General features: G+C 59.7%; 6 protein-coding genes across 8 annotated transcripts; 3 read left to right on the forward strand and 3 right to left on the reverse strand.

Moving 5' to 3' along the window:
• Positions 1-8,107: 8,107 nt before the first annotated feature.
• On the reverse strand, positions 8,108-45,994 carry LOC311181814 (CREB-binding protein-like; the record flags this gene model as incomplete). Its single annotated transcript, XM_084250255.1, is given in 25 exon segments — positions 8,108-9,570; positions 9,573-9,808; positions 9,918-10,357; positions 11,202-11,483; positions 11,735-11,896; positions 13,552-13,719; positions 13,981-14,146; positions 15,058-15,171; positions 15,788-15,934; positions 16,227-16,377; positions 20,403-20,470; positions 20,665-20,742; positions 22,859-22,915; positions 24,539-24,619; positions 29,465-29,553; positions 29,982-30,221; positions 31,358-31,476; positions 35,944-36,028; positions 37,531-37,658; positions 40,496-40,619; positions 41,115-41,232; positions 42,237-42,416; positions 42,611-42,668; positions 44,178-44,425; positions 45,864-45,994. Coding segments are annotated over 25 exon segments (5,133 nt in total).
• A 1,040-nt stretch (positions 45,995-47,034) lies between these two features.
• SLX4 (SLX4 structure-specific endonuclease subunit) lies at positions 47,035-61,403 on the forward strand (the record flags this gene model as incomplete). The annotated part of the gene is made up of 14 exons (XM_084250256.1): positions 47,035-47,377; positions 48,629-48,838; positions 49,974-50,163; positions 50,768-50,986; positions 52,276-52,478; positions 52,549-52,862; positions 53,316-53,547; positions 53,992-54,080; positions 54,765-54,911; positions 55,546-55,715; positions 56,551-58,598; positions 59,769-59,868; positions 60,326-60,613; positions 60,905-61,403. 14 exons carry the CDS (start codon positions 47,035-47,037, stop codon positions 61,257-61,259), a joined length of 4,908 nt encoding a protein of 1,635 aa, XP_084106382.1. The 3' UTR covers positions 61,260-61,403.
• A 10,641-nt stretch (positions 61,404-72,044) lies between these two features.
• On the forward strand, positions 72,045-84,108 carry NLRC3 (NLR family CARD domain containing 3). Its single transcript, XM_084251608.1, is given in 17 exon segments — positions 72,045-72,302; positions 72,386-74,135; positions 75,061-75,147; positions 76,256-76,339; positions 76,659-76,743; positions 76,747-76,794; positions 78,565-78,665; positions 79,165-79,248; positions 79,707-79,790; positions 80,063-80,146; positions 80,458-80,541; positions 80,802-80,885; positions 82,166-82,249; positions 82,569-82,652; positions 83,130-83,213; positions 83,506-83,589; positions 83,816-84,108. Coding segments are annotated over 17 exon segments (3,180 nt in total). The 5' UTR covers positions 72,045-72,124; the 3' UTR covers positions 83,907-84,108.
• Positions 84,109-91,971: 7,863 nt separating this feature from the next.
• CLUAP1 (clusterin associated protein 1) lies at positions 91,972-116,469 on the reverse strand (the record flags this gene model as incomplete). Of its 2 annotated transcripts, XM_084249387.1 has the most annotated exons (13): positions 91,972-92,115; positions 94,724-94,780; positions 94,976-95,031; positions 96,680-96,784; positions 99,846-99,918; positions 101,155-101,296; positions 103,586-103,719; positions 107,842-107,925; positions 109,776-109,871; positions 111,975-112,154; positions 113,639-113,723; positions 115,140-115,251; positions 116,448-116,469. In XM_084249387.1, the coding sequence occupies 13 exons, from the start codon at positions 116,467-116,469 to the stop codon at positions 91,972-91,974; spliced, it is 1,290 nt and encodes a 429-aa protein (XP_084105513.1). The 2 variants fall into 2 exon arrangements, with proteins under 2 accessions (XP_084105513.1, XP_084105514.1); XM_084249388.1 differs by lacking the exon at positions 94,724-94,780.
• A 4,603-nt stretch (positions 116,470-121,072) lies between these two features.
• Positions 121,073-122,416, forward strand: LOC311181997 (uncharacterized protein C16orf90 homolog; the record flags this gene model as incomplete). The annotated part of the gene is made up of 3 exons (XM_084250523.1): positions 121,073-121,118; positions 121,567-121,920; positions 122,259-122,416. The coding sequence occupies 3 exons, from the start codon at positions 121,073-121,075 to the stop codon at positions 122,414-122,416; spliced, it is 558 nt and encodes a 185-aa protein (XP_084106649.1).
• A 4,363-nt stretch (positions 122,417-126,779) lies between these two features.
• NAA60 (N-alpha-acetyltransferase 60, NatF catalytic subunit) lies at positions 126,780-130,909 on the reverse strand (the record flags this gene model as incomplete). 2 transcript variants are annotated; one of them, XM_084249209.1, is made up of 5 exons in its annotated part: positions 126,780-126,934; positions 127,877-128,113; positions 128,679-128,775; positions 129,290-129,419; positions 130,800-130,909. In XM_084249209.1, the coding sequence occupies 5 exons, from the start codon at positions 130,907-130,909 to the stop codon at positions 126,780-126,782; spliced, it is 729 nt and encodes a 242-aa protein (XP_084105335.1). The 2 variants fall into 2 exon arrangements, with proteins under 2 accessions (XP_084105335.1, XP_084105336.1); XM_084249210.1 differs by lacking the exons at positions 127,877-128,113; positions 128,679-128,775 and having other exon boundaries at positions 126,780-126,944.
• Between the last annotated feature and the right edge of the window lie 2,653 nt (positions 130,910-133,562).

The following is a 133,562-nucleotide window of genomic DNA, read 5'->3' on the forward strand; positions in this document are numbered from 1 at the left end:
TCAGACACCAAGCGGCTCAGACTGTCAGGCAGGTGAGGCCCACGCAGTGAGGGGAGTGGGGGGGACAAGGAGCAGCGGGGACCGGCCAGCTGCGGAGCCTGGTTCCCATGTGAGGCTTCATGAGGGCGCTCCCACCCAGCCTGCTCCCCATGTGACTTCTTCACGATTGCCCGTCCCCCGAAACTGCATCCACCAGTTACTGTCTTTTTTTTTTTTTTAATAGAGGCATGTTTTATTTATTTGTTTGTTTTCTTTATACAAGCACTGGGTACAGTCAGAAGCGCAGGAGGGTGAGAGAATTCACCAGAGCCAGAGCGGGGAGCAGAGCAGGCAGAAGGACCGAAGGACACTGCTGAGGGGAGCAGCGGGCGGCAGGAGAGGTCTGCGCGCCATGTGGGACCCTCCTCCGGTGGCCGGGGAGCAGCCGGGGATCGAACCGGCGTCACAGAGGCCGCGGGCAGCTTTGCAACCCAGCGCTCAACAGCTGCGCCAACGGGGAGGCCCCTCCGGCTACCGTCTTGGCGGAGGCGAGGCACTGCCTGCCGGCGCTCAGGGCGCAGCTCATGGGCAGTGACTTCACGACGACACTGTCTACAGAAAGCGCTCGTGTAAGAGACAGAGGCTCACCGGCGTGCCAGGAGGCTGGGCGTGCACAGGCGTCGGCTGCTGCTGGGATGACTGAGGGGTGGCGACGGAGGGGGGCGGCACTGGGGTCTGAGGCTGCGGGGTCACCTGGGCCTGAGCTGCTGCTTGGACTGTCGGGGTGCTCTGGGTTTGGCTGGCACTGGGCACTGAGCCGGGAGTCGGGGTGGGAGTCTGCCCGGAAGACGACACGGGAGTCGACGGCTGGGTGGGAGCGGCGGGCTGGGGGGGCGTCATCCCCGGCGCGGCGGGGTGCTGCAGAGACGGCATGCCGGCGGCCGTGGAGGCAGGAGGCGGCGTCGGGTGCAGCGGCGACTGTGTCACGGGAGGGCAAGGCAGCTGGCTGGCCGGGGGCCCCAGCATGTTCAGAGGGTTGGGAAGAGCAGCACCAGGCACCTGCCCCTGACAGAAGAGAAGAGAGTTCGGAAACGTTATTCCCATGTGTGAAAATGTGGCGGCAGATTTGAAGACCTGAAGGTACGAAAATCGAGTCAAGACTTCTCCATGAGACCTGCTGGCTCAGAGAAATGTCCATGTGTGAAAAATCATGGAATTGGGCACTCAGGATAAGATGCACTTTCCAGTAAGTCATCACTGCGAATGTTCTCATTCTTTGATTTATAGAACTGTCAAGCCTCAGGCTTGGAAGACACATGTAAGATCACCGGCCTCGCGCTCCGGGACACACGCCCACAGCTCAGCGCTCTGGAAGGTTCCCTCGTTTACAAAGAACAAGCTGCCGGAGGACCGCGTGGGCCAGCACAGCGTTCTTCCTTGCAGGCGCACCCTTGAGTCTCCTTGTGGATCTGTTAAAAATCGTGGGTCAGAGCAGGGTGGTTAACTACAGCTCAGGGCCGGACCCAGCCAGCTGCCTGCACCTATCCTGTGGGCACAGCCACGCCCCTCTGTCATGCACAGGTGACATGTCCACGGCTGCTTGTGCACCTCAACAGAGTCACAAGTTAGAACAGACTTGATGGGCCTGAGTCCACAATGTTTGCAGGACAAGTCTGCAGATCTCTGTTCCAAAGCAATAAAATGCCAATATTAAGACTAAATAGTTAATAAATAAAACTAATGTGGCCAATGGCTTCTGTTCACATTAGTTCATTCTGAAAGATTAAACACAGAGTATGTCTTTGGGGGAAGAGCTGGCCGCTACAGACACGCACACGGGTGGCAGCAGCATCGCACGTCCCGCAGTCAACAAGGGGGCGGCCCTGAACCCGAGGAGACTTCTCGGCGCTTGATAGGTAATTAAGAACAAGGCAGCGAGAAGAGAGCCCCTTGGATGATTCAGCCAGCCTGACTCTGCCTGGGCAGACAGATGGGCAGCAGCACAAGCTGACCTTCCCTCAGGCCTCTGAAAGACCCACAGTCTCTCGGGGTGGCACGTGAGATTCGGAGTTGAACACGCAGACGTTAATACTGAGAAAGTGACACATAAAACCTGGCAATCAAAACCCCAAAGTGCACAAGGCAGAAATCTGCAATCCACTTTCGCATGAAGTTCACCTCAGGGTAGGAGCACGTCCAAGCCAGGTAAACACGACAGGACAAAAGGGGAGAAATTCGGGGACGCCGACACATGGAAACGAGGTGCGAGCTCCTCGGGAGCAGAGGGGCGGCGCCGACACGGGCGGCCACGCCAAGCGCCAACTGTACCTGCGCCACGCTGGTCGGGGTCGTCGGCTGCCCCAGGCCCACGCTGCTCACGCTCATGGCCCCGCCGGGGGAGGGGAACTGGCCCTGCGGCAGGAACTGGCTCTGCGCGGGCGCCGGGGCCAGCAGGCTGCCCGCGTGCGCGCCCATCATGTTGGGAGGCTGGGGCATGCGGGGCGGAGAGATGGCCATCTGGAAGGCAAGTCATCGAGAGTTCAGAAGACAAGGGTCGGGGTGTCAAGACGCCCTAGGAGACACGGGGCCCAACCATCCCAGAACTCGGGCGCACGGGCAAGTCCACCCTCCCTCGAGGGGTGAGAGCCGCCGCTCCCAGAGCCCCCGGCTCCCGGGCACTCGAAGCGCCTTCTCAGGCAAGTCTCTAATGAGGCGGTTCGAACCGCCGTCGGAGCAGAAATCAGCAATCAGCAGCACACTATCATGCAAAGTTCCCAATGTGTCCTGCAGGAGTTCTTGACGGCGCTCAGGAAGCAGTCTCTAGACTCCAGAGTCAGCTCTAGAAGCCCACAGAAGGGACAAGCCCGCTCAGGCCCACAGCGGAGGCTGCCTCCCCCCTCCGCAGGACGCCCATCTCTCGCCCGGTCACGAGGTCCTGGGACATTACCATGCCAGGAGAAAGGACGGTCAAAAGAGTCCCTCTGGGACAGTGATGACGCGAGAGAAAACAGAAATCCGGCAGAAGCCAAACGCAGAGGAGCCGGCGCTGCAGGATCCCAGGCCGCGGAGAATCCCACCGCTTGGGGAACCCCTCTCGCTCGCTCGCGCCCGGCTGAGGCGAGCCGAAGCACTTACCCCTGGAACGGAGCCCATGCTGTTCATCTGGACAGAGTGGTTCATGGGGGACGCCGCGCGTGGTCCCATAGGAGCCTGTGGCAGCTGCACGCTCCCCAAGGACATCGGGTTAAATGAATTCATCCCTGTGAAGGAACCCACAATGGGGCGTCAGGAGGACCCGCAGGAAAACGGTATCCCAGCTCACCAAGGACACGCGAAGCAATGCAAGATGGAAGACACGCGCCAGGCGAGAAGAAACCACACACTGATCGGGACAGACAGGTGACGGCCTCTGCCACCTGGAAGAGGGTGGTGGGGCGGGGCCGGCAGCGCGAGAGACGCGGTTGCGGAGCCCGGCGGCCACCCACACGGCACAGGTGGGCTGAGCGGGGCAGCTCAGGAGAGCGCGATGACGGGCCAAGGGGCAGTGGGAGGGCTCATGCCTGTCCCGCCACATGCCCTCCTGCCCCGCAGCCCAGGGCGCCGGTCGGTGCCAGCTCCCGAGGCCTCCAGAGCCTGTGCCCTGCAGGGAGCCCGTGGGCTGAGCTTTGCTGCTCAGATCTGGGGTAAGACGCCGACCAGGGTCTTCATTTTCCAAGTCTGTGAAGTGTCTAAAAAGAGCCCACGGGCAGCAGTGTCCCACCTCAGCCGCCTCCCTACAGGCTGGAAGGCCCACACCTTCCCTGGGTGCCCACTGGCCGGCGGAGCATCACACAGGGGAGAGACTCGCCAGCTGCCGAGCATCTCAGGCCAGTGCCGCCTCCCTCACGACTGCCCACATGCAAACCGAGTTCCTCAGATGCCGGGTGACGCAGGGCTGAGGACTGACAGGGGCCCTGATGGTCTTTGAGGGCATCGCCCTCACGCGAGTGGGACCTAAGAGGGTCTCAAAGACCATCTGCCTCCCCCAGCACTACCTTCCGTGACCGCCGAGAAATACTACCGTCAACACGCGAGTGCAACAGGCCCAGGAGAACTTTCCAGGTAACCTGCAAATAAAACTTTCCCTGTCCTGAAGAGTTCAAGAATTAAACAAAGCCAGATGTGTCGTCAGAGAGGCGCACCTGTCCGCCTCCTGCTCAACAGCTGTCGTGTCAGATTTCAAAGCCACAGAAGCTTCCACGTCACCCCAAACAGCATCAGCCATGCCCCTCCATTTCTCGGACTCTGACTTCTTCCTCGGCCAAGCCACCCGGACAAGCCCCTGGAGCGTCCTCCAAGGCAGCCACCCCCACGTCGCCTCCAGTGCACAGGAGGATGGCAACGGCACTCACGGCCTCCTCTCCCTCCCGAACCGGCCCCCGCACAGCAGCAAGCCCTATTCCAGAATCTTCCGCATAAGCCATCACATTGTTTCACGACCTGTAGAAATGTCCTCACGTTCAAGCTTCAGTCTGAGAGGAACTGGTAAAGTCCCGAAACACCGCTTACTGCCAAGCTAAAATGTCTGCTTCCACCAGGCAGCCGCACAGACTCCACCGGGAACAACCTTCCACCGCCGTCCAGACCAGTGCGGGAAGCCCAGCCTGTAGGGGACCCTGCACTGGCCCTCCCCGGCGCCGCCGCCTGCTCACCCCAGCCTGAACTTTGGCGCTCAACTGTCCCACGACGGGCCTTCGCCAACACCCTGCCCCGCCCAGGGCACCCAGGGAGGATCTGCCTAAGGGTCCTGTCCCCTCTGGACAGGAAACAAGAGGGCCAGGTCCAACTTCTGACCCTGGGGAGTGCTCCTCTCATCCTCAAGCTTCTGCTCGCAACAGACACCCAGTCCGGCCCGGAGCTGCAGCTGCCAGCGCGGGAAGGGGAGACGCTGTGCACACACGTGGGGAGGGGTGCTGAGCACCAAGCTCAGACGGGAGTCATGGCAGTAAATACCTTGAGACACCTGCATGCAGTTCACCGGCAGGGGCATGGGTCCATCTAAAATGGCAGAAAAAAATGTGGTTATTTAAAGTGACCCCTGCCCCAGCAGTGGGAATCTTAGCCTGAAGGCTGGCAGAAGACAAGGAGGCCTTTACTTGGAGGTCTCACGGGCTGTGGCTGTGGCACCCCAGGGGGCTGGGCACCAGGCGCTGGTAGGGCCGGCTGGCTGCCCAAGATGCCCTGCTTGTGTAGACGCGACCTCCGCTTTTCTTCTAGTTCTTTTTGTATCTTGTAGATTTTCTCTGCGAGTAAGTGATAGTATTCATCCTGGAAAAGACAAAATCCATATGAAATTGTGAAAACTATACAAAAAGAAAGTTTACATGTTCTAACAAACTAATAAAAGCTTTCCTCATCGAGAACACTGACATGGTGAAGTGCTCAACACGTCCGATACATCACAGGCCCAGAATCCTGTGGAACGCCTAGTGGAATCACGGAGTTTCTGAGTTGGCGCCACGCAGCACGTGACATTTCACTCCATATCTGAACCTCTCCCTGTTCACTGACGCTGGCGCTGACCCAGCAGGGGCGGCAGGAACCGCGTCCACTAAGGCATGCCTGTGACTGAGTCACGGTGCTGCCCGCCTGCCTGCAGCAGCATTCTCCATGCGAGCTGGATCAGCTCTCAGGTCTGCTCTGAGGGTCTCCCTCTAGGGGACACTGCCTACCCGACGGGCAGAGCCCCCTCTGCAGATAAGCTGGATGGACGCAGCTGCGTCCTCTGCAGGTGTGTGTGGGGGGGCTGCAGGCTTGCGGCGACCTCCCCTGCTGTTGGCAGACTCGTACATGTCCCCCTCCACCTTCTTGGCGTAGGCTACCAGGTTCTCCATGCGGCGATCCTTCAGGGCTGCGGGGTCAGGCGTGGGGAAGATGGCTTGCACGCTAGAAGGACAACAACTCCATTAACTGTCATTTTACACGTGACAGAGAAAGAGAAGAAACCGATCGCCTTCTAAGCGGTAACTCAGTGTCGTGAGAAGCCCCCGACCCTGCCTGCCTACCGTGCACACAGTGCAGCCGCTCTCCGGAGACAACACTGACCTGCTGGTCTCGCCAGAATATTTTGGTGTTAATAAATACATGCCAAGTCAATTCAAGCATGACGTTTTTCAAATTCTTAACTTTTATTTTTTAATTTTTTTTAAGATTTATTTATTTATTTATACAAGCACTGGGTACAGTCAGAAGTGCGGGACGGTGAGAGAATTCACCAGAGCCAGAGCGGGGAGCAGAGCAGGCAGAAGGACCGAAGTACACTGCTGAGGGGAGCAGCGGGCGGCAGGAGAGGTCTGCGCGCCATGTGGGACCCTCGCCGGCAGCCGGGGATCGCACCGGCGCTGCAGAGGCTGCGGGCAGCTTCGCAGCCAAGTGCTCAACCGCTGCGCCACCAGGGGAGGCCCCATGAACTGGGTTTTATGAGGCCACCAATTCTCCTTCCTTGGAGGTTTTCCGGGTTCCCTGGGCAGCAGCAAACTGGGCACTCACGCTCAGGACAGCCGAGCACACACGCGTGGCTGCAAGCGGGCACCACAGGGCAGTGTGAGCACCGAGTCAGCAGGCGCAGAGGTGGAGTCTCCCGGGATAGACAACAGATTAGCCGAATCCCCAACCTGACAGCGTGAAACTGCGGCTCTGGGCCCTGCCTCGGAGTAGACCCCGCGCACCTGCTCTTCCCCAAATGTCCCTGAAGGGGGCTCCGGGCACAGGCGTGTCAGGTCCTCTGCACGGTTCAGCACAACCGTGACCGCAGCGCAAGGCCCTGGGTCTGAACACGAAGGCAGCTAAACACCACTTCGCTCGCAGCCGCCTCCGAGTCGGAGGCCTCCTCCCTGCAGCAATTTCACACAATACTGACCTTTACCGCTACATGCCAACAACTCTTGTTCTTTTGCCCCTTTTATATCTCCCTTCCTTCTGGACACAGGGCTTGTCCCACAGAGCCCTGTCCAGACTGCCTGGCACACAGCCCTCGGCGGACGCGTGCTCCCTCTCCCCCAGGCCTAGCACCCCGCTGCCTGCGCCCTGTCTGCCACAGCTCCGCCAGGAGCCCACGGCCCAGGAAACAATGTTAAAAACTTCAGTAATTTATATCAATTTTAAGCGGTACGTTATATACAACGAGAAAAACATGCAGAGCCCAAATACAATGTTGAAAACAGCATTTTCAGAACAAAACCCCTCAACACGAAGCGTTAATATCATGTACATGAGTTCAAGAAGGACCACCCTTTGTTGTCTGTTGCACACAGTTTATTTAACAATATGATATAAGAAATGAGTTGGTGCTTTACCATTCTATACAGTGATTGAATCTTGACTTTCCTTATTTATAGTAATTATAGCGCTTGCATGATTTACACTAGAATTGCTCTTCCTCATTTCAAGTTTCACACAGAAAGAAAAGAACGCTTCTCCTCTATTAACATTAGCATGGTCTAAGAGAGTGATCATCCCTATTTTTTGTCTAGAACCAGTTTTATCGGAGAAACAAAGCAACAATTTCTACATCTGCAAGACAGAGTTTGGCTTGAGCCGGTATGTATAGACAGAGGTGTGTGGGTGCGCGCGGGGGGCGGTTCCTACCGTCCGGGGTAATACTTGGAGACGCCCACAGAGTTCACGATAGAAAAAATCTTCCCGCAACATCAGAAAGTTATCGGGACACATTATAAGCTTGCATTATTTCAGGAATCAGTTTCTGAATATTATTGTTTTCTTCTTGCTTTTAAACATAAATGTTTAAAGTCTTGAAAATACAAATAAAAAATATGAATATAATGAACTCGTTTTTCCCATTAAAAAAGGCATGAGTCACCAGCAATGACGACAAAAAGAATCCAAACAAAACCCCCCTCCCCCCAAAACAAAGACAAGAACAAAAAAAAACAGAAAGAAAGACCGACCAGATATTTAAATCAACTGGTTTTTAACAAAAAAATATATTCTTTGTATTGTTTCTTTAAACAGCAATCGACCCCTTCCATGCCTGGAAGTAGCAGTCCACCCGGGACTAAAAGAGCCCGGATGCTTGGATTTCAGTACAAAAAGTCCAAAACATGAAAGGGACAGTGACGCGCTCGCACCGCTACAAGCCCTCCACAAACTTTTCTAGGGTGTCTCCTGTGGTGTCGCCGACCAGGGACAGCTCACTGGACAGCGCACTCCTGTTGGGGGGGTTGAGCTGTGGGAGCATTGCACTCTGTTCGGGGTTCCCCAAGTGTCCCTGATCTATGGAGCTGGCCATGGTGACTGCGAGTCCTGGGTGGGGGGAGCCAGTCTGGGGCGAGACATGGTGTGGAGAAGGCTGGGGCTGTATCCGTGGCGACGGGCTGGAATGTGGAGGCTGGGACTGGGGCCGCGGAGACTGCACAGGGGCCGGAGACCGCACCTGGCTACTAAGGGACGTGGCCATCTGCTGGCCGGGAAGGTGCGAGGCCTGTGGCTGTCCTGAGAGCATGTGCTGCTGGGGGCTCATGGGGTTCGGCTGGCCTGGCGACCCGATCTGCTGCTTCATCTGCTGCTGCTGCAGAATCCGCTGCTGCAGGGCCTGCTGGATGTTGGGGGTGCTGTCTGCGCCCAGCCCAGGCTGGCCCATCTGGCCGAGCTGGCCCATCTGAGCCGCCATCTGGCCCATGGAGCTGCCCTGAAGGGGGAGGTGCTGCTGCATCCGCTGCTGGGGCATGGCAGGGGGGTAGCCTCCGGGTCCTTGAGGCTGCTGGAACTGGCCGTGTCCCGCCATGCCCCCGGCCATGCCCGCGCTGCCCTGCTGCTGCTGTTGCTGCTGCTGCTGCTGCTGTTGCTGCTGCTGCTGCTGCTGCTGGATCAGCTGCCTGCGCAGCATCTCTCTGTACTGCGGGTTCATGCTCGCCATGCTGGGGTTGTGCCCGGGGTTCATGATGCTCAGGGCCTGGCCCTGGGGGTTCAGGCCCCCCATGGCCTGCTGCTGAGGCACGCCAGGCCGAGGCCCGCTGGCTTGCATGGCATTCAGGTTCTGGAGGCCGGGCTGCTGGTGCAGGCTAGGCTGGGGCTGCAGGCCCGGCTGGGGCTGCAGGCCAGGCTGACTGGCCACGTACTTGGCTGTGCGCTGCTTGATGAAAGCGGCCATCAGCTGGGGGTTGGACTTGAGGATGTTGAGCACCTGCTGCTGCTGCTGTGGGGAGCTGGGTGACTTCAGGGTCCGCAGCAGGTCCTGCAGGGCGCCAGGAGAGATGCTCCGGGGTGGCTGCACGCTGGGCATGCGCGGCCCAGTCACGGCGGGCTGGGCCTGCATGGCCATGACGGGCCTGGGCAGACCTGGCATGGGCGGCTGCTGAGGCAGGGGCGCCTGCTGCCACTGCCCAGGCGGCAGGTTGGGCATGACCGGCCCGCTGACCTGGTTGGGCCGGGGCACATTCAGGCCCACGGGGGCCATCTGGCTCACCGAGGCCACCAGGCCCGTGCGCCCGGGGGGCATGCCGTTGTTGATGTTCACCCGGTACAGGTGCTGCTGCTGCTGGGCCTCGCGCTCGATCTGCCGGGCTGCCTCCACGGCCGCGGGTGGGGGCTGGGCGGGGGTGGCGGGGCCGGCACCTGGCTGGTGGGCTTCCCGGCTGACACCGTGGTGGGGGGCTGAGTCCGGGCCACGCTGGGGAAGCCGGCTGGTGACATGCTCACAGGCGAGGGCTGGGGCTGGGTGGGGGGCTGTGGTGTCTGGGGCGAGCTGGGCTGCTGCGTGGGGGTTCCGGGGGGAGCTGAGGTAGGGGAAGGCAGACTCTGCTGAGGCACGTTGCGGGTGTTCATGGCCGAGCTGGCCCATCTGAGCCGCCATCTGGCCCATGGAGCTGCCCTGAAGGGGGAGGTGCTGCTGCATCCGCTGCTGAGGCATGGCAGGGGGGTAGCCTCTGGGGGTAGGCTACCCCCTCATGCGCTGGCGCATGAGCCGGGCCTGCTGCAGGCGGTGCTGGAGCTGCTGCTGGCGGAGCTTGAGTTTGATGTTGAGGCAGAAGGGCACGGGGCATTTGTTTTCTTGGCAGTGTTTGGCGTGGTAGCAGCAGAGGGCGATGAGCTGCTTGCAGACCGGGCAGCCGCCGTTGGTCTTGCGCTTGCAGCCCTTGGTGTGCTGCACCACCCGCTTCATCTTCTGGCAGGACGGCAGCGAGCAGTTGGCGTTGCGGCACTGGCAGGCGTGCACCAGGGATTGGATGCAGCGCTGGATGCTCAGGCGCCGGGACTCCTGGGGGCTCTTGGACTGCGGCTCGCCCTGGCTGCTGCCCTCGTCGTCCAGGCCCAGCCCCCACTTCACCATCTTGTGGGTGTGGCTCTTCGTGTTGTAGCAGTTGATGCAAAGGTCGTAGTCCTGCAGAGAGCGGGGGACGTGGCTGCGTCAGCATGGGCTCCGGCAAGACCGTGCACTCAGGAAGGCTGGTGCGGGCCAAGCCCCCCTCCAGCCCTGGGACCCTCATCTGGGGGCTCTCTGACCTCTCCCCACCCACCGTCTCCACTGTGTGCAGCCACAGGTCCCGACCCAGAGCAGGGCTTCGGCCTGTCAAGTGCGCTGGTGGGCGAGGACCCCTACCCCCCATCCCCAGGATCGGCACCCAGAGCCGCTGTGTCCCGTTGCAGGCGCTCACCGTCAACACAACAGGACAGGAATGACGGAGGTGACCGCCTGACCTGCTTCCTCCCAAGCGCCACCCCAGAGTGCTGGGTCGCCCAGACCACCGCACCCCCCAGAGCAAGACCCTGGGCTCTGACCATGGTACCAAACGCCTCTCCCTGGGCTGGGCTTCCACGGGGGGCCTGCACCCACAGCCCGGACCAGGAGCACAAGATCTGGACAAGGAGGCCTGATGGGACTGGTGGCCCGCTGGTAGAAAGGGCAGAACATTCCAGCAGTGGGAATGAAGGACAGGAGGCTGGGGCATTGAAAGGAAAGGCCCTGCCCTGCTGCCCAAACCAGGGCCAGTCCTCCCAGGGACGTGACGCGGGGAACAGTGGGCGACGTGGACGACACCAGGGTGGCGGGGAAGAGGGGCCACGTCTGTGCTGTTTGGGGAGACCCGCCTGTGCGCTGCATGCACAGGGAGGCAGGATCACCCGGGATGAGGGCCCAGGCGGTCAAAGCACAGCCCACCAGCATCCTCCCCCCCCCCCCCGCCACGAGCACCCGTGAGCGCCCCGACGTGGCGGCGCCGGCCTACCTCGCACACGGTGCAGTGCCAGCGCGTCTCCACGTGGTGCTTGCACTCGTTGCAGGTGTAGACGAAGCGGTCCTGGCCCTGGGTGTGCAGCTCCACCAGCATGCACATGGTGGACCACTTGGACCGGCGCAGGGAGGAGAACTCCCAGTGTTTGTCTCTGGCCAGTGTGAGGAAGGCGTCGCGCCCGTCCATGAGGTCGCAGCTGAGCAGGGGGTCGGGGTCGACGATTGGGGGCAGCGTGTTGATGACCGGCCCAGCGTGGAGGTGGATCACAAAGAAGACCTGCGGTGTATGGGGGGGGGGGAGAGTCGGTGAGCCCCAGACAGGCTGCCCCGACACCCACAGTCCCGTCATGTCTGGACCCGCTCCCTGGGGCGCGGGGCTGTCCAGCGGCCAGTCGGCTCTGCCTGCCGTGTGCCCTCACGGCCGTGGGGGGCTGTCGCCCTCCTCTCGGCACCCCTGCAAGTCCTCCACCTGGTTCTGGGGCCAGGAGGGGCTCAGCGCTGGGCCCACACCGCCTGCCCGCCCGCTACCTCTTTGTGCTTCTCCATGGTGGCGTAGAGCTTCTGGGACAGGTCGTTGGAAACGTTGGGCATGCTGGGCTTCTTCTTGTTGGCTCGGCTGATGCTGCTTTTATTCTTGTTGGTTTTCTTGTTGTTCTTTTTCTTGGCGTTCTTGCTGTCGCCCTGGCTGCCCTGCAGTAGCGCACGCAGCTGTCAGACAAACCCGGCTGGCAGCCCCCAGCACCAGGTGAGCAGGGTGATAAACATGCTGCGCTTGAGGAGATGCCGGGTGAGGCGGGAAGGGCCTGGGCTGCAGGACCCCTGGGAATGTGGAGACACCCATGGAGAAAGCCCACGAGCCGGGGCTGCCCAGAGAGCACGCTGCCTCCCGAGGACAGGACGCCCAGGATGCCAGCGCCAAGCCCATGGGGGCAGACGGGGTAGGCAGTGCCCTGCTCAAGCTCCATGCCACAGCCCTGGTGCAGCGGTGATGCCAACCGTCGCCCCTGTGGAGCGGGGCAGGCAGCCTGAAGCCCGTACTGGCACAGACGCCGCCCCAAGCTGCTCCGTCCCCGGGACCCTCTGCCTGCATTCCGGCGGGGACCCGGACACTCCACTCTGCGAGACCACGGCTCACAGAGCCCAGAGGAGCCTGACGCCCACCGGCCCTAACCGAAGGACCACGGGGCGCGCGGCACAGAGCGGGTGGCCTACTCGGCGAGGACGCGCCAGGTGGGTGGCAGCTGTGACGGCTGCAGCACGCCGATGGGAGGAGCCAGCAGGAGGAACTGGGTGCGGTACACTGAACCCCAACATCTGCTCAAGTTCCCAGTGAGCTTTTAAACTCTCCCAGAGAGCCAGGTGATAAAAAAAATAATAAAAATAAATATAATCAGTATCATTTGATTTTCTTCTTGAAAGGGCAGCTAAGCCCACCAAGTGCTGACTCGTGTGGGACGACACATGAGCCCTGCACCCACCCTGAGGGGCTGGGGTGCCCCTGCAGAAGGGTACTCTGGGCCTGCTCGGGCGCCCCTCACCCAGTGCCTTTCCATGACAGTGGGAGCCGTGCTGTCCAAATGCCAGGCTGCCCCCTACCTCGCCCCCTAGGTTTGGGGATAAGGTTCTGGGGCAGGGCCCTCTGGCCCACCCAGAGGGACACTGGGGGCTCACGAGCCAAGTCTGGTCTCTCACGTCAGAGCGGCCAATGGAGCGAGGCCCACAATCCAAAGGCCGGTTCCAGCACCAACTCTGCCTTGAGGACCTTGGGTCGCGCATGCAGCGCAGCCCAGGGACATCAGAAATGAGCGGGTGCCCGCGTGCGCCACTACGGGCCGAGGACTGGCCCCTGCGCATCGCTGGGCCCCCAGCCACTCTGCGAGGCCGGGGCACCCCAAGCCTGGGACTCAGGACCTGCATGGCCCCTCAGGAGCCTGCTTCTCTGAGCGCTCGGTCTTACGGCTTCTCCTGGCTCTTAGGTGTCTCTCTCTTAATTGAAAACAGGCATCTCGGCGTCGATATGCCCGTTGCCAATCCTTGGCTCCCCCCCCACCGCCCCAACACGTCCCTGCCTCGGCCTGCCCGCCCCACCCTCTGGCCGCCTCGGAGAGGACCTGCGCGGACTTTCCCCGTGTCTGTTCCTCCCACCAGCACACCCCGAGGGCAGGGGTGGCGTGTCTGCAGTGCCCCAGTGCACTGCTCAGGTGGCCCAGCTGCAGTGACTCGGTAGGCAGGCTGAACCCCAAAGAAGAGCCGTGGGGCAGGCAGGGGGCGCGACACAGACAGGGAGGGGGAGGGAGCCAGCGGGCTGCCCCCAGTCACGAGGGCCCCGCCCGGCCGCGGCTCACCTCCGGGGTCTCGCTGGCCGCCGTGCTCTCTTCCTTCTTCCTCTCCTCCTCCTCCTGCTCCAGCTCCTTGATGCTCTCCTCCAGCACGTTGGGCCAGAAGTCGCCTTCGAAATACGGCAGCTCCTTGGCACTCGTGAGCCTGTCCTCAGTCGCTTGTTTGAAAATGTCCTGGAGAGCGAACAAAGCACAGCCGTGAGATGTCAGGGCCCAGGCGTGCCCTGGGGAGCAGAGGCCCCTCCAACACCACGGCCGCCCGTGCCCGGCGAAGCAGCCCCGCTGTGCAGCCCTCGGGGGCCGGCCGAAAGCCCTGACAGATGGCAGTGAGAGGCGTCTGTGTTTTTATCTGGGGCCTTTCTTTGCTTTCTCATCCTCACTGAACACGTGAGAGGCAGGCCCAGGGCCGAGCACCCGCGCCACCAGGACGGGCACCTTGTAGTCGTGGATGATCCGCTCTGCAAACGCCTTGTCCAGCATCTTCTTGTACCACTCCTGCAGGCGCTTGGGCTTTGGGATTTTCTGGTCAGGGGGGTGGCAGTGGAAGATGTCGTCATCCCCCTCACTTGGGGGGCAGGCCCAGATGTGTCCTGTTACATACCTGCAGGATACACACACAATGACGGCTCAGATGAAAACACTATGTTAATGTCCCTCCTTTAAGGAGAAAAGCAGAGGAGCAGAGACAGAAGCAAGAAGAGAAGGAACTGCAAGGACTAGAGAGAACAGGGGAATGACCAGAACGTGGCGCATGCAGTATGTGTGAGCCATCAGCATTTCCAAGAGCTGGTGTGGGGGGTGGGGGGACAGGCAGGGCGCCCTGTGGCCCATACACAGGATGGACATGGAGGGAGACAGCCTCCGGGGGTTCACGCCTCTGGCCAGGCTGGGCTGCAGGGAGCCTGTGGCGCAGAGAGTACTCGGGGAGAAGCCCAAGCTCCCCGTCTCCCCACGCCTGTGCTTGGAAAGGTAGGTGGCTATTTCGCTAAAGTCCATCATTCACTCTGTTCAGGATGCGCCAATCAAGAAACTCCAACTTACACATTTGCAAAGGACTGTGACAGATTAGAACATAAAAAGAGAAGGCAGAAGCCAGACACCACCTCTGTGGGGACGCCATTCAGAGGACATGCCCACGGCAAGCAGGTGTATGGAGACAGCACGCAGGCCAGGGGCTGCCGGGCAGGGCGAGCGGCCCGGGCACGGGGGCTCTCAGGGAAGGCAGCAGCGGGGCGGCTGTACTGTCACTGAAGAGCGGTGGATTTCACAATAGATAAATGACGCACAATAAGGTTAAGAAGGAGGCTGGAATGGGAAAAGGAGAGACGCAGAAGCAGGGAATGCAAGCATCACTGGCTACGATGGGGTGCGGGGGGCTCGGGGGACCCCTAAATCCAGTGAAGGACGTGAACATAAACACTTAAAAATTACGCTCATTTCAAAGAGAGAAATACATAGTGCAAAATGAGAACAGAGCCTTTAATAGCTCTAAATAATCTGAACTGAACTCACCCCAATTTCTTCACATATTCTAAGTATCCGATCAGGATCTCGTGGTACACGGCTGTGCGGAGGCAGCGGGGCCGGAAGAAGTGGATGCTGTCCAGGTAAGAGATGTACACGCGCCTGGGGAGGAGGGCGGCGTTACTCTAACGCACAGGAGCCCCCCGTGTGAGACGCCAACACCAGGGAGCTCTAAAGAGCTCTGGAGATACCCTTGGTGTAGACGGCCTTCACCAGGGCTGCACACGCCGCTGCCACCGCCAGCCACTGCCATGGAACTCCGTGTCACCGTGGACAAAAGCAGCGAGGGCGTCACTCGCCCCGGGGAACCGGGAAGAATCAGGATAAACGAGGAAGCACCTCTGGGTCCCTGACCCCCACGCTCCACTCAGCACAGAGGGCTCTGGGCAGGGCGCTTTGTCTAACCGTCAGCAGGTGCTTCAGGAAGGGTGCCGGGACCGGCCTGTCAGCTGGCCTGCCCCAGACAGGACGGGACAGCGGGAGAACTGGGATCGGGACCTCATGTGGTGACACCACACACACACTTGAAAAAGTCACCCACACCCTTCACTTCCCGCTGGTTCAGCAGAAAACGACATGAACCAGGGCACGGTGGGTGGAGCGCGGCTTGTTTCATTTAAACGTAGCTCCACAGCACGGAGGTTCTGTGAGACAGCAGAGCTGGGGCTGGCTGTACCCCAGCACGCCCCGCACGCGCGCACACACACGCGGGGCCCACCTGGTGTTGGGAGGCGGGCAGTCCGAGCCGTACTCTTGCACGTGCATCCCGAAGAAGCACACGTCCACCCCGTCAATTTCCTCAAAAGCGAAGAGTGCTTTAGTTCGGTACGGGAACGATTCCGACATCTCCCCAGAATCCACGAACCTGAAATGAAGTCCCTGGTTACGAGGAGCTTCACAGGAGACCTGCTGTCACCCCTCGGGGCGCAAGTGGGAGGCCCGCGCCGGGGAGCACCGCAGCCATGGCCCTGTTCTATGACAGTGTTTCAGTCGGCGGGGCATCCCCCAGATGAAGTTGGGGTGCCGAGAGCAGGGCAGGCTGCAGCTAACCACCACAAAGTCTTAGATGAAGCGCTCAAGCTCTACCGCCTGGCTGGACACAGGGCCCGGCCCGCCAGGAGTGGTGGCCGTGGCAAAGGACACGCCTGCACACGCACCGTGACTTCATCCCGGGCTTGACCTCCACGGTCTTGTCTGAGCTGGCCACCACGCGGACAAAGACCTCCCCGGCCTCAGGATGATTCTGTCGCCGCAAGAACTTGTTGACTCGGTCTTCCAAGTGGTTCCCCAACCTTGTGGTCTGCAGTCCTGGAAAACCCAGAAGGAGCAGGTGAGCAGACTTTGGAAGGGCGGTGGGGAAGCAGCCGAGGCCACAGAACCCAGCGTATAAAGGGTGGTCTGATAATTTAAGGCTCGTGTCCCCAAAACCCAGGGGAGATGCAGACGGACAGAGGGAAAGGCCCCACAGCCTGGAACGTCCATCCTTCCCTGATCTAAGGACCAAAGAGCCACCAAGAGTGTCCAAATCTGACAGAAGATGGGTTTTGGGGGGCGGCAGAGAACAAGGTGTGTGGAGAGCTGTGCTGTGCCCACTGGCCTGCTGCAGCTCACTCCCAGGTCCCGGAGTATCCAGTGAGGGCACTCGGTGTCACAACTGTGCCTACTGGCAGGAACCCAGACTTGAGGAACTCGCATGAGCACGCACGGCTGCCAGACGCCCTGGGGACAGGACGGCACAGAGTGTTCTGTGACCTGCTCTCCCCTTCCTGCCCGGCTTGGAAGTCTGGCTGCAGAGTGTAAGACAGAACACACTGACACCCCCCTCCGCCCCACCCAAGGGCAAGACCACTAGGGTTGCTGCTGCTCTGGAGGGTCCCAGGCCCCCAGCACCTAGATCTGCGCCCCCCAGCACCCTTCTCGGGTGCTGGCCTGGTCCCCCATTCGCCCATGGACCACTCCAGGTGTGGCCACTGTGACGGGAGTGAGACGGCAAGCAAGCGTTCATCTCAGAATAGAAATTGCTTGCACCTGGGAAATCAGGCGCTACAGGCTGACGGAGATTAGAAATGATGGGGTTTTGAAGACATTTTCCCCAAATTTAAACTTAAAGTTACTGACATTGAAATATTACAGAAATGAGAAATGTATTTTAAACTATTTGTGATTTTAAAATATTCCTTATGGAGATCAAGAAATAGCTGGAAAATTTAACTTTCTAAATTCCATTTTCTTCCAGCAGTAGGCATGCCAGTGGTGAAAGAAGTTACTCTGAAATGTAAGTTACACCTCACTAAAGTGATTTAAAAAGATAATGAGGGCCTCCCCAGAGGCGCAGCGGTTGAGCCCTGGGTTGCGAAGCTGCCCGCAGCCTCTGCAGCGCCGGTTCAATCCCTGACCGCCGGGCGAGGGTCCCACATGGCGCGCAGACCCCTCCTGCTGCCCGCTGTTCCCCTCAGCAGTGTACTTCGACAGTCTGCCTGTTCTGCTCTCACCCTCCCGCGCTTCTGACTGTGCCCAGTGCTTGTATAAATAAATAAATAATCTTAAAAAAAAAAAAAGGATAATGAAATAAAACCCCACAGAAGAACAAAAACTTGAAAGAGCTTTAAAAGGGGGAAGTGGATTTAGGCAGCTTTACTTTCTTTATGCATACAAGAACTGGGGAGTAGGCCAGAGGTGCAGGGGGGTGAGAGGATTCACCAGAGACAGTGGGGAGCAGAACAGGCAGATCTACTGAAACACACTGCTGAGGGGAGCAGCAGGCAAATCAGGAGAGGTCTGCTGCGCCCGGGAGGTCAGCTCCGGGGCTGGGGATCGAACTAGTGTGGCAGTAGCTGCAGACAGCTTCATAGTGTTGAGACTTAACTCTTTGCGCCACCAGGGAGGCCTGCTGCTTCACATTCTGATGGAGGCATGTGCCACACAGCCTGGCACCCTCCCCCATGTTGAGAAACACAGAACCAGGAGCCAAGGGAGTCAGGGCTGACTCCTTTATTCTCTCTGACGTGACTAAAGAAAACCCACAGCTTCTCAATCAACCCCAGGGCCTCCCACACTGCTGCTGAGCAAGATTTATTTCCTCAGGAGGTGGTCATGGCTACGAAGGGTAGCCTGCGGGACCCCTCCCACAGCTATCTGTCCACACACGCCAAGATTCTCGAACAGCAAGGAAGGAATACATCTTCACAGCCAGGTCTTCATGCCCGTCTCCAAATCACCTGAAACACCTGCACGACACCCCTGGGCTCTACAGGAGGCAGTGGACAACCTCACAGGGGTGGCAGGGAGCAGACATGGTGCCCACATGAAGACCCGGGCTGCAGTTTCTCCTTCCTGCTGGAAAACCCATCCTGCCGCCCCTTAGCTGTCAGCACACAGGGGAGGCGGGTGGCCCCTCCCTGTGCCTCAGGCGGCCCTCCTCCCGAGGCTGAGGCTCTGCACCCACCTCAGCTAAGCAACCCAGTGCCCTATGACCCACCAAGCTGCGGTGGACACCCTGCCACCGCACGCAAGGAGGGTCTGTGGAACGTGTGTGTAGAAGTGGGATCTGTGCTCAAAAATCAACTCCCCTCCAGAGCAGTCCTGCCAGGTCTGACAAGGGAAGGCTCAGTCGTGAAAGCCAGGCAAAGGCGGCCTCCGTACTGAGTTAACGCAGAGCGAACACGGCCACCTTGACCGAGAGACCCTCAGAGACTGTGCTGACCTGCGTTCAAGCCGAAAATGAAGGGGGGGTTAGCTGACTTCCAGGCCAAGGCCCACGAATTTCGCCCCACCACTCTGTGGATGTTGGGTTGGTGGGGGGCCAGGCCAGCTCCCAGTTCTTTTGCACCTCCTCCACCCCACCCCTCTGGAGGGTAGAGCTCTGCAGGCAATTCTGTTCCGATCCCCGGAGTCCGGGCTCAGGGGAGTGTTTCTAAAGTTGCTGGCGGCATTAGGGATCTCAGACAATCCTTTAGAGCAGGGGTTCTCAGCACGCCTGCAGCCACCAGGAGATGTTTGGCAACATCTGGAGACGTACTTGATGGTTGCCACTCAGGAGTAAGGGCTGAGTTACTAGCATTTAGAGACTAGCAGAAAGGGAAGCTGCCAAAATCCTATAAACCTCCCAGAGCAAAGAAGTATCGGGCTCTAAATGTCAACCCTGGCTGGGCTGAGGAACCCTGATGTAAAGAGAAATACTACCAGGCAGGGAATTCATCACCCAGTATTTTGAAAGGTTATTACCAGAGTGAGTTTAAAGTTACAGGACGACGCATTCTGGAAACGAGTCTGACCCTGAATGACACGGACGCTGCGGCCTGAGAGGCGCCTCCTCCTTGCCTGCTGCCTTCCACCTCCCGCATCTCCCGCATCTCCTCTTTTCTGCTCCCATCTCCTCAAATGACCCAAGCTCCTGCTGGGGACCCTGGGCAAGGTGCTGGTCCCCTGCCTGCTGGAGACAGGCCAGAGGCCCGGGAGTGGTGGGCGCATGAGCTGTGAAGACGCTGCTTGCTGGTCACTCAGCAAAGGGAGCCCTGGGACGCCCAGCCAGGAGGCCGCGCGACCGCTGAGAGCCGACCCTATGGAGTTGCTCTCTCGCTTTGGACGCTGCCAGCTCTTCTCTGCCACTGTGACCAGGCTTCTGGCAGTGCTGGGTGCAGTGGCTGGGCCAGGGTTGCCCCGAGAGGGTCACTGCTGGGCAAGGGCTCCCACACCAGCCCAGGGCTCAGTGTGCTGGTCACAGCAGGACGTCGGCTGCAGGTATGCGACGACTCCTGCTTTTAAACTACATGAGAAGAATCTGCTGACAAATATTCTCCCTTAGAATTTACAAATTTACTATATATCTAAGCTTTTACCTAAAACCTGAACTGATCGTAAATGCACAAAGATAAAATTTCGTATAAAGATCAAGCCAAATGCACTTCCCTGGAGGTGCAGGGGTTAAGTCTCAGCGCTATCAAGCTATCTATAGCCACTGCAGCACGAGTTCGATCCCCGGCCTGGGAGCAACCCACACGGCGCAGCAGACCTCTCCTGTCTCCCCGCCACTGCCCTCAGCAGTGGATTTCAGTAGATCTGCCTGTTCTGTTCCCCGCTCTGTCTCTGGTGAGTCCTCTCACATATCCCCCATCCCGCACCTCTGGCCTGCACCCCAGCTCTTGTATGCATAAATAAATAAAAATCAAGCCAAATGACTGGAGAAGACGACAAATATCAGAAAGCAAACTCACAGACTAAAACCCTGGACAGGTAAGCTCCCAAACCTGGGATGAGAGGCACGAAGGCAGGCTGGAAGACTCTCGCAGGTCTCTGACATACAGACCAGGGAGCAGACCCCTCCCACAACTTACTCTTAGCACTGAACTTGTTTTCTTTTCGGGTTCTGCCAGTTTTCTTCAAGCAGTTGTCACACACAAAGCTGCAAAACAAAGAGGCGTGATCAGAGCCGAGCAGGCCACGAGCAGCAAGCGGCGACGCAGCAGTGTGGGTGCCCTCCTCACCGAGCGTCAAGCCTGCGAGGGACTTGCTGAAGAGTGGACAGAGCTCGGAGGCCGCCACCCTCCACCCTGCACAGGCCCCCTCCCCCTCCCCTCGATCACAGGAGACACACACCCCGCGGGCCAAATGATGTCATAGTGTAGAACACAAATCTGATGCATCTTCCGGCCGCACTCCTTGCAATCCACGAAACTGGAAGAGAAGAAAGCGCAGTGTAAGACCCAGGAAGTGCCAGGCCAGCCTACAGGGCCGTGGAGCCGGAGCCCACACCTCATCCCCGCGAGGACTCGGAGCATGTCAGCTGCACCTGAACACGCGCCAGCCTGGTATTCCCACAGGAAAGGCTGACTCTCTGCCCTTCTTTGAACAAATGCGGTGTTCCTTGCCTCCCTGATCTCCTCTGCAACTACAGCATACTTAAAGATGACTAGAAAGATGTCGTGTTTTACCTATCATTATTTCTGGCATTACTATACATTTTCAAATCCAATGCCAGCTCGTGGTCCCTGCCCGTGCCTAAACTGACTGAAAGAACAGACAACAAAACTCGCAGCATCGGGCCTCCCCGGTGGCGCAGCGGTTGAGCGCTGGGTTGCGAGGCTGCCCGCAGCCTCTGCAGCGCCAGTTCGATCCCCGGCTGCTCCCCGGCCACCAGAGGAGGGTCCCACATGGTGCGCAGACCTCTCCTGCCGCCCGCTGCTCCCCTCAGCAGTGTCCTTTGGTCCTTCTGCCTGCTCTGCTCCCCGCTCTGGCTCTGGTGAATTCTCTCACCCTCCCGCGCCTCTGACTGGGCCCAGTGCTTGCATAAATAAACAAATAAATAAATCTTTAAAAAAAACAAACAAAAAAACGCAGCATGAAGAATGCCCGCTCGGGAGTCCGGCACAAAGGTGTGCTCTGTGTCAGCTGCAGGTGGGAGGGGCCTCCTCCAGTTTCACTTTGTAGCTCGGGCCCGAGTCACAGTTCTCTGTCTCACCTAACTTCCCTACTAAGGAGCAGTCCTTTCCTTACTGGTGAGTTCACCCCACAGATCCAGGATGCTCTTTCCACCAGCAGACACCAGGGCTGCCCTAGGAAACTCCTCAGCAGGCAGGCAGGCAGGAGACATGCAAGTCAGCAGGCAGTGTAAGTGGTTCCTGCCCAGCACCCCCATGCTGCCACCCATGTTCCCCACCTACAACCAGGCCACTGAACCTGCAGTAACGGCCTCTGCCAAACGTCCTGTGTCCTTTACTCCCCGCATGCCTGCTTCTAGGGGTGCCCCCCCTCACCAGGGCACCCTGACTGCTCCTGCTCTGTCTTCCTCCAGAAGAGGAACAGCTCAAAGACAGGCTCCCCTCGTTCAGCCAGGCACTCCCCTGCCTGACTCCTAGTATTCCAAGGTAATGGGGTGTAACTTGCCAAATGAAACCAAGAAACTGCAGGAAGGTGAAACCTGAAAGGGGGTGTACGATGAGGACACAGCTGTCGCTGGCCCAAGGGCAGCGGGAGCAGCTTCCCTCTGCACAGCGCATGCCAAGGCTTGAGCTCCAGGATCAAGGCGACCCCAAGCCTGGAAGCTTCTGGCAGCAGAGATGAAGCCGTGCCCAGAGCAGAGTCAGGTGCCAGGCGGAGGCCTGGTGGGAAGTCTGGCTCCCACTGCAGGCATCAGTCTCGCTGGGGCTAGGGGTCAGGGCCCACGGAGCACCTGTTTGTCAGCTCCTGAGCCCTCCCCACGCAGCCCGAAACGGGTGCTCACCCCAGTAACAGAATGCATCTCCATACACAGGTGTCCTCAGGACTGGGATTTGGGGGCTGGAGTGGCCACCACACTGAAGGAGCTCTGAAGTCTCCCCAGGGGCTGTCGCAGAAGCTAACTGCGAAGGAGACATTCTCACTGGTGATGGGGACAGTCAAAATTCCCTGCGCCAGAGGCAGCGGCAAGGACATCAGGCCTCTGTTCTTTATTCCTGGAAAGTGGTCTGTGAGGTTTTCTCTCTGAAATTGCCCTTCAGTTGACACTGGCACACGCCAGCAGATGTTCCTGCCTTTGGCCTCTAAGGGGCCACACTCCACCAGGGACCAAGTTGCTAGAGCGGCTCTAAGGGGACCCAGCATCCCTTTCGTCTTATTGCTGATGTCCGGCATCGAGAGGGCCAGCTCTGGAGACACACAGATGTTGTGAGTTCACAAAGAATCCCGATGGGAGCCTGCACGCGCAGTCCCTCCCGGGCACACATCCCGGCATCTCCTCCTGCCGCCAGCCACAGCGACACTTTCCTCACCTGACACTGAAACCCAAAGTTAGAGGGAAGAGTCAGATACTCACGGCTCAGGATCTAAGGTATCATTTTTCTTCTTTTCAAACTGATCCTTTGAAATTGTCCTTGTTTAAAAAAAAAAAAAAAAAAGGAAAACTGTTAACAACTAAAGTGTGCCTGCTGAGCGCTGTGGCGTCTCTGGCCTGCCCCCATGACCGGCCCTTTGAGCAACATGCAAAGGACGGTCGGCTCAGCTTCAAGTGGGTGAGATATGATTTGACTCAACAGAAAGCACTGCCATTTATTTTTCTCTGTCTTTCTTAAAATATTTCCCCTTGGGCCTCCCCAGTGGCACAGTGGGTTGAGTACAGCACTGTGGAGCTGTCCGCAGCCTCTGCAGCATGGGTTCGATCCCTGCTGGCCAGGGAGATACCCACATGGCGCAGCAGACCTCTCCTGTCTCACCTGCTGCTCCCCTCTGCAGTGTATTTCAATAGATCTGCTTGTTCTGCTCCCCATTCTGTCTCTGGTGAATTCCCTCACCCTCCTGCATCTCTGGTCTGTACCCCAGTTCTTGTATAAATAATATTTTTTTAAAAAAAGTACATTAAAAAAAAATATTTCCCCTTAATTATAAACAGCATTTGTTGGGGGACTTAAGTAAGACTAGCCAAGGTTTGACGGTTAGATCATGTTGTGACTCAAACTTATTAATTCCAATCAAATCTGTAATGTCAATGGCTACTGAATTTAACCAATACCGGTGTAGTCCGTTCCTCTGAGCACACCCCCCAGAGACACGCGGTCGGCACCCACCCAGGATGTCTTCCCAACTCCTAAAGGGCAAAGTGTCTGGGTTCTGCCGGGCTTTTTTTCTGCTACACTCACTTGTATGTGACGTGCTTGTGATCTCACAGGGTCCTATCATGCAATTACCAATCAATCACACAGCTGAGCAAAGAATAAGGATCTCCTTTGGGGGAGCCAGTCACGCTGACCTGACTTCCCCGCAAGGCGGGAATCGCTGCTGAGCAGGAAACCCGGTTGGGCGACAGGCCTGGCAGAAGTCTGGCAGGTCGGGGCCGGGAGGGAGGGCGTCGGGTTTTCAGGACTCTCAAGCACACAAACAAGCTGAACATCTACTCCGTGAGTGTGTGCTTGCCATCACAGCTCCACCACGTGAAGGCTAACCCCCTCGGGGGAAGGTGAGCTCGGGGAAGGAACGAACAAGCCAGCCGCTGCCTGTCTGTGCTGACGGAGAGTCGCACACGTGGGGAGTCGTGGCTCTCGTGAGGAAGGAGCCTCCCTCACTTGGCGTTCGCTTGGGCGTGGCCGGTCAGCTCCAGCACGCAGAGGGGCAGGTTGCAGAGCAACTGGAAGTGGGGCATATACACAAGACTCAATCTTTGCCACTGCCCGTTCTGTGAGCAGGTTACCTGGCTTCTCGGGTGCAACTGAAAATGTACCAGAGGTGACAGCTGCTCTGAAACAGCAGGTGGTTTTTGGTTTAGGAGAGCGAGTGAGCGAGATGGGCTGTGGTCACGGGTGGCCGGAACCTGCACAGGGGCCCTGGCACCAGCGCCTTGAATGGCAGAAGCAATGTGGGAGGGGCCCTGAGACCCAGCTAAAACTGTCACCGTGAAATAATACATGACACAGAAATCGATATGGTGGTGGTGCCTCTCTTCACCATGGACAAGGAACAATTATGAGTCACCCCCCAAGAAAAAAGACAGGACGGTACTTACGTCTGGGGCTGTGAAGGGTCGTCACCCAGGGTAACATTCTCCCCCTGGATCTCTGTGAAACACTTCTCACAGAAATGATACCTGTCAGCAAGAAGGCCATACTTGGGTGAACTGGTCCATCATAACACACAGCCACCCAAGCAACGAAGCCACCAATCAGAGCAGGGCAGATCACCACGACGAAGGGGGGGCGTTGTTGGTTGATTGATGGGTCAGTGAGGACAATGAAAGGAACAGGGGAGGCGGGGAAGGGCAGGGTTAGAGAACGGGGAGGAACAGACAGCACAGACGTAAGGGTGAGACGCAAACACCAAGACAACACAGAGCAGAAAGCCAAGGCAAAGCATTGATTAGCGTTCGGTCTCACTGCACGCAGCACAGGCCATCATCCCTAACACTGACCGGGCGTGGCCAGCCCAAGGCGCAGACGTGGCCAAGGAGCGCTAACACACTAGAACTGCAAGGAGCCTACGACTCAGGAGTTTGAATTTTGCCATTACTTAGAAAAATATAACTCCAGGGTTTGAGATGGAAAAAAATTTACTTTGGAAAAAAAAAAAAAAGTCTGACAAAAAGCAACTTACACTGAAATAGCTTTCACTTTTTAAAATGGAAAAGTTATGCTTGACAGCAATGCAGAGATTTTATTTCCAGTGTGAAGCCAGATCTTTCAAGGTATGAAAACGTTGAGCACCCAGAACTGGTTTTAACTTTTCCCTGTATTTTTTCTCATGTTAATCACTTGGTAAATTGGGTCACGATACAAATGAAACCAAATCCACATCGAGACAAACACTGAACAGAATGCAGCAGGGCCAAAGACTTTCCAGCCATTTATCAGTACGAATACACAGAGGAAAAGCTGATATATTGTATAAGCCATACAATATATGTAGGTCCATGAACAAGCTTTTAAAATCCAATTCTAGGCTTGAATTTAAACTTTTTGGCTCGGGGACCAGTCACTCGTCAATCTGAGATACTCCGTGACTGGCTGCTGTGACTTGGTGACAATCCAAGTGAAGCAAATTTAATCTTTGAAGCACAATCTGCATTTGAGAAATTATCCACTCACCCCAATTTCTTGTAAGATAATAGGGAGCCTGGGCTCAGGGCACCAAATAAGGACAATTACAATAAAAACTACTAAATGTTTGGAAAGGACACGAGCGAGGAGCCAACAGAAACGCAGGCTGCCGCTGCATACACGAGACGAGCGCACAGACACCGGGACGGACACGTGGCGGAGCGGGGCACACGCAGAGGGGGTGTCGGGCAGCGCGGCAGCACGGGTACGGGTTAGTGCTCAGCACTAGTCTACAGGCGCCAAGGGGTTCGCGTCAAGGACGCCGCACGGGACGTGCGCGGGGCGGCACACGCACCCATGGCCACCGGCAGCCCCGGGTGCGGGTCTCCGTTCCCGCCACAGCCGCCCCCAGTCCCCCGCCCCGGTTCTCCAGCTAATCTTAATTAAGCACACTGAGCGTTCTGCCCGCTGCATTTCAATGACAAAATACATATAGCAAATTAAAAGCAAAACACTTTAGAGCATGTGCACCTCTCAAAATTATCCAATTTTTCAGTTTGCTGATAAGGAACGCGACAGTCACTGTGGGTAGCACCTGGACCCATGCAAGGTTCGAGCTGGGACCAGCTTATTTAGGACTGTTCACATAACAATTCTGCCAAGATTAGAAACTCTGACCAGGGACAAACAGTTGATTTGTTTGCTGTTTTCACATATATCTTTTCTGGAATGAACTCCAGCAATATTCTGGCTATTCATGGAGCTGTGAAATCCCATAGTAAAAAGAATTTCCGAGTGCAGGAGGGCATAACCCCACTGGCAAGATAGAACCAAGGTGCAGGAACTACGAGCAATTCAGTGGCCGCTGGAGTAACATGCAAGAGAGACATCTCCTCAGCGCCAAATGGTTTCCTTTTAAAAATAAAACTTGGAATCAGTGTCCTGATCACTGGCCACTGTGGGTGAGCTGAAAGATGATGTCTGGACAGTTTTGAAACGAAATTGCTATGATAATTACATGTGGGATGATTTTTAAATCCTGGGAAAATGCCCAACTCCTAATCAAGCCAAACATCAAACCTGGTGAGACCCGGGAACAAGAATGATAAACCCGTCCTTTTCTGGAGATGGAACCTGGCCACAGCCAGGCCGGAGCAGGCCGAACACCTGGAGGGCCGTGGAAGCCTAAGCAACGTGTGCTGCCAACTTCTAGAGAACCTCAGCATCAGAAAGTGGGGGCAGCGCGGCCCCAGTGCCACGCCAGAGACAGCGGGGAGCCCAACCTCTCCAGGTGTAAGGGGAGGGGGCCTGGCTCCGTCGTCCTCGTGAGAGATGACAGCCCAGGGGGGGAGTGGCCACCATTCTGGTCCCTCACCGAACTCCCCGGCGATTCATGGGCAAGCCAAGGTCTGACGGACGTTAAAGTGAGCCCTCCCTGTCTCGTCACCTCAACCGCATTCACACTGAAATACAGATGGCGAGGAACCCACTTTTCAACTGAAGAGCCTCGAGGGCACTGTGTCTTGTGGGGAAGCAGCTGGATGGGCATGGAATTGCAAAGGAAACAGCCCATGTAATCGGAAGAGGACGTGCATCTCGGCACCAAACGTGAACACAGTGTAACTGCTTCTCTCTAAAGGTAATTTAATATATGGAGTAAATTTTCAAATGCAGATTGTTGTAGGTATCATATCAACATATACAAATAACTGGTTATCTATAAATAACATCGATCTTACCTATAGATAGCAACCAGAAAAATCTATAGAAAAATTTCCCAACCTGAGTTACTTTCAAATTTTCAATGTATGGAAACAAAACGAAAATGTAGCCATACTCTGGTTTATAGATGAGGAGTTTCACCCATTTAAGTGGCTGGTAGGATTTTCTATTGTTCTAAGTGCCCAAACAGTTTAGGACTAAAGTAAAAGTGCCAAAACAATTATTCCAAACAGCAGCAGAGTATTCATAAATAGTCAAAATTGAGTATGAAACTGTAAGCAGTTGAAACGCCCATTGTACAATCAGACCGCTGCTTTCTTAGGGTTAGGTCGTGTCCATCTCTTCACGTACGAAATTCTAGAAAGCATGCCTTGGGAGAGTCAGTTGAGGGGCAACGTGATACACTTAAAAAAAAAAATCCATCCTTCATATAACAACAACTCCTCTATATGTGCTCCTACTCTTAAGAATACATTACTTCAGTAAAAATGAATTTCTACGTAGAAATAAAATTTTGGAACTTGCGTAACAATCCTGTCACAGCCCCCTCTGAGGTGCCACAGTGCCCCGCTGCCCCTGCACGCAACTGCTCTCAACTGGAGCAAGGCCCACATCTGTGCCGCCAGCAAGAGCAGGGCCCAAAAGATCCAGGACAGAGGGACCAACAACGAGCAGTTCCTGGATAGTCAGAGACAGGGCAAGCAGCCTGCTCTCTGTCCTTCCCCCGACCCCCAACTGTGTCGGGCACTGGAGTAGCAGGGGCTTTTCCCAGGGTACAGTCAATTTTAACCTGTTCTCTAAGACCTTCACGACTAGCGGTTTCGAAGGTGAACTCTTGTGATTATCTCCCTGGAGCCTGGCACAGAGGCTGCTGGGGAAGGTGCCAGGCCACAGTCCCAGCAAGCAGGTGCAGCCTAAGCCACACAGTGTGCTGGAGGCCACAGGGCTGAGCACAGTAGAGTGGCAGGTCCAGGGCACAGGCCGCTGTGGGAGAGGCCCCATCAAGAAGGGGATCTGGTTCCGGGACAGAATTTAAATTGTAAATGTTACACTATTTCCAGCGGTCCCTCCCCAGGGACGTCCACTCCCTGCCCTTCACACTAATATTTCCCTTGACCCAAAAGTAGCAGGAACAATGAGCAGGGCAAGGATTAGAAACCTTTCCTTGAGCCATCTTTAGGTCAACAGCAACTTTTTCAAAAAATAGGGATGTATGGGAATTATTTATTATCTTGAATACGGTCAGACTTTTTTTTTTCAGTTAAAATAATTTAAAAAACTTAATTTCAAGGACAAAAATTATTCTGGTCTGTGAATGTAGCTTTGGACTAGTAGAGTGCTCCCAAGCTTCAATATACTAGAGCACATGTGATCTTTTTATACATAAGATCAGAATAATCAGACTTCAAGCCCTAACACTGACGTTTAATTCTTAACCTGGAGGATGGAGAGCAGCACGGTGTTCCATCCTAGCACCCAGGGACTCCAGCTGCCAGCTCACAAAGCAGAGCGGTGTTACAGAGTCTAGCCAAGACGCACAACCTGCGCGTCACCCTCACTCTGGCTACTCCGGGCAACTGGCAGAAATAAGCTTGACTTTGAAAATAATTCCAACGCTGCTCGAGTGAGGAGAGCTGTTCTTCAGCCTTCTCCCACATTCCCTGAGAGCAGCGAGTCTTTCGTAAGCATATCCGCCCCTAGGGAAACCCCGGAGCAGCCATCTCACAACCGGGGAGTCATAATTGAACTCCAAAAAAGCACCACATCTTATTTTGTGTAGCATTACTAAACTTTTTAAAAAAATCTTAAGGTTTTGATTTATTTTTTTTTTAAAGAACTTGCACTAATTCAAATCTTTCACCTGACTGTTCAGGCCAAATTAGCTAGGCATTTATATGTCGAATTATACAATTTTTTAGCTTTACTGCTATCTTGAAAAGGCGTACAACTTTCTATAGAGCTACTCTCCACTCCAGACTCTTCCTCGAAAGGTTTCATTTTACAAAGACCAAGGCTTCAGAATGACTGTACCTGAACCAAGCAGTACACCAAGCAGTTTTTAGCTTATTTTTATACTGTAAAAAGTAAGTATAAAAATGTGGCAGTTTTCCTAGAACCTGAGGACAAAGGAACACACTGGCCTCCATCAGGCAAGCACATCCTGCTCCGGGGCTTACCTGTTCTGGTAGCTGTAATAGGCCGCGTCGCGAGGGATCATGCACAGCTGCTTCCCGTAGCAGGACAAGGTCTGGGGGGAGAACTCGTACTGCAAAAACAAAGAAAAAATACTGAAAATACATCTCATTTCCTGTCATGTCACATTCTATTTCACTATAGAGAATTAGATTCAACTAGTAGATTATTTGTTAGTACACTGGATGGTTGGTTTTTTAAAAAACTTTCACAGCTACTTCAAGACATTTTTGGATACAATGTGACAGAAGAAGAGGCTGGAAGACATTTGTCACAGACATATGATGGACACGGGAGCAGCTGGAAGGCTCAACCTCAGTCCCCAATAGGCACGTCTACCTTTGGATAATCTATTACATCACCCCAGGCAATTATTTTCCAAAAGACCAGACACCACTTGCACAAGTGTGTCTAAATGCTGAGTTTATCAAACATCATCATGCCACCCTCTTTGGCTGGGTTACGCAGGGAAGTTCATTTCCCAGAGAAAGTTTAAACTACCTTTCGCCCACAGCAGTACCCAAGGGACTGCATAACAGGATCAATTTCCTGCTCAAAGACCTCGGCGAGCTTGCTGCAGAACTTATAGACGCGGGATGTCTTCCGGTTGTAGAGCCAGGCGTTGTTGAACATCAGCCAGACGTCGTCCACGTACTGCCAGGGCTCTTGGTACTGCCCTGTGTCCAGTTTCCACTTGATGGTGGAAAGGTCCATGGGATTCTTCACAATGTCAAAGTAATCCTTAAAGATAAAATGGTTCAGTCTAGTGGCTGGAGCCCCAAAATCCAAGTGCCTTATTTTATCTTTTAAGATAAAAGATAAAATAAGGCACTTGGATTTTGGAACAGCAAAGGTCAAAACTTCCATGTAATATGAAATGGTAACTGAAAAGAAAATAACCTCTGAATTTTCTCTAATTTTACTATCAAAAACTAATACTATCTTCAAGTGTGATCAAATTACTTCAAAGGCAAAGTTAAAGAAGGGCATCTTCTTTTTTTAAATTTTTTTTTATGGAGGCATGTCTTATTTATTTATTTGTTTGTTTGTTTGTTTTGTTTATACCTGCACTGGGTACAGTCAGAAGCGCAGGAGGGTGAGAGAATTCACCAGAGCCAGAGCGGGGAGCAGAGCAGGCAGAAGGACCGAAGGACACTGCTGAGGGGAGCGGCGGGCGGCAGGAGAGGTCTGCGCGCCATGTGGGACCCTCCTCCGGTGGCCGGGGAGCAGCCGGGGATTGAACCGGCACCACAGAGGCCGCGGGCAGCTTCGCAACCCAGCGCTCAACCGCTGCGCCACCGGGGTGGCCCCAAGAAGGGCATCTTAAAAGAACTATCAAATAAAAAGATATTTGTAAATATAAAAATCTCAAAATAAGAATTTTAACCTCCAAATTAAAATAATGAACAAATTTACCAGCCAATACTTTTTTTGCTATCCACTTGGTGCTGGTAAGCAGAATGAGATTCCAAGACACAGCACGACAATGACACCACTTACAATGCTCATGCCCCCCCCCCGCCTCTGTTTGACCACCTGAGGCAGCAAAATGAGAGCCCGTGGGGTTTTTGATTTATGATTTAAACCAATTCTTTTAAGACAAGGTCTCACAGTAAGTCCCAGATATAAAGTGAGGCCACAGGGTGTGCCCTGGAGAGAGTGAGCCCTCTTTCTCGCCCCCCAGCTTCAGAGAAAAGGGGGGAAGCGAATATTTCAGTCACTAGGTTGCAGGAATACTACTGCGTGGACAGAAAACACTTCTTCAGTCTTTGGAGAGAAATCTTCTAAGTGGAGTTATTTCACCCCCTTTGAAGACGCGAAACGACGAGCCCTCGGGTGTCACACCGGGGAAGTTCTGTCTGACCATGCCAACTTACAGGGATTCCCAGGAGCTGGGGGTCCACAGGCTGCCGGAAAGGCAAGGACTCAGGGTCCTGCCGGTACAGGGCTTCCAGGGTCGGCATGAGCGCCTGGCGCAGCTCCTCCGGCTTGAAGACTGGAGAGAAAACATCGGAGACAGGGCAATGAAAAGGCACGCCCACTCCTCCTGCATCGCTGCTCCCGATCCCGAGCGCTGGAGCCTCTGACACTCCCAAGTGCTCTCCCTGACTGTGGAGCCCCCCAAGCACAGGCTCAAGCTCCAGCGTGGGCTTCAGAAAAGCACCCCAGGGTTTCAGAACAGCATCCAGGTCAGGGGGCAAAACATCATACACGAAACTTGAGCCTGCAGCTAATGGGCTTCCAGCGCAAACCGTTGTCAGGCCAGGCGCAGAGGACTCTGGAGCCTGCCCGCCGGCGGCGGCGTCTGTGGTCCTGGACCCTGACCCGGAAGGGGCTTCCCCAGCCCCGCTGATGACGGGCTCTCCTGGGCGGAGGTCGCTCAGGCCACCAGGGGCACACGGCTCTCTAGCACAACCTCGAAACTACACACACACAACAGAGCCACAGAAATAATCAGTTTTCCCGTAAGTTCTGGGTCGTTCCCTCCCACGTTGCGCGCGGGAAGGTCTTCAGCCCCGAGCCACCCCACTTCCTACCGCGCTTTCTGTCGTCACCGATCCGGCTGCCGATCACAGTCTCTCAGACCCCAAGAGCCCTGATGACCGGGGACGCGCCGGACACCCCGAAAGCGAGGTGGGCTGTGGGCGGTGAGTGTGTCGCGGCACCGCCCCCCACCCTGCCCCCCACAGAGACTGACCAGGGGCAAATGTGGCCGCGAAGTTTTGACGCCTCAGGTTGTAAGGGACGTGAGATTTCTTCTTGGCAGTCTTCCTATTTTGAGAAGCTCCTACCACACTCACGCTCTCCGCCCACACTCACGCTCTCCGCCCACGGCCCGGTGCAGGCCGCCCCGGCGCCCGCCACAGAATGCCAGGTCCTGTGCCCACCTGCGAACAGACTGAGGGCACCACAGGGAGCCGGGGCCAGGGGATACACAACAGCACCGTGGACGGTTACAGTCTGGCCCAAGCTAGGAAGCGGGATCCCGCCTCGGCGCTGCCTTCCTCCCGCAGACACGAAGAGAGCGTGCTCAGCCAGGAGCCGCCCGAAGGGTGACACTGCCGGGGCACCGCCTCCTCCTGGTGGCCGCGGGCCCTGCTCCTGCCCGCGAGGCGGCCACGGGAGGACTGGACTCCAAGAGCTTCGCCACTTCCAGGCGCACCCCCTGCCCCCCCACGGGGACTTTCGCGTCCCCACTTGCCTCCTCCTCGCCACAACCCACCCCCCACCACAACGGAGTCTGTGTTCTTTAAATTTCGCTCATCATTTCTTTAGATTTTCTTTGCCATCACTCCAACTCATGCAAATACTCTTAAAATCTGTCAAAACCTAAGCACCTTTATTTATCCACCCGGAAAAACTTACAAACAGACTTTAACTCCTGAGTCAAACTGGACACAGAAAGCCAACTTGGCCCAGCCACGGCGATGCGCTCTTTAAACACCCACACCCCAGAGGAGGCACCGCAGCCCCGCGCACGCCAGTAACTCCCAGGGGGCGGGCGCCCCGGCCCCCCCCCCAACGCCCCCCACCCCACCTGCCCCCAGCTGTCAGGAGCTCACCTGTGCTGTCAGTCGCCGCCGGCGTCAAAGAAAAAATTTTCAAAAAATTATTTATTTATTTATGCATTCAAGAACCGGGGTGCACGTCAGAGGTGTGGGGGTGAGAGGATTCACCAGAGTGGGGAGCAGAACAGGCAGATGTACCGAGACACACTGCTGAGGGAAGCAGGGGGGAGACAGGAGAGGTCTGCCTTGCCCTGTGGGTCAGCTCCCTGGCCGGGGATCGAGCTCGTGCTGCAGTGGCTATGGACAGCTTGATAGCGCTGTCTTTAACCCCTGCGCCACCAGGGAGGCCCAATTTAAAGAAAAATTTTGAGAAAACAGAGTGTGCGCACGGCAAGGGAATCGTGGCTCCACATGGACAGATGTGCCAACACTGGCCAATAATAGACTGAGGTGACAGCGGGAAGCAGTGGGAGACTGGCAGACCACCCACAAGTGCTCGTCAGGTAAACAGCCTGGTGAGGGTCAAGACCAGAGGCACAAGCCGGGCTCTGAGCTGTGAGCTTCAGCTTGAGCCATGTAAACTCCCTGGAGACAGCTGTCCAGAAGCAGCACAAGGAGCAACAGACATTGATTCATCTCAAATGTCACTCGTCCCCCAGGCCTGGAACATTTCCCCTGCATCAGACACTTCTGCCTTTTCAACCACTTAAAAGGTACCATGACACGTCTGCCGTAACACGTGCACATGAAGCAACTTGAATGTAGAGGAAAAACAACGGCTGAAAGCAGCCTTGGGTTTCAGGAAGACACGCCATTCCCATGGCTGCATCTGGGGCCATGGAGTTCTCCAGAGTTCCTTCACCTACCCGAGGGGTTGAGAGTCCTCATCTGCTGGTGAGTTTGAGGCTGTGCTGGTTGCTGGCCGGGAACCTGAGGCTGCGGCTGCGTCTGGGGCTGGTTCAGGTAGGGGAGCCCGAGGGCAGCGGAGGCCCGCTGCATGGAGCTGGGGTCTGTGGGGCTTGGGCCTGTGCCTACAGAACAATCGTGTTCTGAATTCCACTAGCAGGAGACCCCAGGATAGCTACAGCAACAGACAGACAAAAACAAAAAAAGAAAGAAAAAGAAAGAAAAAAAGGTAACAGCAGGAAGCCCAGGAGTGACTCACAACCCAGCAAGAAGCAGGTGGAATCGCACCGACAGGGGGAGAGACAGGCGGGCGAGACCCGCTGCTGGCCAGGAGCTGCGCCCGAGGACCTGACTCCAGCCGGCCCGTGCAGCCCTGTGGGGAAGCTGGAGACGCTCAAGCTTCCGTCTTAGAAGGCAACAGACCCCACAACAGAAAGGACTGAAACTCTGCTCGGACCCGCGGTCAGAAGTCAGCTCCGGGGGCGGCAGCACACGACCAGGGGAGGGTTTGGCTCTTCGGGGGTCCCCAGCCACCCCTGGGGTGACCTGGGGGCATCCTTCCCACCACCGCCTCCCAGGGCCTCGGGCTCCCGGCACCGGCAGGAGGTGCCGAGTGGGTCGCGGTGCTCCCGAGTCAACCCTCGAAACCCCCCGCCCCGCCCGCCACACACACAGCCGCCCCGGCTCCCGCGTCCCTCCCGGGGCGGCCACCGAGGCGCCCGCGCCTTCCGCCCCGGCCCGACCCAGCGGGGCCGCGGCCGCCGCCCCAGCCCCTCCCGCCCGGCCGCGCCGGCTCCTCAGCGCCTTCCGGCGACGCCCGCGGCCCAGCCGCCCGCCCGGAGCCCGCGCGGCGCGGGCGCCAGGACTGAACTCTCGCTTCGCCGTTTTGCTGCCGGAGACCCCGAAACGCCGCGAGCCGGGGCGGCGCGGGCGGCGGAGCCGCGAGGGCGCGCGGGGCGAGGGCGGGAGGCGCGGAGACCGGGGAGGGCGGCGCGGGGACGGGAGGGGAGGAAGAGCAAAATAAGGACGCGGGCCGGGCGTCCGGCTCCTCAGCCCCTCCGGTCAGCCTCGCCCTCGCTCGCCGCGCCTCCGCGCCCCGCGGCCCGGGCACCCTGGGGCGCCAGCTTCCCGGCCCGCACCCCACCGGCCCGCACCCCACCTGCCCGCACCCCACCTGCCCGCTCCCCACCTGCCCGCACCCCCGCCCTGCCCGCACCCCCGCCCTGCCCGCACCCCCGCCCTGCCCGCACCCCACCTGCCCGCACCCCACCTGCCCGCACCCCACCTGCCCGCACCCCACCTGCCCGCACCCCGGCCCTGCCCGCACCCCACCTGCCCGCACCCCCGCCCTGCCCGCACCCCACCTGCCCGCACCCCGGCGCTGCCCGCACCCCGGCCGGCCCTGCCCGCACCCCGGCCCTCCCCGCACCCCCGCCATGCCCGCACCCCGGCCCTGCCCGCACCCCCGCCCTGCCCGCACCCCCGCCCTGCCCGCACCCCGGCCCTGCCCGCACCCCCGCCCTGCCCGCACCCCCGCCCTGCCCGCACCCCGGCCCTGCCCGCACCCCGGCCGGCCCTGCCCGCACCCCGGCCCTGCCCGCACCCCGGCCCTGCCCGCACCCCGGCCGGCCCTGCCCGCACCCCCGCCCTGCCCGCACCCCCGCCCTGCCCGCACCCCCGCCCTGCCCGCACCCCGGCCCTCCCCGCACCCCGGCCGGCCCTGCCCGCACCCCGGCCCTGCCCGCACCCCGGCCCTGCCCGCACCCCGGCCGGCCCTGCCCGCACCCCGGCCCTGCCCGCACCCCGGCCCTGCCCGCACCCCGGCCGGCCCTGCCCGCACCCCGGCCCTGCCCGCACCCCGGCGCTGCCCGCACCCCGGCCGGCCCTGCCCGCACCCCGGCCGGCCCTGCCCGCACCTGCCCCGGGCCGAGCCGCGGCCGCGCCACCCGCCGGCGGAGCCCCGGGGCGGACCCCGGCGCGGCGCGTCCCGGCAACTTTCGGGGAGTTGGCGGGGCCGGGGCGCCCCCGCCCCCCCGCTGTCAGCTCACCTGCGCCGTCAGCCGCCGCGAAGCCGGGCGAGCCGAGCTTGGCCCGCTTGGGGTTGGGCGGCCCGTCCAGCAAGTTCTCGGCCATCTTCCCGGGAGCCGAGCGGCGGGCGGGGCGGGCGGGCCGGGAGCGGCGGGCGGGGCGGGCGGGGCGGGAGCGGCGGGGCCGACGCTCAAGTGAAAGAACCAACAAGTTTCTCTTCTCTTTCCACAGCCCTAACGGGGAGGGGGGGCGGGGCACGCCGGTGCGTCACCCCCCGCGGCGTCACCACGCACGGCCCCGCCCCGCCCCCTCCACCTGCGCCGGCCGCGCCGGAAACAGCCGAGCGCGCTCGGGCCGAGGGGCCGAAGGCGCGGCCGCCGGGCGTCGGGCGTGGGGCGGCGGGGACGGGGCCCGGCCGGCGCGGCTCCGGGCGCCCGCCCCGGGCGCCCCCTTTGTCCGGACGGCGACGGGGCGGCGCGGGCGGGGCCCCGCGAGGGCCGGGGCCGCGGGCCGGGCTCCGAGGCGCGGAGTCACCTCCGGTCGGGCCTCCCCCCCCCCACGCCCGGCCCCCCGGGGCGACGCCGACGGCTCCGGCTCCCCGCGCCCCCGGCGGCCCGGCCGGGCCCTCCGCCCCCCGAGCCCGGCGACGGGCGGCGGCCGCGGCGGCTGCGGAGCCCTCGGGGCGGGCGGGGGAAACTGAGGCGGGAAGCGGCGGGGCCAGCGGGAACCCCGACACCAGCCTCGCGGCCCCGCGCCCGCCCGACTCTTCGGGGCCCCGGGCCGGACACCCCCCGCGGGAGGCGCTGAGCGCCCGGCCTGGGCAGACGGAGCGGGGCCCTCAGCCCGGGGCGCCCCCAGCCCGGGCGCGGGGCCTCGACAGCCCCCCATTGCTCCAGTCCATGTGGGGCCCCGGGAGCCCGACTCGCGCGGCCACTCCCCGCGGACAGTTCCAGCAAAACCCGAGGGGTCCGCCTCTCAGTTCGTGTCTGCCCCCCAAATCTAGCTGCGCTGTCATGAGGAGGCCCCTCTCTGGAAGGTCTCACCAGCACCCTGTTTCCTGAGCCAGAACCTGAGTCAGCGCCGACGCCTCCCTCCTCCCTCGCCTGGGCTCCCTGGGCTCTCGGGGCCTCCTCCCGGGCCTCCTCCCGCAGCGCCGCTTGCCTCACCGCAGCTTCGCCCCGAGGTGCCCCTTGGGCTCCACGTTCTCCCCACGCAGCACCGGGTTAACTCTGTCTAAACACGTCGCTCCCGCAGCAGGAAAAGAAAAATCACACACACACATTTATGTAGCTTTAAGAAAAGCCCATGTGTGGGGTCTGTTCAACGCGTGTGTCCAAGAGGGTGATGGCCTCGGGGTGTCGCTCCCTGTCTCTCCTCTTTCTCCTGTTCATGCTGTTCAGTCTCTCGAGCCGGGCCCCCGTCTGTCCCTTCCGCTTTCCACTGCTCCCCTCAGTCGCTTGGAAGGGCTCCTCATTCCGGCCTTTTTATCCCACTGTCCTGCAAGACCCAGCGTCAACGCCACCCACTCCGGGAAGCCCTCCGGCCTCTGCAGGGCTCCAGGCACTCGTGGGCACGGCTCTGTGAGGGCACACTGCCCTCCGTGTCACCCTCTTCTCATCCATCAAGTAACACTTGAGGTTCTCCTGGGCGGGGGGTGGCCTGACCACTGTGCTGCTCTCTTGGGCAAAGAAGAAAGAGACGTCCCTGTATATTCGAGGAAGCCAAGCAGCAGGCCCTGGAAGTCACACACAGACGCATCTGAGAGTCACAGGAGGGCGGGGAGTGTGGAGCCAGAGGACGACGGGCCACAGCTTCTGTACCCGTGTGCTCCGGGTCCCTCTCACCCTGAATCTGTGTCCCTCAAGAAGCAGGTTTATAAAATTTAAGGAATGAATGACGTTGTCAAACTCCCCTGAGTCAGAGGCCTCCGGGCTACTGAGACAGGGGGGCTCTGGCCTGAGGCAGCTCCAGGTCCCCACCCCACAGAGGACAACACTCAGGTCACCCCGGGTCTCCATCAGGGCCCCTTAGATCAGGCCAGCAGACGCGCCCGCACGTCCCACTGCCATGTCTGCTAAGATGGGCAATGTTCACACTTTGTCACTTCAGCTTCAGATCTTGGCTCTGAAATAACGTATCAGAGAGAACTGAAGCTGCACCCCACTTCCCTCCCCCAAAGTCCCCACTTTCCCAGAGTTGGTGCCCAGCATCCCCTGACAAGATGTGTATTTTTATGACGTCAAATCAAACAAAACTACCGACACCTGCGGACATTTGACCCCCTCCAAAGTGACACATTGGTGTGGTTCATATAATGTGCACAGCCCATCGCCACTGTCCACTGTCTGCGTGTGGAGACACCTCACATGAGAGTGGCATATGGCACGATTCCTTTGGAAATCTCTTCTTGGCGTTCAATGTTTGTTTTTGTTTTTGTTTTTTTTGTTAAAACATACATAAGAGAAAATTGGCCATTTCAGCTATTTGTCAGTGTGTGGCTCTGTAATCCTACGCACAGTCTCGGTGTTGATAAGCCACCACCATCATCTCCAGAAGTTTTCATCTTCCCAAACAGGAGCTGTCCCTACTAAGCACGAGCTCCCGTTCCCCACCCCTCAGCCCTTGGCCCCGACCATCTACTTCTAGGCTCATCCATGTGCAGCAGGTGTCAGAATCTCCTTCCTTTTTAAGGCCGCGTAACGTTCCATGGTGTTGCTCTACCACATCTGTGTGTCCACTCACCCACTTCCGCCTTCTGGCTACTGTGAATAACGCTGCTGTGCACTTGAATGTGCAAGTGTATCTCTTCCCACCTTGCTTTGTCTTAGTCTGTCGGAGCTGCGGTACTGCCCGCCTGGCGACCAACAGGGACGTGTCCCTCACCAGGCTCTGGAGGCTGGGAAGGTGCAGGCAGATTCAGTGTCCGGAGGGCCTGCTGCCCCCTCTCGCTACAGTCTCTCATCGTGGAAGGGGTATAAGGGCCTCATCCTAGTCACGAAGACCTCACTATCATGACCCATCACCCCATGGCGCCAACCCTTAACCCCATCACAGTGGGTGTTAGGGTTCAACATACCAGTTTTAGGGGGACACGAACATTCAGTTCACAGTAATGGGCGTACAAGTATCTCTTTACTAGCCCGTTCTCAATTATTTTGGGTATTTACTCAGAAGGGCAGTTGCTGGCCCATGTGTCAATACGGTTTGTAGTTGTTTGAAGCCTCCTCCCCCAGCTCTGTGCAGTGGATCTTATAAGCGCTGTGATGGCTCCACTCTTTGCCGATACTTGTTCTTCTCTTTCCCTTTTTTTTTTTAAAGATTTATTTATTTATTTACACAAGCACTGGGTACAGTCAGAAGCGCGGGAGGGTGAGAGAATTCACCAGAGCCAGAGCGGGGAGCAGAGCAGGCAGAAGGACCGAAGGACACTGCTGAGGGGAGCAGCGGGCGGCAGGAGAGGTCTGCGCGCCATGTGGGACCCTCCTCCGGTGGCCGGGGAGCAGCCGGGGATCGAACCGGCAACGCAGAGGCTGAGGGCAGCTTCGCAACCCAGCGCTCAACCGCTGCGCCACCAGGGAGGCCCTACCCCAAACTTTCTTAAGGGCTGGAGGGAAGGGGAGGTAAGGCAGATACAAAACACTCTCAGTTTGGTGCAAGCTTCTCCTGCTGAGGGTGTCAGCCAGTCTTTATTTATATGTTTAAGGCCAGCCACGGGGTTGCATCATCTTAAGCACAGAAGCAAAATAAAACAATCAGTACATTCCTTTCCCACATTCTGTCGCCCATGTGTTTTTATGAGAAGAAACGACCTTAAAAGTTAAGAGATAATTAAAACTTAGATGCGTTATTTCAGCTGGAGACCAGTTGCTTCCCGGTAACCACGTATTAGAACTTTTTCCTGTTACTCAGAAACTCCTAGCGTAATCAACTTCATGATTCGTTGCAAGGCTTCTCTACAGAACTTCATATGAGGAACATTATTATGAGCAGCTCTGGGTTGCTTATCAGACATGCCCTTGCACAATAATTATTTCCCACTGTCAAATAGGCCAAATTATTCAGTGTTTAACTTTTTCAATGTTCAACTTTTAAACAAATAATTTTCCATACCATGTACTTACAATATTCTTATATGTATAAATTATTGCCCAATGTGTATTCTGAGAAATTATTTCTATTATGACCAAGAACAAAAAAACAAAGGGATGTTTAATCTTCAGCCCCACGGTGTGAGGCACAAGAAATCTTTAGCTCCACGGTGTGAAGCTCTTTAAACTTCCGCCCCACAGGGTGAGACCCTTCTCTTAGCTGCTTGCCAGTGTCTTACCTGGCTGGGGCAGCTAGGCCCCCTCTGCAGAAGGGAGTCATGGCAGTAAATACCTGGAGATACCTGCATGCGGTTCACCGGCAAGGGCATGGGTCCATATAAAATGGCAGAAAAAAAAAAGTGGTTATTTAAAGTGACCCCTGACCAGCAGTGGGAATCTTAGCTTGGAAGACTGGCAGAAGACAAGGAGTCTTTTACTTGGAGGAATCACCGGCTGTGCTGCGGCACCGCAGGGGGCTAGCCACCATGGGCTGGTAGGGCCGGCGGGTTGCCCAAGATGCCCCGATTGCGTAGACGCTCCCTCCGCTTTTCTTCTAGTTCTTTTTGTATCTTGTAGATTTTCTCTGCTAGTAAGTGATAGTATTCATCCTGAAAAAGACCAAATCCATATGAAATTGTGAAAACTATATAAAAAGAAAGTTTACATCTTCTGACAAACTAATAAGCTTTCCTCATCGAGAACACTGTCATGGTGAAGTGCTCAACACGTCCGATACATCACAGGCCCAGAATCTTGTGAAACGCCAGTGGAATCATGGAGTTTCTGAGTTGGCGCCACGTAGCATGTGACATTTCGTTCCATATCGGAACCTCTCCCTGTTCACTGACACTGGCGCTGACACAGCAGGGGCAGCAGGAACCGCGTCCACTAAGGCATGCCTGTGACTGAGTCACGGTGCCGCCTGCCTGCCTGCAGCAGCATTCTCCATGCAAGATTGGCCGGCTCTCAGGTGTCCTCTGAGGAGTCTCCCTCTAGGAGACACTGCCTACCCGACAGGCAGAGCCCCCTCTGCAGAGCCCCACCTACAGAGCTGCATCCTCTGTAGGTGTGTGTATGGGGGCTGCAGTCTTGCGAAGACCTACCCTGCTGTTGGCAGACTCGTACGCCTTCCCCTCCATCTTCTTTGCGTAGGCGACCAGGTTCTTCATGCGGGGATCCTTCAGGGCTGCGGGGTCAGGCGTGGGGAAGACGGCTTGCACACTGGAAGGACAACAACTCCATTAACTGACTTTCAATCCACACCTTGTCATTTCACACGTGACAGAGAAAGAGAAGAAACCGATCGCCTTCTAAGGGGTAACTCAGTGTCGTGAGAAGCCCCTCACCCTGCCTGCCTACCGTGCACACAGCGAAGCCGCTCTCCGGAGACAACACTGACCTGCTGGTCTCCCAGAATATTCTGATGTTAATAACTACACGCCGAGTCAACTCAAGCATGACGTTTTTCAAATCCCTCACTTTTAAACTATACCAAAAGATGAGTGGAAATAGTGAAAGGGAAAAAGAAACCTCCAGTGGAATCGATTAAATTTACCATCAGCTCAACGTCAGTGGCTGTGAGCTGAGCGGCTGCACAGCGGCACAGCAGATCCTCTGCGCCCGGGCCCGGCCTCTTCCGATTCTCAGGATCTCCCCAACTGTATCTTGAGTTGTAAGAGGGCCTCCCCAGTGGCGCAGCGGTTGAGCGCTAGGTTGCGAAGCTGCCCGCAGCCTCTGCGGCGCCGGTTCGATCCCCGGCTGCTCCCCGGCCACCGGAGGAGGGTCCCACATGGCGCGCAGACCTCTCCTGCCGCCCGCTGCTCCCCTCAGCAGTGTACTTCGGTCCTTCTGCCTGCTCTGCTCCCCGCTCTGGCTCTGGTGAATTCTCTCACCCTCCTGCGCTTCTGACTGTACCTAGTGCTTGTATAAATAAATTAATTTAAAAAATTATGATTATGATTAAAAAAGAGAATGCGCAGGGGTCCTGGCCACTGAGCCATGGGCCATACAGCTCAGGGCAGTCGCAAACGTTCTGATGACCCCCGCAAGGCCACGGATTCTCTGGCCTGTAGCAGTAGCTACAACCCCCTAAACCAGACGGGTCTCTCGTCAGCTTCTACGGCACTACCACCTACAGGACCCCTCAGGAGTGAGTCAGGCAGACCCGTGAGAGAACCGCCAGCACAAGTGCCTGCGTCCCGCCTGGGTGGCGGCGCTGCACGTACAGTTTGTGCACGAGGTGGCTCCGCAGGTCCTGAGTGACGTGTTCGTGCCAGCCCTTGCGGACGCCAGTGCTGGAAGGAGGTGCCGCTGTGGGTACAGTGCTGAGGTCGCCGATGTTTCCGGAGCTGGAGCCGTCACTCGTCAGCGGGCTATGGGAGAGACCAGGACGCGCCCTCTGTCCACTGAGGGACTCGAGTGCGAATGCACCTGTGTGATCTACGGTCTGCCCCACGTTTACAGGTAAAAACATTTCCCCCACCACCCCGCTCAGACTATTCTCATCTGCCACATGTTAGGCACCACAGGGTTTTGTGGTTACCAGCCCAGGCCCGTGCAGCTGGCATGCAGAGAGGAGAAGGCTGAGAAATGGGCTTACTTTGGTGGCTGCTGATCGGTTATTATTCCTCCTGCTGGAATGTTCATTGGGTTATTTCCTTTAAGACAGAAAGAAAGAAGTCAACCAACTCCTGAATGAGAAAATATGCTTCAAAGTTTCAGCAGCAGGTAAGCTGCCAGCGCAGGGGCCCTGAGGAGCTACCGCGAGATGGATCAGAAGCGCTCCGGAGTCCTGGCTCCGGCAATGGCCACTTGTACAGCCCAGCTGCAGACCCCTGGCCGCTGTCCTTCTAACCCAAAGGAGGCACTTTTAATACAGCTACTGGCTATTTAAGTACACTCTATGACTGTGGGTACAATTAGAAGTAACCCTTCTACAGTTTCAGATTTTTAATGCTGGTTTCATCACCATCATGCCATGAGCCATTGTGTGGCTTTTTATTTTTCCGTATTAGAAAATAAAATCATAGAAATTAAGTGCAGAAAAGATCAAGGTGCCTACAGTATTCATTTTAAAGTAAGAAAAAGCTGAGACTCAGAGAGGTTAACAGTCTCATCCCAAGTCACACCATCAACAGGCATGGGGTCAGGTCAGAGGTCAGGTCGTAGGACTGCAACCCCGGCTCCTGGCCGGTAGACCTTAGGTGTTCATTATGGCAGCTGTTACCCAAGAAAGCAACAAATGAAGTGAGTTTAACAGGTCATTTGAAAAGGTAAAACACTTATCCTATTAGAAAAGGGACGTAATTAGCACAACATCCTTTTGTTGGTTTGATGGACACCACTGCTTGCTTAAGCCTAAGCTTCAAAAGACTGGGTCAAAGAAAAAAAATTTTTTTAAATATTTATTTATTTATGCATTCAAAAACCGGGGTGCAGGCCAGAGGTGGGGGGTGAGAGGATTCAGAGACAGAGTGGGGAGCAGAACAGGCAGATGTACTGAGACTCACTGCTGAGGGGAGCGCGGGGAGACAGGAGAGGTCTGCCTTGCCCTGTGGGTCAGCTCCCTGGCCGGGGATAAAGCTCGTGCTACAGTGGCTATGGACAGCTTGATAGCGCTGTCTTCAATCCCTGCACCACCAGGGAGGCCCAATTTAAAGAAAAATTTTGAAAAAACAGTATGTGCACACGGCAAGGGAATCGTGGCTCCACATGAACAGATGCGCCAACATTGGCAAATAATGGACTGAGGTGACACCGAGAAGCAGTGGGAAGACTGGCAGACCACCCACAAGTGCTCGTCAAGTAAACAGCCTGGTGAGGGTCTAGACCAGAGGCACAAACAGGGCTCTGAACTGCGAGCTTCAGCTTGAGCCATATGAACTCCCTCAAGACAGCTGTCCAGAAGCAGCACAAGGAGCAACAGACATTGATTCATCTCAAATGTTACTCTTCCCCCAGGCCTGGAACTTTTCCCCTGCATCAGACACTCCTGCCTTTTCAACCACTTAAAAGGTACCATGACACGTCTGCCGTAACACGTGCGACATAGCAACTTGAATGTAGAGTAAAAACAATGGCTGAAAGCAGCCTTGGGTTTCAGGAAGACACGTCATTCCCATGGCTGCATCTGGGGCCATGGAGTTCTCCAGAGTTCCTTCACCTACCCAAGGGGTTGAGAGTCCTCATCTGCTGGTGAGTTTGAGGCTGTGCTGGTTGCTGGCCGGGAACCTGAGGCTGCGGCTGCGGCTGGTTCAGGTAGGGGAGTCCCAGGGCAGTGGAGGCCCGCTGCATGGAGCTGGGGTCTATGGGGTTTGGGTTACTTAAAGAAGTGGCGTTCTGTTGGCCTGTGCCTACAGAACCAATTGTGTTCTGAATTCCACTAGCAGGAGACCCCAGGATAGCTACAACAACAGACAGACAAAAAAGAAAAAAGAAAAAAAAAAAAAAAAAAAAAGGTCAGTAACAGCAAGAAGCCCAGGAGTGACTCACAACCCAGCAAGAAGCAGGTGGAATCGCACCGACAGGGGGAGAGACAGGCGGGCGAGACCCGCTGCTGGCCAGGAGCTGCGCCCGAGGACCTGACTCCAGCCCGTCCCGTGCAGCCCTATGGAGAAGCTGGAGACGCTCAAGCTTCCGTCTTAGAAGGCAACAGACCCCACAACAGAAAGGACTGAAACTCTGCTCGGACCCGCGGTCAGAAGTCAGCTCCGGGGGCGGCAGCACACGACCAGGGGAGGGTTTGGCTCTTCGGGGGTCCCCAGCCACCCCTGGGGTGACCTGGGGGCATCCTTCCCACCACCGCCTCCCAGGGCCTCGGGCTCCCGGCACCGGCAGGAGGTGCCGAGTGGGTCGCGGTGCTCCCGAGTCAACCCTCGAGCCCCCCCGCCCCGCCCGCCACACACACAGCCGCCCCGGCTCCCGCGTCCCTCCCGGGGCGGCCACCGAGGCGCCCGCTCCGAGGCACGCGCGGCCGCCGCTCCACCCCCTCCCGCCCAGGCCGCGTCGGCTCCACAGCCGCCCCCGAGCCCGCGAACACTCCGTCCGTGGGGGAACCGGGTCAGAACCTACCCTCGGGCCACGGCGGCGGCGGCACTTCTCGCCGCGCCTCGGAGCCGAGCAGACGCCGCCCGCGGCCCCTTCCGGAAACGCCCTGCCCGCGCGGGGCAGGATGGGAAGCCGCGAGTTTCCGGGGCCGCCCTGCGCCTGCGCGAGTTTCCCGGACCTCCCTGCGCTTGCGCGAGCTTCCGGTGCGGCGCAGGCGCAGGCGCGGGGCTCTCCGTTGAGACGCTGCCGCGGCGGCGCCTGAGGTAGGAGGGGCCGGGCCGGGCCGCGCTGTGGGGCGGGAGTCGGCGCCGGGAGGGGCCGTCCGGCCGCCCCCCACCTCCCCGCCCGCCTGCGGGAGCAGCGCCTTCCTCGCGCGCCTCCCGCCCGGCGTCGGGGGCGCCGGGGCCGCCGGGGAGCGAGGTCGGGGAGCCGCGGGGCGCGGCGGGGTCGGGCCCCGGCGGCCCCCGGCGCGCGGGGCACCCGCCGTTCACGCCTTGTCCGCCGCGCGCCCGCCGGCAGGTAGGGAGCCCGGCCGGACCCGGGGACCCCGTCCCGGAGACCCGCCCCCGGGGTCCGTCCCCGCCGCTGCAGGGCGCGGTCTGGGGCAGGTGCGTGCGCGGCGGCGCGGACCCCGCGTCCCGGAGCTGCCCCGGCTCCCACTGGGGCCCCTTCCGTGGGCTGAGCCTGCCCTGGGGGGCCCTCCCTGACCTCTGCCCTCCCACCACCCACTTCTCGCCCCGAAGGCACCAGGCTCTCCGCAGTCACCAGCTCAGAGATCATCGCCCGGTTCACACGCGCGGCCGCACCTTCGGAGCAGCAGCATCTGGGCCGCCTCGGCGTCGAGCCCCGCGGGGCACAGGTAACCAGCGAGAGAGTCCACGCTCGGGACCACACTGGGGTTGGGCCGCTGGAAAGCCTCGGTCGGGTCCTCCCTCATTCTCGTTCTGGAAAGAAGGGACGATCCTGCCAAACAGCATCGCAGTGAGGGTGAAACGCGTTAGACCCGGGGAGCACTTGGGCCGGCGCCTGAGTGAACTTTGCTGCCATTGAGTCAGCTTTGATGTTTGAACCCCACCAGCTGCCCAAGTAAACCATCGTGCCCCGGGGCAGGTCTCTGGTCACCTGCGTCTGGAGAGCTGGGGTGAGAGGATGGAGAAAAATGATCTTTTTTTGATCTGAATAAACTGGCTGTGGGGACGCAGGACGACCTGTCTCCCCACTGCTTGTCCCTCTTGAGTGCTCAGGCCTATATTCTCTGCATCACCCACTGTCTGCTGAGGGAGCCGCTTGGGCCAGCACAGGCCCAAGGCAGAGTTTTTCTGGATTGACATCTCATGTGTATGGCGGCGACTGCCCTTCATGGGACGCATGCCTCAGATTTCAGTAAAAACAACACTTCCAACACTTCTGCCTAGAGAAGAACGTGCTTTGACAGGTTTCGAGATCCCTCTTCCCTGTTTTGTGATGTCCTGTGGGCCCAGAGTCTGGCTGTGCCTGAGGAATCGACAGGGGTGTTGTCATTCCAGACACCTTTCCACATGCTCTGTAGCTCCCGGGGGGAAAACCAGCACGAAAGGACAGCATCTGTCCAGCTGCACTGAGATGCTTTTGGTTCTTCGCAGATGTGACCCCAAAGGACCCAGCGCACTTCTCACCGTGGAGATCTGAAGGGTCACCTAAGCAGCAGCACATGTCCATTGTATCTGAGGCGCCAGTGGACAACAAAACCTTTCGAACTTGAACTTTAACAGAAGAAAGCTTTAAGCGGGCTGTTTCACACAGGCTCCATTTGAGCAAAGGCATTTTAAATCATTAAGGAGAGAAAAACAGCACTTTTTGCTCAGTAGTGCGAACCCTCCAGGCAGTCTCCGTGGGAAGAAAAGGGAACACTAGTGAATCTGCGCGTGTGAGCGAGGCCTGGTGGGGCTCCTCTGTGCACACCCCCAGCACCACCCTCCCCCCCAAACACTCCCCAGGATGGATGAGTCTGATGAGGATTTTAAAGAACTCTGTGCCAGCTTTTTCCAAAGGGTGAAAAAGAATGGCCCCAAAGACGGGTCTGGGGAAAGGAAGAGACCGAGGGCCCCAGACAGCACGCAGACACGCAGCAGACCGCAGGGTACCAAACTGACCACCACCAAGAGCAGCGCCCCCGCAGGCCCCAGAGCCACGAAAGCCCGACCTGGCAGCCGGGCCCCAAGGGCTAGACAGTCAGGGCCCACCAGGTGCCAGGAGCAGGGCCCAGTGCCCCCTGAGGACGGAGAGGGAGGGGCGCTTGCTCCTGCTGCACCTCCAGAGAGCACAAGGAGCACCCAGACAGGTAACCGGACCAGGAACACTGCTGGGGCTTTCCAGAGAGGGAACCGGAGAGGAGCGGGGCTTGTTTAAACCGGAGTCGGAAAACTCCGAGAGCCAGCTCACAGATGTTTTTGACGCTGCCGGCCAGTGGCTGCTGTCGCAGCTGCTTGGCTCCCAGGCGACACGCAAACCCATGGGCCAAGTTCCCACGGAACTCCGTTCCCACAGCAGGCGCCGCCGGGGCCAGGGTTTGCCGACTCCTGTTTTAAACGATCGTCAGGAAAGTTTGCCACGTGATCACGCCTGTCCCCTCAGAGTTTCCTGTCAGTGTGGCCGGGACATGGTGCACGTGCCCCTGCATGGGAAGACGGCTGCTGCTGCTCTCCCTTTCTCGCGTTCATTCTGCAGTTTGGGGTCAGCTGCAGCCCGGGGGTTCAGTCGAGCTACTGAAGAGGTAGTCCCTGGAGAATCTTCAGGTCTCACCTTCCTCCTGCAGAACCACCTTTTACTCTCTTTTTGCTTGTTTGTGTAAAGCCCCACTGCCCGGAGCACTGGAGCGTGCGCGGGGTGAGCCTTCTCCACGCAGAACCGAAACCGCTTGCAGGTGCAGCGCCAGGCCGTCTCTCGGCGCACCTGAGCTCGGTTTCTAGTTCTTTCTCTCCTTCACTTCCTGATCTCAAATAACATTTTTCACTCGCGTGGCCAGCCGGCCCTCTGGCTGGAGCAGTGGCGGCAGCCTGCGCTGAATGGGGGCTGCACGTGATCTCCCCAGAAACCGGCCCCACACTTGCCTGCAAAACTGACAAAAGACTTCAGAAGTTACAGGCTCCCCACGGGAGGCCTTCTGGGGCCACCCAAGTGATAGGAGCACCCTGGATCTAGGATCTAGGAAGACTCGTCATTAGTATTTCTTGAATACCCACTTTGCAGATGCAGTCGCGTCTGTAAACCCATCCCGCTGCGGTGCACGGGTCACTGGTTTCAGTGCATTCATGGTTGTGCGGCTGCCGCCACAAGGTGCCCCAGTTTTAGGACCTTGTCATGACCCCACACATGCTCACCCACTGCCCGCCCCTCCCGGCTGAGGGACTTAGGGCCCACGTTCCCGTTCCCATTCCCGCGGGCAGCGGGGCTCCGGCGAGCGGCCAGGGCCGGTCACACCGGAGAGTTAGCCGAGGCTGGTTGCCAGATGGCCGTGGGAGCCCCTGCCCGGTGGGAGCCAGCCGTCTCTCCCGCCGGAGGAGATGTCTGCAACCGTTCTTCTCCTCGCCAGACGGTGCTCCCGGCAGCGGCCCCCCGGCCCCGCCTTCCTGTCTGGCGGCCACAGAGCCGAGTCCCAGCCAGCGGACAGCGGAGCTGGTCCTGCGGCGGATGCAGCGCTTCAAGAGAGCCGACCCCGACCGGCTGACACACGCCCCCCCGGAGGCCGCACTCCAAGAGATGGTTTCAGAGGGGCCTCAAGAGGGAACGCCGGCCGGGCAGGGTACGAGGGTGCCCTGTCTTCCCAGCAGAGAGGCGGGGGCGAGCGGGAGCGGTGCTTCGGCCTCCCCGCCGCCCTGGCCCTGCCTGGCGGGACCTTCCCGCCGCCTGAGTCATGTCAGAGAGCCGGGGCCCCTGGTCCTCCCTCACTGAGCTTCTCTGCCTGGGCACCTCTTTCTCTTTCTGGATTTTCATTTTATTACGAAGCTGTTCCCAGACAGCAGAGTAAAAATCCCAGCGAGCCCCGCCCTTAGCCTCGCTCCGGCAGTGGCCCGCCCTTGACCGTGTTTTCCATCTCACGAAACACGTGTTTCTGCTGCCATCGTGGCCCCTCACTCCTAATCCCGCCACACAACCCCGAAGCAGTAGGCATCGTCACCTCTGAAAAAACACACTAAAGGAGAAGCAGCGGGGCAGGGGGCACCCCAGCACAGGCCTGTGGCCCTGCTTGTGCAGCATCGCCCCGGGGGCCGAGGGCTCCAGGCCTGCCCAGGGCCCACCACGCCTGCAGCACTGGAGGGCACTGGGAGCCTTTGGCCGTGCCCGAGCCCAGGGCCTGCCTGCATGCGGCCCAGTTGCTTCCATACATGCTCACGCCACGCCAGCAGTGCCCGGGAGAGACAGCTCGCTCCTGTGGTTGAGAAAAGAGGCACCAGAATGAGGTGCGATGCTTTCCTGCTACGGGGAGAGAGTGACAGGCTGTTGGTGACGTTCTCGGGACATTCCTGTGAGGGATCTGCTCCAGCACGACCAGATGGGCCAGGGCGTGGCGGCGGCACAGCACAGCTGCCCAGGGAGCCACCTCGAGACAGGAGTCATCCCTCCCGTGGTCAGAAGCCGAGTCCACCGGGACGGAGGCTGCGCTCTGACCTGGGCCTTCTTGGAAGGCCGTGAGGGGCTGGCCGCGGGGAGGTGGGGCTTAGGAGAGAAGCCTGGACCTGGAGGACTGGGGGCCTGTCCCAGGTGCCGCAGCAGAGACAGCCATAGTGAGGGCGCTCGGGGCCTTGCCCGGCAGCTTTTACACTGCAGGAAGCCGGCTGCCCTGGCATCCCGAGTCCAGACTTGCACTGAAGTGTGGGTGCGTGTCTAGGGTCTGGCCCTGAGGGGGTGCGCCCTCACGGTCTCCCGCCTCTCCATAGGGACTGGACCCAGGCTCCCTGTCACAGAGAGCGATGTTGCCGTGGCCTGGGCCCTGCAGCAGGAGCTTGGGCAGGAGCATGCGGCTGCGCGGGGCGACAGCCTGGAGGAGAAGGGGCTGTTCTTCTGCCAGATCTGTCACAAGAACCTCTCGGCCATGAACGTGATTCGGAGGGAGCAGCACGTGAACCGGTAGGCACGGGTGGGGGCCCGTGCTCCCGGGGCTGCAGGGCTCATGCTGCAGAGCCAGGCCATGCGACGTGACATACAGCGCGCCCTTTCAGAGCTGTGCTCCGTCGCTGCAGCCCCCGGAGAGGTCGCGCCCATGGGCGCTCACTTCCATGCCGCCGTGGCCCCAGCCCCTGGCGGCCTCCGGCCTACCCTGCCTCTGGCTCGCCTGCTCTGGATGTTTCCCGCGGCGGGACCACACCCCGGGCCTGTGGGGCCCTCTTCAGCCTCCTCCTCAGGGCTCATCCATGTTGTTTGGGGTCAGAGCTGCTGTGTGGCTGGTTTCTGCCTCTTTGTATGGATGGACCACATTCTGCTCATCTGTCTTCTGCCAATGGACACCAGACCATCTCCCACCTTCGGGTGTCCTGTGTGGGGCTGCTGTGGACGAGTGTCCCCTGTGTCTTCAGTCCTCTGGGCCTGCACCGAGGCCTGGAATTGCTGGGTCGCGAGGTGCTTTGTGTTCTCCAGACCCCTGAACTCAGTGCCTGGAGGCGGCATCTGTGGCACGGGGCTGACACCGGGGCTGTCGGGGCTCTGGACCCACAGCGCTTACCTCTTCTGCCAGGTGCCTGGATGAGGTGGAAAAGGCGACGAGGCCTTCGGCACCACAGATCCCCGAGTGCCCCATCTGTGGCAAACCGTTTCTCACCACCAAGAGCAGAACCAGCCACTTGAAACAGTGCGCAGCGAGGATGGAAGTCGGCCCCCAGCTCCTGCTCCAGGCTGTGCGGCTGCAGATGGCACAGCCTGAGGGGGCCCCCAGCTTGCCCGCTCCGGTGCCCAGGTGAGAGGGAAGCCCCTCAGGGAAGCACTCTGGGGAGTCTATTTCTTTTAATATACCTTTTTTGTGTGTAGAAGAACTGGGGTGTAGGTCAGCATTGTGGGGGGTGAGAAGACTCACCAGAGACAGAGTGGGGAGCAGAACAGGCGGAGCTACTGGAATCCACTGCTGACAGGAGAGGTCTGCTGTGCCCTGTGGGTCAGCGCGCTGGCCGGGGAATGAACTCAGACCTTGGCAGTGATAACCTGAGACTGAACCCCTAGGCCACCAGAGAGGCCCCCATTTTTCTTTCCTAAGGCCTGCTGTAGTGTTGGGGAGTGACAGCCCTCTGATTCTGGAAGCGAGAGGTCTGAGAGGAAATCAGGGGCATCCCGAGGGACGGCAGAGGGGACAGGTTTTGCCTCTTGAAGGCTCTGAAGTGGCCCACGCAGTGTGTCTTCAGAAAGATCAGGGTGGCCTCGAGGTCCTGCGTCCACTCTCTGAGCAGCTTGGTGCTTCCAGGCGGGACAGCGCGGTGCCCCCACGTCCGGCCGCTCACGTGCAGTGACTCGCCAGCTCGGTGTTGCTGAGACAGAGCCACGGACTTTCTTTTTGCGTGTGTGAATTGAATGCTTAAGAGTTAGAGCAGGGGCCCTGCTGATGGCTGGAAACGAGTCCTGCGTGTGCGCGTCACAGGTGCGGCAGGCCTGGCGCTCCCCTCCACGCCAGCCTCTTACGGGCCACGCGGGCCCTGGGCTCCTGTAGCTCTGGAACTTCTCTCCTTTGGTGACAGAGCAAGGGCCCTGACCTGCCTGTGGGCCCAGAGATGCGGCTTGCAGCAGCCCCACCCCCACTGCAGCCCCTCGCCCTCCGGGAGGCGGTCGTGATACAGGCCCCAGGAGGCTGGAGCTGACCACCTGCCGGCAAACCTGGTCTGGCACAAGCCTGGTCTTGGCTTTGGTGAACGTCAGGCGCCCTCAGGGAGGCGAGCCCGGGCTGCTGCTCCCTCGCCTCCCCCGTGGTCCTAGGCACTCAGTCCTCCGTGGCCGGAAAGTCCTTGACGTGAATCTCCAAAGCAGAAAGGTTGCTGCCGGCTGGCCTGGGAGCAGCTGCCTGTGCGGGTGGCCTTTCCCTCAGCTGGGCAGGGGCACCTCCTGCCTCAGGAAGACCGGGGCATAGGAAGCCCCACGTATCTCCCTGCCCTCTCGCCCCCACCAAGGAGGGCCCAGCCTCCCAGGCCCCGCAGGGACCAGCTCAGAGGAGGACGCGCGCCCGCCAGTCCCCACTGATCTCTCCCTCCGGCCGCCTTTAAGCTTCAGCAGTCTCAGCGGAGGCCTGAAGCGGAAGGGGGCCGCCAGCAGGAAGGAGCCTCAGAAGAGGTGGAGGGTCAGCGGGCCCGAGGCGCCGTCTGAGGACCTGCTGGTGGCCATGGCCCTGTCGCGCTCGGAGCTGGAGGCCAGGCCAGTGGCGCTCAGACCAGGCAGTGCTGCTGCTGAGAGGCTGCGACCGGGAGCAGGTGCGTGAGGCTCCCGCAGGGGCAGGCAGCACGGCGGCGGCACATCCCTGACTGGTGCTTTGCTCCCTAGAAAAGAAGAGTCGCAAGAAGAAAGCTGCGTCCCCACCCCGGCTGCTGGTGCAGGACGCGGAGACCACGGGCAGGCAGATCGAGGACCGCGTGGCCCAGCTCCTGGCCGAGGAAGCTGAGTTGGCCAGCACGCCCCCCCTCCCCGCGGGCGGGCGGCTGAAGGAAGAGCTGGAGAGGGCCAGCTGGTGTCTGCGTCCACCTGCAGGAAAGCAGCACTCCCTGTGGGAGGGCAGTGCCCTGACCCAGGCCTGGGCTCTGGACTCCTTCTACACGGCCAGTCTGGTACCGCCCCTGGTGCTCCAGCGGCCCACCAAGGTGCGTCCCCGCTGCACCCGAAGGTGGGCTGTAGAGGGAACTCAGCTCTGGCACCAACAACTGGGGCGGGGGACAGGAGGGCTGAGGAGGGGCTGAGCCCCCCAGGGTGTCGGCCGCAGGTAGGTATTTCTCTGCAGCAACCTGAGGGCTGTCCCGGGAAGGGCAGGGAGGGCCACGTGAGCCCAAACGTATCCTGTTCTTGAGCATCTATTTAGAATGTGGACTCCCAGGCCCAGCCAGGGGTCCGGGAAGCAGAGGCACCCCGTGCTGGAGGCCCTGAAGTCGGCACTCATCCGAGTGAGACCGTGGGGAGAGCGGCCTGGGACCTTTCTGTGGCTGGGGTGCCCTGCTCCTCCTGGGGCAGGGACAGACGCCTGTTGACGGCCCTGGACAGAAGCCTGCAGGGCACCGGGGCTGCTCAGTGGACACACCGCCCCACTCTGACTTCCCCAGGTGCTCACACAGGAGCCCGCAGGGCCACCTGAGCAGCCAGGGCTTGGCTCCGGAACATCACCTGCCCCCCACAGCACCTGCCCTGCAGGGCCCGGCCCCCCGACGCTGTCACCCTCTGCCAGCCAGAGGGAGCACCAGGCCCTGCAGGACCTCGTGGACCTGGCGGGGGAGGGGCTGAGCGCCAGCCCGCAGCCCTGCAGCGGGGACCCCACTGGTTCGGAGGGGGCCGCAGGTGAGACACTGAAGGGGCCCCTGGGCCAGCCCGCCCCAGACACCCGCTCCTGGGCCGGGACAGAACAGTCCTTGCAGTACCCTGATAGCCTCTCAGATCCAGGCCTCTGAGGTTGCAGGGCGCCTGGGGGGGCGGGGGGAAGGCTCTGGGGCTCTCTTCTCTTAAAGGTGGCGCAGGATGGCAAGTCCGTCAGCTCCCTTCAGCTTGAGCCGCGGCGGAGCAGCTGACCCGGTGCTGGGCACTGTGGGCCAGTTTTGTCTGTTTTACTGCCCATGCCCCTCTTGGGAGGGGGTAAGACAGGCTTATGGGCAGTTGGCTCACGGAGGGCGTCGGGAAAGTGCATCCTCCAGGGGCCTGGGCGCTGTCCAGCTGACACTGGCAAGTGCACCTCCCCACGGCCAACCTCGTGGGGGTGTTCCTTTAACCCGCGCACCCTTCTCTCAGGGATGGACTCGTTGCCCGGCTGCCTTCCACTGACGGGCTTTGTCCTGCCGGCCGAGGAGACACAGCTGGAGGGCGGCAGCCAGGCGACGGTAAGCACTGCTGACCTTGTGCCTTGCCTGGCCCTGCCGCCCCACCTTGTCCTGAGCGCTGTGGTCAGGGTGTCCACGGGCCCTGGGGGGCCTGAGCCCGTGAGAGCCCCCAGCCGCCTGTCCCGCTTGGGGCTCTGCCACGAGGCTTTAGTCCAACCTGTTATCACTGAGCGCTGGGCAGCTGGGTAGCCAGGCCCTGGACCCTGGGCTGGACTCTGGGGTCAGCACCGCACACACGTCTGCTGTGGTGCCCATTTCTCCAGTTCCGCTCTCTTGCTGGGACTGACCGTGGCCCCTTGTGCAGGTCCCGGTGGCCCCAGCCGACAGCTCACGAGGGAGGCGGCCACCACCAGGGTTAGAGCTGGTCTTTCTGGGAGGGGGTGTCCTAGCAGAGCGTCTGCGACAGCAACCACTGCGCCGGGGTCTCCTGGGGCCCGGCCCCCCACGGCAGGCCGGCAACCCCCCTTTGGCCCCCATGTGCGGGCACCGGCTTGGCCACACTGCCTCGTCTTGACCCGGCCCTCGGCCTCGCTGAATCCCGCTCAGGCTGGGGCTTCGGCGAGGCGAGGGCTGAGAAGGAAGCTGGTGTTTGCGTGGTGGCTCCCGTGGCCCCACGTAGGCACCTGGCGGGAGGAGCGTGGCCCCCGACCTGCTCAGTCGCTCCACACTCCCCTCTCTCCTCAGCGCTCCTTGAGTTTGCTGGTGGCTGACCTGGGCGCCATGGTCAACAACCCACAGCTGAGCGATGTCCAGTTCCAGACGGACAGCGGGGAGCTGCTCCACGCCCACAAGTTTGTGTTGTACGCCCGGTGCCCGCTCCTCACGCAGCATGTACGTGCTCGCAGCCCCCCCGAACCCCCGCACCCAGCCGGCCCTGCACCTCATGCCCTTCACCCGTCAGGGCTCTGCAGAGCCTGTTCTCCTGCCCCTGCCACCCCACTCTGGAACCCCCTCTCTACCCCCACACCCCAGCCTTTCTCCTCTGCTGCCTCAAAGGCGCCGCTCACATGGAGAAGGCTGAGGGCAGGCAGCGTGCAGAGCCGGCCTAGGTGTTGGGAAGCGCTGGGCTTCTCATTCCTGTGAGTGAACATGCCTTCCCCACAGAACCGCTTCCTCTTCCCCACTTGCATAACCATAAAGGCGCCCCGTCCACCCTTGAGGCTGATCCACTGGCCTCGGCAGTTCTCCAGCTCGTGTCTGCCCTGGCTGACACGACACGAGTGGCCCCGGGAATGCGGTCTGCCTCCTCGGACAGGCTTGCCATGGGGACGACCTGGGCTGGGGCTCTCTACCCTGCTCTGGCTGTGCAAGCAGAAGCTTCGGCCCAGCCTGTGGACGGCGAGCCCCGCACGGCCTGGCCTACAGCCCGGGCAGGAGGCGCGTGGTGCTTGCGCTCACCAGGCCTGGCGTCTGCCCCAGGGCACCACTGTCCTGACCGTCAGCTTGGGTTTCCCTCTACTCTCAGGTGAGCAGCAACAGCTTCTCTGCTGTGGAGGACGGCGACATGCCCACCCAGCGTGTGCTGCTGAGCGACGTGAGCACGGAGGCTGCCCGCGCCTTCCTGCACTACCTCTACACCGCCGACACCCACCTCCCTCCCCAGCTGGCCCCCGACCTGGCTTCCCTGGCCCACAGGTCTGGCTTGTTCTTACCGTTTACCTCACGGCCTTTGACACTGACAGGGATTAGCAGTCGATGGCTCACGGGAGGATCGGGCTCAGGCCCTCCTGCATCTCTTTATCCGGGTTTTGACCAGTGATGACCTGGAACCGGGCCCAGCTGGTCCTGTCCAGATTTGCAGTTGGAGTCTGGCTAGAGCAGCCAGTGCTGCTGAAGCGGCGCTGCAGGCTGGGTCCTAGCTCCCAGAGTCTGGTGGGAGAGTGATCTTTCGTCCCCCAGACACTGCCTGCTGTGATTATTATGCCACGAAAGTTGGACGGCGGCAGCCCTTTTCTAAGTCCCGAAAGCGGAAGTGGACCAAGTGCTTGGTCTGACTCCCTGTGTGTACCTGTGGGCGGGCCCACTCCAGGATCTCAGGAGAGGGCCAGGTAGTTCAGCCGGACAGGCTTGAGGGCCTCGGGTGAGACGTGGTGCGTCCAGGCTCATCACCCACTGGGCTGCAGGCTGTTAGCCTGGGGACCTCGAGCAGGTGGCGGCAGCCCACGTCGGCCTGGACCGACCGACAGCTGTGGGCTCTGGGTGTGCCCATCACAAGGCTTTGAGCATCTTCAAGGCAGCACCCCAATTCCTGTAGCCTCGGCTCCACTGTGCACCCCCGGGTTGGAGTGTAACCTGCCCTGAGGTCGCAGGAACCCCCGGCCCTAGAACCGAGGGGCCCAGGTGTGCGGGGTGAGAGCTCAGCCCGGCATCCCAGGGAGCGGGTGTTCTGCCCTGGGGCTCTGCTCCCCGCCCCCGCTGGGGGGGCCAGTGCCCCGGCAGGCTGGCGGTGACGTGGCGTTTCCCGCTGCAGGTTCGGAGTCGGGGAGCTGGCGCGCCTGTGCGAGCGGGCGGCTGCCGCGCCGGACACGGAGGACGGCCAGCAGGAGGGGCGGGGAGACGAGGCCTGCGAGAGCCGGGCGGAGAACTTCCACGCGCTCCTGAGGGCCATGTGGGTCGGTGAGGAGGAGGAGGCGGCGGCTCTGTTGAAACCCGAGAACTGCGAAGAAGACAGAGAAAAGGTGAATGAAGCAGAAATGGAGGAAATTTATGAATTCGCAGCCACTCAGCGGAAGCGGCTCCCGCGGGGCGGCACCCCCGGGGCCGAGGAGGAGAGCGGGCAGCCGGAGGACGGCCCAGGAGGCGTCCGGGCCACGCACACAGCCCTAACTGCAGGGAGCTGCGTGAGACAGTCCTCGGGCCTGCTGCTCCGGGGCCAGTGTTCCGACGGGGAGGAGGGAGAAGAGACCCCCTCGGGAGCACCGCACCCGTCCAGCCCCGCTGGTCCCCCTCAGGGCTGCCGGGCGGACAGGGAAGGAGGCGCCTTTCCGGTCTCGGTCGACGCTGATGACGACGAACAGCCCTTTTTGCTGACTCAAGGAGGATGCCCCCAAGCACCCCGAATCTCCAGTGCAGGAGAGGAGGGGAGCGGCACGGGGGAGGACAGGGGCTTGGGGAGTTCCCCTGCCCTGTCCTGCCCCCACCTGTCATCACAGGCCCCTCCTCAAGGCGGGAGCCCCCACCGGGCACAGCCTCACCCTCACCTCGAGGCTGACTCGGCCCCACCGGTACCCCAGTCACCGCGCGGAGCTGCCAGGCTGACCCCCCAGGACTCGCCATCACAGCGGAAGAGGAGCAGGCACAGCCTCTCGTCACCTGGCGACCCAAGCTGCCAGAAGGGCCAGCAGCGGGCTTCCCTGTGGGGGCGCAGAAATAAAGGGGTCCTGATTTCCCCCCAGAAATCTCTGTCCATCGACCTGACCCAGCCCCAACCTGACCACAGCAGCGGCAGCTCCCAGAGCCCCCCGGCCCGCGGGAGCAGGGAGGACGAGGTCATCCTCTTGTTAGATTCGGACGAAGAGCTGGAGCTACAGCAAACCCAAGTCAAGTCTGTTTTTCATGAGCCCCCCGAAGAAAGGAAAGTTCTGGAAGTTAGTGCCAAATCCTGTGAGCTGTTTCCCATCATCGACGTGGACACGGACCAGGAAGCTTCCCAGAGCCCGCCCCTGAGAGAGGCCTCGCAGCGGCAGCCGGACCCAGGCTCTGCTGGGGAGCAGGGGCCCCCCCGGCTGCTCTGCCGCCCCGCGAGCAGCCCCGACGAGGACAGCAGCTCAGATGCCTCGTGGCTGGTGCCCGCCACCCCGCTGGCCCTCAGGAACCGCGGCTCTTCCTCGCAGGCCCAGGCCCTGGGCCTCGGGTGCAGGCTGTCGGCCGGTCAGGCGAACCAGCTCAGGCCCACAGGCTCGTCAGAACAGAGTGGCGGCCCCGAGGCCGCGACGTCAGCCTCGTGCCTCTCCCCCGCGACTCCTGGGAGCCCCGACGGCGGGAGGCAAGTCTGCGGGAGCCCTGGCAGCCCCACGCCCCGGTGCCGCAGGCGTTTCCCTCCACTGGCCCCCCGGCCGGTTGCGGGCGGCCTCCCCGACACCCCCCCGCAGCACCAGCCGCGCTCACCACCCGGGCCCAGCCCCGCACGTCGGGCCCCGGCCGGGGAGGTGGTGGAGGTCGAGGACAGTGGAGATGAGCGGGAGGTGGCCTCCCAGCGGGCTGGGGGCAGCCCCCTGCTGCCCGGCGACAGCCCGGCGCCCAAGGAGGCCTGCTGCTGGCACGCCGAGCCCCTCTCCCCGATCCCCATCGACCACCTGAACCTGGAGCGCGCGGCGCCCCTGAGCGCCAGCAGCCCCATCCCAGGCGGCGCTGCTCCCGGCCACAGGCGGTCCCGGGTGAAGTCCCCCGGGGCCAGCTCCCCGGGGCGCGGCACGCCGAGCTTCCTGAGCTCCGCCCTGTGGGACGACTGGGATGGAGACGAGGGGCCGCCGGGGCGCGCCGAGGGGGCGCAACAGCCCGGAGCGCCGGGGACGCCGGGTGAGTAGCGGGCGGGCTCGTCCTCCGCGCGGTCACGCCGAGGGGCCCGGGGTGGGGGGGCCGACGCCTTCCCTTCGCGGTGCTGCTCCTCCCCGGCTGTCGGGCGTGTTCCCGCACAAGGGCGGTGGGACTGCTGGGCCGAGGGGTGACTGGTCAGCATTTTGAGGGGCTGCGGGACAGTCTTCCCAAGTGGCTGCGCCTTCTGGCATCCCCGCTGGCGGATGTCCTCATCCTCCCCCGTGACTGACTGGTCTCTGCTTTTTTTTTTTTACTTTTCCCTTTGTCCTGAGTGGACCCCACCGCGCCCGCAGGCTCCGCGGCTCACCCTGTGACTCGCGGTCTCTCTGCATCCATCAGAACACGCTCTTGGCCAGTGTTCCCCAAACCCACACGTAACCAATAATCCTGAGTGCCTCCCGTCTCTGTCACCCCCTCCGCCTGCCGGTCGGGGCCTTGGGTGTGTCGGCGGCCCCGGTGGGCGTGGCGCGTGTCCATGGTCCCCAGTGGCGCTGTGGAGAAGTGACCACTGCAACCCCGGCCATTCCCCGCCGAGTCGCAGACCGCACGGATGTGCAAGCCCAAGGGGTGTCCATGTTGCATGTCGGCGGCTGTCACTGTGTCAAGCCACTTTTTTTTTTTTGAAGATTTATCTATGCACACAAGAATTGGGGTACAGGCTAGAGGTGCAGGGGGTGAGAGGATTCACCAGAGACAGAGTGGGGAGCAGAGCAGGCAGATGGACTGAAATACACTGCTGAGGGGAGCAGCGGGCGACACAGGAGAGGTCTGCTGCGCCATGTGGGTAGCCCCCCAGCTGGGGCTGGGACTCGTGCTGCAGAGGCCGCGGACAGCTTCACAGTGCTGTGCTTAACCCCTTGTGCCGCCTGGGAGGCCGTGTCAAGCCACTTTTAAGCTTATTTGCCAAACATTTGGCTGTGGGACAGCCTGTCCGGTGCACAGTGTCCGTGCTGCACAAGGCTGAGCCCCCGCCATGCACCCCAAGCTGCTTTCTGGTGGCCCACCCCACAGTCAGACGCAGTGGCCGTCACCGCTGCCGGGGACCCGCGTGGTGGCCGGGCTCACTCTGAGCCTCTCCAGGACAGTGACGGGGCCCTGGGTGGCCACTCCGAGTCCCCATGCTCACATGTGTGCTGCTTCTGTTCTGCCCAGGAGGAGCTGGTCAGAAGAACTTGCCCCCCAAAGTGCCCATAACCCCGATGCCAAGGTATTCCCTCATGGAGACCCCGGTGCTGAAGAAAGAGCTGGACAGGTTGGTGGTGCCGCGAGCACGGGCCCCTGGGTCGCTCCCTCCTGCGCGGACCCCAGCCCAGCAGGCTGGCCGCTCGTGGGTCCACCCTGGGCTGCGGGGGTGGGAGCTGCTGGGGGCATGAGGCGTGGGCTGGTCCTCCCAGGGACCCCGGCAGCCACAGGACCAGACCCCTCAGGTCACCCACCAGGCGGCTTAACCGCCGGCGGGGGAGACCGGCTTTTTAAAGGCCCATGAGACTCTCACGTCCCCGAATGTGGGGCCCTCACCTGGCCCCAGGAAGCTGCCAGCGCCACCATCCTCAGGACGCCGGCTCCCGAGTTGCCCAGCTGGCCTGCAGGCCAGACGCGGCCTCTGGGCGCACACCGGAGCCAGTGCTTGGACTTCAGGCGCGCAGAGCCGCAGAGGACACTGGCGGCGGCTGTTGCTCTCTGCTGAGGCCCACCTCTCCCCCATTCAGGTTTGGGGTCCGCCCTCTGCCCAAACGCCAGATGGTTCTGAAGCTGAAGGAGATATTCCAGTACACGCACCAGACGCTGGAGTCCGACTCTGAGGGTGAGAGCCCGGCCCCGCCAGAGGCTGCACCGCGGCGCCGAGAGCAGCAGCCTGGGGGCAGTGCCCCCGCCCCAAGCACCACGCAGGCCGCAGAGGCGCCTCGAGGCCCTGACCTGGACACCGAGCTCCCAGCCTCCCAGGGGTGCACGGCCCCCTCTGCGGACGGCAGCGACAGCTCCTTCAGCTCCCAGAGGTAACGGGGACGGCGGGCGTGGCCCTAGCCCTCTGCCCGGGCTGCAGGGGTGGGGTAGGCGGCGCCCTGGGCCCCAGCTGCAGGGCACCTGCGCGGTGGGGCTGCCTCTCCGGGCGCCCTCGGGTGGGGGCGGGGCAGGGCCGGGCAGTCCTGGCAGTTTGCGCGGCGGGAGGGGGTAGGACGGGGTCTCTGCTGCCGGGGCTCCTGCCTCCCGGGGTCCCCGCCCGGCCTCGGGGCGCCCGGTGGGGCGGGGCGGGCGGGCCCTGATGCCGTCTGTCTGGTGCCTTCCAGCTCCGCCTCCGGCGAGGTCGGCCGGGCCCTGGAGTGCGCGGGAGACGAGGCGGGCGAGGAGGGCGCCGGCGCGGCGCGGGCCTTGGCCACGGAGGCGGCGCTGGGCCGCTACATCCGCGCGCGGCCGGCGCTGTACCGCCGCGTGCTGCGCTACGAGCCGCTCGAGCTGGCGGAGCTGCGCGCCGGGCTGCGGCGCCAGGGCGTGCGCGTGGCGGCCGGGCGGCTGCTGGACCTGCTGGACGTGCAGGGCATCACCTTCACCACGGCCGCCGCCCGCAGGGCGCAGCTGTCCCGGCGGCGGAGAAGGCGGCCGGGGCGCGGGGGGAAGGCGGCCGGCGCCTCCCCGCCCCCGTGAGGAGCCCGCGCGCCCCGCGGACACCACCGCGCCCTCCGCAGCGGCCTCCAGGCTGCGGTGGTCGGCGTCCCCGGGGGCGGGCGGGGCCTCTGGTCATCTCCCGCGCGGACACCCCCCCCCCCGCCCCCCAATAAAGACAGAAGGTGCAAGCCCGGGCTGCCCCAGCGCTCTCCGTCCTGCGCCCACCGGCGTCCCTCACCCCTGCCCCCGCCCCCGCCCCCCTGGAGAGCCCTGTGGGCGCCCCTGCCCCGCCCTCAGCGGGGGCCCAGCCGGGCTGCATGGGGGAGGGGGCTTCCTGCCCCTGCGGGGTGTGAGTCAGAGCTGGGCGCCCCGCGGGGGCACCGCTTCCTGTGCACGGTTTGCAGGCCGGGCCTGAGGCAGCAGCCTGGGGAGCCAGGACCTGGCGTCCTAAGGCGCGGAGCGCCCTAGCGCAGAGCCGGGTCGAGCCAGCCCTCCCGGGTGCCGCCTGGGCGGGCTGGTGCACCCCAGGTGGGTCTGCTGCTTAGGGGGTGCCAGTGTCTCCACGAAGGGCAGGGCCCCTCTCCTCAGACACTGCTTTAAGGCAGGTGGAGGCGACTTGGGGTCCTGGCGGGGACTGTGCAGCCCTGCAGGCCCCCACGACTCCAGGGGTCACCTGCGCGCTGATGGGCGTGGGGGAGGGGCGGCAGTAGGTAAACCACCACAGCAGGGGAAGCTCTGGTGGCCGAGGACTTTCGCCGGGTCACGTCCACACAGTACACGCCTCGGGGCCAGCAGTGGTCAGCAGGGAGCCTGGCCAGGGGATGGGCCGGGAGCCTGACCTGCGGGCGAGGCAAGGGAGGGGGTGCAGTCAGAAGCCACCACAACTAGAGAGCTGGTGGCGTCTGAGAGCAGAACCTTGGCCTCCCCACAGCCACCAAGCCAGTCTCGGGGACTAGCCGTCAGGTCTAGCGGGTCGCAGAGAAATCGCTCGCTGCCAGCTGCATCCCCCTGGAGGGCGCAGCGCAGGGACGTCCTCCCTGCAAAGGGCACGCTCTGGCCCCGCCCTTGGCCCCCAGTTGGGGAGGTTGCACACCCCCCAGGCCAGCTTCTGCGAGGCGACCAGACCCCAGGGCCTGTCCCCCTCCCTGTGGCCCGACTACGGCCTGGGCACAGTCACTCAGCGGGAGCAGGGGCAGCGCCAGGACGGCCCATCCCAACGGGTGGGGGCCTCAAGCTGTCGCTACGACGAAGCACCAGGGTCCCGGGAAGCCCCCGACTGAATGAGCACGGAAGGCTCCCCAGACACACGCCCCTGGGGCCTCCGGGGAAAGGCCTGCCCAGCTCGCGAGGAGCCAGTGGACGGGGCCTGGAGCAGCGGTGGCTGGGGCACGTCGGGTGGCTGGCTCTGGGGTGTTCCCAAGACCCCCACCGAGGAGGCTGTGGCGTGCTCCCGGCGGCCAGGAGGGAGGAGCAGGCGGCCTCTGGCCTCTGGCAGGACGCACACCCGCCAGGCCCCTGCGGTTTCCAGCATCCTGTGGGTGGCCGGGCTCCAGACGCCTCACTGCACCTCCAGCCAGGCTGCACGCCGCCTCCTGAAGCCTCGGCGGCTTCTCGGGCTGCCACCCGTGTCCCCCAGCGCCCAGCACGCTCTGGGGCCGGGAGGGCGCGGGAGGGGGGGCGGGCTTCTCACCTGCCCTTGCACGGCCGCGCACGCAGCCCCCCGCCCGTGCACGGGCCCTGCCCTCTGAGCCCAGGACGCTCCTGCTCCATCGCCGCCGGCTCCCACTTGCTGAGGCGAATCAAGACCCCAAGGCCCTGTCCCGTGTCGCCTGCTTCTCCCAGCGCCCCCGCGTCAGGTGCTGCCTCCCATCACCGGAGCGCGGCTGCTCGTCCCGGCCCCCCACCCTTCCCTCGTGCAGAGTGCCGGGGCCACCTCGGGGCGTGGGAGCTGCCATCTGCTGTGCGTCCCCTCAGGGCGCAAGTGGCCGCCCCGGGGCCCCGGCTCAGAAGACATTGTGGGGTAGAAGGTGCCAGGCGGGTGCCGGAGAGAAGGCAGGCTGTGCGGGGACTGAAGAGGAGATGGGGCCACAGCGCCCACGTCCTGCTGCTGGCGGAGGCCAACGCCCCCAAGGTCAGCTTCCGACCAGCTGTGTCTGGGCAAACAGCTGACCCTCCAGGTCCCCCCAGAAGCAAACAGCTGCTTGGTGGCTGTCCGGCCTGTGGCCGGGCTGGCCCGTTGCCTGAGTGTCGGTCTGCGGGGCGCTGGCCCAGCTGAAACCCCGGCCGCAGCTCTGCCTCTGACTCATGGAGCCGCGGGCCGCTCACTGACTGTCTGCGAGACTGTTGGCTTTTGAAAAGAGACAGGAAGGAGGCTGAGGAGGAGTCAGTACAGGAAGAGGTGAGACGCCCCAGCTGCCGCGAGAGAGGTGGGCTCGGGGCCCCGGAGCGGCAGCTGCAGCCCTCCTGCCCGTGCAGCCTGCGCCTCCGAGTCCAAGCTCCGCTGCCCAGCTGCCCAGGGCGCATCCCGAGGGCGGGGGCCCAGCGAGCCAGCCTCAGGCACCCCCAGACCCTTGAGGCTGTCTCTGCCCGCTGAGCCGGGCTAGTCCAGGAGCACCTGGATGCGGCCCCCGCGGCCCCCAGTGTCGGCACCCCCGGGGCGGTGAGGTAAGTCGAGTCCAGGTGGCTTCAGAGCAGGGCATGGGCGGGAGGGCACACAGCTGGCAGGAAGGACCGTGGCTTTGAGCCGGGGTTGGGGGTGAGGGGCCAGGGTGACTCTAGGATGGTGTTCAGGAGGTGTTGGTTCAGGGCAGGAATAAACCTGCACTGTGGGTGCCCCGATGGCCGTGGGGCAGAGCCAGCCCCGGGGGGGGGGGGGGAGCGTTGGCTGGAGGAGCAGGAAGTGGCCGGGGGGGTGGGAGGCAGGCAGTGATGCTAAGCAGCACCGCCAAGAAGATGCCGGTAGCCAGCAGACCTGGGCGCAGCCCTGGCACCCCCTCTGACCCGCCAAGGGCCCAGGAGGCAGCGCAGGAGGTGCGGCCCAGCACCCCCAGTGCCCAGGGCCTTTTCCTGCCCCCTCCGTGGAAAGCAGCGCGTCCTGAGGCCTCGAAGGTGCCGCTGAGCAGAGCTGGGGCTGCTGGCTGGGGTCCTCATCCCCTCCTGGTTTCCCGAGCTCAGGGCTCTGGGGCGCCAAGGGCACGCGTCCTCCCTCCCGGGGAGGTGGTTGGACTCCAGGGGCCGGGGCCCCTCGCAGGCCAGGTCCCGAGCACAGGGGATGGAAGCCCAGCTGTCCAGCGGGTGCCCACGCCAGGGAGCACAGGCCCTGGGTGCACTCTGCCCACCTGCTAAGCCCCAGAGCTCTCCAGAGACGTGGCCCCGGACCCCCAACTTCCGACAGGCCTGGCCTGTCCACAACAGCCCAGATCTGCTGCAGACGGGCCAGCCACTGGGCCTTCAGACCCCGGGGCCGCCGAGACCCATGGCCGCGTCTCCCCTGTCTAAGCTGGTGGCCCGCGGCAGCTCTACCCTGCAGGGCTGCAGTCTGTGCGGAGCAGGGCCCCTCGCAAAGTAAAGCAGGCGGGCAGCCGCCCCCCTGGGGAGACCCTCCCTCAGCCTCAGCCTAGGTGTGGGAAGTCGTGGGGAGTTTCTGGGCCACCTGCAGGGGTCTCCCTGCCCTGTGGGGACCAGGCTCCCAAGACCAGGGCAGGGAGGGGCTCTGCTCCAAGCAGGACCGCAGCGGGGATGGAATTCCAGATACAAGTCGGAGCCCTTGTTCCATCTCAGACAAAAATGAAAAATGTTTCGCTGCAAGTGCATCCGACTCTCACGCAGGACAAGGCTAGCCTGAGTCCTCTGGGGTGTCCCCCCCCGCCAGGTCAGGTCAGCCAGCAAGAGCGGGTGTCTGGTCAGGAGGGTGGTTGCTGAGAGGCTGGTGGGACCAAAGAGCAGGTGGCGCCCCGCAGGGACCCCTATTCCCGCCCCCACTCAGCCCTGCCCCTGCCTCAGGCCTCATCCTCCCCGGCTCTCTCCTGCCGCCTTCCCAGCCCTTCTGCGGCCCAGAGGCTCACAGCTCTGGCTTACTGGAACCTGGAGGGGGTGGGGGGCGGGGGGCAGTGTCACAGCAGATGCTCGCCGGGGCCCCCGGACCTGCTGCCCCCAGAGCAGCTCCCTTGGACTACCGTGCAGGGGGCCGGGCGACCGGCACCGGCTCCGGGTTAGTACCAGAGGCAGGAGAGCAGGGGCTCAGCAGAAACACCCCGGGCCGCCGCGGGGCGCGCTCCCTCTGCCCGGAGACCCCGTGGCCCAGGCGTGCCCTGGCAGGTGCGGCCTGGACAGCCGGGGCGGGGCGGGGCGGGGGCAGTCGTGGTCCCGGGCTCCAGCTCACGGCGAGGGCCGGCGCGGGGCTGCAGGGCGGGGTTACTGAGTGTGCACAGTGTCCACGTGAAGGGGGGGCAGCCGCACACCCCAGCTCACTCTCAGTCACAGCCATGAGGTCGGCGCACCTCGAGGACGTCGTGTGCGGGGAGAAGCAGCTCCAGACACCGCCCCGCTGGTGTCCCGCACACCCGCGAGGAGGTCGGCGGCGGCGGGGCTGCGTTTGGTTCCCACGGGGGTGTCGTTAGGACACTAGAGCCGCGAGACCTCGGAGCAAGCACGTATCGTGCAGCAGCGTGAGCTCGGGGTCTGGACACACACGCACCTGTGTGGCCACACTGGAAGCTTCCAGCTGCCCGGCGCAGCCCACGGCCCGCCCAGGAGAACTGCCAAGGGAGCCGCTCTTGACGGCTCCTGTCTCACACTGGTTTGACCTGACGCCAAGCCCCTGGGCAGGATCTGGGAGCTTTCCCCCCACGCACACTCCCCACGCACACGGCTGTGGGGCTCGCGGTACGGTGAGGGCGCCAGGTCTGAGCTGTCTGAACGCACCCCCAGGAACACCCTTTCTACTGTCCCTCCAGACCTGGCCGCTGCACTCAGCCCGGGTGGCCCCCGCTTGCGGGCATCGTCCAGAGAAGCACCCCCCCCCCAGCATGCTGGTCTTGTCTTTCACCGCTAGTGCCTGCCGGGTCCCGTTGAGTCTTAACCTAGCCCGAGGTCACGAGGGTGTCTCTATTTTTCCTAAAAAGATGGTCTCTTCCTGCTGAGTTGACCTGCGCTGTCAGGTGACCATGTGTGATGGCGGGCTCGGCCACTGCAGGCCGGCGCCCTGTGCCCACGGTGCGCCTGGCGCGTAAGCCTGCCAGCTGTGCTGCTTGTCAGATTACCCCAGCTCTCCCGGGGTCCTCTGCATTTCCATGTATCTTAGAATGTTTGCCAATTTCTGCCCACACCCCTGGCCCCCCAAGAGACCCACTGAGATTTTGACTGGGATGTCACTCAACATATAGATCAATTTGGGAAGAAGTGACAGCGTAGTAACATCGAGACTTCCAGTCCCTCCTTAGATCATTACACTCAGTAATCTTTTATTTGTCTGGCTTTATTTTCTCAGTAATCTTTCATACTTTTCAATAGCGAGGTCCCACAAAGGTTTTCCTAGACTTAGTCCTAGATGTTTGATCTTCAATGATATTTAAATGTTTCAATTTAGATTTGAGTGTTGTTAGCAAGTAGAAATGTAACTGATTTTATTTTGGCGTGGTGTTGACCTTGTGTCCAGAAGGCTTGCTCAGTTCACATGACAGCTCTAAGGGTTTGGTTATTCTCTGGCTTGCCAGTGTATACGATCGCCTGGAGTATGGAGAGTGACGGTTTTCCAAACTTTATGCTTTTCTTCCATATGCCTTTGCTACAAGGCATTATCTAAATGCCTTAATGAACATGTGTTACTTTCATAAGCAATGTATCATCTGGGGTGTGTGTGGGAGTGAGGAATACGTAAAAAACAATTAGTCAATCCCACCATCACGCATTTTCAGTTTCCCTATATCCAAACCAAATTGACATCTTATAATTCTTTTCACCTTGATTTTTTTCCCGCATTAAAATACCATGCACGGGGCCTCCCTAGTGGCACAAGGGGTTAAGACACAACCTATGAAGTCCGCAGCCTCTGCAGCACGAGTTCAATGCCTGGCCAGGGAGCTACCCACAGGGCGCAGCAGACCTCTCCTGTCTCCCCGCTGCTCCCCTCAGCAGTGTATTTCAGTAGATCCGCCTGTTCTGCTCCCCACTTTGTCACTGGTGAGTCCTCTCACCCCCTGCACCTCTGGTCTGTACCCCAGTTCTTCAATGCACAAGTAAATAAATCTTTTTTAAAAAATACTATGCAAAACCCCCAAGAGATTCAACATAGTGCTGGAAGTTCGAGCCAAAGCAATTAGGTAAAAAATGTCTGACGTCTTGATTGTGGTGATTGCTATATACGTATAATTTGTCAACTCATCTGTATACTGGAAATGGGTGCATTTTATTGCGTATAAGTTATACCTCTAAAAAAGTGATTTAAAAAAAACTCCTATGACATTAAAAGACCAAAAAAATACATTCTGGGAAATTTTTCTAGTTAGACTTTGTTTGTATGGCCAAATAGTTTCCTACTGTTTCAGTGGGCCATGCTTTATTTTACCAGCCCCCTTTGGATAGAAATTTAGTTTTTCCTCTTCAGTTTCTCACAGTTACAAATACTGTTTCAGTGACCATCTTACAGTCCCGTCTTTGCGCAATTATTTGTCTAATTATTTCTTTAGGAAAAAGTTCCAGAATTGCAACTTCAGGGCCAAAAGACACTCAATGGTGGGGCCTCCCTGGTGGCGCAAGGGGTTAAGTCTCAGCACTATAGAGCAATCGGCAGCCACTGTAGCACCAGTTCAATCCCCAGCCAGGGAGCTGACCCACATGGTGCAGCAGACCTCTCCTGTCTCCCCGCTGCTCCCCTCAGCAGTGGATTTTGGTACATCTGTCTGTTCTGTTCCCCACTCTGTCTCTGGTGAATCCTCTCATCCCCCCACCCCAACACCACTGGCCTACACCCCAGCTCTTGTATGCATAAATAAAAATAAACCTTAAGGGGCCTCCCCGGGGGCGCAGCGGTTGAGTGCTGGGCTGTGAAGCTGCCCACAGCCTCTGCAGCGCCAGTTCAATCCCTGGCCACGGGCAAGGGTCCCACATGGCACGCAGACCCCTCCTGCCACCTGCGGCTCCCCTCAGCAGTGTACTTCGTCAGTCTGTCCGCTCTGCTCTCCACTCTGGTTCTGGTGAATTCTCTCACCCTCCCGCACTTCTGACTGTACCCAGTGCTTGTATAAATAAATAAATAAATCTTTAAAAAGTAAAATAAAATAAACCTTTAAAAAAAAGGACACTCAACGGCAATAGATATTAGCAACTTATAGTCCAGGATATTTGTTTTTTTTTTTTTTTTTTTTTTTTTATAGAGGCATGCTTTATTTATTTGTTTGCTGGTTTGTTTGTTTGTTTTGTTTATACATGCACTGGGTACAGTCAGAAGCGCGGGAGGGTGAGAGAATTCACCAGAGCCAGAGCGGGTTGCAGAGCAGGCAGAAGGACCGAAGTACACTGCTGAGCAGCAGGCGGCAGGAGAGGTCTGCGCGCCATGTGGGACCCTCCTCTGGTGGCCGGGGAGCAGCCGGGGATCGAACTGGCGCCGCAGAGGCCGCGCGCAGTTTCGCAACCCAGCGCTCAACCGCTGCGCCACCGGGGAGGCCCAGTCCAGGATATTTGTGCTAATTTACACTCCCACCAACATACATTAAAACAACAATTAGGGCCTCCCCCGTGGCGCAGCGGTTGAGCGCTGGGTTGCGAAGCTGCCCGCAGCCTCTGCAGCGCCGGTTTGATCCCCGGCTGCTCCCCGGCCACGGGAGGAGGGTCCCGCATGGTGCGCAGACCTCTCCTGCCGCCCGCTGCTCCCCTCAGCAGTGTCCTTCGGTCCTTCTGCCTGCTCTGCTCCCCGCTCTGGCTCTGGTGGATTCTCTCACCCTCCCGCGCCTCTGACTGTGCCCAGTGCTTGCATAAACAAACAAACAAACAAACAAAACATGCCTCTATTAAAAATAAATAAATAAATAAATCTTTAAAAAAGAAAAAAGACAACGATTAGACATTTTCATCAGTGCTGCCTGTAATATCTACACTCTGCCAATGAGGCTGCTGAAAATGATAGTCTTTTACTGACCAATAGAGAGATTGAGCATCTTCTCAATATCTTTATACTTTTATTTATTTATTTTTTTTTTTATTTTTTTTTTTTTATAGAGGCATGTTTTATTTATTTGTTTGTTTGTTTCTTTGTTTTGTTTATACATGCACTGGGTACAGTCAGAAGCACGGGAGGGTGAGAGAATCCACCAGAGCCAGAGCGGGGAGCAGAGCAGGCAGAAGGACCGAAGCACACTGCTGAGGGGAGCAGCGGGCGGCAGGAGAGGTCTGCGCGCCATGTGGGACCCTCCTCTGGTGGCCGGGGAGCAGCTGGGGATCGAACCGGCACCACAGAGGCCGCGGGCAGCTTCGCAACCCAGCGCTCAACCGCTGCGCCACCAGGGAGGCCCATCTTTATACTTTTATAAATTATTGCTGACCCTGTTTCTTTCTGTATCTATCATCAATCTGTGTCTATTATGTTTGGTTATTTGTTTCTCATTGATTTATGAGTGCTTTTTACATTAAGGATATTTATGCTCTTACATGTATGTTGCCAATGTTGACATTAGACCTAAGCCTTCCTTATTCTTTTATTTCATATATTTCTGGCATTTATTCTTTTTTAGAAATAGTAAATTAAGGCAGATCTGTTAGCCTTCCTGTTTATAACTCCTTGATTTTGTATTGCTTTAAAAGCCTTCCTTACTCAAAAATAGTTTAAAATAGTCCTTCATATCTTTTCATTGTGCTGTATGGCCTTACACTCGTTTAACTCTTTAATCCATCAGAAATGAAGTTTGTGTTCAATATGAAGCCACGTCAAAATTTTTTCATAGGCTGGCCCCAACCCTGTTCCCAGTGATTTTTTTTTTTTAATAGAGGCATGTTTTATTTATTTATTTATTTGTTTTTGTTTATACAAGCACTGGGTACAGTCAGAAGCGCGGGAGGGTGAGAGGATCCACCAGAGCCAGAGCGGGGAGCAGAGCAGGCAGAAGGACCGAAGGACACTGCTGAGGGGAGCAGCGGGCGGCAGGAGAGGTCTGCGCGCCATGCGGGACCCTCGCTCAGCGGGCAGGGATCGAACCGGCGCTGCAGAGGCTGCGGGCAGCTTCGCAACCCAGCGCTCAACCGCTGCGCCACCGGGGAGGCCCCTGTTCCCAGTGATTTGAGATGGTATTTTTGTCACATTCCAGACCCCTTCACGTGTGAATAACCTAAACATGCACTTGTTCTAGGACTCAACATTCTGTGCTGTTGACCTGCCTCTCTGCTGTGCCGTCCACCTGTTGTAGATAACTTAGTGTGAATGCGGCCTGCATTCCAGAGTGCAAGGGAGGTGTAACACTAGAAAATCCATTGCTGCAGTCACAGATCAAAGCACCGACGTCGCCCACATCATTCATGCCCCTCCAGTGGGCAAATCCAAACGTGAACAAATCCAAACTCCTGCACAGTGACCAGATCCCCAGGCCCCCCGTCCGTGTCTCCACCCCTATCGGCGAGCCTGCTCACCCACCCTGGTCCAGCAGTCCTGCCCTTCGTCTGCTACTCCAGCGTGCAGGGCAATTGCACCTGCTATTCCCTCTGCCTCAAATGCTCTTCCCCCAACTCTGCACACCGAGCTCGTTCTCACTTCACAGTCCGCTCCCCTGCAGCTTTATGGATACCAAGCTCCGCCCCCTCCAGCCCCGGCCCCATCACTCAGCTCATCTCATTCACACTGGGGGGATGTAGCCGGTGACCCCTCCTGAGTGAATAGCACTGAGACCTGAAAACCATGGGCTGGAAGGCCTGGGTCTGACAGCGGCAACAGGAGTGACCTCTGTCCGTCTCCTCTCCTAGGCTGGCGGAGGAGAGCTGGCTGCCCCCTGCCCCCTGAGATCCTGGGGCCCTGCAGGAGGACATGCACCCCGGCAGGTGAGGGGAAGGGCGCTGGGGTCCTCAGCTGCTCACCTTAGCTGAGGGAGGGACATGCGGGGTGGGGCTGGCAGGAGGGGTTGGAGGTGAGGCCTTGGCAATGGAGCCATGAAGTCTGGGATGCAGCGGGTGGGACTCGGTGGGGCTGCGCCTCTGTCGGTGTCGCTGTCCCCGCAGAAAGCGAGGCAGCCTAGGGGACGGGAGCCCTGTGCCTGCTGGAGACCCCAGGGAGCAGCCTGAGGTTGCTGTGAGCCCCTTAGAATGAGACTGCCTCTCCTTCAGACCCCGCCCTCCCGCCCTCTCTTTCTCTTTCACCTAAACAGACTTCAGCCCTTAGAGCAGCTTAGATGTACAGAAAATGGCGCGGAAAGTGCAGGCTTCCCCCCCACACACGCACATCGGCCCGCTGCGGCCTCCCCGCTCGCTGGTTACGGCCTCGCCCTTATCCAGAGCCGGGCGATTCCGCGGGGTACCCGCGGGTCGGACACACGCGTGCAGATGCGAGTCCACCACTGTCCACACAGACAGGGCCCTGCCCGGACCCTCCACACTCCCTCCCCCCCCCAAGCCTAGAGCTGCACAGCAGCAGCGGGCGGCGTCCTCTGTCCCCGGGCGCAGGCTGCCCTGCTCGGAACCCACCGCCATTTGCAGGTCACAGAGGAGGACACCGCGGCGCAGAGAGCTCGGGGGCCTGTCCGGTGTCCCTCGGCCAGCACGTGGCAGGGCTTGGGTTCCAGTGGGGGCCCCGGTTCTGATCCGCTAGATCTCCCCACTTCCTGGGGGGCAGACCCTGGCCCCGAGGCTGGGAAGGAGACGCCAGCCCCAGAGGCTGGCTGATGGCCCGCCCCCCACAGCTCCCGGCGGCCCCACCGACCCCATGAGGAATGAGGAAGCAGGAGATGCGGACGGGCGGGGAGGCTGGCCAGGGCCCCGGCGCCGGCTCCCCAGCCGAGCAGGTGAAAGCTCTCGTGGACCGGCTGGCAGGGAAGGGCAGTCAGGGCCCCCCGGCCCCGCTGACCCCCCCCAGGACGCCGGACCCCCTGCGGGGAACTCTCGGCAATGGTAGGCAGAGGAGGGTCTGCCTGGGCCCGGCCCCCTCCGGTCCCCTATCTTCCCAGCCCCGCCTCCGGTCTCTGTCCCCACAGACTCCAGGACGCAGAGGCACCGGGAGGTCCTGCTGAGCAGGGTGGGCGGCGGCCAGGAGCTGGGCGGCCCCTCGGCCAGGCTGAGCAGCCTCCTGCTGGTGGAGGGGCTGACGGACCTGCAGCTGAGGGAGCACGACTTCACGCAGGTGGAGGCCGCCCGCGGGGACTGGCCCTACACCAGGACCATCGCCCTGGACAGGCTCTTCCTGCCCCTGACACGGGTGTCCATCCCGCCCCGCATCTCCATCACCATCGGGGTGGCCGGCGTGGGCAAGACCAGCCTGGTGAGGCACTTCGTGTGCCTCTGGGCCCGGGGGCAGGTCGGCCAGCACTTCTCGCTGGTGCTGCCTTTGACCTTCCGGGACCTCAACACCCATGAGCGGTTGTCGGCTGACAGGCTGGTCCGCTCTGCCTTCCCGCACGTCGGGGAGTCCAGCCTGGCTGCAGCTGCCCCGGCCAGGGTCCTCCTGGTCCTGGACGGCCTGGACGAGTGCAAGACCCCCCTGGACTTCGCCAACACGGTGCCCTGCACCGACCCCAAGAAGGAGATGCAGGTGGACCAGCTGATCACCAACATCATCCGGGGCAACCTCTTCCCGGAGGTGTCCATCTGGGTCACCTCCCGCCCCAGCGCAGCCAGCCAGATCCCGGGGGGCCTCGTGGACCGGCTGACGGAGATCCGGGGCTTCAAAATGGAGGAGGTCAAGGCGTGTCTGGAACAGATGTTCCCTGGGGACCCGGCGCTCTCGGGCTGGGCCCTGGGCCAGGTGCAGGCCAACCGGAGCCTGTACCTCATGTGCACCGTCCCGGCCTTCTGCCGGCTGGCGGGGTCAGTGCTGGGCCACTGGCATTGCAAGGGACTCGGGCCCCAGGACGCAGAGCTGTGGCCGCCAAGGACCCTGTGTGAGCTCTACGCCTGGCACTTCAGGATGGCGCTGGGCGCCGAGGGGCAGGACAGGGGCCGGCCCAGCCCTCGCATCGAGCAGGTGGCGCACGGCGGCCGCAAGCTGGTGGGCACGCTGGGCCGGCTGGCCTTCCATGGGCTGGTCAGGAGGAAGTACGTGTTCTACGAGCCAGACCTGAAGGCATTCAGCGTGGACCTCGCGCTGCTGCAGAGCGCGCTGAGCAGCCGGCTCCTGCAGCGGGAGGACACGCTGGGCCCCTCGGCGGCCTACTGCTTCTCCCATCTGTCCCTGCAGGAGTTCACGGCGGCCGCCTACTACTGCAGCGCGTCCAGGAGGGCCATCTTCGACCTCTTCCCCGAGGGCGGTGTGTCCTGGCCCCGGCTGGGCTTCCTCACGCACTTCAGGAATGCGGCCCAGCGGGCCATGCAGGCCGAGGATGGGCGGCTGGACGTCTTCCTGCGCTTCCTGTCTGGCCTCCTGTCCCCGCGGGTCAATGCCCTGCTGGCGGGCCCCTTGCTGGCCCCGGGCGAGCACTGTGGCCAGCGGGAACAGGTGGCCGAGCTCCTGCAGGGCTGCCTGCGGTCCGATGTGGCCGTGTGCGCCCGGGCGGTCAACGTGCTGCACTGCCTGCACGAGCTGCAGCACACAGAGCTGGCCCGCAGCGTGGAGGGCGCCCTGGAGAGCGGGGACCTGGCCGGGGTGACCACTGCCCCGCACCGCGCTGCCCTGGCCTACCTGCTACAGGTGTCGGACGCCTGCACCCGTGAGGCAGACCTGTCCCTGCGCCTCAGCCAGGGCGTCCTCCAGAGCCTGCTGCCCCAGCTGCTGTACTGCCGGAGCCTGAGGTGCGTGCATGTGCAAGACGAGTGTGGGTGCATGTGTGTGCAGGGGACATGTGTGCACGCAGGGCACGTGTGTGTGTGCAGGATGAGTGTGTGTGTGCAGGGCATGGGCGTGTGCAGGTGCAGGGTATGTGTGTACAGGGTGTATGTGCGTGTGCAGGACATACATGTGCGGGGGCATGTATTTGTGCACAGAGTGTGTGCGTGCGGCATGTGTGTGTGTGCAGGATGACTGTGTGCGTGTGGGGCGTGTGCGTGCGGGGCACACATACGTGTGCAGGGCATGTGTTCCTCTTCCCGCGGGTCTCTCCCTGACCAGTGTCTAGGACTCAGCCCAGCCACTCAGCCAGGTGCTGGAGGTACCGGGAGGGCCATCCTCCCTCTGAAACCTATGGGGGAACCCTTCCTAGCCCTCAGCTTGAGGTGCTGCCAGCACCCCCGGATCGAGGGCATTCATCCCAGGGTGTCCATGGCCACTGGGCCGCGTGCTCGGGCCCCTCGAAGGACCATCACCCAGGCACAGCCTGCCTACTCCAGTCACAGCTCCTGGTAACTGCTGCCCAATAAGGGAGCGCCTCGGGCAATGGGGTTAGAATTCCAGCCCGTCCTCTTGGGGGTCACGATTCAGCACAGAACTCCCGCGAGCTGGGCTGGTGCTGATGGGAGTGGCACCCACGCCCCCCGGCCCCCACCCCGACCAGCTCTGACCTTGTTGAGGGGGTGGGAGGCAGGATGGCCAACGGGGCCTGGCAGCTGTGCCCACTCGTGGTTGGGGATGAGTGGCCGGAGGACAGACCTGGGGCTCCAGCCTTGCTGGGGCTGGGCTCTGTGTGGACAGCGCACGGGGATGGAGGCGGGGGACCCAGCCTGGGGCCGTTGCCCCCTCGCGGGCCTTCGCCAGGGGCCTCACTCGCTGCCTTCCAAGCAGGCTGGACACCAACCAGTTCCAGGACCCGGTGATGGAGCTGCTGGGCAGCGTGCTGAGCGGGAAGGACTGTCGGATCCAGAGGATCAGGTAGCCCCGACCGGGAGTGCCCTCCGCTGCCCCCCCCCCCCGCCTCCTCTCCACCCAGCTGGCCAGGGCCGCTGGCAAGGGTGGGATGTTGTCAGAGGGAGACGGCCCGTACGCCCTCCGGAGGAAACACGCGGACACCACCAATCGGGGTGGCTGTGGCTTCCCCCCTCGGCACGTGACGACAGTCAACTCTCGTGTGTGGGGCAGGAGCCCAGACAGAGCGCAGAGGTCCTTCTGAATGCAGGGCCCCCTTCACGGGAAGAGACATGGGCTCTTCCCGTCCCTGTGGTTGGCCCCCAGGGCCACATCCCTGCTGGACAGGCCCAGGGCGTCCTCTGAAATCCCGCGGGACTCAGGGAATCTTAGTTACAAGAACAATAAGAGCCCCACAGGGGAAGGTTCTAGAAAGCCAGAGCTTCCCCTAACTTGAAGGTGGTCAAGTTAGTACAGAAGGTGATCAGGTGAGTCTTCGCGCTTTCAGCAGCAGCAGAACCCATTACAGCGACAGACCAGGCGAGCTGCTGGGAGCCACGGGGTTGAAGGCAGAGGAGGTGGGGCTCCGGCGACCCTCTGGTGGCTCCCGAGGCCCGTCTGGGGAACCCCAGGGACCCCTGAAATGGGTGGGCCTGGGAAGAACCTCATCAGCCAGCACTTCTGGGGGGGTGCATGAAGCAGCCGCGTAGCCCTGCGCGCAGCTGGAGCCGGGTCTCAGGGCACCACCAAGGCTGCCTCGCCTTCCCTCTCTGCGAGAGCAGGGCGCGGGGCTCTGGGGTGCTGAGTCGCCTCCAGCAGGGGAGACCCACCTTCCCGTGCTCAGAACCCGTGCCAGCCGGGAGTGGGGGTGCTCAGGCCCTGGACCTGGGCTGCTGTGTGTGTGCACCCCCCCAGGGCGGGTGCTCCACAGCCTAGCTAGGATGGCGAACCCCCCCCCCCACTGTGGACTCAGGCCCCCACCCCCACCAAGGCCAGACCTGGCCCGGTGCAGAGGTCCTGGGGGCCTGGCGCTGGGCTCAGGGCTCAGCTCCGCCCAGCCCAGGCTGGGTGCTGGGGCCCAGGCGGGTGGGCCTGGTGTTGAGGACGACAGACCATGACTCCCCCCACCCCGCAGCCTGGCTGAGAACCAGATCAGCAACAAAGGCGCCAAAGCTCTGGCCAGATCGCTCCTGGTCAACAGAAGCCTGACCGCTCTGGAGTAAGTGGGAGCAGGGTGCCCCAGACCACTGGGCCCCAGGGTGGGGCAGGCCTGGAGCAGCGGGCGCAGCCCAGTGGGGCACCAGGGATGGGGGGCGGGGGTCATCACCTCCTCGCTGCGCAGCCCAAGCCCCCTCGTGCCTCAGACCCGCTTTCTCCCCGCTTTTGGGCCTTTGGGAAACTCCTTCCTCCAAGGAAGGCTCTCTGGCCAGCTCCACCAAACGCGAAACCCCGAACCCCCAGAGTCCTGTCCTTTGAGGGGCACAGATTTAAAGGCCCCAGCCTGGCGGGGCCGGTGAGAGGATGGCGCTCTCTTCCAGCCTCCGCAGCAACAGCATCGGGCCGCAGGGGGCCAAGGCGCTGGCGGATGCCCTGAAGATTAACCGCACCCTGACTTCTCTGAGGTAGGAGCCCCAGCCTGTCCTGGGGTCCGCTCAAGACGGTGGCGCCTCCCCGTGTGGAGCCGCCTCAGGGGGCGGGCTTGTCGCCACTGAGCGGGAGACCCCCGAGTCGTGTCCCCCGAGGAGCGAGGAGCCTGGGCGCACTGGAAAGTGCACCTTCTGGAAGGTTCCTGCGGGGCCGGGCCTGCGCCCTCCCTGGCCGGCGCAGTTGCACTTGAAAGTTCTCTCAGAGCCCAAAGTCACCTCGAGCACCGGCCAGAATCATTTACATGTGCTTAAAAGTCACGGTTTTAAAGTGCGCGACTCGGCAGCACCGGAGCAGCCCCCGTGGGAGCGGCCACCGCCTCCCTCTGGCTCGGTCGCCCTGGCCGGCCCTGACCCGCACCCGGGCCCGCACCCGCACTCTGACCCGCACCCTGACCCTCACCCTGACCCGCACCGCACCCTGACCAGCACCCTGACCGCACCTGCACCCTGATCCGCACCGCACCCTGACCCGCACCCACACCCGCACCCCGCCCTCCCCGGCGGCCGCGCCTGGACTTACCCCATCCCGCCCCTCGGTCGCGGTCGCACCGTCCGGCGGCCCCAGGGCAGCAGGGCCAGCGGGCGGCCGCCAGGGCCGTGTCCGTGAGGCGGAGGGCGCCGCTTCTGCTTCTTGGGCGGCCCCGCGGCGGGGGGCCCCCGGGGCGACGCGCTCCTTCTCAGCGCAGCCTCCAGAGCGCGTGACGGGGCGAGGGCGCTGACCAGGGCGGGGGCGCTGACCAGGGCGGGTCGCTGACCAGGGCGGGGGCGCTGACCAGGGCGGGTCGCTGACCAGGGCGGGGGCGCTGACCAGGGCGGGTCGCTGACCAGGGCGGGGGCGCTGACCAGGGCGGGGGCGCTGACCAGGGCGAGGGCGCTGACCAGGGCGGGGGCGCTGACCAGGGCGGGGGCGCTGACCAGGGCGGGGGCGCTGACCAGGGCGAGGGCGCTGGCCAGGCCGCGGCCGGGGCTGCAGCGAGCGCGCGTGCGCGGCGGGGCTGGGCTGGGCCGAGTCCGGCGCTCGCGGGCCCGGCAGGCCCTGGACGCCAGAGCAGGCCGCGGGGAGGACGCGGCAGGCCCGGGCCTTGCTGGAGCCGCGGGCACCGGCCTCTCGGGACAACGCTGTCCAGGAGGGACCGGGCGGCAGGTCTCGAGGGTCACCCCGGCCCCCTGGGGGCGCGGCCGCCTGCTCCCTGCCTCTTTCAAGGCAAAGGGAAAATAAAACTTCCCGCCGCTTTACCACAAGCGAGAGGGAGCGGCAGGGCCGGCCGGGCCGCTGTACCACAAGCGAGAGGGAGCGGCAGGGCCGGCCGGGCCCTCGAGCAGCCGCGGTTCTGTCGCGGGGGGCGGACTTTGGCCCCACAGGAGAAGCCCGGCCGCCTGTCCCTCTAGGAGGAGCGCAGCCCGGGGAGCGCCTCCCTCCCTCAGGCCTGGTGTGGAGGACGCTGGGGGAAGCGGAATCTAAGTGGAGGGGCCGTCGGAGGCTCAGGCTGGTCCGGGTGGAGGCACCCGGCGGAGAGGGGCCCTGGCGAGGGCCTGGCGGGGCTGGCATGTGAGGCCCCGTTTGGAGGCCGCTGGACACTGTGTGCTGGTTACGGTTTCCAGCCCGCAGTGAGGGAGGGCCCGGGAGCCTGACTCCGCTCTCGGCCTCGGGATGTCTGTCCGTTGGCATCGCCTTGGCAACTGTCTCCAGACCTTTCCAGAAGCCACACCCCCAGGCTGGCCCCGTGCAGAAGGCACTGACCCTCACCTTGACAGGTGTCCTTTACTTGGGGGTGGCCGTGGCCAGCTCTGCTGAGGACCTCTCCCCTCCCACAGCCTGCAGAAGAACAGCATCGGGCCCCCGGGGACCCAGAGGATGGCGGACGCCCTGAAGCAGAACAGGAATCTGAAGGAGCTCATGTGAGAAACGCACGGGCCAGGCCGGCTTGCTCTGTGGGCGGCACAGCGATATCTTAATAAATATTTGTGATGGGCGGGTGGGTGGGTGACGGAGGGACAGGTCAATGGGGGTGGCTGCGTGAATGGATGGTTGAAGGTGGGTGCAGGCTTTGGACTGTAAAGCACTGGCCCAAGAAAATGGAAATCCCAGATTCCCAGGATTGGGTGAACCCCAAATGTCTGGGGTTCACATTACTGCCTCCCAGCATTTCCTGAACCCCGTCTCATAAGGTATAACTACCTTTCACTGAAGAGTTTCCCCAGGCCCTGACCCCACCTTGAGCTCTCACGGGCAGCGGGGTGGGCTCTGGCAGAGGCTACTGTCCAGCTAGCCTCGGGCAGGAAGCATGTGAGGAGCGCCCTCACGTCCCTCACGCCCCTGGGACAACAGGGAGAGCACCCCGGACCCCTATGTCCAGGTGCTGCTCGGCTGGCCACAACCTGTGCCCCCCTCCTGCAGGCTCTCCAGCAACAGCATCGGCGATGGAGGTGCCAAGGCCCTGGCTGAAGCCCTGAAGGTGAACCAGGGCCTGGAGAGCCTGGAGTGAGTTCCCCCTCCTGCCTTCGGTGGCTGGGGCAAGGGTGGTCCCCCCAGACGGGGACTCACTGGGTCCGTCCCAGTCAAGGCACTGCTGCAGGTGGTGACTCGGGTCTCGCACCACCTCCCCGTTTCCTGGGGCAGTAGGGCGGTGTTGGTTCTGGAGTGTTCCGAGCCACAACGGCACGAGCGTCCCTACAGACCTGGCGCAGGCAGCTAAAGAAGGGTGGGCTGCGGGGGCCTGGGCAGGGGCACAGCACCCCCATGCCACGTCCCTGCCGGCACCCAGGTCGGAGCAGGATCTCAACCCTGGGGCTGGGGGCTGGGCCTTGGGGCCCTGACCTGTAGGGTTTGGGAGGTATGGGGTGGCACTCACCCCCGAAGCCCCCCATCCTGGGTTGAACCCAGGCCTGCCGTCCTGGCCGGGCCCCGGGCAGCCACACTGGGTTCCTCTCCCCTTGCAGCCTGCAAAGCAACTCCATCAGCGACTCGGGGGTGGCGGCGCTGATGGGGGCCCTCTGTGCCAACCGGACCCTCCTCAGCCTCAAGTGAGTCCCTGCCTCCCTGCCAGGCACAGGGGGCCTGTGGGGTGGGGGAGGAGAGGCGGGCCCTGCAGGCCTGGCGGGGGACATCTGTGGTCAGTCCTGGAGCCCAGCACCCCCGTCTTCCTGCTGCTGCCTCCCCGCACCGCGGCCTGCCTCCGCTCCCACGCCTCCCAGGCCCAGGCCTCACCCCCTGCCTCCTGACCTGTCCTGTCCCGTGGACTGTCCCATCTGGCCTCTCCTGCCTGGCCAGCAGCTCGGGTCTTCTCTCCCCTCAGCCTCCGAGAAAACTCCATCAGCCCCGAGGGAGCCCAGGCTCTGGCTCGTGCGCTCTGCGCCAACAGCACCCTGAGGAACCTGGAGTACGTGCCCGCCCGCCCGGAGCCCGCCCAGGGCCCTGGCCACCCTGGACAGGGGAGGGGTGGCCAGAAGACCCCCCACCTGCCCCGACACAACTGCAGGCCACAGGCGCGGGGTCGGGGTGTGTCCGGGCAGTGCTGCTGGCGGGACCCGTGCGGAGCCTCCCGGAGCCCCCCTCCCGGGCGGTCGGCTCCAGCACAGGGCCCCCATGTGCAGGCCAGACCCAGTGCGACAAGCCTGCGCGAGGCCCCCACGGGCCTGGGGGCAGAGGCTCCCCGCCAGCTCCCGCTCACGCGCCTTCCCCTCCTCTCAGCCTGACAGCCAACCTCCTCCGCGACCAGGGCACCCAGGCCCTGGCGGTGGCGGTGAGAGAGAACCGCGCCCTCACGTCCCTCCAGTGAGTCCACCGCGGGCCGCAGGGCCCGGCCCAGCCGGCTGACCCAGGAGACCCCGTTTGGCTTTGGGGGTTTCCCCGGTTGGCTGTGCGCCGCCCAGTGCTCTCCTTCCTGAGGCTGACCCGGGGGGCCATGGTGGGAGGTGGGTGCCGTGTGTCACCTGCTGCAAGCAGGAGCCACTTGGGGTCTGATCGGGAGCCCCCGAACTTGCTGGGCTCGGCTGGGGCCACACGGTCACGCCGGCCTGTGTCTGCCCGCCCAGCCTGCAGTGGAACTTCATCCAGGCCGGCGCTGCCCAGGCCCTGGGCCAAGCACTACAGCTCAACAGGAGCCTGACCAGCCTTGAGTAAGTGGGGCCCTCAGCGGCCAGGGGCAGGAAGGTCTGACGCCCCAGTGCCACTGTTCCGGGCGGCTGCTCCAGGCCCCGGGCAGTGTCTGTCCTTTGCTTCCTCGCTTTATTGCGCTGCAGTTCCCCGTTCAAGGCACCCGGTTCACTGGTTTCTAGTTGAGAGCTGTGCAGCCATCTCTGTAAACGTGCAGTGTTTCCGGCACCCCAAAAGTAACCCCTCCCCACTAGCCGTTACTCCTCAGTCCCCACCACTGCAGATTTACCTGTCCCAGATGTTTCGTGTCAGTGGAATCCCACGACACATGTTGGGGGATGAACATCTCTCAGTTAGTGTGACGTCGGCCAGGCTCACCCAGGCAGCAGGTGTCAGGACCTGCCTTCCCTTTTCGTGGCTGAATAATATTCCACGGCACACGGGGGCCACATTTTGTTCATCGGGTTATCTGCCGATGGCTTTGGGTGGTTCCCACTTCTTGGCTGTTGGGAATAAGCCGCTGTGGACACTTGTGCACGAGCATCTGGGGACACAGGCTTTTGCTTCTCTCGCGTGTCCAGGCCACTGGGAACGAATCCTGGATCCCGTTGTAATTCCGGTGACCCTTTTAGCCCTGGCTGCTTCTCCCTCAGCCTCCGGGACCCCACCTCTGGTTGGTGCTTCTGTCTGACTCTGAGATTCTGTGCCCCGGGTTCTGTCAAGACCCCTTTTTCTTGAAGGACGGCTCTCTGCGAGAGGCTCTGCTCGCCTCAGGCTCCAGTTTCCTACAAAGTCTCATGACCCCACCTTGAGACCCCAGACCTCTCCCCCGAGGCTCCTGCCAGAACTACGTCCCCAAGTCAGCTTCTCGGGCCCCATCTCCTGAACAGAAACATCGCCCCGCTCGCTCCGCTCTGCCCTTCGTGCCCAAAGCTATCGGTTCTCCTCCTGATGTCCCTCCACCCCCCACCCCGGGAGCCTGTCCCCGCATCCTGTGGGCCTGTCCAGGCCACAGCTCTGGTGCCCCGCGCGGAAGGAGGGTGCTCACAGGAAGTAAAATGCCGGCGGGCGAGAATGTTCTTCATTTTCTAGTTGGCTTTGAAAAGTGTCCTCTTTTCTGCCCCAGGCCCTTCAGGCTTTCCGCAGGCTGATTGGGAGGCCGAGGGCAGGCTGCGCCCAGGGCGACCCTGGGGGTGTATCCTGCAGGATGGGGGGCGCCGAGTGACATCTGCAAGGCTCCACCTGGGTGGGCCGCGCGGGAGGGCTGCCCCGGGCCGGTGCCCAGGCCTCCTGCTGTGTCCAGTTTACAGGAGAACTCCATCGGCGACGAAGGTGCCTCCGCGGTGGCCCGAGCGCTGAAGGTCAACACCGCGCTCACCGCCCTCTAGTAAGTGCCGCGCCTCCGCCATGTGGGAGCCCCGCGCCGTCCAGCATCCCCTGCCCCTCAGGCACCGCCACCTCCCGCTTGAGGGCGGTGTTTGCGCTTCCAAATATCCGCCATCCGTCGTCAAGCATGTATGGACAGTAAGAGTTAGGGCCCGAGGGGTGCCCGCCCCCAACGCGGCAGGACCGCCCCGGGCATCCGACTGGACAGACCGCGGCCCACAGTCCAGGCTGCCGCCCGCGGCCGGGTGGGGGCGGCGAAGGCCTGTGGCGGGGGCCGGGCGGGCAGGCGGCCAGCTGTGCCCACGCGCGTCTCCTCTCAGTCTGCAGGTGGCTTCCATCGGTGCCCCGGGGGCCCAGGCGCTGGGGGAGGCGCTGGCTGTGAACAGAACCCTGCAGGTGCTAGAGTGAGTGCCCGGCCTCTGCCCCGCGGCCGCGCAGCCGCCTCCAGCACCCCCGTCCCGCTTCGCCCCTCCCCTGGGGGTCCTCTGGTCCTTGAGCGCCTGCTCTCCAGCCGGCCGTGCTCGCGCTGCCCCCGGCCCGAGGCGCCACGTAGGGGCCCACAGGTGGCCCCGGCCACTGATCTCGGTTTGTGAGGAGATCCGAACCCGCGGGGGCCCAGGCGCCCGGCTGAGGGAGGGCTGCTGCTCCCGGCCCTGACCAGCCTTCCGGGCGGGGGTGGCGGGGGAGGTCGGCTTGGACGGGCCGAGCCCCTCCTTGGGTGTCCTTCCCCGGAGCCGCGTGGCGCGCCTGGGAGTGAGGAGAAGCTGCCCCTCGCGGTGCCAAGCCTGGGCGGCCTCTGCCCTATGGCCGCGTCCCCTGGGGACGTGTCCTTGTCACCCGTCGACTGTCCCTGGGCCTCAGGCGTCCTGTCTTTCCTGCAGTCTGCGAGGAAACGCCATCGGGGTGGCGGGAGCCAAAGCCCTGGCCGGCGCCCTGAAGGTCAACTCCAGCCTCCGGAGACTCAAGTGAGTGTCCGCCGACCCACCGCGCAGAGCAGCCCCCCGCGGGCGCCCTGGAGGCCTCTGGAGCCGCTCCCCTCCGGGAGAAAGGCCAGCCCGGCCTCCGCAGGCCCTGCCGCGGCTGGGTTTGCTGGTGCCGCCTAAGGCGAGCTCCGCGGTTGGCGCCTGCGTTGGGTCCTTCACGGCGCCCGCAGGGGCAGCCTGGCCGCCTGCAGACACCCCCGGGCCCAGGCGCCCAGGAAACAGGGTGCTGCTGCGGGCCCCGCTGGGCTCACGGGGCGTGTCCCTCTCTGCCCAGCCTCCAGGAGAACGCCCTGGGCATGGACGGCGCCATATGCGTGGCCACCGCGCTGTCTGGAAACCACGGGCTCCAGCACATCAAGTGAGTGGGACCCTCAGCCTCCCCCGGCCCCCCGGCTGAGCCCCCTCGGGCCGCCTGCCACCCTGTTCCCAGAGCCTGTGGCGGCTCTGCAGGGCACCTGGTATAAGAGGGCACCTGCGGGCGCCCTGAGGGAGGGCCCGGGGCCCGGGGGCTCGCCCAAGCCTCCAACCAGGCCGTTCCGGCCCTTCCGCGCTCTCGCCAGCCTGTCCTGACGCTTCTCTCCTAGTCTCCAGGGAAATCACATTGGGGAGTCTGGTGCCAGGATGATCTCAGAGGCCATCAAGGCCAACGCCCCCACGTGCACGGTGGAAATGTGAGCGTCCCGGGAAGCTGCTGAACAGAAAGACCGTTTTCCAGGCTGCTTCCTGCGGCCCGGGACTCACAGGACAGCAGCTGTGCTGGCCCCCGGCGAGGAGGGTCAAGGTGCTACCGAAGGCGCCAGAAGGCGGCCACCGGCTCCCCTCCGGGCCAGCCGTCGGCGGAGGCGGCATGGATGCTCTGCCACAGGAGCTATTTATACCCCGAGGTCTTCACAGGCACCAACTATTTATTGTCATTGCTGCCTTTTTCCACGCACCCAGCAAGACGCGCCCCCACGCCGTGAAATGGGCCGCTGCGTCCCCGCCCAGGGAGGGGTCGGCTGCGCTCTCCTCTCAGGAGGAGCAGGCCCGAGGATGCTTAGACACGTACAGGAAAATTATGGGATGTGGGGGAAGAAAAACGAAGGCTTTCATTATAGGATATTGGGGATAGAAAGAAAAAGATTCTCGACGGGTTCTGCCGCCTTTCACCCGTGACAACGCCTCTCAAAGGCACCGTCGCGTCGGCACGTCACTGGGCGCCCGGCACACGGGTTCTCAGCCGTGCGTCAGCCATGTTTCCTGGACTAGGTCCCTATGAAGGCAGGCGCCCTCAGGGGCCCGCGCTGAAAGAAAAGGATTCCAAATGGATGTTGTGGCTCTCGTCAGCCAGTAACCCAGGAAAGCACTTAGGAGGACAGTACGAGATCGTCACCTTGAAGTCTGAAGAGGAAGCACTCTTGCAGAAGTTTCTTTGAGAAAAGCAAGCACCTCGGTGGATGCCAGAACCACAGTGAAAGCCGTGGGAAGACGGGAGGGCCACGCGCCAGCCAGTCTCAAAGCATCTTCCCAAGAGGGAGCATTCTGTGAGTGCTGCCTTCTTAAAAGTGATTCACGGATCCCGGGACGGTAGGGCATCGCAGGCCGCCTCGGGGGTGGCCATGGACCGAGACTGACGTCTGGAAGGGGCAGTCTGAAAAATCCAGCCTGAGGGGAACTGAACAAGCAAAACAGAACCAACCTCGCCTGTCTGCATGACGACAACGCCGCGAAAATACAAGACTGGGGACTGTTTTTAGTGAAAGGCAAGGTCTTGCGTCGTAGGCCAAGGGAGGGAAAGCGCTAAAGAGAACTTTTTTTTCCAGTCAGGCACATCTGAACACGGGCCTTGTGTAGTATTTATTGGATTGCTGGTTTTCTGAGATTTTTTTCTGGGTCTAGAATTCTAAACTGAGTGTGTTTCCTTTTAGTACTTTAATTATCTTGCATGTCTTCTGGTTTGCACTGCTTCTGGCTGGGTGGAGAGCTCGGCAGAACAAGAGCCGTGGTAGCCGAATGCTAGAGAACGCTGTGCCTGCAGGGGCCCAGGGCTGGCGAGACCTCAGGGGCCAAAGACCCGGAGAAACCAAGTGTGCTCCCCGGGCACCCCGAGAGCAAACCGCGCCACAGTGGGAAGAGCCCCTTCTCCAAAGTCCGCCAGGCTCCCTACTGACAACACCTAACGGGTGTTCTGGGCGGGGAGGGAGGGATCTTCCCGGCGAGCAGCTGCACTCTCGCCGAGCTCGGCAAAAATGTGAATTTGGAACCGAGGCAATAAACTGATAACCTTCACGGTGGGATTTTTTTTTTTTTTTGGTCTTTTTTTCATTTTGGACAGTTTCTATGCAGTATCTTCAGGGTCAGTAGAGTTTTCCTTGTGTGGTGTCTAATCTGCTCTGAGTTCCACCCAGAGAGTACCCCCCTCCCCACTTTCTTTTAAATCTAAAATCTAAGTTTTGGCTGCGGCTTCTTTATATCTTCTACCTCCTGAATGCTCACACTTCTCTACCATGTGAATATAAGGAATGTCATTTTAACTGTCTGAAGAATGTCCTTTTCTACTAATTCTGTAATTTCTCATCTTGCAGTCATTTCTGGGCCCTTCTTGATTTTTTCTCATTATGCCTGATAATGTTTCACTGGACACCAGACACTGGGAATTTTTTTTTTTTTAAAGATTTATTTATTTATTTATACAAGCACTGGGTACAATCAGAAGCGTGGGAGGGTGAGAGAATTCACCAGAGCCAGAGCGGGGAGCAGAACAGGCAGACTGACGAAGAAGTGCACTGCTGAGGGGAGCAGCGGGTGGCAGGAGAGGTCTGCGCGCCATGTGGGACCCTCACCCGGCGGCCGGGGATTGAACCGGCGCTACAGAGGCTGCGGGCAGCTTCGCAGCTCAGCGCTCAACCGCTGCGCCACCGGGGGAGGCCCCAGACTCTGGGAATTTTATCTTTTGGGTGCTTTTTTTATACTCCTTAAGATATTCTTCATCCTTATTCTGGAACACAACTACTTGGTAACACTTTGTTCCTTCACCAAAGGACCAGTCACCCTTGAGCCTCGGTACTGACTGTACCCAAGCCATAAGACCATTTGGGGATTCATCTAACAGATGCTACAGAAAAACCAGGTGCAAGCAGTCAGGAACTGAACCTCAGCCTTATTACCCCATTCAGCACCATCAACCCGAACGGTGACCTGGCGTGTGTGTCCACAGCACGAACGTAAGCAGAATGGCTCCGAAGGCGTCTCTGCTTCAAGGTCCCCGTGCCCCCACCCAGAAACGCAAACCCTTCTGTGAGCGAGCTCCCTTCAGCTAAAACTTCATGCCCATGTGTTTTGCAACCATCCTAGACTGGGTAGGTTCACTGTTGGTTCTCAGGGATGGAAAGATAATTTCGGAGCCTTTGGTGAATTTTTACAGGCCCTTAATGCTGCCCAGGACAGACCAGCTTTCTCCCTAACATTTCCCTGGAGGTCTCCTCTCTACCCACCTCCAAGTGATGCTGCCCTTTCAGCCCCGCCCTCCAGGCCCAGGTGTCCACACTTACATACACATACGCTCCGGATTCTTGGGCTCAGGTGTCCGCAATTACAGGTGCGTGCGTGCAAGGCCACAGGTGCCAGTCATAGAGGCTAATGGCCGGAGGGCTGTAAACAGCCTAGTTACTAACTCACGCTACACCAAGTTTTCCTTTAAAAAGAAAAAAAGAAAATCCCGGGCCCCTCCCAAACATCTGCTGGCCATACTTTTCTCCAGGGCTCTGCCCTCTCCCTCAGCCAGGTCCCCATAGAGCTTACTGGTTCGCTTCCAACCCAACCTCTCACCCCACCCCTTGCTACCTGCCTTTTTTTTTTTTTTTCATTTTTAAAAATTTTATGTATTTTTTACATCATGCTTCATTTTTGCACAATGCCTGCCTTTTCACCTTGGTTCTAGTCTCCACACAATCCCCACCCCCCTTATTCTGATCCTCCCCCCTCCTCCTCCCTGTACTGTGTCTCTGGTTTATAGTTGCCTGTTGATTTTGATTTTTACTTTATTAGTCTTTTTCCTATCTGCACAATGGAATATTACAATCAAAAAAGATAAACGTGTAATTTGCAGCAACAGGGATGGGGCTGGAGGGATCATGCTCAGCGAAATAAGCCAGAAAGAAAAAGAAAAATACCGGAGGGTCTCCCTCATAGCTACCTGACTTCTGGCCGGGTCTCCGGAGCCTCCTGCCTGCCAGCGCCTCAGCCTCGGCGACGCGACGCACGCTCCTCCTCGCAGGGGGCCGGGCCCGCTGCTCGGCTGCTCTGGAGCGCGCCCCGCTGGCCTCCACCACACTCGCCACCCTCTGATGGCCGCCCGCGGTACCACTCTTCTCCGGCCCGCTTTGGAAAAGCAAACGTTTCCTAATTATGAAGCAAAATACGTCCACGTTAGAAAAATCAGAAAATACTTCCCCAGTCCCTGGCGCTTCCTCCCGTGGCCCCGGACCTGTCCGGCGCCGAGTCGGCTCTCAGCCCGCTCGGCCCCACGCCAGGCTCAAACCTACGTCTCCAGGCCTTACCCTTCTCCTGTTATTCATCTTTTTAAAAATTTGTTTCCATTAAAACTCAGTTTTAAAACTGAAAGAATTACTAGGTTTACAGAAAACAGCGCTCTCCGTCCTGTCCTTCCCCTTCCCCAACACCCCGTTCCCCAAATGACAAGTTCTGCTTCTTGCCTTATCATGTTAGAGGTTATCTACTGTGTCCCCTAGTCCTTTATTTTGGGAAATCATTCAGCACTTGCAGGTGCATCCAGCTCCAGCTCTCACTTCGGAAAGGCAGTGCCTGCTGGGTCCACATCCGTGTGATGCTTTTGCTCTCGGACGTCTTCCTGGAGCCTCTTTTTTCCCGGTGCCCCGCAATTCCAGGCTGCCGTGCCGGGTGTGGGTCTCTTTCATATTTTTCTTTTTTTTTTTTTATAGAGGCATGTTTTTTATTTATTTATTTGTTTGTTTGTTTGTTTTTGTTTACACATGCACTGGGCACAGTCAGAAGCGCGGGAGGGTGAGAGAATTCACCAGAGCCAGAGCGGGGAGCAGAGCAGGCAGAAGGACCGAAGGACACTGCTGAGGGGAGCAGCGGGCGGCAGGAGAGGCCTGCGCGCCATGGGGGACCCTCCTCCGGGGGCCGGGGAGCAGCCGGGGATCGAACCGGCGCCGCAGAGGCCGCGGGCAGCTTCGCAACCCAGCGCTCAACCGCTGCGCCACCGGGGAGGCCCCATTTTTCATATTTTTCATTCTTCATCTGGGCACTTGATGAGACTCCTCAACCTTTCAGTTCTGATGTTGCAGAAATAAATTTTACTTTTTACCCAGGCAGAGGAAGAACAAGCGGTACTTAGGAATGGTGAGGTCAGGAAAAGCTTTATTATTCTTGCATGAGGTCCCAGACCTGAGTAGCCCCCAAAGGTCTGAGCACCTGTTTAAAAACAAAGAGTTTTTTTTTATACATAACTATCCTTCCATTGATAACATCATTTTGCAGCAAGGTTTCTAAACAAGGGGCTGGGAAAAAGCAAAAAGGCGCAGACATCTGGGGATGGCCTAGACGAGATAGACCAACTTGGCTGAATGCTGACCTCGTAACTCTGTCAGCCTTGAGGAAAGATTTGTTAAGTGCGCGAACTTGTTAACTACAATTGCACTGGATTATTAAGTGCTTCAGGCCTGAGACCCTTTAGCAGGGAGCTGGAAAGATTTATTTGCTTAGCGGTTCCCGTTCACTGGGAAATCTTATATTTTCTTTTTTTTTTTTTTTTAAGATTTATTTATGCATAGAAGAACTGGGGTCAGGCCAGAGGTGTGTGTGGGGGGAGAGGATTCACCAGAAAGTGTGGGGCGCAGAACAGGCAGATTGACTGAAATCCACTGCTGAGGGGAGTAGCAGGGAGACAGGAGAGGTCACCTCCGTGGGCAGGGATAGGACTCGTGCTGCAGTAGCTGCAGATTGTCACTGCTGACACTTAACCCCTTCCACCACCAGGGAGGCCCCAAAATCTTGTATTTTGTGTTAGTCTTCCTACTTCTGCTTCCTGTGTTCTTATTCCTCAAAATGTAACTGTTCGACCTGCTGGAATTTTTTTTTAAGATTTATTTTATTATTTTATTTTTATGCATACAAGAGCTGGGGTACAGGCCAGAGGTGTGGGGGGGTGAGAGGCTCACGAGACCGAGTGGAGAGCAGAACAGGCAGAATGACTGAGATACACTGCTGAGGGGAGCAGCGGGGAGACAGCAGAGGTCTGCGCACCATGTGGGATCCTCCTCCGGTGGCCGGGGAGCAGCCGGGGATCGAACCGGCGCCGCAGAGGCCGTGGGCAGCTTCGCAACCCAGCGCTCAACCGCTGCGCCACCGGGGAGGCCCTATTATTTTATTTTTATGCATACAAGAGCTGGGGTACAGGCCAGAGGTGTGGGGGGGTGAGAGGCTCACGAGACCGAGTGGAGAGCAGAACAGGCAGAATGACTGAGATACACCGCTGAGGGGAGCAGCGGGGAGACAGGAGAGGTCTGCCGCGCCATGTGGGTAGCTCCCTGGCTGGGGATCAAACTCGTGCTGCAGAGGCTGCAGACAGCTTCATACGTTGCATCTTAACCCCTTGCACCACCAGGGAGGCCCTGGAAAGAATTTTTTAATTTTCTATTTTTTAACCTTTTTCATTCCTTCCAAACTTTCCAGATAGCACATTTTCAAAAAATACTACTGGTGCTGTGTCACCGATGTGGTATTTTAATAGCTGCGGACATTAGAACTTGGCCAAAGTTCTCTGAATTTTCTTGTTTCTTCCTATTTCCTTGGTTCTGTTCATTTATTGTGCTTTGTTTTTCCAACGGGACAGCTCACAAATGTGCGGCAACCCTTAGCCGTCCACCCGCGTTGGCTGGGCGGGAGGGAAGCTCTGTGGGACTGGGAGACGTGAACAGTGACGGAAGGCCCCACGCCGAGGAGTCTGCGCGTCAGTGACTTTGTCTTCCCAACCCCTCACTAGGGCCTCCCAGTGTCAGCAGAAAAGAATCTTTCACCTCCTGCCTGGGCTGCTTCCCGCCTGCTGGCGCACGTGTGGAGCTGGGCAGTGAGGCCGGGCTGGGCTTCTCACCGCCCGTCGGTGCCCAGTGCGGCTTCCAGAGCTTCTCCAGTGCTGATTCTCCTGCGCCCTAACCCGCGACATGCCAGAGCGGAGGGGGCCATCTGCTGCCTGGGAGACAAGGGCCAGCCTCAAGTACTCACCTCAGCACCTGTCTTTGGCCCTAAGTCTTACCCCCACTTCCACAGCACCCCATTTCTGACTGAGCTCTCCCGCCTTTGGTGAGTTCACTCCCCCTAGACACTCTGATTTCAGCTTTTCTACCCCTGACTCCTCCACCTGCTTTTAATGTTACAAAAAATTGCTGTTTCCCGTCACCCGCTCTGTCTCTCTCCTGCTCTCTGCCCTGTATCTCCTTCAAATTGTTTTTCCTGCGCTCTCCTGCCCACCTGACTACGTAGGTGCCTTTCTCTCTCTCCTTTTCCTAACAAACCAGCCCTTTTCAAAGGTTAAAAAAAAAAGCCTCCCCCTCGCTTTGCCGTCAGCGGAGCTCGGAGCAGGCCGCAGCGTCCCGGCCAGGAGGCGCCCAGCTTGAACACGGCTTTGGTTTCCAGCCTAGAAGCCTGGCCACGCTCAGGTGAACCAAAGCTGTAACTTCCAAGACGACGCAGCGACTGCGCTGCACGTCTGAGCAGGCCGTGCGCTGCCGACAGCCCCGCTCCCCGTCCACCTCGGCTGCTAGGGCGGCACATCTCCGACCACTGGTGAATTCGCTGAACGCGAAGTGTTTTTCAGGAGTAGTAACCGCAGACATAACATTCCGGAAAAGACAGGAAAGAAAGCAAACACGCTAGAACTGCCACATGCTCCCCTAAAATCAACACAGATCCTGGGAACCTGTGAGCTCTTAAGAGTATTCCATAGGGAGAAACAAAACAACTATGCTTTCACGTACAACTTATTTAATATGAAAATAGGGTATTAAATACAACTATTAAGGGACAAGTACCTTCAGAAGTCTCTGGACTTTGTCACTGTAAAACGCGTGGAAGCTGCCTACGCTGACACGCAAGACAACTCCCCCGACCCGCGACCCCCCCCCCCCGCCAGCCCAGCAGGGAGCCCTCTGGCGAGGGGACAGGATGGACATCGGCTCCTGCCCTGCTTCGCCCCCCCCAGGAGGGGTCAGCCTTCTGAAAGGAAACGGGCAGTCGCCACCTGCAGCCCCGCTGCGCTCCCCTGACTTTGCTAACTCGCTTTGTATCTGGAGTTAACAAAGCACAGCAGCTGCCTGGCGTGAGCACGCAGAGGCAAGAAAATAACCCCAGGAAGGGAAACACAGGCCAGAATGACAGGCCGAGGGCAGGACGCGTTCCGGCTGGGCGAGCGCTCATGGCCACGCGCCGGGCCGGCCTGCGGCCGTCGGGCAGGGAAGGGCCCGCAGCTGCCGCACCTCCTCCTCCCGTTCCCATCCCGCTGCGGCGAGCCCCTGGGACACACGCACTTCCCAAGTCCTAGAAAATAAATAAGGCAAAAAAAAATCCTTGGGGTTTGCTCTGGCCCTTGTTTGAGCCCCGGAGGAGGACGGGCGGGGCTGGCGCGGTGGGCGAGGACGTGCAGTGCGCTGCGGGCTCGGCGGCCGGGACGGCGGCCCTGCCTGCTCAGGCGCCTCCGCCTACACCGCGCTCGGCCCCGGGCTCAGAAGTCGTTGTCGCTCTCGTCCAGCGGCTCTGGCTCCCGCGCCCTCCGGCCGGGCTTGGGCGTGAGCACGATGCTCTCGTCTTCCAGGTCGTCCTCGTCATCCTCGTCCTCCATGTCGACCTCACTGTCCTCGGAGTCCTCCTGCGGGAGGAGACAGCGGATACCACCGGGGGCCCCAGGGCCACTGACCCGCCAGCAGAGACCCTCCTGGTTGGTGTCCGAGCAGGTCGAGGAGTCGTGGCACAGCAGGAGGCGCGCGCAGGGCAGAGTGGGCTGGGCCAGGGGCCTGGTGCGGGCAGGAGTCAGGAGCCTGCAGGCGCGGTGTGATGCCTGGGTGGGCGCCCAGGACGGGCTTCCCCGCCGAGGGCACAGCACCCTGGACCTGCCCCGAGAGCCAGCGGAAGCCGCCCCGCTCCCCAGGACCCAGCACACCGAGGGCAACAATCAGGGCAGGGCCTGGGGAGCAGGAAGGGGGGCTTTAGCCAAGCGGGATGGAAAGCCGCCCAGGAAACGGGGCAAGGAGCACAATGAAAGCAGCAGTCAGTGGCTGGCGCAGGACGCCCACGCGGCTCCGAATCCTTCGAGTCCTGCGTCCCAGGGAAGCCAGAGCGGGGGTCACGCCCCTAGATGAGTCCCAGCACACACTCTGCAATTTCCTTCCTAGCAAAGCAACACAAACCACCCCAAAGTGGCCCTCGTGCTCTCCACAGCTCTGCCCGACCCCGTCCCCTCCTGCGGACTCCTGGGGGAGCTCTGAGCGGGGCCGGCTCCCTGCATGGCCTCTGGGAGCTCGCTCAGCTGCTCCCACCCCGCCTCGCCCTCGTGCTCCCGCTGAGACCCAAACATTCAACTGCGTCCAGCCCGAAGGGTCCCGCTCCGTCCTCCTCTGGCCTGCAGGTTGCGCCAGATACAGGCCCGCAGGACACAGCTCCTTTCTAGAAAGCATCTGCAGGTCTCGGGGTGCCCCCACCTCACTTCAGCACCCCTTCACCTCCCTGATGCAGGGCAGGCTCAGCTCAGGGCCCTGGAACTCCTCTTTCTACTCTCCCCTCACAATTGTAGCAACCCCCATCCCTGTGGCTTAAGGGCCACCCACACGTGGATGGCCCCCCAGAGTCGATCTTCAGCCCAAACCTGCCCCTTGACCCCCAGGCTTTAATTTCAAGTGGCCACTCGACACGGGACAGGGGAGTCCTGCCGCAACTCACACTTAAGACCGTCCAAAGGCAAACGCCTGCTCTCCCAGCTCCCTCCTGGGCCCCAGCTCCGGGAGCGGGAACACAGGCCCACTGCGCCTCCAGAGGTGCCCTTCGTGCCTCGGCCTCCAACATCCAGTCGGCAAGACCTGACGGCTCTCACCTGAGAAACACGCCAAGGCCTGCCCCCCCCCCCCGCGGTGCCACCTGTGGCCGGGCTGTGCCCTGTGAGCTACACCACTGCCCGCACCTCCAGCAGCCGCCCCGCCGGGTCGGCCCGGCGCCAGGGGGGCTCAGGAGTCCGGGGGCCTCAGGAGTCCATGGCAACACCTTGCACTTGGGAGGAAATGTGGGGCTTCCCACATCACATAAAGCTCTACACGGCCCCTGATGCCACTGTCCACTGTTCCCTCTGCCCAGGAACGCCGCTGGCCGGTCCTGCCATGCAAGAGCCACACTCCCCGGGCCTTGGAGGCCCCCCCAGCACCAGAGACCTGCCCTGATCCGCCAGAAGGCAGCGCCCTCTCCCTGCATCGCTGTCGCTCTGCCCTGAGCCTGTGTCTTCTGGCCTCAGCGACCCCTGAGGATCTGCGGGGCTCTGCGCCCTGAGGCGCGGGCGGCTGCTGCGCCCTTCCCAGAGTCCACACCAGCGCCTGGCACTGGACGCTTCGAGCCACCCACCGAGCGCGAGAGCGAGCACAGGGAGGCGGGCCCGGCCCCGGGAAAGGTGCATGCGGCCTCCCTGAAAGAAACCAGAGATGCCAAGCACAGCGTTGCCAGCAGCTCTGAGAAAGCACTTGTTCTGGAAGCAGAAAGCAACACGGGCCAGAACTAGGAGCAGCCAGCGGCGCTCTGCAGGTGGCCGGGCCAGCCGGGGCCCAGCCCCGCCCTCTGCCAGCCGCTTGCCCGGCTTCTCCCTCCTGGCACTTTCTGCAGCAGGACTGGGACCAAACGGCCAGCCCCTCTGCACAGGAGCAGGCCGGCTGTCTGCGCAGCTGGCAGGGAGGCTGTGCCCTGCCTCCTCGCAGCGCTGCCAGGGACTGAGTAGCGGAGGGTCCAGAGAGGGGACCCAGCTCCACAAATGGGCCCCAGCCCGGGGCCCTGATTCCCGCTCTGGTTCGTGCAGGGAGCTCCCCACACAGCAAGGCTCACGGCGCTGGCAGCCTGACGCCACAGCCCCTCACCAGCCTTGGAGGCCCCGTCACGGCCCTCCCACGATGCAGCAGGAGAGTGATGGGTGAGCCGCGCCCCTTCCCCTCTGGGCTGCAGCTCAAGGGCCCCACGTCTCCACGGCCACGGCCTTTCTTGCCTCGTGTCTCAGCGCTCGCCCTCCTCCCCGGTGTGGATTCTGGACTATCCCACCACTCCTTGTGGGGCCATTTTTTTTTTTTTCAGGATTGTTTTTATTTTTTATTGTGGGGCCATTTTGAGCGACTTCTTGCACGGGAGACATCCGGGAGGGGTCTTGGCTAGTGCTGAGAGGCTTGAGACTGTCCTCACCCCACCCCACCCCACCTCACACACACACACAGATGAGGAAAAGGAAAACCAACCTGCTTCTTGGAGCTGGAAGTCTTGCATTTACCTAAGAGAGCTGGTGCTGCTTCCGTCTTTGGAAAGCGAGAATGGAAAGAACAGTGAGCAGGAAGAAGCAGCAGGAAGCGTGCTCATTCGAAAAGAAAAGAAACGCGGCACCAACAAGCAGACAAGAGAGTCCAACTCCTTGGGAACCAAGCCCAGCCACGCCGCCCGCAGGCCAGCCCGGCAGGGGGGACAGAGCACGGAGGGCGCCGGGCAGGACTCACGTCGTCGTCCGAGTCGCCTCCCTGCATTGTGCCCACGATGCGTTTGCCGGGTCTTCCTGTGGGCAGAGGCAGAAATTATGAAAACCTCGTAAGATAAGGCAGGAAGCAGCATTCAAAATTTGCTCTCCTTCAGGAAGTTCAGAAAGAAGGATCACAGTAAAAAATTTACTTAAGAGGCACCCGCCTAGGCAGAACTGTCAACAGATGGCAAAGCGTTTTCTGTATTTCCGCTTTGGAAAAAGGAAAAGGACAATAAAGCGTTAGCACAAATTATAGCTGCAAAAATAGATGCACATCCTGTAAGTGTTTTGGGGAAACCCCACTGTGTTCCATGCCAGCGTACCCCAGAACAGACGAGCCAGCAGGCCCCCTTTTATGGGGTGGGGCCGCATGGACTTGAATCCACACCTGAGCTTCAGAAAGAGGAGGGAGGCAGGTCCCGGCGGGGCCATCTTTCAACACCCTCATCAGCTAGGCCACTCGCCACTCCACCTTGCAGTGGTACCATCTGGGTGACCCCCGCCAGCGCTCAGCAGGGGCAGAGTGCTGCACCCACAGAAGCCAAGGAGCAGCACCAGGGTCGGGCCTTGGGGAAAGGCAGTGAGGGCAGCTCCAAGAGGAGCTCACTCAGGACCGGCCTGGAGATGGCCACCAGGAGCCACTCCCCGAACCTTCCCAGGTCAGAGAAGAGGCCCTCACGTTGTCTGTGGTCTGCTTACAGTCTTGGGGCGAGGGCCCTCCCACGCCAGTGCCAACCCCTCCTAGGGCCCTGGCGTCCCTCTGTGAAGTGGGCATCACCTCTAAACTATGCCAGGAAGCTGTTAAAAAATAAAGCAAGAAAAAAGGCGACCAGAGCATCTAATTTTATGAAAATGAAATGCAGTAAGGGTGGCTGAGCCCTGCACAGGGAAGCAGCTACCGACAGAAGTTCCCGTGACGTGAGGAGATGCCCCACTTAGATCCATGAAGCGGGTAACAGGCCACAGGGTATGAGAGGCGCTCTCGGCAGAGAAAGGGCAGTTCAGTGTTGTCTATCAAAACCAAAATCTGGAAGCTCTGGTCTAAGACTTCTGCCTTCAAATCGCCACTCACAGAAACCTAGAGAGACGCGCGGCTGCGCAGGCGCTGGGCAGGCACGGGCAGGGAGGGGGCGGCGGCCCCGCGGACGCGGCAGAGAACACAACGCTCAAGGGAAAGGGCGGCGTGAGGACCACGGACCCGCGGGGCCCAGCTGGGCCGAAACGTGCTTCGGCTGCTCCACGTGTGGGCTTGCCCGTGTGTGAGGGGCACCTCCGCCACTGCCACGACCCCTCTGAGGTGGGCCTGGACAACCCCCGGGGAGCGCCCACACTTTTTGTTGCTTGAACCTTTCGCAGCGAGAGAACAGGCACTGGAAGAACATCTTCGAACGCACAGGTGCTCCGCGGAGCCCCTTATGCAGGAAATCTTGGCTGGGAGGGACATAACTGGACTGAGCAGCTCGGATCCAAGAGGGCAGGGAGAACAGGGAGGCGGCAGCATTCGGGGCGTGCCAGGCCTCAGGTAAGTTCGGCTGTTCCCAGCCGGCGAGGTGCTCTGGCAGCCAGGACGAGCCGAGGGGTTTCAGAGCTGAATCCTGACAGGCCAGCGGGCAGGATGAGCCCGGGAGCAGGCCGCTCCCAGGGCTGCTGCCCGGGCCCCCCAGGGCGGGGAGGAGCACAGCACCTTGCATGAGCACCTCCATGGCCGTGCGCGGCTTGGCCAGCCGTCTCTCCTCCAGCTCGCTGTCAGACTCATCCTCCTGGATGTCGATGTCTGAGTCCTCGGTACCTGGTGGGGACACAGCAGGCGAGTCAAGGGGGTTCCACCATCACTTCCCGAACAGCTCTGCCCCCCACCCCCGGGCCTACACAGGCCAGCCGCCCCCTCAGCCTCTGCTCTGCTGATTCTGAGGCTCCCGGGACGTGCTGAGGTGCTGGGGGCAGGGTCAGCGTGGACAACAGGCTGTGGCTGCTGTTTTTCCAGAAAGTTTCCAGAGCAAGACAAAAGTGGGTCGATACATCAGTGAGAACACACTCCAGTACGTAAAACTGGAAAACGCAAGAGCCATCTATTACTGACACAACTCAGTAATAAAAAGACAAAGAACCTAAAAACGCGTCAAGGACTTGGACCTCGTTCCAAAGACGATGCACAAAGGGCCGGTGAGCACAGGAGGAGACGCGGCCTCATCAGCTACCAGGAAAATCAACCAAAGCCACAGGAGACGCCACGGACACCTGCTCAGGGATGATCCTTAGACCAGCGCCCAGCAGGAGCACACTGGGCCCGGTGCGGCCCCACCAGCTCCGCCAAGTACACTAGACACAGGTGAGGTCACTTCAATCACGTCTCACCCGACCTTACCTGGCTGAAACGTCATTCCAAAGTCACCAATTTCAAAAACCCTTGAGCACGCCCACTTCTTTCTCTCACCAAGTCTTCCGAAGCTGCTGGCCACGTTCCACGAGCAGCACATCCCCCTGGACCAGCCGGGGCCGAGTGCTGACGGAGCCCGCGCCCTCGTCACGTGCCCCAGTGCCGGCGCCCCCGGGGGACCGCGGGAGGCAGCGGCTGGCGCTGAGGCATGGTCCCCCGCTCCCCAGCACCACACCGGGAATCGGGGCTGCGCTCAAGTGCTCTCTAGGGCTGCCTGCGTCTGCCCGGGCATCAGAGGGCCCGCCAGTTCTAATGCTGCGGCCGAGGCCTGCGGAGGGCACAGTAGCCAGGTCGCCACCAGCAGGCGGAGAGCAGGACCGTGGAAGGTGAAGAGCTGCCCCGGACTCTCCCCACGCGCAAGGGAGGAAGGCCTCGGCCTGCTCCAGCTCTGGACCCCCGGCGACATCCCATCTCCTCCGCTCCCACGCTCCCCTTCCTCAAGCCCCGTACTCCAAACCCAACGCCCAACCCCAGCTGACTTTTCCTCCCGCTTAGCAGAGAAACTGGGATCCACAGATGTGAGCCCCCGAACTTGGGACCCACGATCCAGCTCATCCAACCTGCCCGCCTCAGTCCTTCCTGCGCGTTCACACCTTTCCGCGCTCAGGGAAACGCAGCCCCTGGCTCCCGGCCCCGTCCTGCCTGGACTTGCCTCACCTACCGTGCTCTCTCCCCGGCCCTCCTGATGGGCCTTTCACTAGAGCAGCATCTCCTATACTGACCCCCACTTAAAGCTGCACGTCTTAAACTCCCCTCCCCAGCCCCACCTCTTGCTCTGCTTTCGACCCCGGAGGCCTGGTCCACCTAGTCTGCCTCCTCCCGCAGGCACGAGCAGGAACAGGCCGGAGCCCTGTGCCCTGGGCGCTGAGGGTTCCCTGGCACCCAGCACTGCTCATCCAAGAAACGCCAAGAAACTGCTCATCCAAGAAGGATGTTGCTCCTTCTTGGCCTTAACTCTTGCCGAAAGGTACGATGAGATTTTCCTGTTCTGGGTGCTTCTCACAGGTGGAGGGTTCCGAACTACAGAAGGCTTTCTGTACCCCCGACCCCGACGCTCTGGGCAGTGCTCCCCCACATGCAGAAAAGCAAAGAAAGGCAGGGCAGCAGAAGACCCCTAAGATGAAGAGAACTAAAGGTGGTCCTTCCCAGATAGCTTCCTAACCTCTTTGCCCACTCTGTGCAATTAAGTAGTGTCCTTCATTAAACTGGCGTCAGCTAGAAATAATTTTCCTGAAACAATGCAACCACACATGCTCGGAAGAATCTTTGTCCGGGTGGCACAGGGGTTAAGCACAGCGCTGTGAAGCTGTCCGCCGCCTCGGCCGCACGAGTGCAATCCCCGGCCAGGGAGCTACCCACGACAGACCTCTCCCGTCTCCCCGCTGCTCCCCTCAGCAGTGGATTTCAGTGGATCTGCCTGTTCTGTTCCCCACTGTCTCTGGTGAGTCCTCCCACCCCCCCCAACACCTCTGGCCTGTACCCCAGCTCTTATATGCATAAATAAACAAATCTTTAAAACAAACAAAAAAAAGAATCTTTGTCCTTCAGAGGATCCCAAACCTGTGGATCACACAACCCATGCCTGGGCTCAGAATGGAATGGAAAAATAAGGCAAGGCCAGCAAGGGGCCTGACCGGGCTGGCCACCCAGTGCTGCCCTGGGCGGGCCTCCCAAGAGGACAAGCTCCTCGCCTGGGGTCATCGCTCGGGGCTGCTGGTTCTCCTGGCTGACCTGGAGCCACGAAGGGGAGGGGCTGCTTTGGCAGACAGGCCCTTGGGATCTCCCACACTTGCTCCTAGAGGCTCCCAGCAGGCCCTAACCTCCTTGCAGCTTGCTGAGACTCAGGAGAGAGGCCAGAACCAGCACAAAGGCCCTGGATACAGAGAAGGGACAGGCCACGCCTTACCCCCCAGGACACCAGCCTCAAGTGAAGAGGTTGTCAGGAAGACAGGGCGGAGAGCGGGATCAAGCCGGCACCTCCCACGCCAACGCCCGGGTGCTGCCGGAGAAGGCGCTGACCCCTCACAGACATGCCTCGGAACCGGGGTTTCAGAGGCTGGTAGCCCCACTTTTCCAGGCTTGCAGAGCAAGTTTGGGTTATTGGGGGGCTATCACTTCATTGCATTCTGAGACTTGCTTTCCTTACATTTGCCCTGAAATAAGGAAGCTGCCCCTCCGGGACCAAGCTTTCCTCACGGTTATCTACACACTTCAGGCCAACGGTAGCGCGTCAGTAGGGACGCGGCTCCAGTCGGTGTGAGAACCAGGCATGCTTTAAATGCCTTGTAATTTAACCAGCCTCCAGAGCGCGGGTTGATTAAAATGGCCCGACACAAGGGAGTGAGCGAACCGCCTTCTGAAAATAACTGAAAGACGCGCAGCATCTGCCGAGTGGCTGCTGTGGGGCGCTCACCTCCGCTCTTGAGCAGGCGTTTCTCCTCTTCCTTCAGCTTGTTCTGCATCAGGCGGAGAGTGTTTTCCGCTTCCTGGAACAGCAGAGACAAGACTCAGGCCAGGTGGCTTCTAGGGCGAGCGCTACCATCCTCGGCCAGGGGCCAGGCCGGTGCGTCCAGCTGAGCCCAGGGGAGCGGGAAGGAGAGAAGGGCAGGCCGAGCCCGGGTTGGGGAAGTGCGGAAGGGCGGGAGCCTGCTCAGAACCAGGGCCACCTGCTCGCACCTCAGGGTGAATCTTTGGTGCCTCTTTGGACCCAGGGATGCCCCCACATATGGGTATGAAGTGGCCCAAGTTTATTTCCACGGGCCCTTTACTCGTCTTTCCCAGGCTCGCAGTTAAACATCCTGATCTCCAGGCTCTTTTCATCGTCTTCAAAACATGCCTGCCCTGTACCCCGCTCCTCCATGACTGACCCCCATTCCTCCACGGCCTGAACCCTGCTCCTCCACGGTCTGAACCACGCAGCAGCGGCGGCAAATGGGCGAGTGTGCAGGTCACTCGCAGCCGGCCCTCCTGGACAGCAAGAGCGCTTCACCAGACTCAGAGACCCAGGTCTGCAAGGACAGCGAGTAAGAGGGAGACTGGCCGGGTCTCACCCCAAACACGCTTCAAATGACTGTTCTCACGTTAAACAGAAAAATCCCTAAAGAATGCGGATGATTCAAAGTGAGAGGAACTTGGTCCAATTTCCTTTGCTCAGTCCCTTATTCACCAACTCTGCGGGGATCGTTCCCCTTGGCCTTGCCCGGGGGCAAGAGGACTCTCTGTAAGAAGGGTGGGCGGCCCGGGCCACACATATTTCTTACACCAATCGGTATAGCCTCAGTCTTCTTCACAAGCCTCTGATTAGCTACTTTGGGTGATTCAGGTAACCAGGACTTGCAGATCTTGAAGTGACTGACCAAGCAGGGCCAGATACATAATTTGTAGGACTCAGCGCAAAAAATACACTGAAAAACTATTAAGAATTTTAAGATGGGGACAGCAGAGCCCGAAGGAAGCAGGGCCCTTCCAACCTCCTGAGCGCCACAGGCCTTGTGTGGCCCCGACATGGTCCCGAGTGTCCAAAACCACCACCTAACAGCAGAGACTGGGCCCGGGCTACCGCACCAGCAAAAAAGGATCACATGAGCAACCCTCACACTGACGAGGGAGAAAAGCGATGAAAACATCCACTGACTTCTCCCGCGGGTTACTGACATCGACAGGTCGGCAGGCACAGCTGACGCACCAGGGGGGCGGCCTGCACAGCGCGGATGGGCACCCACCTCGAACCGCTCCTGCTCCAGCCGGTGATGGTCTTCCAGCTGCTGTTCCAGGTAAGTCAGATTGCGAAATTTCTCTAAATAAACATCATACTGCTTTTGCAGTTCTTCCTCAATCTTCTCATACTCGTCCATAAATGCCGGCCTAGAACCACCACACAGAATAGAATGTGGAAGACAAATCAATACACAGAATGAGTGTGCCGGGCTAGCTTGGATCCCAAGGAAAGCCTCTCCCAGGCAAAGCTTCTCAGAGCTCACTTCCCTGCTCCTCCCCCCACTCCCAAAATAAACTTAACTTTTTTAAAATCAAAAAGATGTGCTCTTTATAAAAACTTGAAATAATCCTGAAAGTACTAAGAAAGCAGCAAAATGTGCTCATGATCCCATCACTCAGGCACTTCATAGCTGACACACACCTTTCCAGACTTTTCCAGGCATAAATACTTGGAGGAGGGCATTTTCAGACAAGTTTTAATTTTTATTTAATTTTTTAAAAGATTGATTTATTTATTTATACAAGAACTCAGGTAGGTACAGTCAGAAGCGCGGGAGGGTGAGAGGATTCACCAGAGCCAGAGCAGGGAACAGAACAGGCAGACTGACGAAATACACTGCTGAGGGGAGCAGCGGGCACAGCAGGAAAGGTCTGCACGCCATGTGGCCCTTGGTGGCGGCCGGGGATCAGGGATCGAACTGGCGCTGCAAAGGCTGCGGGCAACTTCGCAGCCCAGCGCTCAACCGCTGCGCCACCAGGAGAGGCCCAAGACGAGTTTTAAAAACATGACTTTAAAGGTAACTTTGAAGTCTTTTCCTCACTCATGAGCCTCGATCTCAGTGAATTGTTGGAGGCGGCCACCTTGAGTAGTGAGCAAAAGGGCCTTGACCTGAGTCCCTAAGGCATGTGAAAACACATGCGTCTCGGAGGAAAACCTCTGGGTGACAGGACTCGGTGTTGAGAGCCTGGAAGTGAACTGTGTACATCTCCACAGACTGACAACAACAAATAATGAGCTAACTTCCCAGGCGCTGGCTAGGAGGCGATAAGATTATGTGAGTGAGAACTAACCGCCTGGTATCCTACTGTCTGAAGTAAATAGATAATAGTAAAAAAATAGACTAATCATTTATACATGTTATCATTATGTGGTATGTTTTGATGTTACACCTGTTACAATTAAAATAGTATATAACGAGCACTAAGACAATAAAGATTTGCTGCATGCTGGACATGACAGTTCCCCATGTCTGATTTTCTTCCCCGTCGCGGTTTAGGTTCGGACTCACTAAAAGTCCACAGTGAATTATACCCCAAAAACATCTCTCAGAATCAGCAAGTGCAACACACACTATGTTCCCTGGGCCCAGGCTGCCCAGGTGTTCCAGGATTATAGTCAACCCCTCAAAAAAGGGAAGTGTTGGTTGTTAAAAATCAAAGCTAAGTTTTAAACCCATAAAAAATTTAAAAATATGATCATAACTTAAAAACCCTTTTCAACTGGCTTACCGAATTTGCTTTTTTTATTATTCATCTTACAGGGAAAACGCTCTTCTAAAAATATAAACAGGGCCTTCCCAGTGGTGCAGTGGGTTTTACGCAGCGCTGTGAAGCTGTCCACAGCCTCTGCAGCGCCAGTTCAACTCCCGGCTGGGGAGAAACCCACATGGCTTGGCAGACCTCTCCTGCCTCGCCCACTGCTCCCCTCAGCAGTGTCTTCAGTCCATCTGCCTGTTCTGTTTTCCGCTCTGTCTCTGGTGAATCGTCTCACCCGCCCGCACATCTGGCCTGTACCCCGGTTCTTGTATAGATAAATAAATCCTTAAAAATAAATAAATAAAAATATAAACAAACTAAAAGTGAGTTTATGCTCTTTTACCCCAGAGCTAAATACTCTTCTATTAAAAGGACTTGTGGGCCTCCCCTGGTGGCGCAGTGGTTGAGCGCTGGGCTGCGAAGCTGCCCGCAGCCTCTGCAGTGCAGGTTCGATCCCTGGCCACCGCTGGCGAGGGTCCCACATGGCGCGCAGACCTCTCCTGCCGCCCACTGCTCCCCTCAGCAGTGTACTTCAGACCTTCTGCCTGTTCTGCTCCCCACTCTGGCTCTGGTGAATTCTCTCACCCTCCTGCGCTTCTGACTGTACCCAGTGCTTGTATAAATAAATAAATAAATCTAAAAAAAAAAAAAAGGACTTGATGCTCAACAAAAAATGAATTCACAACTCAATTTTTAACGGACAAATCTGTCTGGTGGCCCTGATTTTAGAAGAGAAAGGGGGTGCTCTTGCCTGGCATTCAGCTCAGGGAAGGAGGCTTCGGGGGCTCCCCAGGTCACAAGCTGTAGCTCCCATGCTGCCCATTCGCCTGGCCTGCCTGGCCTCCCCAGCCTGCCCGGCCTCCCTGGCAGCCACACACTCCTCCACGTGCTCACACCTACCTGACGCTCTGCAAGGTCTGCAATCGCTTGCGGTTTCTTTCCAGTTCTAATTTTCTCTTTTCAATTTTGGCTTCCAGATTAGCTTCGTCAGAGGCCACATTGCTGAGCAGGTCTTTAGTCTTCTGAACCTGGGCCTGCGTTTCACAGGACATGACAGTGAGACAGCGCCGCCACCACGCCGCTCAGAGTGCAGGGTCCTGACCCCCAGGCTCAGCAGCACACAGGGGGCACACCCTCCCAGAGCCATCCCTCATGTAACCAACCAGAAGGAACATCAGTGAGGAGGCCCAATGCAAAGGGTGATTCACTGCCCGGGAAATGAACGAGGGGGGACGAGCCCTGAGGGCCTGAGAGGCTGCAGCCCTCTTGCCAGATGCCAAGGTCAGCCCCGTTTCTGCTCCTCACTCGCTCTGTCTGGTCCAGGCTATTCCCGGATGGAAACTGCAGAGCTGGGGACACACACACGCACGAGCATGGCTCTTATTCAGGAGGGGACAAAAGAAACTGTCGCTGGGCTCAGCCCAAATCCACTGCCTGCTGGGACCCAGATGAGGTTCCTCTTCCCTCTTCCTGGCCTCTGCCTCTTGGTGACCAACCACGCAGAGAAACCACGCGGGGCACAAAGCCGGCGGCAGTGGCTTCCTCAGTCACTGGCTGCGCTGTGAAGCAGCCCCTAGCAGGGAGCCCGGTAGCGGCGGACAGTCCAGGCAGGGGTGGAACCGCAGCCCTCCCGCCTTGCCACTGCGCACGCTGGAAGCTGCCTGGGAGGCTGGCCAGGTCGGCCCGTGCCCAGCGCCCCATCTGTGGCTCAGGAAGGCCTGGAGTGTCACCCCTGAGTCGGAACAGGCTCAGTGCCCTATAATGCTGCACTGACCGCTCACCTGCAAGCCTTGGGGACTCACCCACAGGCCCAGACACCCTCCCCCGCGCTCATGCAGCACATGCATGGAAGCCACCACGGCCCTTGACGGCGGCTTTACAGTTTCTTTTTTTTGTCTAAGCTCACGAGCTATTTCCAAGACGCTTTCACTAAAACCATTGCAACACTGACGACCACACTGCAGAGGCCTACAGACCCAAAGAGAGGTTGCCCTCACGGGAAGACAAGTGGGTCTCCTTTCTTAGAAACAATTTGAGTTGATGGCAGCTATTTACTATTTCTCTGAATCAAAGTTACATTTAACCTAGTGAAGGGCCTCTCCAGTAGCGCAGCAGGTTGAGCACAGCGCTGTGAAGCTGTCTGCAGCCGCTGCAGCGTGAGTTCAATTCCTGGCAGGCCGGGAGATACCCACATGGCACAGTAGGCCTCTCCTGTCTCGCCCGCTGCTCCCCTCAGCGGTGTATTTCGGTACCTCTGCCTGTTCTGCTCCCCGCTCCCTCTGGTGAATCTTCTTGCCCCCCGTGACTCTGGCCTATACCCCACTTCTAAAATAAAAAGGTAAAACAAAAACAAAAACCTAGTGGACTTATCTGACTTCAAGGAATAAAATGATTTTTAAAAGGGTAACAATTCATCAAAGGAGACCAATGTGATAAACACAATTTTCCCTGGATTTCCTGGTGGGGGAGGAGGCCATACTTCATGATCCCTTTGAGGGTCCATGTTACTGCCGTGTGTTCGCCTCGGAATGATCATGCATCAGACCTTCCGCATGAGGGGGTCCCTGCAGGCGTCCATCAAGGGTTGAGCATGCCCTCTCCTGCTGCTCTGCATAGTGTGCACCCAGGGCACCCAAGGGCACACCCAGGCGTTTGTGACTCGATTCAGCCAGAGCACTGGTCGGCCTGAGACTCGGATGATCTTTTAAAAACGTTTAATTTTGAAATAGTCACAGACTTAGAAACCAGGTGGAGTACGTCACAACACACTTCCTCCTGATCTAGGTGAGGGTAGCTAACCTGATATCTCGTCAACTCTAAACCTCGCAAGAGTAAGATCTTTGCTCTACACAACCACAAACGCTCCTCACAACAGGAAGTTCACATGACTCGCTGCCACCACCGCACCCTCAGCCCCATTCACGGGCCCCACTCGCCCTGGGAGCGCTGAGCAGTGGCCAGGCCACCTGAACATCCCATGACCTGCCTCCTTCCCCTCCACCAGCCTGGGGCGGCTCCCCACAGCCCTTCCCGGACACTCACAGCCTCCTCACAGGTCACTAACCACCCCTCAATTTGCCCCTGTCCACCATGCTTCAGGTCACCACCTTCTCCAGGCCAGCATAGGTAAGCCCGTGTCCTACCAGCTATGTGGGATCGTGGTACCATCGTTACTGGTGGTGTTCACTTTGATCCCTCGGTAAGGCGTGTCTGCCGCGACCCTCCATGTGAAGAAATGTGAAGAAGTACTTTGTGATAAATAAGTACTCTGTGGGGAGCTGCTGTGAAACAACATAAAAGACCTGCCCTTGGGCCTCCCCAGGTGGCACAGGCGGTTGAGCACAGCGCTGTGAAGCTGTCCGCAGCCTCTGCAGTGCAGATTCAATCACGGCCAGCTACAGAGATACCCACATGGCACGGCAGACCGCTCCTGTCTCGCCCGCTGCTCCCCTCAGCAGTGGATTTCATCAGTCTGCCTGTTCTGTTCCCCACTCTGTCTCTGGTGAATCCTTTCATACACACCCTCCCGCACCTCTGGCCTGTACCCCGGTTTTTGTATGCATGTATAAATAAAATCTTAAAAAAAAAAAAAAAAGATCTGCCCTTCATCAGCTTTCCGTGTGTGGTTCAGAATCCATCACTGTGACTTATTTATTTTGGTGCTTAAACTGGCCTTGGTTTGGCCAAGAAAGAGCACTCGAGCCGGCACGTCCTTCACACGGGCCCCTTTCACTCCACGAGTACTTGCTCACTTCCTGGCGCCACTGCACCCTGCACTCCCCTGCCGCAGCTCTGCAAACAGTTGTCCCTCTCGACCCCCCAAGAGCCCTAGTTCCTCTAGGAACTAGGAACAGTCACGATGGGGGTGCGAGCCTTGCTCAGAGCTAACCACCCATGGACACGCTGTTTGTGTGCAGGGACACATATTGACATACACACAGACATGCACACCCTCACCACACACACGCCTATCAAATGTATTCCTGTGTCGATCTAGACATACTGAAAACCAGGCATTAACCCACACCTCTAATTTCAGGGTTCATTTTAATATTCCCCCTTTTCATAACTCTCTTCTTTCATCAATCTGCTTATATGTAAATAACCGCCCACCCCGGCTGCCCCAGCCACCAACTCTGACTCCCTGGGCTGTGCCATCGAATGATAAGGACAGCATAAAAACCTAACCATCGGAATCCTGTGCAACTCACAGAAAATTCTTGCTTCATAACTGCTCCTAATGTGCACAAGCCGTCCTCGCCTCATGTAATGAATCACCATATGCCAGAGACGACGACACGCGATACAGTTTAGAATCAAGAAAATCGGGTGGCACAGGGGTTACGATGCAGCACAACGAAGCTGTCCGCAGCAACTGCAGCATGAGTTCAATTCCCAGCCAGGGAGCTACCCACAGGGCGCAGCAGACCTCTCCTGTCTCCCCGCTGCTCCCCTCAGCAGTGGATTTCAGTCGATCTGCCTGTTCTGCTCCCCACTCTGTCTCTGGTGGATCCTCTCACCCCCCGCATCCTGGCCTGAACCCCAGCTCTGGTATTTATAAATAAATAAGTCTTTAAAAAAAACAGAATCAAGAAAATCTAGAAGAAATGGTTCAATAAAATGTGAAGAGTCCATAACACAAAGCACTACTTACAAAATTTACCGAAGAACTCAAGAGATCAGTCACAAGAGAAACTGCTCATATTTACCAGCAGCGAGCCACCCGGGCCTCTGGGCCAGCTGTGATGCTTATTTCCCAACCAGCACATCTCTCCCTTGCTGGCCCAGCCTGCTCCACCTTGTAGAGGCGATAAATCAATAGTTGCGAGTTCCAGACACAAAAACATTACATAGAAGCAAAGTAATCTTGGGCTTCCCCCAGTGGCGCAGCGGTTGAGCACTGGGCTGGAAGCTGCCCGCAGCCTCTGCAGCAACAGTTCGATCCCCGGCCCCTGGTGAGGGGGTCCCACATGGCGCGCAGACCTCTCCTGCCACGCCCGCTGCTCCCCTCAGCTGTGCACTTCATCAGTCTGCCTGTTCTGTTCCCCACTCTGGCTCTGGTGAATTCTCTCACCCTCCTGTGCTTCTGACTGTACCCAGTGCTTGTAGAAATAAATAAATCTTAAAAAAAAAAAAAAAAGGCAAAGTAATCTTACCAAAATATCTTTTATTGCAATTCTCATCACTTTTTCAGTCTCATTTATTTCCAGAGGTCTGGCAATTGCTTCTGTTCTCAGTTCCTATGGAAAACAATGAAGTCACGTTTTCAAAAGAATAATTCTCAAAACCAACTCCCAGATCTTTATATTGCTGGTGGACAGTTCGCAACAATTTCATGACAGCGTGGATCTCGTTATACACTCTTCTGCCGTCACCTGCTCAAATGCTGATTCTCCACCCCTGCTACCAGCTTGGCCTCTCTCTCAGCTCAAGGCCCTCCTGGTAGCTACAAGGCCCATGTCCCCCTAACACCATGGGCAAAAATGAGCTGACCATCCTTACCTTTTCTCCCACATTAGCTTCTTTCCCTGCATTCTGCTCAAGTGACCCCACACTAAGTGCAATGTAACTTGACACACTTTCTGCAGCTGATGACAAGCGTCACGGTGCCCTGTCTCTCCCCAAGCATTTCCCATCCATCATCAAGGGGCATTTGTGCCTGTCACAGAAGTACCAGAATCTCCTGTGACATGGGATTTGAACATCAATGCAGTGATGAGGCTCCTGGAGCACTTCTCAAACTCTGTCTTGTGCTTCCTTTATTCCACAATCCATCTCATGTGCCCACTGGCAGAGAACCACCATGGGCAGGATCATGACTTACTCGAGGGCACATGGCTGGTGCCTTGCCGAGGCTGGTGTTGGTCCTCAGTGAATGTTTGCTGAGTGGACAATAGACAAATTTTGGAGAGGGCATCTTCCCTGGATTATGACTGCTCAGAGTTTGAAGTTCTACACTCAGAGGGTCATGGTTTCTGGCAACAGTTCAGCCACTGATGGCTGCACCGACTCATTATGGAATGGTGCTAAAAGTGCCCCCACTGGCGTCATGGTGACACAGCTCCAGTGGCGACGAGCAAGTGAGCAGCTCTCATCCAGGGCCTGCTAGGAACGTGTGTAGACACACGTGTACTACACCTGAGCAGGACTCCCCGAAAGCCTGGAGCTGCCTTGTAAGTCAAGTAGCGAGCAGACACTCATGGTAGTTTTGTCTGGCAAGCATGTTTAACCAAGTGGCAACCACCAGGTCAATATATCAAGAGGAGACGGTGACCAGGCACCCAGTCCCCCTTCCCGAGACTCCCATTTCCACTGTGCTCCAGGCACAAAGGCAGGGCAGGAGGGAGACACCATTATACTGCAGCACCAAGGCCAGAGCAGCCACAGCAGACACACCTGATGGCAAGGGAATGAATTAAATGTACTTAAAAACACCAGGCGTGAGCACGTTTGCCTCAGATGTCGTAAATTCTTATAGGGCAGGAAGGGATTAAAGAATAAGAATAATAAATAATAACTCCACTTCTTAACCTGTGGGCTCCATACTCTGCTGTACATTAGAATCACTGGATCACTTGAGGAACTTTAAAAACCAGATGGCTGGGCCTCCCTGGTGGCCTAGGGGTTGAGTCTCAGGCTGTCACTGCTTTGGCCTGAGTTCAATCCCCCGCCAGGGAGCTGACCCACGTGGCGCAGCAGACCTCTCCTGTCTCCCCGCTGCTCCCCTCAGCAGTGTATCTCAATAGATCTGCCTGTTCTGCTCCCCACTTTGTTTCTGGTGAATCTGCTCATGCCCCGCACTTCTGGCCTGCGCCCCAGCTCTTCTATGCAAAAATAAATTTAAAAAATCTTAAAGACCATGCCCCCTTACGCCCTCCCAAGGGGATACCACCGGGCAGCAAGATTTGGGAACCATGGGCTTCTGGGAGGCTGCTGAGAACACAGGCTGAGTTCACCCCGCAGGCACCACAACTCCTTTGTGGGCACAAGGAAAGTTTCATCAACACGCCGCCTACTGGCCACTTCTGACCCAGCAGCAGAGGGGTAGCTGCGGACACAGATGCTGCCCAGCTGCCTGGAAGCTGCTTACCCTGAGCTCCACCTCCTTGCCCAGCAGGTCATACAGAGACGCGCCTTTGGAGGTGATTTCAGAAGCGAGCTGCCTGGCTGCTTTCAAATCTGCAATCTGGAAGGGAAATACCAAACCCAGAAACCTCAGTCACAGGTTTTTAATAGGCATCCAGAAACAACCAGTCTGTTCACATGAATTCCCACCTCTGGTCAGGACAGCTGACTACAGAGCACATTTTCCACAAGGCACATCTTTACATCCTGCAGAAGATCCCACGTGCAACTCAAACAAACGCCAGGACTCCTACGTCTCCCTGAGAAAACCACACTGTCCAGTCAAATATAATATTCCTACAGCCAGGAAGTGTTAGAGGGTGAAAGCAGACATGATGCCCTCGTGGGCCAGGTCCCAACAGGGGAGCTGTTCTATGGGGGGATGGGACCTGGGGAGCTGGATCTGCTTGTACCGTCACTCTCTGTGCTGGTGACTAAAGACTCCACTTTGAACTCTGGGATGTTTACACTCTCCGAGGCTTCAGCCACACCTGGCAGCTCGGTCTTGCTCCTGACACCTGCCCCCCAGAGCAGCTCTCACAGTCACTCTGCTCACAGTCACTCACGGTGACTCTCACAGTCACCGACACCTTGTGCTTTCTGACTGGCATCTCTGCCTCCCGCTTCAGTCTGCTCTCAACCCAGCAACCAAAGTAGCCCTTTAACATGAAATTCAAATTGTGCACTTCTCTGCTCACAGATTTCCCCTTTAGAAGAAAAGTCAGGGCCTCCCCTGGTGGCACAGCGGTTGAGCGCTGGGCTGAGAAGCTGCCCACAGCCTCTGTAGTGCCGGTTCGATCCCCGGCCGCCAGCGAGGGTCCCAAGGAGCACAGACCTCTCTTGCCGCCCGCTGCTCCCCTCAGCAGTGTATTTCGTCAGTCTGCCTGTTCTGCTCCCCGCTCTGGCTCTGGTGAATCCTCTCACCCTCCCACACTTCTGACTGTACCCAGTGCTTGTATAAATAAATAAACAAATCTTCAAAAAAAAAAAAAAGAAGAAAAGTCAGACTTCACGTGGCTTCCTGGCACCATGTGTTCTCTCTGACCCCTTCCCGTGGTACCCTCTAGTACCACGACCCCCTTCGTCTTCCTCAAACACACAGAACACACCCTTATCAAAAGGCATGTGCCCCATGGGCCTCCCTGGTGGTGCAGTGGGTTGAGCACAGCACTGTGAAGCTGTCCACAGCCTCTGTAGAGCGGTTCAATTCCTGGCCGGCTCGGGAGATTCCCACATGGCGCGGCAGACCTCTCCTGCCTCACTCGCTGCTCCCCTCAGCAGTGTCTTCAGTCCATCTGCCTGTTCTGTTCTCTGCTCTGTCTCTGGTGAATTCTCTCACCCTCCTGTGCCTCTGTGCCCCATTTCTTGTATAAATAAATCTTTTTTTTTTTAAAAAAAAAGGCACGTCCCCCTTCAAGGAGAAACCCCTGCAAGGCTTGCTCATTTCCCTCCTTCAGATCTCTGCCGAAAACCCCTCCAATCCCAATGCCAGCCTGTCCCCCTCCTAAAGACACCTCTCGGCCTCCCCAGCCCCTGCTGAGTTGCAGTTCTCCACACGCCTGACCACACCTGACCTGCCATTCCTTCTGCTCATTGTTACTCCCCCAACTGCAGCGTAGGAGCCAGGCCTGCCCACCCTGCGCACGCCTGTGTCCCCAGTGCCTGTGCAGCGCCGGCAGAGTGCGGTTTCAAAAACAGTTGATTTATCGTGACTCCTGCTTTTATCCAAATGCCAATGCATTCAAAACTGACAAACTACCCTCAGTTAACAGAACAAAGAAGTGTTATGACTACCAGACATGTTTCATTCCAAGTTTAAGAAATAAGCTCTAGGGCCTCCCCGGTGGTGCAGCGGTTGAACACTGGATTGGTTGAGTGCTGGGTTGCGAAGCTGCCCGCAGCCTCTGCAGCTCCGGTTCAATCCCCGGCCACCAGGCGAGGGTCCCACATGGCGCGCGGACCTCTCCTGCCGCCCGCTGCTCCCCTCAGCAGTGCACTTCGGTCCTTCTGCCTGCTCTGCTCCCCGCTCTGGCTCTGGTGAATTCTCTCACCCTCCCGTGCTTCTGACTGTACCCAGTGCATGTATAAATAAATAAATAAATCTTTAAAAAAAAAAAAAAAGAAATACGCTCTCTATCACTACGAGGCTCTCACTGGTCCTTACCTTTGAGCCAAGATCAAACTTGAACTTGCTGATGTCTTCCTCTCCTATTTTAGAGCCCTCTAGGCCTTTGGTCTTCATGGCATTATAAAGCACAGAGGTGATCTTCAGTAGTTCTTTCACTGCATATCCATCTGCTTGATAAAGCTTCTTGGTATTGAGTTTTATATGTGCCTTGGTGGCCTATTTTCAGACCAAAAAAAGAGTTTAAAGCCCTTTGCATGGGGCCTCCCCAGTGGCGCAGCGGTTGAGCGCTGGGTTGTGAAACTGCGCGCGGCCTCTGCGGCGCCGGTTCGATCCCCGGCTGCTCCCCGGCCACCGGAGGAGGAGGGTCCCACATGGCGTGCAGACCTCTCCTGCCGCCCGCTGCTCCCCTCAGCAGTGTCCTTCGGTCCTTCTGCCTGCTCTGCTCCCCGCTCTGGCTCTGGTGAATTCTCTCACCCTCCCGCACTTCTGACTGTACCCAGTGCTTGTATAAACAAAACAAACAAACAAGCCAGCAAACAAATAAATAAAGCATGCCTCTATTAAAAAATAAATAAATAAATAAATAAATAAATAAAAATAAAGCCCTTTGCATGTAAAATATAAATGAAATCCCGTGAAGGTAATTTACAAATGTTTCTGCTGACAAGTGGGATATAACCATTAGGTTATATGAAGAATCAAACTCTCATGTGACTCATACATCGTGAGTCAGGGTGCACACTAGTGCAGTGTCGATGGAGAGCAATCTGGGAAGTGATGACAAAATCACAAATGTACCTCTTCTAATCCAGAGAGTCCAATCCTAAGAATTAAAACTATGCATGTACACAACAAAATATGTACAGGTTATTCGTTAGAGCGCTGTTTCAAAGAGCAAGTGACAAACAGCCTAAATGTATACCTGGATAAGTTATACACCTGATGGCATCTGTGCAAGCAACACTACTCAGGCGTAAGAGAGAATGAGGGAATCAACATGTATTTGGTAAATTCTCTAAAATTTACCAATTAAGCGAAGAAAACAATATTCTAAATAGTGGTGTATAACATGCCGCCATTGTGTAAAAGAATATATATCCTATTTGCTTAAAGAAACCCTAGAAGATACTGGAAATAGTGGTTATAGGGAATGGAAGTAAGCAAATGGCAGATACAATAAAAAGTGATTTTACACTGTATCAAGTCATGATTTAAAAAAATCTTTTGAGGGCCTCCCCGGTGGCGCAGCGGTTGAGCGCTGGGTTGCGAAACTGCGCGCGGCCTCTGCGGCGCCGGTTCGATCCCCGGCTGCTCCCTGGCCACCGGAGGAGGGTCCCACATGGCGCGCAGACCTCTCCTGCCGCCCGCTGCTCCCCTCAGCAGTGGACTTCGGTCCTTCTGCCTGCTCTGCTCCCCGCTCTGGCTCTGGTGGATTCTCTCACCCTCCCGCGCTTCTGACTGTACCCAGTGCATGTATAAACAAAACAAACAAACAAACCAGCAAACAAATAAAGCATGCCTCTATTAAAAAAAAAAAAAATCTTTTGACTCACAAAATGTATTTCCTATTTTAAAATAAAATTATTAATAAAGAATTAAAAAAAATTTTCTGATAAACGGCTCCACTTCAGTACCAGAAACCTCGTCCGTCTTTCTAACGTAGCTAATTTTATGACTCATCACATTTGCCATGAACTAACCATGAACTGGGCAATCGCCTTAATGAAGAAAACTCGGTCCTGTTCACTCTCGACATCAGAAGGGATGTCAGTCTGCGGTTCATACCTGTGCCACAGAGAGAAGACACGTCACTCAAGCGGAAAATCTACCAAAGAGAAAGTGGACAACTGAGAGCTGGAGCTGCGAAAGGAAGCTCTCCCAGCGCCCAGCTAAGGCAGTGACATTAGACACAACCTCAAGCGCAACACAAAACACCAAATGCCTAGTGGAGCTAACCCTCACCCAAGAGTAGGTTTAACTGACTTTGAACATTAAATGTGGGGCTCAGCTTACAAAATTAAATCTATCTCAGACCTTACAGTGTAGTTAAAAGAATCCCAACTACCACTCTGGCCGACAGCCTTTGTCCCAGAGCTGACTAATGAGCTTCGAGAAGTTGCAGTTACTGCTGCCCCAACAGGGATCAGCATTTCGCGTCCTCCGCTTTTCCATACAGCCTGCAATCTAAGAAGGATTTTACATTTAAAAAATATCGTTTAGAGCCTCCCCTCATGGTGCAGGCAGTTGAGCGCAGCGCTGTGAAGCTGTCTGCAGCCTCTACAGCATGGGTTCAATTCCCGGCCGGCTGGCGAGACGCCTACATGGCGTGGCAGACCTCTCCTGTCTCGCCCGCCTTTCTGTTCCCCACTCTGTCTCTGGTGAATCATCTCACCCTCCCGCACATCTGGCCTGTACCTGGGTTCTTGTTTGCATGAATAAATAAATCTTTGAAAAAAAATTACAAAAATTAAAAAAATCTTTTTAAAAAGTTGCAGTTACGAAAGATCTCTGCTATGTATTTTTGTGTGTGTTTTAAATGATATTTTAATTAATTTATTTATTTTTAAAGATTTATTTATGCATATAACAGCTGGGGTACAGGCCAGAGGTGTTGGGGGGGGGGTTGAGAGAATTCACCAGAGACAGAGTGGGGGACAGAACAGGCAGATCAACCAAAGTACACTGCTGAGGGGAGCAGCAGGGAGACAGGAGAGGTCTGCTGCGCCATGTGGGTAGCTCCCTGGCCAGGAGATCCAACATGCTGCAGTGGCTGCTGATAGCTTTATAGGTTGTACCTTAACCCCTTGTGCCACCAGGGAGGCCCCATAACTGCAACCTTTAAAACAAAGTTTGTGAATTGGCAAAGCCTGAATCCTAAAAGATTTTACCACAGGGAAATGTAAATTATTTCTCATCAGGGGAGCTCCCTGTCACTCCGGGTGCAGGTGTGGTGGGGAGCCTGCCCCAGTGCCCCAGCTCTGCTGCTTCCCATTGAGAAGCAGGCTTTTGTCACTGGCTGGGGTGCTCCCTTCTCCCACTGCTCCTTAAATGCCACCGAGTTTGGAGAGGTGACAGCCGAGTCTGTCAAACTCAAATTTGTTTGAAGTCTTCCTCTTGCGTCACAACAGTATCCTGTTTCTAGGAAGCTAATGAATCAAATCTACTTTTCACCCTCAGGCCTCCATAAAGCACAGCTCTAACCTTTTCACAAGCCAGAGAAGCACTTCAGATACAAGTCCGAAATTCGGTGTGCGGAAATTTTCCATAGAAATGTGTCGAGGGTACCCCAAGGCTCTCATCATCTCGGTAAAATCTGTCCAAGGTAAAAGAGAATTCAGTCAGTTCCTCATTATCAACTTAGTTTTGGGTTTTTTTTTTTTTTTTTTTTTTGCTTCTCCTTATTTCCAACCCATGGACGTGGTTTGGGGGACTCCATCAACTCTCTAAGGAGGTTTTCAAAAATTAAAAAAAATAATGATCTGCAACCTAGACAGCATTTAAGTTCATTGGGCATTAGTGGTTGGCCTGGATTCACCAGACAGTAGTTGTCGGTTTTTTGAAATCTGAAGTGATGGAAATAAAGCAGCCGCCGCCCCATCACACGGCACCGGCACCCAACCCTCGTCCTGCTGCAGCGTCACTGTCCAAAGGGGATGATCTGAGGAAGAGTCTCATCCCAAACCGCACAATTGCTTGACATTTATTAGTGACCAAAATGTACAGAAATCCACTTCTCCTACATTCTTCCCAAAACAACTCCTCCAGAGGCCCAGCAGAGCGCTGGCCTCACCCAGGGGCGCACGGGAAGGGAAGCCGTCCGGGGGCGCGGAGACGGGGTGCGCCCCGCGCGCGTTCTCACTGGGGAAAAGGAGCCCCTCGGAACTGGAAGGAGTGATTTTTAAGGTGAAATTTCAGGCACCAGCACCAGGCTAGAAAACGTGCGTGAAGGGCTTCTTCGGCCCGCGCGGCCTGGGCAGGTGCGCAGGGGCCTCGACGGCCGGATTCGGGACACGAGCGCCCGAAGGCAGGAGCCGCGTCCCGCCGCCCCCGCCCGCCCGGCCCGCGGGCCCCGCAGCAGGCGGCGACCCCCCCCCCCCCGGGCCTCGCTGCGGCTCTGGAGGACGGGCCTGGAGAAGGCCCGGGGAGGGCGAGGGCCCGCGGCAGCAGTGGCGGGCGCTCCCCCGCCCCCTGACAAGGGTTTTCGGGGTCCCCGGCCGCGGCCTCCTCGGCCTGTGCGCGCGGGCGGCTCGGCGTCCCGGCGGGGGCCTCGGGGGCCGCAGGCGTCGCGAGCCGCGGTCCCCCCCCGCCCCCCGGCGTCGCGGTCGCCCCCGCGCCCTGGGCCACGCACCCCACAGGCCCGACCCGCGACCCCCCCGCCCGCCGGGTCAGGCGGCCCCGCGCCCCCCGCGCGCGAGCGGCCGCCTCGGGGCCCGGGGTGGGGGCGGCGCGGGCCGCCGCGGGCTCGGGCAGGGGAGGGGGCGCCGCGGGCTCGGGGCCGGGCGGCCTTACTGCGGAGGTCGCGGAAAGACATGGCGCTCGGCCCGGGGCCCGCGTCCGCCGCGCTCGCCCCTCGGCGCGCCGGTCTCCACGGCAACCGACGGGCCCGCGAGCCCCGCCCCGACGGCGCGCGGCAGGGGCCAAACGGGCGGCGGCGACGCGGACGGGCCAGCGCGCATGCGCACCGGGCGGCGGGGGGGGTGGGGCGCGCGGCCCCGGGGTCACCCCCCACCACGGGCCGGCGCCGCGCCAGGGGCGCCCCTGCTGCTCCTCACGCGCGGCTGGCGCCCCAGGGAGATGCGCAGTGGCGCGCGCCTCCTCCCGGCCCCCGTCCGCCGGCGTCGGGGCGCGAGCGCTCCGCAGGGGCCCGCGGGGCTCCCGCCGCCGCCGCCTCGCCCCGGGCCGGAAACGCTTCCGGGTCCTCGTGCGCCGGCGGTTGTCCTGGCAACCGGGCCGCGTCCGCGGGGGGCGACGCGAGCTGAGCCGGGCCGGGCCGGGCCGGGGCGCCGAGGAGGCCGCGAGGCGCCCTGTCGCGCTCCGCCCGTCGCGGATGTCGGCGGAGGCGCTGGCTCCACGGGCGCGGCCCCCCCCGGGCCCCGAAATACACCCCGGAGAGGGGGGGCGCCGGGGCAGGGAACGTCTGTGCAGACAGGCTTCCAGGAAATGGCGTTTGGAAATTGGAAATCCTTGCGCAGTAGAAGAACCTCCGCCCTCGCTTGACGCGCCATGGAAAAATTAACCAGAAAACATGCCCCCCACCCGCCATGGGACGCCCAAGGCCTGCACGTTCTGGGGGGGAAAGCGAGGGACAAGCTCTGTGGCCGGTGGGCGGGATCTCTTAGCCGTACCACCCGAAGAAGGAGCCTTGCAAAAATGTTTTTTGATAAATTGGACCATCAAAATTTAAAATCTGTGTCTTCGAGACACTTGAGAACATAAGCGCATATACTTAACCCTCAGGCTTCAAAAATAAGAAAACAACCGATAGAAAACTGACAAGGGCCTCCCCTGGGGGCGCAGGCGGCGGAGCGGAGCGCCGGCTCTGGAGCTGCCTGTAGCCTCTGCAGCGCCGGTTCGATCCCCGCCGGCTGGGCGAGACCCTCTCCTGTCTCCCCGCTGCTCCCTCGGCAGTGCTTTCGGTCGGTCTGCCTCTTCTGCTCTGTCTCTGGTGAATCCTCTCACCCTCCCACGCCTCCGGCCTGTACTTGTATAAATGAAATAAAAATCCTAAAAAAAAAAAAACAGCACACACAAAAATGTAAAGATATTTCACAAAAGGCAAATGGCAAAGAATAAGGAAACGGGGCCTCCCTGGTGGCACAAGGGGTCAAGTCTCAGCACAAGCCCCAGCCATGGCCACCTGAGTGCAAGCCCCGGCCAGGGAGCTACCCACAGGGCGCGGCAGACCTCTCCCGTCTCCCCGCGGCGCCCCTCAGCAGTGGATTTCGGTGGATCTGCCCGTTCTGCTCCCCACTCTGCCTCTGGTGAAGCCGCTCACCTCCTGCACCTCTGACCTACACCCCACTTCCTGTATGCATAAATAAATAAAAATATTTTTTTTTTAAATAAGGAAATGGAAAGATACTGGAGACATTAGTCATTAGGGGAAAGCAACTGAAACTGCAAACAAGCAGACTCACCTGCTCATGGGCGCTTCCAGTGCAGCTGGTGCAGGTGTTCATGTAGACACCCGTGCGTGGACTTGGGCTTTCTTTTCTCTTCAGTAAATAGCTAGGCATGGCACGTCAGAGCCATAAGCCATATTGAACATTTTTATTATTTTTAAACATCTATTTATTTATGCACACAAGAACTGGGGTGCAGGCCGGAGGTGTGGGGGTGAGAGGATTCACCAGACACAGAGTGGGGAGCAGAACAGGCAGACGGACTGAAGTACACTGCTGAGGGGAGCAGCTGGGAGACAGGAGAGGTCTGCCTAGCCATGTGGGTAGCTCCCTGGCTGGCTGGGGATGGAACCCGTGCTGCAGTGGCTGGCGACAGCTTGATGGCGCTCTGTCTTTAACCCCTGTGCCACCAGAGAGGCCCCAAACTTTTTTTTAAAAAATAAACTTTTAATTTTAGAGTAGTTTTAGATTGGCAAAGAACTTGCAGGTAGTACAGAGTTCCCATGCCCTCACCCCATCTGCTGTTACTATCCTCAACTATGATACATTTGTTGCAATTGATGAACCAACACGGATACATAATTATTAACTAAAAATCAGACTTTATGCAGATTTCCTTAAGTTATACCTAACGTCCTGTTCTGGCCAGGCCCCAGCTAGTCTTTAGCCCCCTCTCCGCGATGCCAGTTCTCAGGATCTCCTTGTGGTGATCTTGACGGCGTTGAATACCGGCCCAGGTGTGTACTAGCTGTTCATTGGGGTCAAATTTACTTTTCAATGTACAACTCAGTAGAATTAAGTACATTCGCAGTGTTGTTCCACACTATAAAACACACTTCAGGGAACATGTTTCCAATGAAGGAATCACCTCCCATTTCTTCTGTCCCTCAGTCCCTGGCGATCACTAATCTGCTTTCTGTCTCTACAGATTTATTTGTTCTGGACATTGCTTAGAAATGGACTCACATGTGGCCTCTCGTGTCGGGCTTCTTCCACTGAACGTAATGTTTTTGAGGTTCGTCCCCACGGCGGCCTGGAGAGCACGTCAGTCCTTGTAAATGAGTAGTTCTTCAGATGAACACACTGCAGCTTATCACTTGTTAGCTGATGGATGCTTGGACGTTCCCACTTTTTTACTAAGAATGATGCTGTCGTGAACATTTGTGCACAGGGGCATATTTGAATACCTGTTTTCAATTCCTAGGGGGTGTAGACCCTGAAGAGTGGCATTGCTGGGTGTTAATTCCATGTTTACCTTGCTGAGGAACTGAAAACTGCTTCAAAGTGACTGTACCATTTCACATTCCCACCAGCAGTGTAGGAGAATTCTGATTTCTCCACATCCTAACACCTGTCATTATATACATATATATATATAAATATATATATATAAATAGGCATACTCGTGGTTGTGAAGTAGCGCCCCTCTGTGGTTTTAATTTGCACTTCCCTAATGTTAAACTTTTTTTTTATGCTTGTTAATCATTTGTATACCTCTGAATAAATATATGTTCAAGCTCTTCATCCACTTCAGGGGACTCCCTGGTGGCCTAGGCATTAAGTCTCAGCGCTATCACCGCTGCGGCATGCGTTCGGTCCCGGGCAGGGAGCTGGCCCACATGGCGCAGCACCGTCTTTTTGTTGTTCAGTTCTTCATACTTGGATACTAACCCTTCTCAGAGATATGACTTGCAAATATTTTCTCCCATTTTTGCAGTCTGTCTTTTCATTTAATAGTGTCTTTTGCAGCACAAAAGTTTTTAATTTTGATGAAGTCAAATGTATCTATTTTTTGCCATTTGTCGTTTGTGGGTTTGATGTCATCGCCAGGAATCCATTGCCAAATTCAAGGTCATGAAGATTTGCTGTCTGCTAAGAGTTTTATAGTTTCACCTCTTATATTTAGGTCTTTGATGCATTTTTAGTTAATTTTCATACATGGTGTAACATGTTCGGGTCTGATTTCATTCTTTTGTATGCGACTCTCCAGTTGTCCCAGCACCGTTTTGGGGAAAGACTATTTATGAAGAGGAATTCTTAAAGAAAATCAGTTGACCATAGGATATGGGTTAATTTCTGGGCTCACTCTTCTATGTCATTGGCCTAGGTGTCCATCTTATGTCAGTGCCACACCATTTGTTACTGAAGCATTGAATTAAGTTTTGAAATCAGGAAATTTGAGTATTCAAACTCTTTCAAGATGGTTTTCAGCTATCTGGGTTCCCATGTGAACCCAATTCTTCGATCAGTTCTTCAGCCTCTAAGGTCATTGGGATTTCAATGGATTTATAGGTCTTTAGGGAGTATTGCTTTCTCTCTTTTTTTAAGATTTATTTTCACTTATTTATGCATACAAGAACTGGGGCATAAGCCAGAGGTGTGGGAGGAGAGGATTCACGAGAGACAGAGTGGGGAACAGAACAGGCAGATGCACGGAAATCCACTGCTGAGGGGAGCAGCGGGGAGACAGGAGAGGTCTGCTGCGCCATGTGGGTCCATCTCCCTTGGCCAGGGATTGAACTCAGGCCACCGTGGCTGTCAGTAACTTGATAGCGCTGAGACTTTAATCCCTGCGCCACCAGGGAGGCCCGGAGTACAGCTTTCTTAACAATCCTTTTCTTCAGTCCATGAACATGGAATATTTTCCACTTACTTTTCTTTCATTTCTCAACAAAGCACTGACCCATGGCTAACCAAGTCTGTACCCCTGAACCCTCATTTCCCACCCCCAGATGAGGACAGAGGGGCATGACCCTCCGGACTGCAAGAGCTGGGTCTGTTTTGTGTGGCATGTCCCAACCCAGAGGGGCCAGGAGCCTCCCTTAGGGTTCCCCCCTGACCCCGCCCTGGGCATCATCCTTCCCCAAACTCAGGGGTCCAAGAAAGCTGGGAGTTTCCCCTGTGACATCATAGAGCCAGTTGCCACGGGAGACCTGCAGACCCATCCCCGAGGCAGGGGAGAGCAGGGTCCTGTGGCACAGGCCTGGCTGCTCTCCCCCACACTGGCCCTCCATGGAAGCCTTGGTCTGTGCATTCTCTCAGCTGCGCATAAGAGAAGGTGCCGGGCTGTGGGGAGGAGGAGCGGCAGGATAGACGCCCTCCTGTCCCGACCTGGGCCGACCTGGGCCCCAAGCCACCGGGGTGGCCTCAGGGAATGCATGCTTGGGGGAGGGGAGTGGCCACTGGTCCAGGCCACGTGCCCCCGCCCCCTGTTCAATTTCTATCCTGGCACCGGAATACTTTCTAGGGTAGGGGGCTACAGAGGGTGGCAGGAAGCTCTCCAAGTCCTGAAAGAGAGCTTGGTGCCACGCTCTGGGCTCCTCAGGCCTCCCCGTGGGTTGGGAGAGGGAGGAGGTGTGATGGGGGAGGCGGGACAACTGGACTGAGTCCTCTGACAGACAGGCGGGCCGGGCAGGCCAGAGTGGGTGGACGGGAGCTGGTGAGCGGTCAGTGTGAGGGCGCTCTCAGGCCTGCCCTGCCCACCCCTCCTGCTCTCCCCTCCGCAGATGCAGTGAGCTGGGCCCGAGGACGCGCCAGCCACCCCGATACGCCACCCAACATCTACGAGGGGGGGCTGGGGGCCCAGCAGCAGCAGTGCCCCAGCGCCCAGGGAAGCAAGCCCAAGAACTTCCGGCTGCGCCACCTCCGGGCCCTGGCCCTCTACCTGCCGGGGCACATGCGGCCCGCTGGTCAGTGCGAGAGCCACTGGCTGGGCCGCCTGATGGCCGGGGGCTGCCTCCCCAGTCCTCAGGCCATGGCCTGGCCCCTGGACCTGCCACGGGGGACTCTGGGCCCAGGTAACAGCCACTGCTCCACCCTTCTGGAAGCTCAACTGCCCAGGGGCAGCCTGGGAAATACAGGTGAGGCCGAGGCTGGGGCCAGGAGGAACCCCAGGGTAGGCCTGGGACTCGGACGTGCCCAGAGGGTGCTTCTCCTCCCGCAAGACTCCTGGGCCCCGTGCTAGCCCTGCCCTGTTGAGGGACGTCGCCAGCTCCCCCCTTGGCTGACGCTCTTTTCCCATCGGTAAAATGAGGGGTTCGGGTTAGATGAGGGGCCTTCCCATTTGTTCCCCTTTCTCGGGGTTCCCTTTAAGAGCTACCGCTCCTCCCCTCTTTGGAGGACACTGGGTTCTGGGGTCACGGGCTGTGCTGGCCCTGGCGGGGCCCTCCTGACGCCGCCGCCTCTCTCCTCTCCTCAGCTTCCAGTTCCAGTGTGGATGCAGCCAAGGGTGCCCCTCCCCCGCCCCACACAGCTGAAGGCTTGGGGCTCAGGCCCAAGAGGTCCTGGCGGGCTTCAGAGGAGCCCCCGTGTCCTTTGTGCAAGAGAACCCGCCCGGGGGCCCTGGAGAGGCCATAGGGATCCCCTGCCAGGGCTGTTCTCCCGGCTGGACTGGACGGGAGGGGCAGGATGCCAGGGATGCCCTCGAGGGGGGCGGGCCCACAGGAAGGGCTCTGCCGGGCTGTGATCCCAGCTGGAGCCTCCGGCCTGTCGCCAGCACGGAATCTGGGTGGGGGGAGGAGGCGGTCCCCGGGAAGGACAGAGAAACAGCAGCCGGGGTGCCCTTGCAGCCTGCTCCATCCCCAGGCAGCCACTGGAGCCCGGGAGGCCGGGCTGAGCGGAGAGTAGCTCCTGAGAGGCCGAGAGGCCGGGGAGCCGCGGGTCTAACCTCAATAAAAGCCAAGGCCAGCACCTACCTGCCCCGCCTGTGGTCATCGGGCCAACCCCATCAGCCCCTGGGCCCGGGCCGGGCGCTCCCACAAAAGTCGAGGCTCCCGGGGGCAGAGGGCAAAGGCAAGGCAGCGGGGCTTGGCAGGCTGCGGGGAGGGGCGCGAGCAGGGGCCTGTCCTGCACGGAGACCGGGCTGCGTCCACCGCTCCAGGGGGACCGAATGGCCTGTCCCGGCAGGGTGGACACAGCCCTCCACCCCGAGCTGGGAGACTGTGGGCGCCGGCCGGGCTCGCCTGTGCTCAGGGTGGGGGCTGCTTCTCAGCCCAGCTGGCGCTGGGGGCCTCCCTGTGCTTGGGGGTGCCCTGTGCGCTGTGGCTGTCCGGCAGCAAGCCCAGCCCTGCTCACCTGACCACTGGCATCCTGTCCTGTGAAATTGTCTCCAGTGTCTTCTGGGGGTCAGAAGCAAGTGAGACACCCCACACCCCTCAACATCACTGGGTCCACCCCGCCCCCGCTGTCTGGCTGGTGGTGGCAGCCAGGCCAGTCAGGTCTGGTCAGCACCGCAGGGGTGTCAGGGATGCGCTGGACACCCGCACAGTGGGTTCCTTTCGGAGGTGGGGGTGCTCCCTCAGGTCCCTCCCCTGCCCCTAGACATTGCATAAGTGCCCAGGCTTCTGCCCCTGGGGGTTTCAGAAGTGTGGGTGGCCTGCGTGCGAACCCCAGGCTCTGCATCTGAGGCCACTACCCTCCAGGAACAGCCCAGGGACAGGCAGGGAGGGATGCGGCCACCGGATGAGCCCCCTAGAGCGAGGGACTGCGGCTCGGGAGGGCTGCCCCAGCACCAGCAGCAGCCCAGGCACTCGGCAGGAGCAGGTCCCAGGGGCCGCAGCTCGGGACATGCAGGCCGTGGTGGCCGCCGCAAGCTGTGTCCTGGTGTCCTGGCCCCTGGCAGCAAACCCTCCTTGACCTGGGGCCAGCTCTGGGTCTTGCTTTACCAATGGCATGTGGTGGGAGTGACATGGGGTCACTTCTGGGCACAAAGGAGGCCTGACAGCTTCCAGCATGCCCAGGTAAGAAGGCCCCAACGTGGGGGAAACCAACCCAGCCTGGGGGAGGCCACGTGGAGGGAACCAAGGCCCAGGCCAAGCTCCTGGCCACCTGGGAGGCAGGCCCTCCTCGGCGTCGTTGCCACTGCCCTGGCAGATGCGTGGAGAGCAGAGCACAGCCCGAAGGACTAACTGAGCTGACCAGCAACCTTCCTAAGTTCCCGAGCTTTCTGGAAGTGCACCTGGAAGAGGCCAAGAAGCAGAATGGGCCCAAGTGGCTGCACCCCATTTCCAGGTGTCACTCTCAGCCCTGGAAGGCTGTCCCAGAAACCTGAGTGGGGGGGCCCACTGCTGCCTTCAGGGGTCAACCTTTCTACCCTGGCTGCACAACTGACCAAGGGCCCCAGGAAGTCATCCCCTAAACTCGACGTTGACCCACTGGCAGGCCAAAGTAGACAAGCGCACCTGGTGGAGTAACCAAGAGCGGAGCTGGGGGGATGGATAGGGGGAGGCTGGGGGGCCAGGCCGGCTCCTGCCAGGCCACAGCCCAGCTCTGCAGCTGCCTCAGGCCCCATGCCCAGAGGCGGCCTGGGTGAGCCCCAGCAGGGGAGCCAGGGCATGGGGCATGCCCCGGGCCCATCACTGACCACCTGCATGCTCCTGGGTAGTTCCTGAGCCCCAGGGTGTCCAGAGACTCCAAGGAGAGGTTGGTGGAAACAACTGGTGCCCTGCCTCTGGCTCCCATGATGGGGTGTCCTGGCTCAGGACCCCCCCAGGCTCCTGTGGGGACGGTGCACTGGCCCCAGGTCCTCACCTGATAATGGCATCGAGCTGCCCTAAGCCAGGAGCGCGCCCCGGAGGCCTGCCCGACCTAGGCTGAGCGCTGGCCGGACCCTGGCCCGGCAGCTGCTGAGCCCCTCCTGCCTTCAGGGGCGGCAGCCAGTAGCACCCTCAGCTGCAGGCCCCCTGCCAGGGCCGCACTGGCCACAGAACTCGCGTCACGAGACCACGGGCCCGTTGGCTGGGGGACAGCAGCTCCGGGGCCACCCTCAGCCCAGGGCTGACCCCGCAGGGCAGGGCGCGAGAGCAGGGAGCTGCTGCAAAGATGGAGTGACCAGTTCAGGCTGTTTACTCATTTGTAATGAGACGCAGTGACCCGGTCAGCGCTGGGCTGACGCCGCCATGGGCGCAGGGGCAAGGCCTGTGAGAGCGGTCGTGAAAGTCCATGGCAGAACTTTCCTGAAGACTCTTCCTTTGCCCGATGGGGCGGAAATAAAAATCACATGATCACCGTTGATTCAGATGAGAAAGGACAGCAGCTGGGCCTCCCGTGAGGCCCCCTGGGGAGCCCTGAGGAGGGGAGGACGGACTCCCCTCCGCTGACGGGTGCGGGGTGATGCTGCAGCGCTGGGCATGCTGCACCCCTCGGAGGGCAGGGCGGCAACAAGCAGCTCTGGGGGTATGGGGTGGTTGAGAAGCCAGGGGTAGCCACTCACACTTCTCAGGGCTGACAGCCTCTGTCTTCACAAGGCACAAGCCCGTTCCCAGGCCCCCAGGCCCCGCCGCATGCTCGCTTCCTCCTGTCTGCACCCAACCTGGACTCTGGGGGCTGGGTGCACCCCCGGGCCCTGGCCACCCCTGTCCTCAGCCCAGTCCCCCACTGCAGCTCAGCCACATGGAACATTCCACGAGCCCAGGGCAGGACAAGGCTGGCAGCAGGAGACTGCTAAGGATTGGGGGCCACCCATATCGGAGAGGAAGCTCCAGAGCTGTATGCCCCCCAGCCCACCACGTGCCAGCCCCTTCAAAAGGGCCCCCAGGCCTCTGCGGGCTGCTGTCCCCTGCCGATGGCCCTCCCGCTCCAAGGTGCCGGTGCTTCAGGGCCAAGTCTGTCCACAAGGGGGGGGGGCTCCTCCTCCCAGCAGCTCACTCCCACTGTGGAGGAAGGTGCGGGCAGGAACGGGCAATGGGGGAAGAGCCGGGGCAGGGGGGTGGAGCGGGCGCCCTTTCTTTGATCGGGGGCAGCAGAAGAAACAGCACAGTGGACACCGCCACGCTCCAGCCAGCGGGGACGGGGTGGGACGGCTCGTGCACGGGGAAGCAGGAGCAGGGCTGGGCAGGTGGAGGTTTCCCGAGCGGGGAGGAGGCTGGGAAGGCCTGCAGGAGAGAGCAGAAGGGGGCAAAGGTGAAGACCCCACAGCACACACTGCCCAGCCTAGGAGCCCACCATTGGGCCCAGGGTGCCCTTGAGGCCCTAGCCTGCCACCCGGAGGTCCCAGTGCAAATGAAGGCCACGTGGCAGGTGCCAGCCCAGCCGCCACGCACACCGCTGTCACCTTCGCCGCCGTCACCCACTGCCCGCGGGGTCTATGCATAAGGCGTGGGCCGGGGGCCAAGACCCCATCGTGAAGTCTGAAGCGCCCAGCTCCTGCCATGATGAGGCCCAGGAGAGGTCTGGACAATGTGTCCGCCAGGAGGAACCAGTGGGGCCCTGTTTAGTGGCGCCGCTGCTGGTGCTAGGGTGGGGCCCTGGGCAGCCCGGGGGTCAGGGTAGCAGGGCCTGCCTTTCAGTGTGAGAATGAGTGAAAGGCATTTGGAAGTGGGCAGAACCTCCTGGCCAGGGCGTCCCGCATGCCCTCTGAGCTTCCGTAGCTGGGCCCGGGGGACTCAGCTCTCAGCGCCGCTTTCCCACAGCCCCGCACGGCAGGTGCCTGGCCAGCTTTGCTCCCGCCGCTGGAAGTCCCAGGCCTCCGCTTGGCACGTCACCCCCCCGGCTCTGGCCCCCCGCCCACCTGCTCCGGCCTACCTGTCGGAGATGGGGCACGCGCAGCCCTGCTCTGCTCTGCTGAGCCCGCGTAGCACCGGGCCTGTGGCTGGGGCAGGCCGATGGGCCGGGCGGGTGGCCGCCAGCTCCTCTGCAGAGGCCAGCTGAGGTCAGAAGGCCAGGAAGGTAGGCCCTGCAGGCCACCAAGGGATGGAGCCTGGTGAAGGCTGCCCCGCTGGCATCACATGGTCCGGCTGTACTCGATGCCACCTTTGGTGGAGATGCTGGACCATGGCAGGAAGCTGCAGAGCAGGCTGTGGGCCTGGCGGTAGAGCCTGTGCGGGATGGAGCAGGGGCTCAGGCTGGCGAGCGCAGAGCCCAGGTGCTGGATGTAGTCTGTGGGCCCCGTTAAGGAAAACGGCCTGGCTGCACTGGCCCCGGTGCCCTGGGACAGTCAGCAGGGCCCACACACGACCCCCGAGGCGGCAGGCTGGTGGGCCTCCGCGGGGACAGAAAGCCTCCACAGCATGTTCACAACCTTTGAGGGCAGCAGCGGAGCGAAGGCACAAGGACACTCGGCCGAGGCCAGCAGGTGGAACCAGTGCTCTGCCCCGAGCCCACAGCCTCCAGGTCCTCCCCACGCCCTGACACGATGGCCTGGCACTTCGGAGCCTGGGCACCCACGGACACCCGTGTTCACACAACACAGAGGCCTGTGGGCTGGGGGCGTCTCCTCCTTCCTGGGTATCTCCTTGTGAAATGCTAGCCCCGCTCATTTAACCACCTCACGCAGACGACGCGCTGTTTGGAAGCCACACGCTCAACCATGAGGACGGCTCCTGGCCTTCCTCCCGCAGTCTAGGGTCAGTGGGAGCTAAGGGGGAGGTAACAGGCCCCGGGGTCTCTACAGGAAGGTGCGAACCAAGTGTTCAAGGACAGCCAGGGGCTCTTTCACCCCCTTGTCTGTGTGGCCCTGCCAGCACGTGCGCCCGAGGGCGGCTGTATCTGCTGAGGGCCCGGCTGGGCCAGCCTGGCTGGAACAGGAGGTGCGCTCAGGGCCTGCAGGGTGGGTGGGTGGTCAGACGATGGGTCCACAGGGTTCAGCCAGGCCCTCAGCCTAGGTGGGGACCCGGCACCAAGTGCAGAGCCTGCTCTCTGGACACGCGCTGCGGCGGCTCTCCACAAACGCCAGCCAGCGCCATCTGGCCAGGACAGACTCGCACCCCGAGGCCGGCTGTGAGAATGACAGGAAGTGGCCCCAGCTCCAGGGGTGCCCGCCGCTGCCGGGAGCCGCGCTGGGGCTCTGCAGCCCGACCTCTGCCCCGAGAAGGGAAGGATATAAGAGGGTCCAGGGGGGGTGGCCCCCGTTGATGTAGAGCACGTAGGTGAAGCCGTCCTTGAGGACGCCGCGGATGGAGTAGTAGTAGGGCAGGTAGTGGTGCTGCCGGAAGTCCCTGTTCTCGTAGAAGCTGATGGCGGAGCTGTTGGTGGTGAGCACGTGCAGGTAGATGGCCTTGCAGTGGTCCTGCGCCGTGCTCGAGATGTGGTCCTTCAGGCTCTCCAGCAAGAGGGAGCCTGCGGGGGGAGGGCGCGGGTCATGCGCAGGCAGCGGGCGCGAGGCGTGCCAGGCAGGTGCCCCGCAGAAATCCCCACGGACCCTCTGCCGCCGCATCCGGCGCCCGTGACACCCGCCCCAAAGCCCCAGAGAGTCCTGCTGCCCACAGGACCGTGCGGCCAGGACCGCGGGCTGCAGGCACCCTCCCGGGCGATGGGCCTGCACAGACTCGCCACCCCTACGACACCGGAGAGTGGACCCCTGAGGCCGGGAAAGCCCGGCCGAGACAGGCCTGGCCACAGGTGAGCTGGGGGTACAAAGAGGGAGGGGGACTTGGAGACACGGCTCCCCAGGGTGGCGGGTGTCCCGTAAATGGTGGAGGGGGTGTTTCTGCAGCTGCGCTCTCTGCAGCTGCTCGAGGACACCGCGTGAGCACGCCTCGGGCCCGATTCTGGAAGGAAAGAACTGAGACATGGAGCGAGAGGATGGGCTGAAGGTCGGCGGGCAGGGCGGGGCCAGCAGGCTTGCTGCAGGAGAAGGGGGGAGCCCGAGCTGGGGCCGCAGGAGGTGCTGGGCGCCCTTCACCTATGCCGTGCTTCCTGAACTCCTTCACCACTCCCAGGCTCAGGATGTAGGCGACCTGGGTGTCCACCGAGAAGTTGGAGGCCAGGATATCTCCATCCTGAAGGGAAGGCGGAAGTGAAGTCAGGCCGACGCCGCGCCCGGTCCCAGCTCGGGCGCCCTCGAGCCTGGATGCCCTGGCCACGATCCCGGGGCCCCCAGGCAGGAGGGGACAGAGCCAGGAGGGTAACGGAGACTGAGGCTCACGGCTCCCACGGAGACAAGGGGGCCCTTCTGGGGGAAAAAATGACATCGGCCCCCACCAAAAAGTCGCTTTCCTGAGGGGCGCGTGGTGGGCCAGGAAGGCGCAGCGGGCGGCCGGGCAGAGAGGACGGCACGCAGCGCGCGGAGCCCGCGGAGTCTGGAGAGGCTCCGCAGAGGGGCCCAGGCCGCCACGGTGTCTCCAGCCAAGGGCCCTCCCCAGCCCTCGCCCGCCCCGTGCGGAGCCTGGCGCAGAGACGGAGGGGGCCCGGCACACGGGTGCACAGGCAACCCGCGGGTGGCGGGCCGCTGCCAGGAGGGCCTGGAAGTGGGGACTCCCCGACGGCGGCCCCTCGTCGCATGGCACAGCTCACCTCTTTGTGTATCTTGGTCCTACTTTTGATTTCAGCCACTATCATCCCCACGATGGCGCCCCTGTAGGTGGCGGCCAGGGAGAAGAACTTCTTGTTCGAGGTGATGTCCCGATACCATGAGTCTGGGTACCTGAAGAGGAGGACAAGGCAGGTGAAGCAGCCACGGGAAGCGCCATGAAGGTTGCGCCTCAGACAGTGGAGCCACGGTGGGCGCGGGGTTTCTCCCTCCAGGCCCCCACCGCAGCCTTCTTAGAGCAGCGCTCTGTCCAGGGGGCTGGGGTTTCTGATGAAAAGGTGATTTTACGGCATGGAGATGAGCGGGAAAGCCGAGGGCACTGTCCCTGTGAGAGAACCTGGCGGCTGAGTCAGGAGGGAGGGCTGTGGGTGGCCCTGGGACACATGGGTGACCCCTCGAATTCTGCAGCTTTGGGATTTGGGAGAAGCAGCGTGGAGAGAGCCGCGTTCTCCAAGTGGCACCTGACTCCACAATGCCGTCCTGGGCAGGGTGGGGACAAGCCCTCGGGTCAGGCTGAGGCCAGAGCCGCCAGCGGCTGCTCACCAAGAACAAGGCCAAGCGCTCTCTGGGGGTTGTGAGGTGAGATCACTCAGCACGGGCCCCAGGGCACAGAGGTGACAGGCCAGCCACCGGGCGGGTGCGGAGGCTCTTGGGTGTGTGGGTTTGCTTCGTAACTCGGGATAGTCAAGCCAGGTTAGCTGGGACGCCTCTCCTGAGACCAAGAGCTAGAGGAGGCGGTGACCCCTCAGTGACGCAGCAGAGGGACTCAGCTCCACTGTGCAGAGGCCAATGATTGCCTCCTGCCAGGTTCCACCAGGCCTGAGCGTGCAAGCCCCCGCCCGGGCCTCCAGGCCTCTAGAAGCCTCGCTGACGCCGGCCAGAGGGACTGCAGCCCAGGCCTGTCTCGGAACCCGAAGCCTCAGGCCCAAGAGGCTGCAAGAAGAGGCAGCACCTGGGGGCTCTCCCCAGCCCAGGGCACTCCGTGGGGTCACATGCCTCCTGACTGAGTTCTCTCGCCGCAGGAGCGCCACGTGTGTGTGACAGAGAAGTGGAGGAAACAGACAAAAAAGATACAGGACATCGCTGACGTGAGTGGTCTGGCCCCACGCCGGCCCCTTGCGCTCCCGGGAGCCTGTGCCTCGTGCATGTCGCGGCCGTGGTACACAGCGGGCCCCGGAGGGCTGGTCTCCAGCAGCACGTCCGAAGACGAGGGCTTGCCCAGACACCCCGACGGCCGACTCCGGGCCCACGGTCCTGCCGTCACGGCTCCCCGAGGCCTGCCCGCCCGCACGCCCGCCCCGGTCCCCACCACGACGTCACAGCAGCACTGGCTGGACACCCGGGAGGCGATGGCTCCCAGCCACGCCCTTTTGGGGGCTCTTCCAGTCAGGAAGGAGGTGGGTGTGAAGGGCTGGGCAGCCATCAGGGAGTGGGCCGGGCCCGTGGCCCGAGGTGCCTGGTGCCCGCCTCCACCCGCGGCCGCGGCCCACTTACTCAATGGGGAACCAGTCTCCACACAGACGCTTCACGGTGTCTATGTCATCGCGGCAGAGGAGGCGCAGGCTGACCTCGCTGAGGGCGCTGGACGGCACCACCTCTGTCATCCACACCTGCAGGGAGAGGTATCAAGGGGGCGGCTGCACCCTCCTGGCCCACTGCCTGCCAGACACGTTCCCCGTGCCCGCTCCTACCTGGGCAGCTGATGAGGCGGGCAAGCCCACCCGCCCCCGGGGGGTCCCGGTCACACGTGGGGGTCGCCGTCCCTCCCACATCCCACAGGAGGCGTCACCACCCCTGCCGCGCAGGGAAGGAAACTGAGGCTCAGGAAGGGCTGGCGGGACCAGTGCTCAGGATGCCCTCAGGGCTCACCGGGGTGTCCCCAGCCCCACGGGGGACAGCCCCTCTCTGGGGTCTCCTCTCAGCCCCAAGCTCCGTCAGGCTGCAGCCCGTCTCCCTGGCTGCTCTCGTGTCTCCCTCCAGCCCCGGCTCTCCAGGGCATGGGCATGGGCACTGGACCCGGATGGCAGCCCCAGGCCTCACTCCCTCGGGGGCAGCCTCACAGTCCCATGGCCGCAGGGGCCGTTCCTGGGGTCACAGGGCACAGCACTGGCCAGGTGGGTCATTGCTCCCCCCTACCCAGCAGAGGGAGACTCGGGACAGAAAAAAGGAGACTGTGGGAGAGACCAACGCACAGTCAGGAGCGGCCCTGTGTTTCAGGGAAGGGCCAGGCTGCAAGTCCGTGCAAGTGGGCGCTGCAGCGGAAGCACCTGGCTCATGCACTCAGCGGAGGCTATCCGACCCCCGGGCCCAGAGTGCTGGGAGTGGGCGCAGGGCCCCCCAAGAAGCTGAGTATCAACAGCAGGGCCAGCTCAGGGCCAAGAAAATGAGGAAAGTCAAGAGGCCCCAGTCCATGGGCCTCCCTGGTGGCACAGCGGGTTGAGCACAGCGCTGTGAAGCTGCCCGTAGCCTCTGCAGCGCGGGTTCGATTCCCGGCCCACCAGGGAGATACCCACATGGCGCGGCAGACCTCTCCTGTCTCCCCGCTGCTCCCCTCAGCAGTGTGTTTCAGTCATCTGCCTGTTCTGCTCCCCACTCCGTCTCTGGTGAGTCCTTTCACCCTCCTGTGCCTCTGACCTGTACCCCAGTGCTTGTATACAAATAAATCTTGGAAAAAAAAAAAAAAAGAAGCCCCTGCCCAAGCCCTGAGCCTGTGGAGCAAGTCAGCGGCAAGCGGGGGCGGTGTCTTCGGGGGGCAAGCAGACGCCTGCATGTGGGGGAGGGCACCCTCCGCGGAGGGTGGCATCTCGGCCATGGGCCACGGAGAAGGCCAGGGCACCTGAGACAGCGCCCCAGGCCTGGGACAGAGCCCCGCGGGCGGGGGAGGCCCCCTGGGCTCACAGCTCTGCACCAGCGTGGTTCTGGCTCAGGGTGACATGATCTTTGTTTCAGATTTTGCTCTTCCGTCTTCCTTTCTCGTCTGACGTCCACGTAAAGCGGGCGGAGGCGGAGGGCCGTTCTCGGGCCGTGCTCCTCCCAAAGGTGCTGGGCTGGCCTCGCTCAGGCACAGCCCCAGGCGGGTCTGGGGGCACATCAGAGCAGGGGTCAGGCCAAGAGTGTGCACACAGGAGGGCAGGGGTAGCAGGTCAAGCAGCAGAACGACAGGCCAGGTTTGGGGGGAGACGAGGAAGACGAGAGCCAAGAGTATGACCGGGGAAGGGGACACGGAACTGGGGCCAGAGATGCTGGGCCAAGGGCAGACCCTCCCGGGCGTGTGGCAGCGCCCTGCTGGCCCGCACAGTCACGTGGGGACCCTGGGCCAGCCGGGTTGGCTGCCCATGGGCTTGGCTGACCACAGGCTCCTGGCCTGGTGGCTTTGCAGGCGGGGGGGTCCCAGTAGGACGCCCAACTGGGGCGCCCTGAAATATGATCCCCGGTTCAGATCCCAGCTTTGGTAACAAAACAAACAACAACAAAAGCCCCTGTAATGAGAGGGGGGCCAAGAGGTAGGAGAGTGTCTGGGGGTGATGTCAACCGAGTTCTTGACCCGCACCCACACCCTGAGCGGGGCTGATGCCTGACCAGGTGCGGGGGGGGGGGGCTCTTCCAGGCAACTGGACGCAGAGTGGGCGAAAGGGAACCCACTCCTCAGTACAGAAGGAGAAAGTGCAGCAGGGGCAGCAGCTTCCAGGACACCCCCCCCCCCCCCCCCGCCACCAGGGGTTTCGCCTCACTTCTCGGGGTTTGCATTTAAGAGCCTTCAGAATTAAGTCGATGTTAAATATGAAAGTGGGTCAGCTTTGGTATAAATGAGCACTTGATCACAGGCTAGCTTTTACAGCCAAAATGATTTTTAAAAGCTCAACCACCTGCCGGCATTTGCTCCTGGCGCGAGGAGCAGCTGTCTGCCGCGCGCTGCTCATTTCTGTGTCGATGAGCTGTTTCAAAATGAGCTCAGGAAGAAAGACTTCAGGTGGCGTGTGGAAACGTGAACACATTTCCCGGCGAAAATAACTGAACCGTCTGCTTTTTAATTTGTAACAACCTGGAGATTTTACTGCATCTCTTCAAATTACAGGCAGAATGATGACCCATTTTGCCCCCAAATAAACTCTCCTAGCATCGCCTTGTAAACCTCGTGCCCTGGAACAGCACCGGTGCCCAAAAACAAACCCGCCAACAGCGCGCCCAGTGAGGAAGCAGGGGGCACTGCGCCCGGCCGCCAGCACTGGCGAGGTACGTCCAGGGCGCCCGCGAGCC

Source organism: Talpa europaea, assembly GCF_964194135.1.
Source record: "Talpa europaea genome assembly, chromosome: 12".
Lineage (NCBI taxonomy): Eukaryota > Metazoa > Chordata > Mammalia > Eulipotyphla > Talpidae > Talpa > Talpa europaea.